General features: G+C 33.6%; 6 protein-coding genes across 11 annotated transcripts in view; 4 read left to right on the top strand and 2 right to left on the bottom strand.

Annotated features, from left to right (window-relative positions):
* The first annotated feature begins 6,141 nt into the window (after positions 1–6,141).
* LOC123550126 (uncharacterized) lies at positions 6,142–9,750 on the top strand. The gene is made up of 3 exons (XM_053546810.1): positions 6,142–6,197; positions 7,782–7,903; positions 8,488–9,750. Exons 1-3 carry the CDS (start codon positions 6,142–6,144, stop codon positions 9,195–9,197), a joined length of 888 nt encoding a protein of 295 aa, XP_053402785.1. The 3' UTR covers positions 9,198–9,750.
* Positions 9,751–21,942: 12,192 nt separating this feature from the next.
* LOC123548882 (isoaspartyl peptidase/L-asparaginase-like) lies at positions 21,943–70,041 on the bottom strand. 4 transcript variants are annotated; one of them, XM_045336507.2, is made up of 10 exons: positions 69,888–69,993; positions 47,125–47,203; positions 37,556–37,689; positions 37,021–37,258; positions 36,496–36,638; positions 34,911–35,065; positions 26,095–26,213; positions 24,493–24,603; positions 22,672–22,925; positions 21,943–22,034 (listed from the first exon to the last, which is right to left on the bottom strand). In XM_045336507.2, exons 3-10 carry the CDS (start codon positions 37,649–37,651, stop codon positions 22,026–22,028), a joined length of 1,125 nt encoding a protein of 374 aa, XP_045192442.2. In that variant the 5' UTR covers positions 37,652–37,689; positions 47,125–47,203; positions 69,888–69,993; the 3' UTR covers positions 21,943–22,025. The 4 variants fall into 4 exon arrangements, with proteins under 4 accessions (XP_045192442.2, XP_045192440.2, XP_045192441.2 ...); XM_045336505.2 differs by lacking the exon at positions 47,125–47,203 and having other exon boundaries at positions 69,888–70,041; XM_045336506.2 differs by lacking the exons at positions 47,125–47,203; positions 69,888–69,993 and adding an exon at positions 39,126–39,268.
* LOC123548877 (asparagine--tRNA ligase, cytoplasmic-like) lies at positions 29,661–65,722 on the top strand. 3 transcript variants are annotated; one of them, XM_045336497.2, is made up of 15 exons: positions 29,661–29,695; positions 52,622–52,701; positions 53,882–53,947; positions 54,416–54,511; positions 55,359–55,445; positions 55,751–55,900; positions 56,437–56,523; positions 56,748–56,891; positions 57,680–57,835; positions 58,402–58,523; positions 59,647–59,782; positions 60,027–60,140; positions 63,270–63,401; positions 64,104–64,235; positions 65,247–65,722. In XM_045336497.2, exons 3-15 carry the CDS (start codon positions 53,885–53,887, stop codon positions 65,376–65,378), a joined length of 1,551 nt encoding a protein of 516 aa, XP_045192432.2. In that variant the 5' UTR covers positions 29,661–29,695; positions 52,622–52,701; positions 53,882–53,884; the 3' UTR covers positions 65,379–65,722. The 3 variants fall into 3 exon arrangements, with proteins under 3 accessions (XP_045192432.2, XP_045192430.2, XP_045192431.2); XM_045336495.2 differs by lacking the exon at positions 29,661–29,695 and adding an exon at positions 47,756–47,833; XM_045336496.2 differs by lacking the exon at positions 29,661–29,695 and adding an exon at positions 47,757–47,833 and having other exon boundaries at positions 54,419–54,511.
* Positions 70,042–75,640: 5,599 nt separating the features above from the next.
* Positions 75,641–95,517, top strand: LOC123548879 (asparagine--tRNA ligase, cytoplasmic-like). Its single transcript, XM_045336500.2, has 15 exons — positions 75,641–75,716; positions 83,770–83,849; positions 85,190–85,255; positions 85,710–85,802; positions 86,352–86,438; positions 86,729–86,878; positions 87,340–87,426; positions 87,678–87,821; positions 88,665–88,820; positions 89,311–89,432; positions 92,180–92,315; positions 92,544–92,657; positions 93,370–93,501; positions 94,525–94,656; positions 95,310–95,517. The coding sequence occupies exons 1-15, from the start codon at positions 75,707–75,709 to the stop codon at positions 95,439–95,441; spliced, it is 1,641 nt and encodes a 546-aa protein (XP_045192435.2). The 5' UTR covers positions 75,641–75,706; the 3' UTR covers positions 95,442–95,517.
* A 9,606-nt stretch (positions 95,518–105,123) lies between these two features.
* LOC123548883 (isoaspartyl peptidase/L-asparaginase-like) lies at positions 105,124–117,091 on the bottom strand. The gene is made up of 8 exons (XM_045336509.2): positions 116,938–117,091; positions 115,665–115,886; positions 115,374–115,516; positions 114,295–114,458; positions 112,458–112,576; positions 109,804–109,914; positions 106,765–107,018; positions 105,124–106,366 (listed from the first exon to the last, which is right to left on the bottom strand). Exons 2-8 carry the CDS (start codon positions 115,861–115,863, stop codon positions 106,358–106,360), a joined length of 999 nt encoding a protein of 332 aa, XP_045192444.2. The 5' UTR covers positions 115,864–115,886; positions 116,938–117,091; the 3' UTR covers positions 105,124–106,357.
* A 7,048-nt stretch (positions 117,092–124,139) lies between these two features.
* Positions 124,140–125,286, top strand: part of LOC123548880 (asparagine--tRNA ligase, cytoplasmic-like) — a 23,980-nt gene continuing 22,833 nt past the window's right edge. The window contains exon 1 of the mRNA XM_053545904.1: positions 124,140–124,264. Coding sequence (XP_053401879.1) covers positions 124,255–124,264 — 10 coding nt within the window. The 5' untranslated portion in view covers positions 124,140–124,254. The remainder of the gene's footprint in view (positions 124,265–125,286) is intronic.

Here is a 125,286-nt window from a genome sequence, read left to right as displayed (position 1 = left end):
AAAAAAAGTTTGGTTATATCTTAACTATTTCCTTTGATTTTAATAAAAATAGAAAATATTCTATCTCAAAATGGTTAAATTTGTATTGCAAAACTATTCCAAGTTGAGTTAGACTAGTTTTGCACTGTAACTTCAAAAGTCTATTAGTAAAAAATTCATTGCGCAACACTATTCTATCTCATCTTTGAATAGTTTTGCACTGAAAAAAAAAGGTTTATGACATAACAACATTCTTACAAACCTATCAAATTATGTCTAAAGATAACCTGTAACATTAATTTTGTTAATTTGAGTATAAAACTGTTTAAAAAATGTATGAAAATAAATAAAAACGTAAAAAATTTGCTATTTTTTCAAAGTAATATTTTTTTTTGTCAAAAAGAAACTGTAATATTATATTCAAATCATATTAAATGCATAATTTATTTGGTGCTCAAATACTGTATGTAGTATATTCTAAAACGATTTGTATTTTGCACCATATAGAAGAAATTTAGAGTGCTAAATCCTTCTTTAGATCACACAAGACGGCCAGACTATTTTGTGGTAGTTATATCATGAGCATTAAAATGTAGTACCACACTGTAAATAGGGCCAAAAAACACTAAATTAGCATGTTAAAAGCAAAATGATAAATCCTTTGATGTGTGAGTCTTTGATTGATTTTGTTTGTTTGTTTTGGGTTTAACGCCGTTTTTCAACAATATTTCAGTCACATAACGGCGGGCAGTTAACCTAACCAGTGTTCCTGGATTCTGTACCTGTACAAGCCTGTTCTCCGCAAGTTAACTGCCAACTTCCCCACATGAATTATCAGAGGTGGAAGACTAATGATTTCAGACACAATGTCGTTTATCAAATTGTCACGGAGAACATACACCCCGCCCGAGGATCGAACTGGTGACCCTGTGATCCGTAGACCAACGCTCTTACCTACTGAGCTAAGCGGGCGGGCTGAGTCTTTGATTGAAGCACAGTTAGTCATTCAGATGTGTGTAATTAGACCACCCGCTCTCATTACTGAATCTCCAGGAAGAGTTGTCATTCCTTACACTGACATAATCTCCTCTGCAACAGGCTCATGTCAAGATTTTTAGCTCGAATTTTTGAAGAAAAAAATGTCGGGCTATTGTCGTAACCTGATCGTCAGCGTAGATATGCGTTTTTCATGCAAGTCAATTTTTCACAGACTATCGAAGGTATTCACTTGAAACTTTGAAAAGTTATTCACTATCACAAGGGGAGTCCAGTGACATAGCACATCACCCTGTACCTTGTATATCTGGAGTGATCTGCCCTTGTTTCTACATAGTACATACAAATTTTCCCTATTTCTGAAGTTAAATTGAATAATTTCTCAAACACTATCAAAAGTATCCCTTTGAAACTTTGAATGGTTATTTAGTAACTCTTTATCCCCTTACCTGACCCTTACCCCACACTGGTGGGAGTGGGGGTGGGGGTGGGGGGAGTCTTTGCCACACCTCCCCCCAAAAAATATTTTTTTAAATTTCTTTTTAACACAATCTTATACAAAATATAATGGCATTCTCTTTATACTAGTGACTTTACACCCCCATATAATATCCAGCACTGAGAAAAGTCGAGCATACGCCCTGCTAGGTGGCGCTCTTGTTGACATAACTTTTAAAAGACACTTTTTACAAGTTGCAGTTTGAATGTTCCATGAATGTATTATGACCAGGATTCGTAGTATCCATTTGATCTCCCATAATAGACTGATAGAAGTAACGTATGCTATAATAGCCTATATAATATTTACACAAGCAAAAGGTATCTTGCAAGGTTGCACTACATTAAATGTAGTAATTTTAGAAAATCTCAGGATAACTATTTTTAAGTCTTTTGCTAGATTCAATTATTGAAAACAGTTTTTCAGATGAAGAACAATAATTTCTGTTTCCTTGAATTAAGGGGAGCACTTCTAGTCACCAAGGTGTATTTTTATACTTGTATTCTCAATTAAGAATAATTTTATTGCTTTTAAACTTTCAATATTTGTTAACAATCATGGGCTTCATGTGTAGGCAAGGGTACATAATTCTAACTTGCATTTTAACAAAATTATGCCTCTTTCTTGTTTTTGCGTTCATTATTTATTTCATAAATGGGATATTAATAATTGGATTGAAACTTCACACAATTGTTTCTTCTTTATTTTCTAAAAGTAATTCAACAAACATTGCACTGAAACTTCACATATTTTAATGGTAACAGAGCCAGGTCCCATAACTCTTGGTTTGAACAAAATTAAGGATTTTGATAGATTATTGCTTAGATTTTACTGTCAAAGAATGGAGCTCACTGATTATTATAAGAATAATGTGACTGTAAGAATTACTGACAAAGCTTTTTCAATTTTCAAAAGATGCTTCAGTTTCCAAGAGGTATTATATATTGGGATAAATTTCATTTACTTTGAGGACATTATCCAACTTTTTCTTGTAAAAATAATTTTTCATCAACAAAATATAATCATTATAGTATGTGAAGATATAATAAATATATAAATAGCAAGTAAAAAGACTATAAGCTCTAAGTCTTGCTGGTTGTGTATTTTCAAATTGTATTACTGTAATCTGACAAGTCTAAACCTCAACAAGTCGCTTTAATTGTTTATCTACAGCAGTGCACAAAATTAGTTTTTATGGATCCATGTAAATTTCTTATTAGACTTAAATAATTGCTTAACACACAAAAAGATGACGAGTAAAATAAATTGTATTAAAACACCATCTCTGTTTCTGAAGCAGTCAAAACATTTTATGTAAACACAAAATTCCGCTTCAACAAAAAGTAATTTTATGATTTGTGGCACTTTTGAGAAAATAACTAGAAGTTATATACTCAAAAGGAGTCTTACTTTTACTTAAGAAATAATATATCTCATCCAATGATTTGTCAAACTGATGTTGAATAAATCATTGTTTGGAGTTCAGATGAGACGGAATTATATCACGAGGGCGCATCTGAACGACAGTGATTTATTCAAGAGCAAATCACTAAATGAGATATATTATTTCGATTCTAACACAGTACCAAGGATTTTTAAGTACATCCTTGACATTCATTAAATACTTGTCCGTTTTCAATCGGTTTCTTTCCCAGCGCGCCTCTATGCCGTTTGACGCCATGACGCAATAACTGTGATGCCAGAACAGTGACTTGTTGTATAAAAATTCACTGTTTTCTGCCTTCTTTGTTTAAAAAAAAGATTAATCGGAACTGAAATAGGGCAAGAAGCATGTCATGTTAATATAATTAATATAAAATATTATTTATTGTATTGTATTATTGTATTGAAAGGTAAGAAAACATTTAGAAGAAAAATACATTTCATCATTTGAAATATTGTGCAGGATTTATAGGGATCATTCTATTGTTACAGGTATTGGTTTTCAACCCTAATTACAGTTTATGTAACAATCTGGTACCCCAGGAACAAGAAAGATCCTCATGTACAAAATCTCTTTATCTTTAAAGGTGGTCAATCACATTTAAACAACATTTAATGACATTTTTTACTTTTTGTATATTCTGGTAGAGAATTATTTAAGGAACAAAAAGACCGATTACATAGAGTTAGATTCCTATTTGAAATGTATATTTTATTATTTTTATAAAATTTTGTAATTACTCCCCTTTAATATGAAAGTATATAAAAAGCTGGGTATTTCTTTTTATTTCGATTCAATGTCTAGTTTTACATTTGCATTTGATAGACATATCAACTATTGAACAATCTGAACCAAAATGCAAGTTTAATAGCTGTGTGTAGCTTCTGAATTCATTTATTTCCAATCTATCTTGGTTGCGCAACCAAGATAGGCAAAGGGAGGTAATAATAATTTTTCAAACTTGCGTTTCTAATGAATTCCATCTAAATACCTATTTTTTAATGCAAATATTTTACAAATATATTACAATATGTCTAATATTTATACATTTCCTTAGGCAAAGTATGTTTATCAAATTTATACTTATGATAAAATAACTCTATCTTGGTTGGGCAACCAGGATAGGAAAATGAAATTTTGAAAATACCTCCAGTGAAAATCTAATTTGTATTAAGTGTTAAGTGAACATAAATGAGTGTAAATGATCAGATGCTAAATTTTTGAACAAATCCGTTACATGGCCAAAATCTGATTATCCACCTTTAAAGGGGCATACCCTACTTCTAGCAGATTATAAATTATTATGCAAACGTATATTATGGGCTAGATAGACGTAAAATTAAGAAATAATATATCTCATCGGTGATTTGTCGCTGAATAAATCACAGTTTGGAGTTCAGATGCGAAGGAATTATATCACGAGGGCGCAGCCCGAGTGATATAATGCTACGCATCTGAACGACAAACAGTGATTTATTCAAGAGCAAATCACTAAATGAGATATATTATTTCGATTCTAACACGTTATTAAGGAGTTTAAAGTACATCCTTGTCGGCATGCATTAAATATTTGCCCGTTTTCAATCGGGTTCTTTTCCAGCGCGCCGCTACGCCGCTTGACGCTATGACATAATAATTGTAACGTCAGAACAGTGAATTGTTGTTTAATAATTCACTGTTTCCAGCCTTCTTTGTTTAATAGGAAAATGAATCGGATCGTGTTAGAATAGGAAATAATTACACTTTTAAAGAAGAACATTATTATATTGAAATATTCTGTTTGGGGCAACATATTACATATATTAATGAACTGCGTCCATTTATAATAAATCGCTTCCACCCAAAAAGTGTACAACAACAACGCGATACCAACAAAACATGAGTTGTACATGCTATTGCAGGGATTTTTTTAAGGCTGATTTTGGGGCCAAATATGGGCCCCATCCCAATTGCAAAAATTTGCTTATTTTCCCAATTCTTAGGTATTAATTTCCCAAAGTTTTAGTAACCGTTGAGTGTCTGAGAGTTTCTCACTGAAGAAATACCAGAAAATTTAGTAGACACTTTCAAAACAAAATAAAAAAATAAAACAAAAGACTTGTAATACGACATCCAGAAATAAAAGTTGTATGATGATAAAACTTATTTTTGAATTTCCCAATCTTCAGGTTTTACGCACCATTTTTCCCAACTGAATGGGCCCAGTTTTGAAACAATAAAAAAATCCCTGTATTGTTGGAATGTTTAGTGGAAATTTTCAGAGTTGTTTTTTTTTGTATTCATGATTAAATACAGGTGCCTATTAAATCAACACCATAAAAAACAAAATTGTGTGGTTTTCACAGCAAATTCGAGTGCTGCTGTGGCTCCATAAATTCATATTATTATGTGTTGTGTTTGTTATGTACAATGCTAGATGATGTTGGATATTCCTTTTAAGTCAAAGCTTCATTTAATCATGGTTTCTGAAGATAATTAAGTGCACTCAGTTGTAGGGTATGCCCCTTTAAATAAAGCAGTTTCTGGTCATATTGTGTAAGTTGTTGTCTACTAAACTTAACAAATAGCATTTGTTAGACATTATCTTTGTTAATTTGATCTAAGTATGAAAATCTGACTGAAAAGGAACATCAAAATTAAGCTATATGTTAACTTGGAATAGTTTTGCACTGTGACATCAAATGTATTTTGCTGAGAATATCAGTGCAAAAGTAGTTCAACTTGAGTTAGAATAGTTTTGCACAAACAATTGTGACAAATAAAGTCTATTTTCAGCGCAAAACTTTTCCAAGTCAAATTCTGCCTCATAAATCACTTTAAAGCACAAGAATATATAAAACAACAACACATATGTATATATTGAATCATTATGTATTTTGATTCCAAAACTAAATTCAAAATATTGAATAAAGAATAAAAGAAAAAGTTTTTTCCTTCTCCTGAAAAGAAGTGCAAAATGTAGTTGGTATAGTTTTGCGCTGAGCCCTCGATATGTTTGTTGCGTTTTCATATATCAGTATATATAAAATGCGGCAGTATGTCAAATAAGGTGCAGCAATATGCCATCGATATTGTTTTGTGACAGAATTTTCCTCTTGTTCGTTATCTTCCGTATTCTATGTCGGTGATTTCCGTGACGTCAACGTCATGACGTCATAATTAACGTTATGACAACCGAAGCCATAGAACTGCAAAACAGTATGATCGTAATCCGAACGATATAATGGATAAATCTTCGGACGATTTACCAATATTAACTGTAAATTCGTCAACTACAAGGTAAAATCATTTACAGTCATTCGTGATTTTATTTAAAATATCATTTATTTCGAACGATGCAAAACAGAAAGCTTAACATTTGAAGCTCTGATGTCTAGTGTACAATTATGTCATTATGAACAATGATTTATTTGTATCTACAAGAATAAATAGTTTTAGATAACATAACAAAAATCTTTTGACTCAAAGAACAAATGACACTAAACACAAAACTGTGAATGCAAAGCAGTTTTTTTTTTTTTTTCGTTTTTTTTACCTTATTTGAAGAGGGAAAACGTTTTATAAGCTAAATCCAGGTCTAGGTACATGGAATTGTTCTGGAATGGAACGGGCTGTTTCAATCCAGACATGTTTTAAAGTGCCGATCGTATACAGAGAGAAAGTGTCCAATGTATACAGAGAGAACGGGTTTAACAATTTTAGTAGTGTCATCGAAGGAACATTCGCATGTTCGATTTCAGAATAATTCCACTAAATCCTAGGTCTGTGAAGTTGGCGCGTAGCTCGTAGATCGTAGGTCGACAATAAAATGTCTACTTTGTTGACATGGGTCGTAGATCGTAGATCAACCATCGGAAACAGACCTCTAAATCCTTTGGTAGCTCTGTATTTGAATGTTAGTTTTGCTGATCTGTATGCCTCTAGTCGGATTTGTGTGTGTGAAAGAATCCTAGTTTTCAATATATCAAAGTAGCTACAATTCTTATTGGGACAGTTTTAATATTATATGGCCAGTCTAGTATTTAGAGAAGCCTTTAAAAATTTCGAATGTGCGATTGTGTAAAGGCTGCATGTGTATTAAAACTCCAATTTTGTCATGTTCTATAAGTATGTCGAGTAACTTCCCATGATGTTTCGCTAGCGTAGTTCACCTTGTCTTTGATTATATCTAAGCAAGCTGAAATTTCGATGCTTCAGCAGGAAAAGCTAACATAATAATTATTATGATGAAAAGAATACCACAGTTGTGTATTTCCAAGGGCAGACCCTCGCAATCTATTATTTCATTCAACTCGGTAGGTGAATTCAATATTATTAGACATTCATGCAATAGCCTGTGTGTATTAAGAATATATTAATATCAAATAAATAGTGTTTGCAACGCACCAAGGTTCATAATTATTACTATTATAATACAGGATTTATACAGCGCCATTTTCATGATAAACACGTTCAAAGGCGCTTTACATAGCTAATTAGATAGAGGCTACACATATTTTAAAAAGTGAAACATAATATTAAAAAAAATAGACTGAATATAGAATATTCCAACGATTGATATGTCATAGTCCTCCTGAGCTTAATCAAGCTAGAGTAACAAATGAGCCGTACCATGAGAAAACCAACATAGTGGGTTTGCGACCAGCATGGATCCAGACCAGCCTGCGCATCCGCGCAGTCTGATCAGGATCCATGCTGTTCGCTTTCAAACCCTATTGCAATTAGAGAAACCGTTAGCGAACAGCATGGATCCTGACCAGAATGCGCGGATGCGCAGGCTGGTCTGGATCCATGCTGGTCTCAAAGCCACTATGTTGGTTTTCTCATGGCACGGCTCAAATATATATTTTGTATTTGATTTAGTGCGGGCGTACTAATACTCGAGACTAATGCTACATATCCCGATGATTTGCTTCCGCCCCTGCAAAGAGGACCTGGAACGCCCACATTCCCTTCAACTTCTACTAAAAATCTGCATATACCTGGTATATTTTACATTTTATTATATCTGTCAGTCGTTACGATAAAACAAACCATGTGAATGAGATTGTAGACATTCTGCTATTAACTGAATCCTATAATGAATTATGTTCAATAACATAAGCAAAATTTTATGTTCGTAATTTGAACAAAATTCGTTTGTGTTAGACTGTCACCTCGAGATGACTTCTTGCTAATATGTTTTCAAAATTAAGGTAATTGACCCGTATACGTAATGACAATTGACAATTTACGTGAGGTTATGTAACCTTCTGGTGCTTCTTCGGCAGTCTCCGGCTGCTAAATTAGCTCATACGAGCAACCAGACGGACAATGCCGAAGCCCTGTATGGAGAAAACGAAATCACACGGAAATTACCGATATTCATTACGTGTCCATTACCTCAAAGCAAATAAATTAGAATTTATCGAATCATAAAACTAGTATTATGACTACTGTATCCATGAAATATAATTATTTATAAAAATAGAGGAACGCATTAAGATATTTATTCATAAAAACTACATCAAGAACTTTCTGTTTTGAAGTAATAAAATGAATACACGGTCTTTCATTTTCGTCATTTCAGGTTCATACATTTTTAACAAAGAATGTACTGCAGACGACCCGGCACGTGGCGTCATACGGAAATATGATGAATATAAAAACGAGACACTTACATACACACGACAAAAAGCATGCCGTTGTACGCATACTTCAAAACCTCGTGGAGTAAAACGTAAATTTGCTTCTGATCATTCAGAGCAACCAAGAAAACGATTCAAAGCGGCACCACTGGAAGTTAAAATCGTGCAATCTGAAACTGAAACTAAGCCTTCAGTCTCCAGCATCACTTCTAGCGATGAACGCAATAACGTTCCGAACAATGACAGTTCTGTCATTTTTTATGACTCTGCAGAGTCTAGAGACATTTTACATTCGCAGCCTGTAGAAGGCGTTTCAAAAGATATACCAGACGAGGAGTCACGTGACGCACAAAGCGAGCAATCTGACGACGAGATTTCATGTCCCAGATCTTGTGTATGTAACATCGGTCACAGCAGGATGCCCGAGCCGATTGAACGCGATCTTCCAACAGCAATACCCTTATACCGATGCTTGCTTATTCGCCGTTTATACAGCCTGTCCAACATGAAATACACGTGCTGTCAGTCTCGATGTGTAAGAAGGTACCCACGAGAAAGCGCCATGCGTGTCAGTTTGCGTCATATGACCGAGGATTATTATGATTCAGATCTACGCGTCACCAGATACTCGTGGGGTGAGTGGAAGGAGTGACTTTGAAATGATTTGTTTTATGTCGACAACTGATATTTTTGATTATTTTGGATTGCTTATTTTAAAGAAAAGATAGCATATATTATGAATCAAATGCTGATCTACGTGTCACCAGATACTCTCGGGGTGAGTGGAAAGATTGACAAGAAGTTCATTAATTTAAGTCGACAATTGATATTTTTGATTATTTTGGATGGCTTATTTTAAAGAAAAGCATATCGACAAGTTAAAAATTAAACGAAAAGAAAATGATGTTTTCACCAGTATGTTTAGCTCACCTGCTCAAGGTGAGCTAATGTGACCGGATTTCGTCGTGCGTCGTGCGTCGTGCGTCATTCGTCGTGCGTCAACATTTGCCTTGTTAACATTCTAGAGGTCATAGTTGTGATCCAATCTTTATGAAACTTAGTCAGAATGTTTATATGTAAGTTTTTAAACTGGGTTATGTTGGGTAAAAGCTAGGTCAGTAGGTAACTAATCTAATAGATAAATGGACTTTTTAGCACTCCAGAATCCACAGTTTATGCTTGAATCTCCTGAGATTTGGTCAGAATGTGTTTCTTTATAACCTCTAGTCAAGTATGAATCTAGATCATGTGGGGTCAAAAACTAGATTACCCGGTAAAATCAAAAGAAAAGCTTGTTAACCTTCATGAAAGTAGATCAGAATGTCTATCTTGATGATCCTTAAGACAAGTTCGGATCTGGGTCATGTGGGGTCAAAAACTATATCACGTGCTCAAATCTTATGAAAAGCTTGTTAACACTCTAGAGGCCAGATTTATGATCAAATCTTCATGAGACTTGATCAGAATGTTCATCTTGATAAACTCTTCACCATGTTCGAATCTGGGTCATGTAGGGTCAAAAACTAGGTCACTCGCTCAAATCAAAGGAAAAGCCTGTTCACACTCCAGAGGTTGTAGACCCAATTACTCAGGTGAGCGATGGCCCTTTTGTTCCTTATACTTTGTGATATATGACAACTTTTGAGAGTGCTATTCGCATTGTGAGAAGCGTCGTATTAAAATGTATAAAGATAATTATGTCAATTTCCAATATAAAACGTGTAAATTACCACTTTGTTAAAGAAAATGGAATATCTTATACAGAGTTGTCATTCTTCCACTTCCGGTTCAGAATAACAAGGTGTTCTGTGATTGGTTAAAAAAAGTAAGCCTATAGGCCTTGACCTCAGGTTCATAAACTTGGATATACAGTTATTATACACCTCATTATCGTACTATAATGGATGAATATGGTTTCTTCAAAGGAAATGCACTCAGGAAATGCATCGTGGTTTAGAATGTGGCATTTGGGCATGTTCAACTTATATGATTTCGGCATGTTTAAAGCATGTGGATGTAACAGAATAATATTAGAAATTACTAATAAACCGGGATTAATATTTCATGTTCTCATTCTTCAACATTAACTAAATGATCAAATGATGCATTTTATTTCGGAAACAACAAAATTGTCAACTAAAGTCACATTGGTTTGCAGAGTTACCCGGCTAACAAAAAGACATGAGGCCGAATACTTTCAAATGACATTTTATTGTTTCAAATTTCAGTCAAACATGTAGAAATGGCAAACTTATCTTAACGAATTAATATATGTATAATATGTATAATTATAATTCAGCATACACAAAACCAAAAGGGTCGGACCTCAAGTTTTGTCAATATTAAGGCGCTGTATGACCTTTCCCACTACGATTAGATGTAATTAGATTTGTCAGAAATAATCAATAACACGCAAGAAAATATATTTCAATACACATTTATATTTTATACATCAAATACAGATTTCGTTAAACTTGAAGAAATACTTATATCTGATACCAGTTACAAATTACGATTAACTTTTGTTTGCTTACAAGTTCTCATTAATTAAGACTGTCTTCATAGTAATTGAAGACTCGTAAATACGACATCGCATATTTTAGTCCTAAGTAATAAGTAAATGATTTGCTATACATCAATAAATTGTTTCTACTTCATTTTCTTCACACATATCGACCATATATAATAAACATCCAACTTTAAAATTCTATCAGACGCGAGCATTATAATTTTTAAAAACATACTTTATATCAAGTCCACTTCCGGTTTTGACCGGTGAGACCTTGCCCAATTTTCTCTAAACATTTTTCAGTCTCAACTTAGTTTGAAATTGAAATTTTAATTGCAAATTTACTAGAATTTCTCGATTAAATTCTGGTTGAGACTTACAGTCAGTACTGAAAAGACACTTGAAAGTAATCATTAACGTAACATTTAATTTTAAACATGCATCTTAGATCTAAACGACAAATGAGCCGCGCCATGAGAAAACCAACGTAGTGCGTTTCCGACCAGCATGGATCCAAACCAGCCTGCCCATCCGCGCGGTCTGATCCATGCTGTTCGCTTTCAAAGCCTATTGCAGCTAGAGAAACCATAAGCGAACAGCATGGATCCTGACCAGACTGCGCGGATGCGCAGATTTGTCTGGATCCATGCTGGTCGCAAACGCACTATGTTAGTTTTCTCATGGTGCGGCTCAAATAAAGTTTCATTATCCAACTCAGCTGAGATTGAAATTGTTTGTTTTGTGAACATTTTCCCCTCTGCTTGTTCGTGCATTAAGCTAAAAAAACCTGGATTCTAGTATGTAAACTTGGTACAGCGGTAGCTGACCATTATGCTCGTAATTCTTTTAGGAAATAGAACTACAGTTATGGTTACTCTAGAAATAAAAAGCGAATATAAAACCTATAGACTTGCGCACAAAATCTAGATTTTGCGATTTCTTAAACATTCATGAAACTTGGTATTGTGAGAGTGGACCATTAGCGGATTATTTTTCTAATTATATTTTGACCACAGCTGCACGTGGTTACTATGGAATTAGAAAGAGGTAAAATCAGCAAGTATTGAAGATCCTAGCATACTTTCTGAAGTATTAAATATTTTAATGTAAGTTGGCAGAAGTCTACATGGGGACTGTGCTTTTTTGAAAGTCTTCAAAAATTGCTGTAGAAACATATAGACATAACAAAGTACAATGGGAATGCTACAATAACTAAATGATATAAAATACGTAAGATAGCATGAAAATAAGATTATAAGGAACTATGAGTATTTAATGTTTAACAGCGGGTGTTAAGTGCTGTGTGGCGGCCGTAAAAAGTCGCCCCGACTTCATCTCAGTGTTGTTATATTTTCTGGTCCTTTGGGATCATCGATTTCAACTCATTTAGATTTGAAAATTGAATACTGCTTAAAGGCAAAGAAAATCTCCTATATAAGTGACCCCCCCCCCCCCCCCCCCCCCAAATACCAGACTTTTTCATCCCCAATATACAAGATCCTGCCTGGTCCAGTCTGATAAGGGTCCATAAATAAAACCCCTGTAGACTTGACATGTAGCCTAATTATTGTCAGAGAATCATAAATTTTATTGCCTACAGGTAAATTGGTTATTTCCTGTGTTTTGCATTTTATTAATTGAAATGCTGTTGTTTTTTTTTTAGTCTTTTTTCAGCATGTACACAAAATTATTTTAATTGATAAGATACTAATTTTGATTGCTCAGTCATGTTGAGTAATGTCCTGGCCAATTAAATTATAACACTTATAGCAAAGCATTTCTCACTATAAAATAATTATTCAAAACTAAATAAGAGAAATTACAAGTTTGTTTATTCAATGATTATGATCTTTTTAACAAAGGTAACAAAATAAAAACGAAGAAAAAGATAATTGCTGGATTTTATTAGAAATTAAACGAGGGTTCAGTTGCATTTTTAATAGATAAAGAAGGTATATAGACAGAATGATGTTATATATTAAAAATGCTTAATTCCTCTTGTGTTGTCTAAATAATGTTAACTTTCTTTTCTGTATAATAAAATCCAGCAATAAAGATATATCATTGTTCAAAATACACAATAATTTATTACTTCTAAAAGCTATGTGCCTGAATGCATTTTTTATATTTTTGATAATAAAAAACAGCAATAATGAGATGTAATTGTTAAAAAACTTACTTTATTAAAAATATGACAAAACACTGTTGTATCTTATTACTTTGTTTATTTAGCCCTAATTCAATCAAGCTTTCTAAACTCGTTATAAAGGTGAGAACTGATTTGCTATAAAGGTGAGAAATATCACCTGCAATTTATTTACTGCACAGTAGCTATACAGTAGCTTATTATGATAAACAGAAGCAAGTCTACCAATGGTCCTGACTTGTGTATTGGCCCTTATCGCCAATACGCAGACCTTATCATCTCCATAGGCCACATACCAGGCATACCAGAATCAGTGTCTTTAAGCCGGTGCTAGGGGGCGTGGGCAGTGTTGCATTTTCCATTACTGCTCATGAACGGACTCAATCAAACCGAGTCTGCAAATTCACTGTTTGCATTGTTCTCGGTGCTTCCGAGGGATCTACTTTCCAGATTATATTTACAATTAATAAATCTTTGTGACTAGAAGCCATATGCTTATCTGTCCCTCAATCTGTTTGCAACAGATTAGCAAATCATATATTTAAGTGATATTTGGTATGGTGATACAGTTCCATTAGGAAATTAATCTCCACCGAATTCTGGGGAAAATATGGCGATTTTGGAAGAAAGAGAGGTATGTCTTCATTTACAACAAGTAGGGGGACGTTGTTTTATCTGTGCAGTACTTGAGTACCTTGTTTCATCGGTCTGTTATATTTGGATATGGCATTCTTTGAAACAAAACTTTTGTACATTTAATAAAAGAACACACCATTTTTAACAAAATTGAAACTTAGTGAGTTTTTAGCCTTAAGCCTGCTGGCGGCAAGTGACTGCCTTTGCGACCAGTGCAGACCAAGATCATGCACTGTTCGCTATTCAGTCAGTAAATTTTCAGTGAACACCCCTTCAAATAATAAATGGTACTGCCCAAACTGAATGATGGACCAGTCCATTTTAGAAATTTATCAGGGTAAAAGTTAAGCAGAACCTTTTTGTATGTTATTAAGACTGGCAAGACAAGTAGTTGATAGGTTCGAGTATTGCCAGCAATTTCCTCGGTAACTCAGTTTCACACCCAGAAATGATATGCGAGAATGGAGGAGGTACGTGCTGGGTAACCTTGAATTCTGCAGAGGTGACATTGTAACAACATGATGTTCCATCACTGGCAGTCTTTATACGCCAGAAGCCATCTTGTCCCCCAAAAGTCTCAGAACGTACATTTTCACTACATCCATCGTCCCGCTCAGCCTTCATATGGATGCATATTTCGCTTATGTCCTTCTTTGGAAAACCCTTTCTAAACTTAATTTTACGTGTATCTAAGTCATATTCACCGATCACATGGAATTTCTCTGTTCCAGTGTATAATTCAGTTGCTTCTGTCGTACATCCAGTCGCCCCTATCATACGCTCACTCTCATTTGACCCTGCTTTACATCTAGGTGTCACCATACTCTCACTTTCAATTCTTTCTGTCGTAATTTCAGTAGTTCCAACCGTACTTCCACTTTCAGTTAGAGTTACAGTATTTTCAGGAGCCTCTTTCATAATTCCAAGTGTTTCAGGTGTAAGTTCGCTTGCCTCCGCCATGCTGTCCTTAACGACCACAAACAGTATACTCTTATCTGTGTCTACCGCACCGATATCATTTATCTTGTAATGTACCTTGTCTTCAGTTACGTTTTCTTCATCGCAATCATAAAACATTTCATTGCGTACTATAATACATGGCTGTTCTGAATCTTCAACGCATGAACTAAAGAACAATTCTAAATTGTCGTGATCATTTAGAATGAATGACATTAGTCTTTTGCTTTTTCTTGAAAGTTGTGAAAGTGTAAATAAACACAAAGTTTTCGAGCGTACACTTTCACTGACTACAGTGTCATGAAATTTGTCAATATCAAATTCAGTACTACTACAGATGTTTTCAAATAGCCGTGTCTCCTTGTTAAACATTTTTATAAATATTATATTTGAAAAAAGGTCTTCATATGACAAATATAGGTCTCCATTCAATACATTCAACGAACTATCGTATCCGTCAGAACTTATGGTTCCATATATTTCCTGTAACATTTCACAAGCACAGACTTTAGAAGCAGATGTAATCCCCGACCAAACGCAAGTTTCTAAATCAAAACTAAGCATTCCGGTTGGATCGTAAACTAGAAATACCTTATTTTCAAATAAGACAATGTCACACTCAAAATTTCCTTTTAGTAGCGTATAGCGAACATCAAAAGGTAGTGATTTTATCCAATCTCTATGTAAGGTGGTTAAGCGATACCATACTTTACACCTTGGTTCATAGACACAGACATCAAGCACCTGCATTTCTGATACATCGATATCGTCTTCAGATATATCATTATTGAATTTACCTGTGTCTACAGCACCAGGCTCATTCTCACTAGTCAAAGATTCGACATAGTCAACACCAACGATCCCCGGTATAGCTCTGATTGGACCAGACTTTGTAGGCGCACTTTTCCTACCTGAGACAGTTAGAAGGACTGTTTCATTCTCTTTTACGTTTACTCTACCAGCCTTGGTTATCGTATTGTTTATTGTTATTTCAAGATGCCTGAGCAGCTCGGATACCTCTTCGTTGCATTTTAAAGCGTTCTTCAAGTCAACTAAAATTTTCCCGACTGATTGAACTTGAACACTTACATGCAGCGGAGCCTGTAACATTGCTCCATCAATGTATCGTAATACTTTCAAACCTGTTGTTACGTGGTCGTTTGACAATCCCCTGCAAACCCACTGCGAGATGAACTTCAGTAAAGAGAAACATTCACAAAACGTCAAAAATCCGCTCTCACACAGATCTGCAAGAACAGCTGGAGAAATGTCAAGAGTACTTTCTTGATGAAGAATATAATCGTGGAACCTTGCTTTTAAAAGTCTACCAGAGGCTGTTTCCGTTTCTGTCAGATTATATGCTTTGCTTAAAATGAAATAACTCAGACATGTCTCAACTGTTAATGTATCATTTAAATAGTTTCCACACTTTTTCAGTAGTGTATGGAACTGAAAGTAAGAAGACAACTTTAATAAATCTTCAATATTGTTTGGCTCGATAGCAATGTCGCCACTGGAGAAAAAAGCAACAACAATTTTTAAAATATCAGCACTGCTGACAACTTCTGATATATCTACTTTTTTCTTCGTGGATTCATATCTAGGTAACTGCTTTAATGGCCCTTTTATTATATACTTGTACATATTTCAAGTGATACATTAACCGAAAGTGACTACAATTTTAGACAGATAAGGCCACAGTGATCTTTTTGACGCATGGAGAGTCCTGACACAAATTAAGGATGTACGATCGAATTTTTTTTAACGTTAAGAATTTTTTCATACTTTGTGAGGCTGAAGAACATTAGTTTACAAGACAAACAAGAGAAGAAAAAGCATAGGTCACCAACTCGTTTTAATTTTATAGGGCATTTTCTACACCCACTGTTTAAGCATTTCTGAAATTTTGTAAAATTGAAATAATGGTGGTACTTTACAAAACATATAATATCCCATTTAATGTTATAGGGATTTCATGTCTTACAGATTGATATGAATACAAGGTGATGTCAGTATTATATAAGCATAAATGTCACTAACAAATCTCTTTCATTTTTACATTTTGACATAATTACCCCACCCACTTTATTTTCAATGGAAAAATATATTTAAATCTACAAAAAAAAAATTCTGACGGTAAGATTTTAAAAATATTTTGCAGCTTTAATGACACACAAAAATGCTTTACTACCCGTTAAGAAGATCTTTCCCGTTTGACAATTTTCCCGCGTTTCACTTTGAACAACTTCAAACAAAAAACCGATAGTTTGATATCGCCGCAGTACATACGTCACAGTCGCTAGCTGTCGTTTACTCTCACAATGACAAGAGTGAAGGCCAATAAAAAATTAGTTGTTTGTTTTATCTATTGGTTTCTAATTTAAGATAACTGTTCAAATGCAGTATGAAAGTTCAACATTTCTATTTACACGAAAATGTAACGTCAACATATGCACGTCATGGAAGGCACGTTCAACTTTCCCGCCAAAACACGTATAAACTAGCTCTTGTTTTACGAGACATTCAGAAAGTGTGTCGTTCTTAATAATAAAAAGCAGAATGGCGTTATTGTAGATAATGTATAAGACACTGTTTCAACAAAATACAACTTTGAAAGAATTATTTTCCGTCAAGGGCATCTTGACTTTAAAAAGTACATGTATGTTATGACGCCGAAAAGACTGGCGATTCCTCGAACAATAGTCCCGATTCATTCATACATTTTAAGCAGTTCCATAACACTAAGGATAAGGATGTCGTGTTGTGCATGTCTCGGCAAAACAGGTTTTAAAAACACTTTTATTAAATATGGGTGTAAACGTGAAAATTACCACTTTGTGATATATGTTGGACATACGATTTTTAATGTTGACGATTGTTATGAACAATTAGACAGAAACTGTTCAGAAGAAGCATATGAAATATTAATTTTCCACGTTTAAAAAAGTCTTACTTGTGTTTTGATTAAAGTATAAATCAATTTTTGACAAAAGTCGCAGTTGAGGGTTTTTTAACGTTGAATCACATATTTGTGAACACAGTCCTCATAAAACATGTTTCGCTATGTATGTGACACTTCCATGAATCAGACACTGATACCTTTCTGTCAATGTCGTAACAAATGACATATTACCGATAACAAACATATGTTTAAAAGCATAATATGTTTTCCTCGTTTATTATAGAATGCGCCACCCCTCATTTTTCAACGGCCTGTTATAAAATTTTATCAGATTAAAATTGGCGATATTTCCGACAGTGTTTTTTTTCTCCATTTCGCTGCCATGACCACTAACGTTTTCTTTTCAATACAGCGCAAAATGACATACTTGATTTACATTTATTCGAATTTAGTTTTTGTTTCTGTTGTTGGATATAATGAAATAAAATCACAATAATAATAAAAGTAGATGTTATTTCACGGCATTGTGCTCTCCTACACATGACATACGCACGTTTATTGTACACGTGTGTGCATGTCCAAGTCAAATAAACGGACTTAGTCGACTATTACATTAGTGCATGACACAGTAAAACAAACCAATAGCAAGATTCTATTACATCTTTTATTCCAGAAAATGTATTGAGAAAACAGAAGCCACGTAAAACTTTTACCGAATAAGGGCACTCTATGATTTTTAAAGCAATAGCAAGACTACAAATTCGACAGGCTGATACAGAAATATTTTAATGAACAGAAATAAAAACAAATAAAGCGGAAAACAAACAAAATTTTGATTTGGGCCTAACCGAGTGTTTGCAACATGCCTATCGATAAACTCCGTCCATACTGAAATGTACACGCGCAACTCCCGATGACATGTCGGGTAAGCTTCAAAGACATGTACCGAGGTCAGGGAGGGCAAACAGGTGTTTGAGTGATTCACAAGTAAACGACTACAAACGGGCAAACGGGAAACGTCTTCTTAATTGGTAGTAAAATGGAAAGGAAAAAAGTAGGGGTCACCGTGCATCTAAGAGATTTATTAAGAAAAAACTGTCAAAAACTAGTGAATTTTGATATTTTGTGTTCTTTTTTATTTAATTTATATTTTCTAGATAAAATAAAGTGATATCTTGAATTTTTTTTATTTCAGTTATAGCTTATTATTATATGTGTCAGTAAGGAAAATATCAACACCAAACCTGATCTACTTTCATAGATATTTGAATTTACCTACCCCTACCCTGTTGTAAAACTTACGTCAATTTTAGGCAAATGCCAGCCAAAATTAAGGGTGAAATTTTTTTTTCGCAAAAAGCAGAATCAGTTTGCTTAAATGGTACTTTATTAACCATATTTTAATGCTTTAGCATTAATTTTCGGCAAAACTTTTGTTGGAAAGCAATATTTGAAGAAACATTTTTCAAAATGGCGGATATCCTGAAAAAAACGCTCGTACATCCTTAAGTCATCTGACGTCAATCATACAAAAAATATATGCTGTGTTTCAGACAGAATATTCGTTGTCATAATTATAATGAAAATAAATGTTAGTATATCATACTTTCAACATCTAACTAGAACAGCAAAAAGACCTTCCCATGTAAAATTAAGAAAATAAGAAATATCGGTAAAACCTATGAGAGCTCCCCGAAGTGTAATTTTTGCATAGTCAGCAAATTTTTCGGCCAATGAATTATTAGACTCTACTTCAGGCAGTAGGTTTTGAGATTTGGTACCAGTTAGTTCAGATACTAATCAATACAGAGTCTTTGAATCACCTTAGCGTTCTCTATCTTTCCACTGAGTGTGTTTCTTTTTTGACGTTTGATTTCAAAATTGTTTTCGTGTTTTACTGCTTTATATGACTCAAACTTATCCGTTTTACCGTAACGCCTACATGTACGCTCATACTTTCTAACTTGTTGGTTTAGATGTTGCAAACTTTCAACATTCTGAATTATAGTTTTCTATTTTAGAGGAGCGTGCTTATTCAAGACATCCTCTACTTCGGATTTAACTCAGATGTATGATAGTATGTCTGTGATATCGTTTTGTCTCTTACAACTCTTCATAGAATGGCAATGTATTTTTGTACATGGTATGACAAGTTGTTTGAAGCACACCATCTCTATGTACATAGATGAGACGTTAATTAAGAAATAATATATAGCAGAATCACGATTTATTAGATTTTATTTTTTATCCTAATATGAAAAATTTATGTACACTTCTGTTAAAACACGGCAATTGTGACGTCACACCGACATGTGTTTTATGGCTATACATGTGCCGAGAAAGATTGCTACCATATTTGATCTACTGTAACATATAAAAGACGTTTTAAATTCAAAATGATAGAGCAGACCTGCCTTACACTTAATTCTTACATATTGTATCGATTATAAGGCGCGTGTAACAACTCACTAGAACGTACTCATTATCAATGTTATTCCGTCGGGACGAATTACTTCCCGTACTATCAGTGCGTTGATGTGACGTCGGCCTACTACAATTGGCGCCATACACGCCGTAATACTGTTTTCCAGTTTCATCTACTTGTTTACATAAAGACGTATCAGAAATGAAATATTATATAGCAGAAGCATCTTTTAACATATCTTAACAATTAACAAGAATCGATTAAACCCTGCATATATAATTCACTCGGTCTAATCTCTCATGAAATTATTCCGCAGGCGTATAACCTCTTCGTACTGTTTCGATATGTTAAAACATGATTCCGCTATATATTATTTCTAAAATCTAATAAATCGTGTGCCTTGCAATATTCTGAATTTCGCCAACTCAGACGCCTATTTTACCCGTACAAGCAATAAACAGCAACCTGTTAAATACATGTATTCTCCTTTTTTGACCTCGTTGATGGGCGGGGAGTGGATGCAGACTAGCTCTTCAAGTACAGACATCAAATGTATATGCTGTATTGGCGTCTAATAACAAGAAAAGGGGTGTGTATGGTAAGCGTACATCGGTGTAAACACAGTAGACATTGACCCGAATAAATGGAAATAATTTTGGTCTTTTTTTTCTGAAAAGTGATGTAAACTATATCCATCTAACGCTCCCTTTATTGATCAAAAACAACACTCGAATAGAACATCGAATATAAATAGCTTTTATGCCATCAGCCAAAGCCATGCCCAAGTGACTTTAACAAATAAGACAGAACAAAATACAACATATTTTATTTTCAAACAATCATTATCATAGCAAACTGTACTGCCGCCACCCCACCCCTAGTTGCAAGACCATTTTCAATTTTTAAATTAGAACTTCTGCGGTATAACTTTACCTTCTGCTTTTTCACTGGAGTTGGCAATTATTTATTATACAAAATAACAAGATTTAAGTCTGATAAAAACTGCAAAAACAACGTTTAAACTTTGGCCCAGAAATGAAGAACAGACATTGGATTTTTTTTATAATTTTAATACTGTAAACAATTCAATACATAAGATAAATATAAATCGTTTAAAAGTGGGATTTTTGTCAATATTAAGGATTTTTTTTTTACCTTTTATTTTTACCTTTTGTCACATGTTAACTCAAATCACAAAATCAGACATAATGTTCTAGTTCATAATGTACGTGCAGCTAATAAATTAAACTTGACAAGGTAACAAAACTGTAGCACGTATCATCAAACCCATAATGTTTTGGGCTTAAAAGGTCTAATTTTGATAAGCCGTCGCTTTAAATGACATCACAAGGAATAGGTTACAGTCTCTCTTATTGTTCATCGCAAAGCGAAGTAACTTGTTAGTAAGATGTGTAAAAGAATGGAGGCGTAACATGCATGTAGCATTATTTTAACGTTTAAATGTTTTCAAGAAATGCAATATTTTGAAAACGAGCACTACCTAAGCCTAGTTACAAATGAACTGTATGAAGCACCGATTACAAAATGAAGCTTAGAAAGTTTCTGGTTAAATAACAAACGTCAAACACCTGCAGTGCATAGTGCATCTGTTGACACGTGGGTACAATATTTAGAATATCTTTTAAAACAGTTTTGTAAAACGGAAACATGATTTAGAATATCTGTTGAAACATATTCACAAAATATAAAGGATCTAAAATAGGAATTTCAACGATAAGTCCACGTATTTCTCATTTGACAAGATACGACTGACGTAACGTGTATGTCACATTGACACTTGCGTCTGTTACATGTAAAATGAAAAAAATAAAAGTAATTTCTAATGTAATGATCCGTGTATATATTAGTACGACTTCATCGCCATTTTTTGTATCTCTTCCTATTTCACTCGTCCTGAAATAAAACAAAATCAATATTCATTATTTCAGAAGTTTAAAAGAAACCTGATATACAACAACGTACTATACTAAAACTTGAAGTGTGTCCATAGGGAATGGATGCCGCCGCAATATGATGTTAAGACATAGAAGTGTGAGTCTTGTGAGTTATCACTCTTTGACAGTAGAACACATATACTGAAGTAATGGACTGGAAAAGAAAAAATTGAAACAGTTATAGAACGGGCAAGAAAATTAGATCTACCTTAGATTTTTGATCTCTACATGTGTCATTCTGACCTTTGAGTTAGGGGTATGGCTCTTATATTTGACAGGTTGTCTTTTTACGATGGTTATTTGCATTAAGTTATTTCAAAACACAAAGTTATCGATCGGACATCATTTTGCGCGCATACACACACATGCGCGGACAACAGACGCACGTACACGGACAGGACTTACAATTTACCCTCCCCATCTTCCACATTTTTAGCGGCCGGGGCATAAAAAGTGAATTATATCATATTTAATTTATAATCTTTGAGAAATTTCACATTATGTTACTTTTAATAACTAATTTTATAAAAGTAATTTTAAAGATTCATGTAACCCTGAGACACGGGTACATGCAATTTTTGCGATAAATCTACAACCTTATTAAGTTTGTATTCTCCGTTGGCATCAGTCTTAATTGTGTATGTATTATTTTCTCCAGGATTTACACCATTATGTAGTTTCCAATCCTTCGCCCATGCCCATGCCATTTGCTCAGTTCTAAATGAGTACACAGGGTTACCGTCCTTGCCTATGCCTATCACCCCTGCTCCGAAGTTATTCTTGGCATTTCGCAGTTTCATGTCCATCTGATCAAGTGCGTAATCTGCAGCCTCTTGTGTACACTTGTTCGCTGAAATTATCATACAATTGAAATAACTTGATCACTCAGCCACTTTTAAAAGTTTTCTTAGTCAGTATTTTGCTATATTGTATAACTCTTTTTCTTGTTCAAACTTAACATTTGTGTTTTTAAATTATGGTGTTAAATTTATATTTATGCTATTTGTTTTACAGTCTTATGTTAAACAAAGAACATTAATATTAGAACAATCTTTTAAAAACATGTAAGATTAATTGATTAATTTAGTTTAATACTTATATTCTTGGTTTAACAAATATTATAAAAAAAACATTAATATAAACTTTAACACTATATAGGTGTTAAAATTATACTATATGTAAAATTCATATTTGAAAATATGGGCAATTTCTACATATTGTTTATGTAAAAAACAATTAAAATGTTTACAGTACTAAAGTAATAATAAATGTATGTCTAAACACAGTGTAAATGAATACTATCACTAAAAAAAAAAACTGCAAGTTTAGTAACAATCGAATTTTATTGCATAACATTTGATTATGAATGTAACTCTACATTCACAACGTTAAATACATTTGAATGGATTTTCTAGATTTGATTTAAAAGATTCATTTAAGGTAGTTCTGCACGTTTGGATCGAAATTTTTTCTACAATGTAGAATTTGATTAAACTCTCATTTTTTAAAAATTCAGAATATAACTAGAAAATTCAGCAAATAAAAAGGATAGGGTCGTGTGCTTGATTTTTTGCTAGACTGATTTGAAAAAATTGGACCTTACAAAATATTTCATAATGGGAGTCTATGGGAAAATCATAACTTTCATAGCATTTTCGCGAATAGGAAGTTTTCTGCAATGTAGATTTTGATAAACTCCTCACAGTTGTAAATAAACACATGGCCTATAATTTGGTGAAATAAAATGTATAGGTCCGTGTGCTTATTTTTGAGATATTTGACTATGATTAAGGTGAACCGGACATTTCACGCTAACTTTAAGACCTTATTTTGATTTTTTTAACGAGTCATATGTTTTAATATCATATTTTGTTTTTAGAAATATAGCAACAGTGTCTTTGTAATAAATTTACTCACGTGTTTCGATTAATTCATAAAATGATTTTCATTTCCGTATGCCGAATCCAGGCTTTATCCTACGTTTTCCGGATAAATGACGTTACGCCATCACTTCCGGTTTATCAAACGTGCAGAATACCTTAAAGATGGGCATTTAATATCTTTAAATTGGAACAAAAAAAAAGAGTTATATAATATAGCAAAGGTTTTGTCTGTCATAGTAAACATTATAACTAGTTTTTCATTAAAATCTACATTTATCTCATTCAGAACAACAATTTTATAGCAAAGTAATTAAAGTATATAATTTCACGAAAAAACAGAACATTTTTTTAATTAGTAATAAGTTCATACACACTGTTATGAACAAATAACAATAACAAATATGAAATTCTACGAATCATGCGTTTTTTACCTTGATATTAAACTATTCTTACTAGTATGTAACAATCAAAAGCTATAATGAAAATTACAAAAAGCAGATAAAGATATTGTATGGAATTAGATAAGTAGCATACTGTATTTCATCAAGGATATGATGTCATACGCCAAGGCAACTCTTGTAATAGACTCTCCATGACCAGTGCAAGAGATCCCTCCTACATTATTGTCGGCATAACCTCCTATACCTGAAATTGATTATGTAGTTTTTTAATATTTTACAATACGTTTAACTCATATCTATTTGTGTCCGTGCTGATTTATTTTGACGTCGAATTATGAATAAAATTGTCCATCAACGTCATCGTCAAGTTCTAGCAATACCGCAGAATATGTTTAGCTTAATGCTATTATATCTGTTCTGTCTACACAATTTTCAGTCTTCTTTAATAATGTTTTCTTACTACATATGAAGGTAAAACGCTGACCTGTCTTTGGCATTATGTTTAAATACTTTCTTTGTACGTAGCTGTTTGGAGAATTCTGGCCATAATTGATGTACTTGAAATAAATGATAAATTGACGGGCAAATTACTTTTGTACTGGTTAATCGAGGGTAAAATTTCGACTGATAAACAGTTTTATTCGGTAGGTATTTTTTTGATTTTCAGTTAATTATTTTTAATTTTGTAACTATGCGCTCTACAATGCAAGGACCAGTTGTACAAAACCATATACAATTTTCGACCAGTCAAAACGCCCGCTATAAATAGCACAGAGTTGCAGCTTAGACTCATTCTTGCAGAATCCTCTCCTGTATCAGTATACGCACAGAACGATGTGTAACCTCGATCATAGTTTATAATATTGTTCTGGACCATGAAATTGTTTGGGGTCAGGTTTAAGACAGAGGTTTGATATGAAACAGATTTGGTTTCAAGGTTTGGAGTTTTTGAGCCAGCCAGGTTTGTTTTGAGACGACAGTTATTGGACCATTTGGGTGTCTGTTACACGTACAGGGTATGCTTATAATTGCAGGGGCCTTCGATCCATATACTTATCATAGGTCGAGCGGTTCTCGAAGAAGTTTCAGACATATTTGGTTCAACACCAATAGGATATGACTCGTAGATATCATTCGAAGGGAACATCATATTTAGAAAAAATAGGTATAGCAGTGGTTGAATTGAACATCACTGATAGTATGATATTTGTTAAAAATATCGAATGATTTGTCTGATCCCTGAAAATGTTGAGCATGTAATAGAAGTCATATGCAAATCATTAAAACACGAATCATTAAGGCAAAGATAGCCTGAGGAAAATGATATATCTGAGATTTAAAGGTCTCATCATCTCTGTGATTTGACGAAGGGCATTCACCAAAGTCTGTCAGCTAGTCTAAATCACAGTAGCCAGAGACAGGATCTATTTCCATGCAAACGGACAATTTGTAGATGTTTCACTCACATTGTATAATTGAATACTAAATACGGCACGACAAATTTTGTTTTAAATAATACACACTTACGGTATCGTCATCCCGATCTATTTGGAAGGGCCAAGAAATAGTGCTTTGATATTTGATGTACTCAAACATATTTAGATGCTGTTCAAAGCGTGATTTATTTTAATCAATCTAAACACTCCGCATTGGTTCTAAAACACGCTTCTGCTGTATGAGTTATTAAATACTGTTGAAAATGGCGTTAAACTACAAACACACAAATGTTGATTACCAGCAATAGGGCTATCGCCGACTCGGCCTGGTCTCTTGTTAGTGATTCCCCCTGTAGAAGTTCCAAACGCAATATTTCCGTTTCTGTCTATAGCGACAGCTCCAACTGTGTCATGTCCCCTACAAAAAAGACTTAGTTTCGAATTATTTTTCATAAAAGAATTAAGATAAATCCACATAAAGCATTAAAGTGTCAAAAATATATGATTTTATTAAAATAGAATTACTTTTTAAAGGTTACTTTTTGTTAAAGCGAATATGAGAAAATAAAACTTATTGATATAAGTTATTTTCTGATTATTCAAGTATTTTTAATTATATGCATGTACTTAGAATACTTTTGTTTTTATTCCTCTACATGTATTGAGGATCAACTAAGTCAAGATATAAGATGCTTGCACACATGGTATCCTTTGCGATAGTTGTAGGGTTAGGGTTACCCTTACCGTAACCATATTAACCTTTACGCGCTCAAGCGAATGCTGCTACATGTGCAAGGAAAGCTAACGCGTGTGCGCGCGATGGTATTGACGTACTCTAATCCTAACCCTTAATATGTGCAACTACCGGTTTCCGCTCAATAACGAAGAGTAATTTTCTTAGAAGTATCCGAAATATATATACATGTGTATAATTTTATGTCAAGTTCAATGATCATGAAATTTGAATCTGTATCAAAAGACTTAGGACCCTTGAAGTAGTCAATACTGCTGGAAATGTCAGTTTCAGTTCAATAACAAGATTAGTGTTTTTTGTCAAATCCGATTGCCAATCAGCTCGGTCCAGTATCTGCAGAGTTATGGCCCTTGAATAAGTTAAAATTGTAAATTTAACAGTGTCCGCTCAAATATGTACTTTTCCTTTGATGTCAGGCACCCTTCCATGGAAAATGTTTCATATTAATATATAGATCGAATTCGGCTACCAAGTTCGCACAGTTTAAGAGCTCTATTATATCTGACTCAAGTTCGATAACCACCTAGTTTGGTTCAGTGTCGCCAGATAAGTGGTACTAGACTTATTCATCTGTACAAGATAATAATGCTGTTCGGTGAAATACTTTGAGCCGCTAGTAGGAAACGAACTGAATCTAGACGAAGCTCAGAGAGAAAGAGCATAGCTTGTTAAAACTTAAATTCTAAAGACTCATATAAAAGGAGTCGGCATTGGTTTACTTTAAGATAATAAAAGTTAAGAGCAGACTTGCTGCAAGCACTGAGCACATCAGACACTGCCGGTTCCACACATCTCAAAGTAAGCTGACCACAAATGGGAACTGTAGTTAAAGATATAGCAGTCCAGTTGCTTGATATAGATATAAAAAAGATGGGGATTGGATAAAAACGTGGGAGGGAAAAAGATAAATAAAAGTTAGGACATAGAAACGGTCATAAAAACTTTCTTTCTTCACTAATCACAATTGTATTTCAGCTAACTTATTGCATCCATCTGAAAGCAAATAACTGACATTTTCAAACGCATGTGTTTTCATTCTTAGATGGTACATTTATAAATACATGTAATGATGCTGAAATTATTTTAAGTAGTAATATAAATGTTGATGTTGAGCAATTTGATAATATGTTTACATATGACGAAGCTTTAAAATCACTGGCAATGCTGAAAAGTGGTAAAAGAGGAGGTATTGATTGTTTTCGAAAATTTTAAAACATATGTGCCGGCCAATGGAAAACTGAGCGAAAGTTTAGACAGTTTAAAAGGTGTTAAACAATGCGAACCACTGCCACCTTTGTTGTTTGTATTCTTTATTTATAAACTTAATATGACCAATCTATTGACTCGTTTAAATAGTACGGATGAATTACATCTGTTTTTACTTCTTTTAGCTGACGATACAGTATCGATGTCTTATACAAAAGAAGGGTTACAAAAACTGCCGAATAATTTGCATTTGTATTTTAGTAATTGGGGTATTAGTGTAAATACTGATAAAACTGTTGTGATGGTTTGTAAGAAGGGCAGTAGGCCGGAAAATATTAATTTATATTATGATAACCACTAGCTTAATATAGTTACGAAGTTTACTTGTTTAGGCGTTACTTTGTAACAGCTAATGGCAGTTTTTACCAGGCGCAAAAGTCACTATCTCAGCTGGCTATGAACACACTTTTCCCCCATTAAATTCACTGTTTGAAACAGTATCCTTGGAGGCAAAGGAAAAAACTTAAGTTATTTGATTCTATGATTACATCGATTTTATAATTATGGATGTGAAATATGGGGTTTTCATAGAGCGGCCGATACAGAAAGAATACACCTAAAGTTTCTAAAACATATCTTGAAAGTTCGCCACAATTTACGGAGAATTTGGACGAGTTCCACTACATATAATTCGTAAATTAAGGCTGGTTAAATATTGGTTCAGAACTATTCAAACCCCAGATTCGTTAGTTTATAAGTTATTTGATCAACGTGATGATCACGGAAGTTTTGTTAATAAATGGGCCGAAAGTATCAAACAACTGCTAGACAATTTAGGATTTTCTTTATCTGTGGAATAATGCAGCAGTTTCGAATATGCAAATTCAAAGTGTAATTTGAAGTATATGTGATCAATATCTACAGCAATGGTTTTCAGAAAGTAGAGATTTGTCTAAACACCAAACTTATTGTATATTTAAAAAATAGTGTGAAACTGAAAAGTATTTGAGTTGTGTTAAAAATGATAATTATAGAATTGCTTTATCTAGACTTAGATTTTCTGCACATAATTTACTTATTGAAGAAGGAAGATACAGAAATATAGAAAAAAAACAAAGAATATGCACTTAATGTACAAAATGTAATGTGAACTGTATCGAAAATGAATATCACTTTCTCTTAGTATGTCCTTATTATAGACAGCTTAGACTTGATTATTTACCAAAATATTACTACCACCGGCCAAGTGTGGTCAAATTAAGATCACTTTTAAATTGTTCACAGAGTAGTCTGATTAATAAATCAGCTAAATATCACAACCAAGCAAACATTCTACGAGGATAATACTTCCCTAGAATATAGAAAATTGCACACGTCTATCGTTGCAATAACTACATATTTTGCTCATACAATTGTGTTAAAACATTACATTTAATTTCATGCTTTTCTCTTTTGTAAACATTCTGTTGTATAAAAAAACTTTATGCATCGAGGCGTGTCTGCACTTTTAGCTCATAACAATACTGCGGTAAACGCCGAGGATAGCGGGTAAGTCACGCCTGATAAATTGACGTTGAATTATACGCCACTGAATTTATTGTTGTTGTTGTTGTTGTTGTTGTATTAGCGATGAACATTCATTTGTTTATGCCAAATAAAATATTGAATTGAATTAAATAAACAAACAGTTGTGTCATATAATCAAGGTCGCGTGTGTATGTGTGTATTGTACTACAGTAAACAGGTGCGAAGTTAACGAGTCAATTATGTATATTCGACGAGCGGTGTGTTATGTGTTTTTTTTTCATCAAAATTGATTCGCAGAAAAAAAGCGACCGATTGTAAAATAAAGTCGGGAAGAATTTTAATTAAGGATTGTTTCTGTCACGTCAGCAATCATCTGAGGATTAATTGGATTTAATTTAAACGGTAATTAAATGGTAATTAACTTTAATTACTTTTTTCTTATTGTACAGAAATGTTTGGCCAAGAAAAAGTTATGTACGCTGTAACGACTGTCATTCTTAAAACATGTCTTCCGAAAACCGGAAGAAAATTCAACACCGAAAGGAGGGTGCTAAAATTGCACAAACAAACAAGAGTTTAACTTCGTTCTTTAAAAGGTAAATAAATCTACATTTTATTTGTTTACATTTAATGAGGAAGTAATTTACGTTTCTGAAAATACATTTTGGGAAATAATTAATGTACACTTTCAATTCGTCACGTGAGTCAGATAGCACGTGCAAATTCATCAGGTCTAGGATTTCATAGTTTTTACAGGCATTCTGTAAATATACGGACAACCCATAAACCATAAAATTAAAAGTTGTTTTAAAGTCTTTTTTTCAGTCTAAATGTTCAATATGAAATACGAATTTACTACACTCGTAAAAACTTTTATACAATGTACAATGTTACATTATATAGGTTTTTGAGAAATTATAAAAAGTATTTTGAGATAAAGATTTTTGAAGGAATAATCAAATTCATGCAAATTTAACATCTTGATTGATACTGATCAAAAAGTAAATAAGAAGCATGTGCTTTTTAAAAAAAAAAAAGAAACTAGTTTAAAATCACAAAATGTCACTAGATCTATTATTTCTGACTGAGTTATATTCTTTAAAGACAGTATTTTGTTATTGTCTTTCTTGTGTATTTTACAAGATATTTTATTGTTTTAGTTTTTCTGCTTGCCTTGATTGAAATGTACTGACAGTTTCCCATAGTCAAAGAAGAGAATAATAAATAAATAAATAAAAAGAGGGTCAAGATGGTCCTAGGTCGCTTACCTGAATAACACACCATAACAGAGTAAACATGTTTTACCTAGTGATTTCATGGAGACAAATATTCTAACCAATTTTCATTAAGATTGGACCATAAAATGTGACCTCTTGAGTGTAAACAGGTATTTTCTTTGATTTGACCTAGTGACCTAGTTTTTTTACCCCACATGACCCAGAATCGAACGCCAAAATTTCATGAAAACAAACATTCTGAAAAGTTTTGAGCAAAAAAAAATACTGGCCTCTAGAGTTTATACAAGCTTTTCGTTTGATTTGGCCTAGTGACCTAGTTTTTGACCCCACATGATCCGGATTTAAAATCTTCCAAGACTTCATGATAACAAACATTCTGACCAAGTTTTATGAAGATAGAATAAAAAATGTTCCCCCTAGGATCTAAACAAACTTATTCTTTGATTTGACCTGGTGACCTAGTTTTTGAACCCACATGACCCAGATAAAAATTTATCTGATATTTCATGCCGACAAACGTTCTGGATAAGTTTCATGCACATCAAATGAACAAGAGTGTTAACAAGCTTTTCCTTTGATTTGACCGAGTGACCTAGTTTTTGACCCCATATAACCCAGTTTCAAACTTGGCCTAGGAATCATCAAGATAAACATTCTGACCAAGTTTCATGAAGATAGGATCATAAATGTGGCCTCAAAAGTGTTAACACTCTTTTCATTTGATTTGACCGGATGACCTAGTTCTTTACCCCATATGTCCCAGTTTCGAAATTGTCCTAGAAATCATCAAGATAAACAGTCTGACCAAGTGTCATGAAGATAGGTTCATAAATGCGGCCTCTAGGTTGTTAACAAGCTTTTCCAATGATTTGACCTGATGACCTAGTTTTTGACCCGACATGACCCACTTTCGATCCAGGCCTAGAGATCATCAAGATTATCATTCTGTGCAAGTTTGTATCAAATCAAAGCATAAATGAAACCTCTATATGGCCGAAAGGACCAAAATAGAAAATTATGTCCCTTTCAGGGGCAGTAACTCTAGAACCCATGATGGAATCTAGCCGGTTTTCGAAAGGAACCAAAATCTTATTGTGACTTAAGTTGTGTGTATGTGTGGTTAAATTCAAATCGAAAATGTCATTTCAAACGTGTTCACAATGTAAAAATTAACAAATTTCGGCTCTTTCAGGGGTCAATCAGGGTCCGTAAATCTGAAACCTATGATTGGATCTGAAAGATTCATCATGGAATCCAAGAGTTATTGTTGTTGAAGATATTTTGCAAGTTTGTGTCAAATCAAACTATAAATGAAGTCTCTATTTGGCTGCAAAAGCGAAAAAAGCAAATTTTGGCCCTTTAAGGGGCCATAACTCTGGAACCAATGATGGGATCTGGCCAGTTTTCGAAAGAAACTGAGATATCATGCCAGTACAAGTTGTGTGCAAGTTTGATCAATGTTGATTGCACAATGTGGTCTCTATCGTGTTCAAAAGCAAAAAATAGCAAATTTTGGCCCTATAAGGGGCCATAACTCTAGAACCCATGATGGGAACTAACCAGTTTTTGACGGGAACCGTAATATTATACCAATACAAGCTGTGTACAAGTTTGATTAAAGTTGATTGCAAAAAAAGGTCTCTATCGGGTTCACAGGCCAAAATAACAAATTTTAGCCCTATAAGGGACCATAACTGTAGAACCCATGATGAAGACTGGCCAGTTTTCTTACAGAACTGAGATATTATGCCAAGACAAGTTTTGTGCAAGTTTGATTTAAGTTGATTGCAAAATGTGGTCTCTATCGTGTTCACAAACCAAAAACAGCAAATTTTGGCCCATTAAGGGGCCATTACTGTAGAACCCATGATAGGATCAGGCCAGTTTTCTTAAGGAACCGAGATATTATGCCAAGACAAGTTGTGTACAAGTTTGATTAAAGTTGATTGCAAAATAAGTTCTCTATCGGGTTCACAGGCCAAAAATAGCAAATTTTAGCCCTATAAGGGGCCATAACTGTAGAACCCATGATGAAGACTGGCCAGTTTTCTTACAGAACTGAGATATTATGCCAAGACAAGTTTTGTGCAAGTTTGATTTAAGTTGATTGCAAAATGTGGTCTCTATCATGTTCACAAACCAAAAACAGCAAATTTTGGCCCATTAAGGGGCCATAACTGTAGAACCCATGATGGGATCAGGCCAGTTTTCTTAACGAACCGAGATATTATGCCAAGACAAGTTGTGTGCAAGTTTGATCAAAACCAATTGCAAAATGTGGTCTCTATCGTGTTCACAAGAAATTGTGTGACGACGGACGACGGACGAAGGGCGATCACAAAAGCTCAACTTATCACTACGTGACAAGTGAGCGAAAAATGTATTGTGTCATATATTGTCTTTTATATTTCATCCACTTTGGTTAAAAACAGAAACTAGGTAAAGAGTTATAAGATATCGCAAGAATACTCAATTTGAGGGATGTTATTAAGTAATAACTGAAGATGGTGCTGATATGTTTACAAGTGAGAACCATTAATCGCACTGAGATTCAGAGAACACCTCAGTCAATTGTGTTAAGAAAGACACAAGCAGATATTTTCAATAAAATATTTATCTTTTTACAGATTTTATTATTTAATATAATAGATATATAAATAAGCATTTTTAGAGAGAAATACAATAAAACAGAATGGTACATCATCACACAAATACACTAAGAATCATGCCTCCAAATTGCGCGAAATGGCGCGCATGATTTCGAAATTTTACGGGGTATCATGCCCCCGGATCCCACAAGCCCCATGCCAAAGACATATTTCACATTAGGATAACTTACGGTCAGTTTTCAATTTGCTTCCCTTTAGTTTGCATATTTGTTTTTGACGTGTTATCTGTCTTTCACATACCATGCATATAAGACAGTCCTCACTGGAAAAATGAAAACTACTTTCCCATTATTTTCGGATGTTCTTAATATAATTGAATATAATTTCATATGAAAATATAACTGATCAAGCCGGTGATCAGTATGAAAATCTGCAACATGAACAGAAATATGTTGTGCCATTTTGGCACACTAATATGTAAGAAATACTTTTTTAGTCTTGAAATGAATTATGTCATGTTTCAGGTGAGTATAATTTGAATGCCCGGTCGTAGGTTGAGAGTGTACCAGTCTTGAGTCGAAAACCTTTAAGATTTAGATGCTTAATCTATGAACGAGTTTGTAGACAATGAACCGATATTGCAATTAGTGACTCTTACACTGAGAGCATACCGTCACCTCAGCGCAAAAACAGGATAAGTGCTTCTTCCATTCGAATTCCATTTGAATTTTTGAGGGAGGGGTGGGGTGTAGGGGGGTGGGGTGCGGGAAGTGAGTGAGTGTGTTCGGGTTTAACGTCTTTTCCAGTCATATAAACAACGGTGTCTACTTGTAGCAGTGAGCTCAATGCCCAACTTTATAGTGCTGCCTCACTGGAATGCCACACCGTAGACACGTGACATGATACCCCACCCAGTCAGAATTTTTTTCCCAAAGATTCTTTTTTTTTTTTCAAAATATTTTTTTGATATTAAAAAGCTAATTAGCATGATAAAGAAATACGTTATGTACTTGGTAATTTGCTTCAATAAGTACACATGAAATAACTAAATGCAACTCTTTGATAAGATGTTTGAAATAAGAAGCAGTTTGACTCAAATTATAGTTTCTAACATAGCACAGTCATATACTTCTATAAGTAATGGTTAAGAATCTGCTATTTACATATGTACACTGGTACCTTAAAGATGAATGAGCCTTAAAGGGAAATGGATATTGAGGAATAAACTGGGGGCGGGGCGGTGTTCAAGGGAATGCTTCCTGGAAAAAAATTGAATTTTACATGTAGCTCTGGTCTGATATAGCCTCTTTTTTATGCAGTCGGAACATTTTGCAGTACCAGTGCCCTTCATTCAGCCTGTCTGTCTGTCTCAATAATTTCATTTTTAACTTTTGTTATGCGAAAAAACCATCCGACTTGCGGAGGGTCGGCGATTCTACGCTATCTTGAAACTACAATCAAACGCCGTTGATACTTCAATATTTTATACATTAAAGAGATGCGCAAATAACCCTTGTAATAAATTTACTACCAAGTGTGTGAATGTGAACGTTCGTTTTATTTAAGGCCATCAGAAACAAACATTTTTGATTGCAATTTTAACTTCATTAAGCGATTGACAGACATCTCTGTTTTGTATCAATTTTTAGAAATAATTCATTTAAATTATATGACTTGTCTCGTTGTGGTATCAGCGCGCAGAGAAAATGGTCGTGGTGTACAATTTATTTCGAATTATTAAGTGGATATGTTACCCAATACCGTCCTGATGCATACCATACCTTGTACTAAAATCAGTCGTCAGTGCTTTACCGAAGGAATCTTTGAATTTCTTTCTATTTTCCTCAGTGATAAGGTTTTCCTTTGGTATTCTTGGAACACCTTCCTCGTCAGCGAACTGATTAGCCCCTTGTCCTACCAATAGACAGTGATCCGTCTGAAAAGTGAATTCGTTAGTGTGATACAATTTATTTTATCAAAAGTTTTCTAGAAATATATAATAAAAATTGTTTAATGAAGTTCAAATTCTAATAATAAAGGATTTGATAACGCGAAAAACGGCGAGTCTGGAATTCCATAATTCACCTTAGTTTAAAATATGTTACTAGTCCTCTTTTTGTAAGATAGAAAAGCCAAGCTAGATCAAGATAGAAAAAGTACAAAATTAGAAATTATTGTTGTATCCTATTCTCTGCTAATGTGACCCGCAGACTAGCAGCGATGTAACACTCATACTTTCATCTGGATGGTAGCATTGATTTTGTTTGTGATTTTTTTATATAGTTTGTTATTTCAGTTTGGAAGAACGACAGCTTAACCGATTGCACATCCACAATAATGCCCCCCCCCCCCCCCCCCCCCCCCCCCCCCCCCAAAAAAAAAACAAATGCCATAGTTGTTGTTAATTCAGTATACAAGTTTGACTCTTATTAATTAAGATAAGCATTTTGTGTTATTTTTTTCTCTTTTTATTCATTTATGAGTTAACCATTTAATGTATATGCAACCGGTTGTAAATTTTGTATCTTTAACCTTACTTATTCATATATTTTATGTTTTAATGGTGTCTGACCATGTTGAGACAGAGTTCCTTCCCTTCGACCAAATATTTATGTTTTATTCCATTAGAGTTACCTGACTCGGAATAATTTCCGCCGTAGGTGGCGTTTTCAGTTATTTTGCCCAGAAGGCTTGTTGAAATCATGCAGGGTAGTTGCAAAGTTTTGTGCTCTGTACTTTAATTTAAGTTTTAAGGTTTTATTGGAATAAATTATGTAACCTGGGAATTATGTGGTAACCGCTGCTTGGCTGTTTTCTTAGTAACCAGCTGCAGTCAGAGGGAATGAGTGTGGATGTGATTTTTATTCTAAACCATTAACTTTGGTTCTACGATGTACGTTATGGCCTCTTAAGTGTTCTACACTGTATTAACATAGCAAATACTATTAAAAGGAAACTGTGAACCTACCCTCGTTTTAGTAAGCTATACAAAACAGAACTTTATGGACAGTTAATACCCCAAAAAGCAATATGCCAAGAGGTACGCCAAAACTGCCAAAGTTACATATAATTCGTAGATATACGAGTATTTTTATTGCATCAGTATATATGATACTAAAACTATTCCCTTTTAATTTACACTGATTCTTCTTATTACACGCTGTGTTAATTTTAACGTTATTCCTTTTCTCCCTCCTTTAAAATTAATATGCATATAATTTGGCATACGTACCCATTATTTTACCTTAAAACATGTAATATTCAACTGGATTTCATATGAAAGAGTTAATATAAAAGTATGGTTATGGACGAAAAGGTTTGTAATATACAAGCAGATTTATGTAATAATAACACTTTAGTACTTACATGATCCATTACCATTCTGGCCAGAACAATAGGATTTTTCACGTTTTTCACGGCCGCTACAGCGCCTGTATTGAGCGTTCTTCCGTCCATAATTACTGCATCCATCTCAATATTACCTTCTGACGTCAAAGGAGAACCCGTTCCTTTAATACAAGTTCTGACAAATTGATAATTTAATGTAATATCATTTTAATATATCGGAAAATGCCTAACAAAAATAACATACGCAACAACAATAAAGATACATTTGACAACAAAATTGCATTAAGTTGTATCATGATATTATGATTTTAATTTGAACGACTTAAAATTAGAATTCACTATGAAAGAAAAGCAAAACTAAAGTTATGTTATACCTAGAGATAGGACTGCATATAATGTATAGAACTTTCACAAGATTAAAATAGTAGGTAATATCATTTTATAGTCAATGTATATATTTGCCACTTTATTTTTCAGAAAACTGTACATTTTCATAAATACGCATTACTTTATTTCAATGCTAAATAAGGTATATAGACAAACCGGCGTCAAATGTAGGATTATTCTCTAGTACACAGATAGCGGCTTGTACGGCGTCTAGTGCTGATCTGCCATCAATCAGCATGCGGTAACCTTTAAAAGCAGCTTCCTTTGTTCCTTCTAAGGCTTTTTCCTTCTTGTCACCTGGGAACGCCACTGCCCCGCCATGAACAATAATAGCAGGTTCTACATTGGTCGGTGTTTTCTCTCTCGAAACAAGTGAACGTACTGAACAAGATATCTGAAATATTTTTTATCTATCATTTCTTTTGCAGTTGCTTGCACAGATATGAATGTGTATCAATAATATACTTTACTGTTCAATTTCAGCGAATCATTTTGTCTTCCTGTTCAGTTTACAAACTATCGTTAGAACTACAAATTCATTTTAATGATTCTCGTACGTTCTATTCATTTATTAAACAACGACCCATTTGTTGTACGAAAAAGTTTATATACGAGTATGGTTATGCACGATAAGGCTGGTACAGTTAATATACAAGTAGGTTTATGTATTATTAACACTTTAAGTACTTACATGCTCCATTGCCATTCTGGCCAGAACAATAGGATTTTTCACGGCTGCTTCAGCGCCTGTATTTAGCGTTCTTCCGTCCATAATAACTGTTTCCATTTCAATTTTACCTTCTGACGTCAAAAGAAAATCCGTTCCTTGAAAACAAGTTCTTATAATTTAATGTAATATCATTTTAATATATCGGAAAACGCCAACAGCCTAACAAAAATAACATACACAATAATAATAAAGATACATTTGACAACAGAAATGGTTACATTCTACCAATTCAATCCCTTATTTATTTCATATTAATAACAAAACATTCAGACCTCATTTTCAGCACTTTACAGCCTTTCAATGATATGAAAACCATATATGGTCATTTAGTATAACATGTCTTCTTATCAAAAATAGAAAAATATTGACATGTTATGTTGTATATAAGAAAAAAAATCTGTCCTGACAAACATCACCCTCTAAAAATGCCCCTATGAAAACAGCCGTTTAGCAATTACGCGTAGGTAGACATTTTTCGCAAAGAATAAAACTTATTCCAAGAAATTTACAATGAAAATGGTCTAGATCTATTCTCAATACTATAAGCAATAAACATAAGCCAAAAATTTAACTGTCACCTCCTCATGTTACTCATTATACCAGATTTCATCCATAGCATGGAACTACATTTTGGACTACTTCACATGTAACACTGAGTAGTCACTTCCGGTTTGGTATAATCCGTCCAAATGCATTAAGGTTGTATCATAATATTATAACTTTGATTCAACGATTTAAAATTAGAACGCACTATGAAAGAAAAGCAAAACTAAGAGATAGGACTGCATATAAATTATAGAACTTTCACAAAATTAAAATAACAGGTAATATCATTTTATAGTCGATGTATATATTTACCTCTTTCTTTATCTATGAAACAAACATTCATTAAAAGTAAATTTTCTAAATTAACCAAATGAACATAGAAAATCAATTTATAGGTAATATACAATACCCTTTCTAATTTTATAATAAACGATTTCGTATCAGTTCTTCTACTTTCAAGTATATTATCAAGGAATACTCAAAATTTAATTTGAATATTGTAACTTTTTAAATGTAAGTTTAAACCAAATGTAAGCGTGTGTTAGATATATTCAATTAGGTAAAGTAGATTCTTACATAAATATTTGATAGCAATAGCTTGAACAATCAAATATTGTGAAAATAGAAGCAGAGAATAGTAAACTGATCAATTATGTGTGATTTTTGTTTTTGCTTTTTTCCCTTATTTTGTGTGTCGCTGTATTTTTTAAAATTTTTTTACTTAAGTAAATATTTTATGAATAAAAGTAGTTATAGAATATCTAAAATTTATTTCCAATATTTAACAAACAATGATTACATAATTAATAAATATCAACAACTTGTCAACTTGCAAAGTTCAAACGATGGTGTAACATTAATTCAATCAATTGTTTTAAACTACTATGAAATGTATTGTTTTCTATTTAAAATTACTTATGTTTACCGTTCAATATTTAATTGCAGCAATAAATAAATAAAATTCAAGCTTACAACGTGTACTTACCCAATACTGGCTACCCTCGCTGTTACAGATATAACTGTAAACTGCAAAATTATCTCAATGGTACGAATGGCGATAAAGTGTTAGGCTAGTGTATTTTTGGAATACTTGCATACATTATTCTCAGTGGCTACAATGGTCTACGAATAGTTGATATATATGTATAGAACGTTGCGGTTGATGTGAATTAATACATTTAATGGGCGTAAATATGTAGATTTATTAAAAAGGAATGCCTGTTGAGCTGAAACCTGTGTGTTTGAAAGCCATTCCGTTGATGTTTTTTCTTTATTTTCTGACTTTTTCTTCATTGAAAATATACCTACCATAAACTCTCTCTCTCTCTCTCTCTCTCTCTCTCGGGCAATCATGATACAACACTATCCTTTTCTGGGTATTGCCGGTTTACGTATATGCACGGTTTTCATTTCTTAAAAGTTAAAGGCAAAGGAAATCTCCTATATAAGTGACCCCGCCCCCACCCCTCAAATGCCAGACATCAGATAATTGGTAATTTCCTGTGTTTTGCATTTTATTGATTGAAATGCAGCTTTTTTCAGAATATACACAAAATTATTTTAGTTGATAATATACTAATTGTAATTGCTCAATCAGGTTGAGTAATGTCCTGACCACATTAAATTATAACTCTTACAGCAAAGCAATGCTCACCCTTTTAGAAAACTCTCACCTTTATTCTATAAAAAATAAAATAATTAAAACTGAATAAGAGAAATGACAAGTATTATTTTTAACCAGGTTTTCAACGAAAACCTGAGTTATTAGATTGGAGTAGATGTCGGTCGGGCGGTCGGGCGGGCGGGCGGCGGCGGCGGTGGCGGCGGCGGCGTCAAACTGGTGTTTCCGGCCAATAACTTTTGTTTCGGTAAAGATATTTGAATAAAACTTCGTATGTATGTAGCTTATATCAAGATAAAGGCTGGGATTGATTTTGGGGTTTCTGGGGTCAAGGTCAAGGTCACTGTTACTTAAAATAGAAAAAGGGTTTCCGGTCAATAACTTTTGTTTCGGTAAAGATATTTCAATAAAACTTGGTATGTATGTAGCTTATATCAAGACAAAGACTGGGATTGATTTTGGGGTTTCTGGGATCAAGGTCAAGGTCACTGTTACTTAAAATAGAAAAAGGGTTTCCGGTCAATAACTTTTGTTTCGGTAAAGATATTTGAATAAAATTTGGTATGTATGTATCTTAAATCAAGACAAAGGCTGGGATTGATTTGGGAGTTTCTGGGGTTAAGGTCAAGGTCACTGTTACTTAAAATAGAAAAAGGGTTTCCGGTCAATAACTTAACTTAGGAATGAGCTATCATGATGAAACTTGGTGTATAGAAAACTTATATAAAGTTGTAGCTTGGGATTGATTTTGGGGTTTCTGGGATCAAGGTCAAGGTCATTGTTACTAAAAATAGGGTTAGGGTTAGGTTAGGGTTAGGGTTAGCATATCTTCTACATGCATGGAGGGATTTTGATGGAAGTTGGCACAATTGTTCACCATCATGAGACGGAGTGTCATGCGCAAGAACTAGGTCCCTAGGTCTAAGGTCAAGGTCACACTTAGAGGTCAAAGGATACAAGAATGAAAACTTTGTCCGGAGCATATCTTCTTCATGCATAGAGGGATTTTGATGTAACTTGGCACAATTATACACCATCATCAGACGAAGTGTCTTGCGCAGTTCCCTTCTTCAGAATTACTTCCCTTTGTTGTTACTATAAATAGCTTATATTGTAACTTTTTCATTACTAGACGTAGGGGAAAATCGAGACCACTGTTCTGTAGTACAACATGCATGTTACATCCAATTTTGAGGTGTATTTTGACCAATCTCTACCTGGTAAGGATTTCTGTGTGGACTTACAATTTTTTTTTTTTTTTTTTTTAAGATTAACTTCCCTTCGTTGTAACTATAAATAACTTATATTGTAACTTTTTTATAATTGACCGTAGGGAAAAACCAAAACCACTTTTCTGTGGTACAACATAGTTGTTACTTTCTAATTTTAGGTGTACTTTAAGGTATCTCTACCTGGTAAGGAGTTTTTTTGTGGACTTAGAAAAACAAAAGAATTACAATGATTACTAAACAACCACAAAATTAAAATTACATCTGCAAATACAGGTGCTAGAGTAAAGAAATTTGCTGTGACGGGCGTATATTGTGACATTCTGGCACTCTTGTTTATGAAAAGTGTTGAAAACCTGGTTTCGTGGCATTGCCGCGTTTCTTGTATTCAATTATTATGATCTTTTTATCTAAGTAAACAAAATAAAACCAGAAAAATGGCCCATTGCTGGATTTTATTAGAAATTAAAGACCCGTTCAGTTGCATTTTTAATAAATAAAAAAAAGAGATATGGACAGAAGGATTTTATATATCAAAAATGCATTCAGGCCACACCGCGGGAAGGCGCTTTTTATCATGGCCCACTCTGTTTATTTTTTCAACAAAGGTGACAAATATCACATGCAATCTATGTACTGCACAGTAGCTATACAGTAGCTTATTATGACAAACAGAAGCTAGTCTATCAATGGTCCAGTCTTGTATATTGGCCCTTACCGCCAATACGCAGACCGTTTCATCAGGCCACATACATTGCATACCAGAATCAGTGTCTTTAATCCTCTGCCTAAAAGTGAAAACCACTTATAAATTATGCCCTTCAAACTTACATTTATCGACAGACCACCGACACGAGTTTTCAAAAATAAAAATCTGAAAATGGCGATCGTTTTTGTCGCATTTTTCTTGCAAAATCATTTGAGCTGCCGTATTGTCGTGTGTTCGATCCGCCAACACGGAAGCACAACAGCGACGACAAATAAAACAAGTGTCGCTATGTCGTGTCAGCGGAGCGATGACACGTAAATATGACAGCTAGACAAAACACGGACACCAGAACGGCACTTTTATACCCACCCTTAAAAATAGAATGGGCAAAAAATATCTGTCGAGCTGGCTACATTCAGTTGTCATTGTATCGTGTATTTATATATAATTATTTCTGTCGTGTTGTTGTTTTGTTGTCTTCTCCTTCCGTGTTAAACCGACAGAATTAGGTTTTTTTATTTGTCAAGATGCAATTTGTCATGAAGTTCAAGAATATTTGCAATACGTTGCCATGGCAGATTTTTGCCATGGCAGTTCTTTGCCATGGCCCTGTCATGGCAGAATTTTGCCATGGCAAAATTTAAAGAACTAAGATAACGATCTAAAAAGTTATACTTCTACCTATAACATAGAGAACTCATGTTTTTAAGAAATATTTAGATAATAATGAACTAAAAATCATCTCAAATAGTATTATTTATTATGTTAAATATCAATTGCTTAAGAAATAATATATCTCATCCAGTGATTTGTCGTTGAATAAATCATTGTTTTGAGTTCAGATGCGAAGGAATTATATCACGAGGGCGCAGCCCGAGTGATATAATAATACGCATCTGAACGACAAACAATGATTTATTCAAGAGCAAATGACTAAATGAGATATATTATTTCGATTCTAACACGTTACCAAGAATTTTAAAGTACATCCTTGACGAAATTCATTAAAAATTTGCCCATTTTCAATCGGTTTCTTTTCCAGCGCGCCGCTATGCCGTTAGACGCCATTACGTAATAATTGTGACGTCAGAACAGTGATTTGTTGTATAATAATTCACTGTTTTCTGCCTTCTTTTTTTAATAGGAAAATGAATCGGATCGTGTTAGAATATTTGTTTTAACAGATTTAATAATATGAAGTTTTTCTGGAGATATGCCCCTTTAAAGTTAGTTTAGTTAGTTAAGTTAGCATATCATAAAACAAGCTGTCAGATGGGTTTATTTGGCCAGTGGAAATAAGTATATGTAGTCTTGACAACGGCAATACATTTGATCGTATTTTTCTTTGTAACAGAAATTAAAAACTGTCCCTGAATTTTCACTAAGCAATTATTGTTAACAAGACCTTCCCTGCGGGGTTTTCCAAGTACTCAATGAATTTTGGACTTTTAGCCTGTGAAATGTTCTTAGAACTAGAAAATATTGAATCTTTCACTGTTTAAACATCCCTGTTTTGTTTTCCACGTAGTCAGTTAATTTCAAGAATGAAAAAAATCTGCGAATTAAGAATACTAATTTTTGCTATTCAAGTAAATTTCATTTCAAGGTAAACCAACCTTTAAAATTATATAGTTGATCTAATGCTTTGTTGGATCAAAAGTGGAAATTGTATGCCCTGTCAAATTAAGTGCGCTTAGTTTTTTTTTTGCTTGTTTCATGAAATGTTATTCAAAATAGCATCAAAATGCATCGTTATTGTTCTGTTCAATGTCTTCACGGATATCATAATTTACATTTAATGAATGGCCGTTATATTTAACTGCTTCGAAGAACACATTCCCATTTCCCGGATCTAAAATGGAACATTGAAAACCCTCCCAAATAGACTGTACCCATTTTAGGAATTTATGGCTGGTTCTATGAAATGTTATTCAAAATAGCAACTGTAACTACGCGATCTGATTTTTAAAATGCATCTATTATATATAATTGCTTTGAAGGACACAGTCCCAGATTTTCAGTAGATTTATTATTACATTTTAATTATACTCATTTGAAGAACATTGCTGTGCAGCAAATAAACAACAGTTTTTGCTTTACTTAGAGTTCCCTTTCTTTTCTATAGCCACGTCTATAGCCGAACTAGTTTATGTATGGATAAAATTACATAGAGTTGTCAAAATAAAATCAACATTGCAACTGACAGATATCAAGACACGAATAGAATATCTGTAGTTAGGGCACCCGCTAAATCTAAACATCTTAGCATATATTTATACGTAACAGCCTATTGAATTTGAAAAGACATTACGTAAACAAGATTATCCAAGGAATCTATATTTTAAATTTAATTTCAATGTATCTAGTACTTCTGGAGTTATGCTGCGGACAAAGAAAACACTGTCAAGGTCAAATTTTCAACTTGATCATCATAAATCTACTTTAATCCTTGTTAGAATTTCTGTCTCCATGAAATCCAGGTCAAGTTTTAAGTTGGATTAAGTGAGGTCAAAAACTAGGTCCCTATATAAAATCATAAAAACCTTATTAGCACTGTAGAGGCCACAATTTCCCTTGGCGAAATTTATAATTCGATTATCTGAGATCTTAAACTAGGTCATCAGGTTAACTAAAGAGAATCATTTTTAACACTCTAGAGGTAATATGGTCTACTTGAACATCATACTTTTTAGTCAGAATGTTTGTCATGTTTTCGTGTCGGCGGGCAGCATGACAAATGAAGGGCGCCAACACGACATATTCATACCCACCAACTCGAAAACACGACAAATTGACAAATAAAATCTGTAAAAAGATACTTTGGAAGCAAAGAATGCAACCAAGCAAAATAATAGCATACTCGGTTTGACTGAGTCTGTTCATGAGAGCTAATGAAATATGTAACACCTCTCAAGCCCCTAGCACCGACTTAAGCGGCACTCTATTACACATCAATTGAATGGACTCCATGACCCCAAAGAAACAGAAAATATAACAACACTGAATCCAAGTAAGGGGAGACTTTTTACAGCCGCCACATGGCACTTAAAAATTGCTGTTGTGATAGTTAATAAAATCTGTAAAATGATCCTTTGGAAGCAAAAAATGCAACCAAGCAGAAACCTAAAGTCGTGTCGAGTCGGTGCCCTGGTCACTTGGGTAACAAAATAGGTCACTAGGCCATATGATTGAAAAACCTGGATGATATTCTGTGTGATTTACATAAAACATGTTCAGTCTGTTAGTCTTTATCTCATTTTTCAAATGGTTCCACTCGACTGCACTTAGGAACATTTCAATATGTTTTATACTTTTGGTCAAAATTGCTCTCCAGATTTCAGGTAATTACTTAGTTTGCATAAATGTTTATTGGGTGAACTTCTATTTTACAAAAAAATGTCCCGGTTACTAAAACCATGGCCGCAGTTTGCTTGGCTTATCTATACAGAGGGTACACTTTGAAAACAAAATCTTGTCTGAATTCCAACCAATCGCTTTTTGGGCGACACTCTGCTGAAGTAATTGAATCATGGTAAGATGTTTGAAGTCATAGCCCTAATAAAACGTGTTTGTGCAGTGAAACTCAGGTGAGCGGTCTGGGGCCATCATGGCCCTCTTGTTTGAAATTTAGAACATTCTTTCATAAAAAGTAAATATAATAAGAAGAAAAAATAAAGTAATTCCATGCGTTTAAGATACTATTTATCTATAAAAGAACTTTTTAATTAGTGAAAAATGTAAAATAATATTCTCAAAATTGTTAGTTTCGCAACAGAGATTTAATTACGCCTATGTTTACCCTTTAAAGTTAGTTTAGTTAGCACTCTTAGATATGTTTATTTGGCAAGTCGAAATAATCAGTCTTGACTAAGGCAACACATTTGACCGTATTTGTTTTTGTACCTGACATTGGGAAAAATGTCCCTGATTTTTTACTAAACAAGAACACCCCTGCTGGGTATTCCAAGTACTCAATTAATTCAAGTTTTTTTTTACCTGTGAAGCGTTTATAAAACTAGAAAATATTGATAAACTTCCTTGTGTATTCTAAGTAGTCAACTAATTTCAAGAATGAAAAAATGTTGTGAATTCAGAATAGTAATTTTTGCTGTTTACGTAAATTTCTTTTCAATATAAATCAACATTGAAAAGTATATACAAATGTAGTTGATCTAATGCTTTGATGGATCAAAAAAGGAACATTAATGCCATGTCAAATTAAGTGATTTTTTTATCTTTTATTTTTTTTTTCCAAATTTTAAGAATTTATGGCTGGTTCCATGAAATGTTTTTTTTCTTTCAAATTTTAAGAATTTATGGCTGGTTCCATGTTATTTAAAATAGCAACTGTAACTATACCATCATATCTTAGAATGCATCGTTATTGTTCTGTTCAATGTCTTCACGGATATCATTATTTGCGTTTACATTTAATGAATGCTAGTGTCAAAACTCTTTCTATATTTAACTGCTTCGAAGAATACAGTCGCATTTCACGGATAAAAAATGGAACACTGTATGCACTCCCAAATTGAATCGGCTGTATTAATTTTAGGAATTTATGGCTGGTTCCATGAAATGTTATTCAAAATAACAACTGTAACTATACAATAATATCTTAAAATGCATCTTTATTGTTCTGTTCAAAGCTTTTACGTATATACCCTGCCAAAGCTCTAACTATATATAATTGCTTCGAAGGACACAGTCTCAGATTTTCAGTAACTTTATAATGACATTTTTATTATACTTTTTTTTGTAGAAAATTGATGCGCAGCCAAAAAACACAACCTTTTATTTGCTTTATCCTATTTTTATAGACACATCTAACCGAAACAGTAAATGTATGGATAAAGTTACATAGAGTTGTCAAGATAAAATCAACATTGCAACTGATTGATATCAAGTCACGAAAGACTAGAATATCTATAGCTGGAGGACCCGTCAGATCAAAACATTTTAGCAAATATTTGTATTTAATAGCCTATTGAATTTGAAAAGACATTGCGTAAACAAGATCATCCGAAGAACCTATATTTTAAATTCAAGTTAAATGTATTAAGTACTTCTGGGGTTATGCTCTGGAAAAAGAAAACTTAGTAAAAAACGTAAAATAACTTGAAAATATAAAAAAACTGTTATGTTTCTTATACTTTTCAAACCCTGTCATATGCATCTATCCATATGTCAAGTTTGAAATGTCTTCAATACTTTCAAGACTCCCTTGCTTTGGTATCTATCAATAATTCAATTTTCACTGAAATCTTCTCAGTACTTTTGGGACACGTAAAACGGAAGACCATTTGAAAAATATACAAAACTTAGTTATGCCGGTTCATGTGCACTGAGAGAGAGAGTGAGAGAGAGAGAGAGAGAGAGAGAGAGAGAGAGAGCGTGTGTGAGAGAGAGGTGGGGCGGCGTTTACCTGTAATAACACATTTAGGTTGTGTATTCTCTGCCAGCTGCAAGAAAGGTCACCTTCTACACGTGTCATTGAATCAAATCTGAAGAAGAGACATGAAAATACGCAGATTCCAAGAATGGAATATTACGGCTCGTTGTCATTAACAAAGTTTTTATTTGTCTAACAAGTATTTGAATAATTTTGACGGTTTCAATCATCAAAGAAAATTTTGATCAAAAAAGCTTTCATAAACTTGAATGGAATGAAACTCCATCTTATTTTTAGCCAGTCAGAGTTGAGTTCAGAATTGTTGTTGTTAAAAAAACAAACACACATGGTGTAAACGCCATTTTTCTATTTTTTCTGTTTCTATTTTCTTCTAAGTCTGGTCAAAACAGTAATACCTATGGTATTTCGGAGATTCCTTTGAGGCATGCAAAATCTCTGCATGGTTTAATTGTACTTCCAAACTGTTATTGCCGTTAAACCTGTAACGCTACCCCAACCAACGTTTTGCATTTAGGGGGAGAGGGGCGACTTCGACCAAACACTCAAACATACTTCTTCCTACACTTGGCAGACTAACGTCCTTTTAATTCGCTGGAAATAAGTTTACCTTTACCTCGGTTATTAAGCGCCTTGTTTTTATGTGCATATAGCATTTAACTTCCTTGTAAACAAGTAACGGTTTATTTCATCATTCGCTGTGGACTCTAAAGGATGTCTTCAGGTAATTTTTCAATATTATGTTTTTAAAGATTTAAATTTACATATTTTTTCAATTTGTCTTTACTTCTTAAACATATTTTTATATTTAAAGTATTTCAACTCTGCTTTTACCTGACTTGCTACGTAGCTTATCATATTTATAATTTATGATATTTATAATATTTTTTACTTGTTAGTGGAAGGAGCTTTTCGGAAAATTAGTACGATTCTTCTAGACAAAACTAACAGTTTATCTTTTCATTTTGATAATTGAAAAGTGATGGACCAATCATTTATTATATATAGACATATTTCTGAAAAAATATTCTTCAGACTTAAACAGAAAGTGTTGATTTAGTAAACGTGTAATTGAATTAAAACGTTGATACAATAATAACAACCTGAGAAAATTAGTCTGAAAAGCATGGGGTGCCGTTTCACTATTTGTTCATTATTTACTATATTGATTATTGATATCTATAAATCGAATTTATGGTATCATAAAATAAAAAATGTTTTAGATATCCTTAAATTATTTGTTGATGTATCATTATTATAGTATTTACAGATATCCTGAAACGAATTTAGGATATCATTAAATCGAAAAAAGGATATTAGAATTGTCTAATATTTCATTTTGTGATATTCTAAATCCATTTTGTAAAATCGTTTCTTGATTTTTTATAATATCATTTACTGAATTCTGCGAACTCGTTTTGAAAATGCACAGACTAGTACCGTAAAATGTGATAAATTAACACAATAAATATCTATCATGCACAATAAGCTCTGTGCTAAAATAAAATTATGGAGTATGAGAAAATATATCTTTAAACAGAGTCAAAAGTTTAATTACAAACCCTAACGCTTTCGGCTTTTACAAAAAACCCTTTCAAGGCATACAAACACTAAATGGGAAAATGGCGCGAAAAAATGTTAGTCGCATAATGGCGAATTCAAATAGTCCTCAGTTGTTTTTGCTCTGTATAGCTATTTTCCTTATTTTCTTTGCATTTTTTTGCTGAAATCACATGCCAGATATAATTATGCTTGACATGTAGGTAGCATTTCCATAATGAAATAATAACATGACATAATTTGTCATGGATACTTAGATCATACGCCACCAACAAATTTTGAGAACTCGTTCTTTAACTGATGTTACAGTTTGTGTGTATGACTGAAAATATTTTCTTGCATCAAACATGACCCGCACTTTTCTTTTGATTTTTATCCAGCACTGACAATATTCTTCAAGAAAAATATAAGTTACAGGCATTTAAATGGGTTCTGATGTGTGTTGCAGCCATTGAAAATAAAATTGTCAATTTAATAAAGAATAAAGAACAGTTATTTAGTGTGTTGTAGCCTCAAGTGTAGCATAAATCAAAACAATAATGGCGTATATTCTGCCCATACAGTTCGATATATAAATGTTAAAGAAACATCGATAAAAAAAAACCCATGAGGTCTTGTTAATTGATAACAGATATCAAGCATCTGTTTCGGTCATTGCAATTAGTTATCTAAAAATAGCACTCTTCTGATTTGTTATCGCATATTCTACTAGAAGAGCAACATGTGGTATGTTTTGAAAGTTATATAAAAAGAAAAGCGCGTCTGATAGGTGTGGGAGAAAAATGTTTGAACATATATTTTCTCTTACACTATAATTTCACTTTTATGTTCTTGTATCCTTTTCGGATCCAGTATGTTTAAAAGGCATTTGGTTGATGTTGTTTCTTTATTTTATTAGCCCACCATCATCAGATGGTGGGCTATTCAAATCACTCTGCGTCCGTGGTCTGTCGTCCTTCCGTCCGTTAACAATTTCTCGTTATCGCATCTCCTCAGAAACTACAAGGGGGATTTTGACCAAACTTTGTCAGAATGATATATTGGTACCCTAGTTGTGTCCCCCTGAAAATCAGACTAGTTCAACAATTTTTTAGTGAGTTATGGCCCTTTGTTTATTTCTATAATTTACATAGATTTATATAGGGAAAAACTTTGAAAATCTTCTTGTCCAAAACCACAGAGCCTAGAGCTTTGATATTTGGTATGAAGCATCATCTAGTGGTCCTCTACCAAGGTGATTCAAATTATTTCCCTGGGGTCTAATATGGCCCGCCCCGGGGGTCACATGGTTTATATAGACTTATATAGGGAAAAAATTTGAAAAAACTCTTGTTCAAAACCACAGGGTCTAGGGCTTTGATATTTTGTATGTGACATCATCTAGTGGTCTTCTACTAAGATTGTTAAAATTATCCCCGAAGAGTCAAATATGGCCCCGCCCCGGGGATCACATGGTTTACATAGACTTATATAGGGAAAAACTTTGAAAATCTTCTTGTCCAAACCACAAAGCCTAGGGCTTTGGCATTTGTAATGTAGCATCATCTAGTGGTTCTCTACCAAGTTTGTTCAAATTACGCCCCTAGGGTCAAATATGGCCACGCCCTGGGGGTCACATGCTTTATATAGACTTATATAGGGAAAAGCTTTTAAAATCTTCTTGTCAATAACCCACAACATTCAAATTTGAACCACATGTATAGTTTTGAGTGGCAAGATGAACCTTGACATGAGTTGACCTTGATTTTGACCTAATGATCTACTTTCACATTTCTGTAGCTACAGCCTTCAAATTTGGACCACATGCATAGTTTCGTGCACTGAAAAAAACTTTGACCTTGACATTGACCTAGTGACCTACTTTCACATTTTTGAAGGTACAGGCTTCCAATTTGGACCACATGCATAGTTTCGTGTTCCAAAGCGAAATTTGACCTTGATTTTGACCTAATGATCTACTTTCACATTTCTGTAGCTACAACCTTCAAATTTGGACCACATGCATAGTTTCGTGCACTGAAAAAAACTTTGACCTTGACATTGACCTAGTGACCTACTTTCACATTTTTGAAGGTACAGGCTTCCAATTTGGACCACATGCATAGTTTCGTGTTCCGAAATGAAATTTGACCTTGATTTTGACCTAGTGACCTACTTTCACATTTCTCAAGCTACAGCCTTCAAATTTGGACCACATGCATAGTTTTGTGTACCGAAACAAACTTTGACCTTTACATTGACCTAGTGACCTACTTTCACATTTTTGAAGGTACAGGCTTCAAATGTGGACCACATGCATAGTTCTGTGTTTTACCTAGTGACCTACTTTCACATTTCTCGAGTTACAGCCTTCAAATTTGGACCTCTTGCATAGTTTTGTGTACTGAAATGAACTTTAACCTTAAGATTGACCTAGTGACCTACTTTCACATTTCTGTAGCTACAGGCTTCAAATTTAGACCACATGCATAGTTTTGTGTACCGAAACTAACTTTGACCTTGACATTTACATAGTGACCTACTTTCACATTTTTGAAGGTACAGGCTTTAAATTTGGACCACATGCATAGATTTGTGTTCTGAAGTGTAATTTGACCTTGATTTTGACCTAGTGACCTACTTTCACATTTCTCAAGCTACAGCCTTCAAATTTGAACTACTCGCATAGTTTTGTGTACCGAAATAAACTTTGACCTTAAGATTGACCTAGTGACCTACTTTCAAATTTCTCAAACTACAACCTTCAAACTTGATGCACATGCATAGTTTTGTGTACAAAGAACTTTGTCCTTGAAATTGATCTAGTAACCTACTTCACATTTCTCAAGCTACAGCTTTCGAATTTGGACCACATGCACAGTGTTGTGTACGGAAATGAAATTTGACCTTGAGCTAGTCAGTAAGTCTTGAAATTTGGAACACTCAAAAATGGCACATTGGTGGGCGCCAAGATCACTCTGTGATCTCTTGTCACTACGTATATAATAAATGTTCAACATGGACAATCCGGTTCACGGGTCCGGGACAGACGATTCGGACTGTTCAATGTATATAGATGTATGGATATGCTTTAGAAAGGTCTGGACTACGTATTATAATGAATTATATGTTATATTATTGTTTTACAATGATTATATCTATTTCTTATAGGAATTAAAATGTGTTTCGTTACTAGATATATAGACATGAAAACTGATACTTAGATATTTAATGTAGAAATAAAGTTATATTTTGCAACTACATATAGCAGGTAATATTAAAGGGAAAAGTAATGTTGTTCTTGTTAATTCCATCTGCTAGGATTTCTTAAATAATTCGAAGACAGACGTGAAAGAATTTTCAAAATAGGCTTAAAAATGAGAGTTATGAGCATTTAAATATTGATCAAAATGTCGGCTATTTAGTTTCCGTAGCAACAAAAAACAATAACAAAATGGCGGATTTGTTAAAATTCTAGATACATATTTTAACTGTATTTACTTATTTCTGTAAAATAATTTCTCTACTTTCTCCAGCTATAATGAAAGAAATTACCATGCGTTACATCTAACACTCAAGAAACATAATTATGAAAGTACACGTGTAATCTATTTAAAAGGTTATTTGCTAAATTAAGAATTCAGCAGTGTATAAGTGACGGCATAAAGGCACTAAAATGGCTGCCCCCATGATCAGCCATTTTCTAAATTTCAAACTGCCATATCTTTTTCAATAGTGGTTCGATTTTATTTTTATCAGCGCTATGAAAGGCTTGAGGATATCTTTCATACACAATTAACTTATTGTCAGGCATTCCTTTCCCTTTCATTAATTCCTTACTGACAGGAAAATGAAGATGTTGTATATGGCGATTTTACGGTATCTTTATCTATTATTTTATTTTCTCTTGTTTTTGAAGAATACAATTTAGTTCAATATTAGTAGCATGTATTTTCATAAACTATTACTGTAGAAATTTACACATCGGAAAGCGTTGGCTCAGACGAGACCGGTGAAGGAAGTGCAGCCAGGCCTTTTAAAACGGTGCTTCAGGTAAATAATTCTTACGGTACGCGGTAATTTTCAGGTAGACATATTTTAGCTAAATAATACATCAGATAGTCTGTGATTCAGGTAGATATTTCCTCAAGTTAACTGCACTTCGGACAAAAATATTTTGAAACAGACTGTATTCAAATAAATATTTCTTCATTAGAGTGTGTATATAAAAAAGACTTAACCTAAGGTAAATATTTCATCGAAGTTTATATCTTCAAGATAGAATGTACATAGTCCCCTATTTTACAAACCTCCTCAGAAATTACTAGTAAGAATTACACAGACTTGATCGGTAGCAATTTGACATGAAATTCTCTCAAGTTTAAAACAATAACCGTGTATGTATCTGTCTGAAGTTTGTTCAAACACGTTATTTTTGACTGCACGTAGGAACCGCCATTACAAAACTTGAAAAAAAATTTGAACGACTTTTACTCATGTATTTTACCTTATTAGGTCAAACACATCTTTGCAAGGTCCTTTTCAGATTTGTTCTGATGATGCCATTTGTTTGCGCTGATGATGCCTTTTGTTTGTGCTTAGGGTCTTCTTTTTAGTTTTGTTTTGGGTTTAACAGTATTTCAGTTATATAATGGCGGGCAGTTAATCTAACCAGTGTTCCTGGTTTCTGAACCTGTACAAACCTGTTCTCCATAAGTACCCACATGAATCTCAGCGGTGGAGAACGAATGATTTCAGACACAATGCCCACCCCCACGCCGTCCGTAGATCTGCGCTATCCCTATTGAGCTAAGCGGGCGCGTTAAAGGGCTCATCTAAAGTTAAAATATAGAAAAAACTCTCTTAAAGCAACTTCAATGATTTTCATCAAATTTGGACCTTACATGACTTTTTTTTATAAATTTAAGTTCACCAAACTTGACCTATATCATCCTTGTTTGATCAGATTTGGTTAAGATGGCTCCGCTGTACTACACATATGCGTGCGTTGCGAAAGCCAAACTAGAATAAAACCATTTAAAGACTCTTTTGCTTCTCATTTCCCGTGAAAATTACAAAGTAGTTCTAAAAATGTACATCTCTTCTTATTTTCAGTGCATATTATAACATTAAAAAACTCATATCTTCCACGTTTTACATGTTGTAATGAAAATCTTGTATTTGTACTGTAAGTTGTATCTCTGTTATTTAGTACAAGTTATGTTAATTATAGGCGATGAGACATGCTGGAACAGAACCATTTCCAACTATCTATGTGGATGGAAAGGAAGAGGGAACTGTAAGTAGTTTCAGAGTGGTAACAATTCAACATCACATATACTTTTTGTCACCGATTAGCTACCAGGGCCCGGGTTAAACCCTGCTAGGGTCACAACAGTGGCTCCAGGCGGGCCTGTGGGTAATTCAGTAAGCCTTGTGCTGTTATAACAACTGTATTGAAATTATTTAATACGAATTTAACTAAAGTATCGAGAAGTTCAGACGCATCATTGCAAACATCAACAACATAGATCATAGTAGATGAAAACCATGGTATGAATACATTGCAAACCTTAATTTTAATCCTACCCATTTGGTATTGCCTAGTAGTTAGTAATGATCATATTACAATTTCATAAAAATACACACTCGTGTTTATCTGCTACTTTTATTGAACAGAATGAGTGTATAGTTTTAGATTAGTTTATAATTTGAATTTTCTTAAATTTTCACAACTTTCTAACTGAAGAATCATTTTTATCATAAGCAGAAGTATGAAGTAGCAGCCAAGTCGCAGATCAAGAAGTGGCAGAAAATCTGGCAGAGGGAGCTTAGTAAACCTACTGACAGCGAAGAAAAAGATGTAAAACTAATATGTTAACTAAATAAACGATCTAGTTATAATCACAGTCAGGTCTAAACATGCATCTACTGGACTCTTCAATCACGTCTTTTAAAATAAAAACATCACTTCAGTGTTTCTTTACTTTATCAAACAGTTTTTAATTGTAAATCCATTCTAAAACGGAAATTTTAACTTTAAGTATTCGTGCAAATGTATTACAAATCCACAAGAAGTTCCTTTCGAAACATTGACCACAATCAAGCACAGTGGTATTAGACTCAATTGGATCGAGACATGAGAGGTAGCTACCCCTAGCACCGTCTTTAACGAAACTCTATTAAAATAACATCGAATGGGCCCCATGGACAGGAAATGAGTCGTGCCATGAGAAAATCAACATAGTGGGTTTGCGATCAGCATGGATCCAGACCAGCCTGCGCATCCGCGCAGTCTGGTCAGGATCCATGCTGTTCGCTAATGGTTTCTCTAATTGCAGTAGGCTTTAAAAGCGAACAGCATGGATCCTGACCAGACTGGTCGCACACCCACTATGTTGGTTTTCTTATGGCACGGCTCAAATATAATCAACACTGGGCTGCTTTTACAGCCGCCACACAACAATTAAGGGCTTCTGTTTCAAAGGTCAATTATATTTGTAAGAAGATCCTTCTGAAGCACATAACACAACCAAGAAAGATAATAAAAAAATATCGGTTTAGTTGATTCAATAACATGCGCAACACAGATAACGCCATAGAAGTGGATTAAATGGAACTTTGCGATAAAATAACATAAAATAACGTTGAATGGACTTACATGATCCCAACGTACTGACTTTAAAATATAATATATATGTCCAATACAGGTTGATGCCCAGCGCAGAGAAAAGAATCTCGAGGAGGCAAAGAAAATTATCATTTCTGAAGATGCTAGTCTTCCAGCTGCTAAGTTAGTAAGTGTCACTAAGAACTATTCCAGTACACTATGTCAGTTTACCCGTTCTTGTTACTTATTCTACTATTCTTTGTTCCCGTAGACGTTCAAAGGTATATAAACCTCTAACAAAAGTGTATATTGCTTTTCTGGATATATTTTAAAATTGTAGAACTTTAGCGAAATTATGTTGAAGATAAGTCAGTTTATTGATATTTCTCATTTGTACTAAATTGCTAGGAATACGGATGTCATAAATACATTAAACCATTGCTAATGTACAAACTTACTGTACAGCTATTAAAACATGCATTGGTTTGGCAGATTAAATTACGCGATTCCGCCAGCAACAGGGATGTTCGCGTAAAGATCTACGGTTGGGTTCACAGGCTCAGAAGACAAGGGAAGAACCTCATGTTTGTTGTGCTTAGAGATGGTACAGGTGTTTTACAATGCGTTCTCACAGACTTACTGGTATGTATCTAATAGACAAGATCATTCGCCGGGCAGGGCGTATGTTCTCCGTGACGAATTGATACAATACATTGTGTCTGAAATCATTCGTCCTCCTACTCTGATAACTCATGTGGGGAAGTTGGCAGTTACTTGCGGAGAACAGGTTTGTACTGGTACAGAATTCAGGAACACTGGTTAGGTTAACTGCCCGCCGTTACATGACTGAAATGCTGTTGAAGAAACAAAAGTTCTAAAAAGCTGCATGTGATATTCGATCAGTGTCAGTTTCGTTTAAATATATTGACGTTGGCAGTATTCATATATTTTGAAAGCTGTAAACCGCCAGTAGTTACTTTAGATCGATTCAGACGACAGTTTTCTCTTATTCGAAATACAAAGAAAATTAAATTTAAAATACCAAAGAAAAAGAACAGAAAACATCGATATTGATATGGAAGTGGGAAGTAAAACACATAAGAATAAACACAGTTAATTGGTTTTTAATATTCAAAATAAGCCTTATGTTTAAAAGTACCTGATGGCCTTCATTTCAGTGTCAGACATACGATGCATTGACTCTAGCCACAGAAGCTGCTGTTTGTGTTTATGGTGTTATCAAGACACTACCAGAAGGAAAGACAGTAGGCACTTTATTAATTTTGATGATTTTTTGCAAGCGTTCTAATCGTAGTTTATAAGTTTATTCGAAATACAAACCATTCTGTATTTATTTTGAAGAAAGTTTAATATAAAAATCACAGTTTTATGCTGTATAGGTCTTTGGTATAAAGCTTGATAGCAATAATACACATTCGAATACTTGCTATTTGGGTACAAGGAATCATAGCTGTTACACATATTTCAGGCACCAGGGGACCATGAAATGACAGTTAATTACTGGGAGCTGATTGGGGCATCGCCTGCAGGAGGGGCTGACAACTTACTGAATGAAGAGGCACATGTAGATGTTCAGCTAGACAATAGGCATATGATGATAAGAGGAGAAAACGTATAAAGCTTCGGAAAAAAATATTTTGATCTAAATGCTCATTTCAAATCTGAAAAGGCACAAGGGGATGTTCTCTCTATTGATAATTATAAGGACTTCAAATATTTCATATTTTTCCTCGATGATTATTTAAACCAACTTAATTAAGAGTTGCATTTGTTCATGGTAATTATGATTAGAAAAGAAATCTAGATCCTTTTTTAATGAGGTGTCTCATGTAGATCTATTGGACAACAATTTTGTAGATAAAGCCTTTAATTCTATAGGACAATAGACATAAATATGATTAGAACAGAAAACACTTTGATGCTCTTTTGAATCTATACACAGATTGAGATAGAGCACGTACGTGGTTATTGAACAATATACATAATCATGATTAGAACACGTAAAGCTTCAAATATAATTATGGTATTTTAATCAAAATGTTCATTTGAAATAGAGGTAGAATCCCTACATTCAGTACATTTAATGTTGAAATATTTCACAGAAGCCTGAAGTATATTGACTTTAATACTGAAATGAATTATGTAATAAAATCGAACAAACAAAAATCAAATGTACTATAAACGCACAGGATGTATAAAGGCATTCAGTGAATTGTTTTTTTTCTGTCTTGAAAGTTCTTAAGTTGTGAAAAGCAGCATAAAGTTACAATAATGATATACACACGTATAAAATAACTATTTTAAGACTTTCGAATACGATAGTTTATGCAAGCAATAGGTAAACATTTCCCTTGTCTATTTACCATTTCCGATATAAACTAATTTTACAATTACTTTTAGACATCGAAAGTACTGAAGATGAGATCTGCTGTTATGCATTGCTTCCGTGAGCATTATTTCAGCCGTGGATACTACGAGGTGACTGCTCCTACACTTGTACAGACACAAGTGGAAGGTGGTTCCACTCTCTTTAAACTCAACTTTTTCAATGAGGAGGTGAGATGTTTTTTTCTCTTTGTTTTTTCTTGTTTTTGGTTGTTTTTTTTTTGTTTTAAATTGTTTTGGTCTTTTCCCCCTTTATGTTGGATTTTAAATCACACCGACACAATTAAGGGTGATATTTCGGCTTTACAGATGTAACGGTGGAGGAAGACCCTAGGTGCTCTTAACATTGTTTTAGACAAGGGCGAGATACCCGAGTAGAACCGCCAATCTTCCGCAAGCTAGCTACAGTTCCCTCATATGAATGATTCTACATCCATAGCTGGGTTTAGAACCACAAGCGGAAAGATTCAAGAGAGTCGCAGTTCGGTTTCTTAACCATTCTTATCAAAGATATGCCATTAAGTTTATGATTCGTTAGTTTTTGTATTTTTCAAGAACTGAATGTCATTATCTTGAAATTTAGTTTTAAATACCAGTTCAGCTTGACGTCACAATGTTCAGCATTTTTCAACTTTGAAAGACATAGCATGTATTATAACTAAAACCGGTTTTTCAAACGTGATATCTATATATACGCTCATAAGCGTACCTTTTAAAAACGACACAAAATCTTTCAGGCTTATTTGACTCAGTCTTCACAGTTATATTTGGAGACAGCGATACCCGCAATGGGCGATGTTTTCTGTATAGCAAGTTCATTTAGAGCGGAACAATCAAGGACTCGGAGACATTTGGCTGAGTATGTTTGAAATTAGTTTGCCAAGAAATGCTTACACAAATATACAGTCAGCATACATAGAATGTGAAAAGCGTTATTTACACTGTCTCGCTTATTTTGAATTGAAAGTGTACTCGTATTGACGTAGGCTAGCTAGACTCCTGTTTGAACCCCAAGTTTTTTTTTTCATTTTCATAGCAACTGACTATTCACAGATGTTTCACTACTTTCAAGTTGATCGTACCATGTATCAATTTGTTATCACTTCTATTTTAGGATCTACTGTATATTCTCATTATAGCAAACGTTTTGTTAAGTTATTTGAAAATCCTTCAAGGGGTAAAAAGATATTAGGCGAACAAAGAAATACATGGAATTGATATCAGCCTTAACATTGAACCGTATTACGTTTAGAATAAATTTGTGCAAAGATATTTAAAAATAAGATATTGAACCGACAGTAATTATTTCTTTTTTTTATCTTTGATCCCACCATACAGAATTGACACTGAACCACCATGACTGAAAATTGCGTTTTATGCGTTGTCCCATAATGGTTAACATCTGCCTTTATTTATTAAAAGTCCTTTTCAGGGATTAAAAATATATGGTGAAGACATAAAAATACATCTTGACATTGAACCAACATGGCTAATAGTTGTGTTCTGCATAATAATAGTCTCATAATTGCAGACAAATTGCAAAGTTTCTTTGAAAATCCTTTAAGAGGTAAAAAGATATATCGTGGATAAGAAAATTTACCTCTGTACGACATTGACCTTGAACCGACCTGATTGAAAGTTACATTCTGTATGTAGTTTCTTCATGACAAGCGTTCGTGCCAAGTTATTGGATGAGCCTTCAAGGGGTAAAAAGAAGATTTGGAGTGAACGAAAAACATTAAATTTTAAACCTTTGATCTCCCCGTATGACCTTCACATTGACGGGACCTGGCTGAAAGGGACAAACAATTGTGGCAATCACAATTTTGTAACGGATATACGGACGGATGAACGGACGACCAGGTTAAACAAAATATGCTTCCTCAAAATTTAGAGACATGAATATGAAGTTTATCATTGATGATGAAAATGAGAAATATAACATATCAGATAGAGAAACATCCAAATGGTATATATTACAGATACACCCATATTGAAGCAGAATGTCCGTTCATATCGTTTAATGGCCTGCTGGACAGACTTGAAGATCTGGTCTGTGATGTTGTCGACAGAATATTGAAATGCCCGCTGGGCTACATTGTAAAGGAACTCAACCCAGTAAGTGCTATTTTATCCTAATCTTGTACAAGACCTATTCAGTAATACAATATTAAATGTCGATACGTCCTTCAAAGAGTGTATACCTATATTTGAATAAAATGCTTGTCTCTTTTTGCTCTTAAATTTACGTCGAAGGTTCTTTAAAAGACGTAACTACCTAAACAAGTTCGTTATTGACTTTAAGGAATTCGACAATTCTTAGAAGAGTTTTCCGTAAACCTCGTTTATTTCTTATTTCTAGGATTTCAAGCCTCCAAAGAGACCTTTCAGAAGAATGGAGTACACTGCCGCTTTGAAATATTTGAAAGAAAATGACATAAAGAAAGATGATGGCTCATTTTACGAATTTGGCGATGTAAATTAGGAAATATTAATTGAGAGGTTAAGATTTCGAGACGTGAGCGTGAAGTTATAAGTATCTGCTGAGAATTTACTCGGACCGTTTAATCAAGTTGTCCGCTACATGTGATGGATGGACCATTAGAAAATCGTGGGATGTGGGGTGGGCAGAAAAAATAGATATACATTATACTCCCAATAATAAATAAACAGATTTGATATATCGGTTTTTAGCATCTACATTTGAATCATGTACACCAAAGGGTTGACCTATCAGACGCTTATTCAAATAAATGAGTTCCTGCACGTATATGTAGCAATACAAGTATGAAATCTTCACCTCTCTAAGAACAATAATTTCAATATTTAAATTGCGATTTGCTCTGATAAAAGTATTTTATTTTTAAAAAATGTATTTTTTTGGTCGAGCCCGCTTGTGGAAGCGAAGACATAGTCGTCCAAATATCTGTTCGGTGTATGTGCGTAAGTGCGTTAGCGCGTCCGTCCGGATTTGTTTGTCTTTAACATAACTTTGACATGCATGGAGCAAGGTCAAGGTCACACTTGGAGGTCAAAGGTCATGTCGGATCTTGTCCGGACCATAACTTTGACATGCATTAACGAATCTTTTTTGAATTTGGCATGAATGTTAACTACAAGGAGACGGAGTGTCATGCGCAACCTACAGGCTTCTATCTCAAAGTTCAAGGTCACAATTAGGGGTAATAGGTTATTTAAAAGCTTGTCCGGGCCATAACTTTGATAAGTTTAGAGCATTTTTTTTATTTGGCATAAATGTCCACCTCCATAAGACGGAGTGTCGTGCGCAATCCCCAGGTTCTCAATTGAAAACCAGATTTTTGGGATTTATTGTGCAATTCGCGTGCCATACAGGTCCCTATCTCAAAGGTCAAGGTCACACTTAGGGGTCAAAGGTCATATAAGATCTTAGGCCAGATCTTTCACATGCATTATTCAATTTATTTTTCATTTGGCAGATCCCTTTCTCTGGATTTATATTTTTTTTGTTGATTTACTTCCCTTTGTTTTACTGTAAAAGCTTATTTTGTAACTTTTTCATTATACCGAAACCACTTTTTTTTTGGTACAATATGGATGGTACCTCAAAGTTTTAGCTCACGTGAGTTTTTGTGATCGCTCGATGTCCGGCGTCCGTCGTCTGTCTGTCGTCTGTCGTCTGTCAACATTTAGCTTGTGTATGCGATAGAGGCTGTATTTTTCAACTGATCTTCATGAAATTTGGTCAGAATGATTACCTTTACACAATCTAGGCCAAAGTTGAACTGGGTCATCTGGGGTCAAAAACTAAGTCACTAGGTCAAATCAAAGAAAAACCTTGAGTATGCGATAGAGGCTGTATGTTTCAATTGATCTTCATGAAATTTGGTCAGAATGATTACCTTGATGAAATCAAGGCCAAGGTTGAAAATTGGTCATCATTACACCAATACACTTAAGAGACCACATTTTTGGTCCAATCTTAATGAAAATTGGTCAGAATATTTGTTTCCATGAAATCACTAGGTCAAACATGTTTACACTGTTATGGTGTTTCACTGGTGAGCGACCTAGGGCCATCTTGGCCCTCTTTTTAGGTAATTTAATACATATCTGTACCTGGTTAAAGACACTGATTTTGGTATGCAAGGTATGTGGCTTGTGGTCTGCGTATTGGTGGAAAGAGCCAATATAGAAGACTGGACGATTGATAGACTTGCTTCTGTTTATCATAATAAGCTACTGTATAGCTACTGTGCAGTACATAGATTGCAACTGATATTTTTCACCTTTGTATAATTAGCAAACTAGTTCTCAGCTTTATAATAAGTTTAGAAAGCCTTACTAAATTAGGACTAAACAAAGTGATAAGATACAACAATATCAGTAACATTTATATCTCATTTTTGCTCATTTGTATATAAAGAAAACACATTTAATGAATAATTTATGTATAAATAAATCATGTGTATTTTGAACAATCGTATCTGTTTTTGATGGTTTTTGAACATTGGTATCTGTTTTTGCTGGTTTTTGTTTTAGATGTCCATATTTATTTTTTATCTATTAAATGTGCAACTGAACACTTCTTTATTTCTTATTAATATTCAATTTTCTGGTTTTATTTTGTTACTTAGATAGAAAGATCATAATAATTGAATAGAAAATACTTGTCCTTTCTCTTATTGAATTTTAAATGAGTATTTTATTTTTCATTAAATAAAGTGAGAGTTTTCTAAAAGGGTGAGAATTGCCATGATGTAAGAGTTACAATTTAATTGGTCAGGATATATTACTCAACATGACTGAGCAATTACAATTAGTATATTATCAACAAAAAATTTGTGTAAGTCAAAAACCTTTTATTTCACTCATTTCATAAAACATGAAAAAATGACTGGTATTTTCTGGAAAAGGCTGCATTTCAATCAATGAAATGCAAAACACTGGAAATAACCAATTATCTTTACATATCATTAAAATTTATGATCCTCTGACATCGACTACATGTCAAGTCTACAGGGGTTTTATGGACACTTATCAGACTGGACCAGACAGGATCCTGTTTACTGGGGATTAAAATGTCTGGCTTTTGGGGAGGAGGGAGGGGGGTCACTTATATAGGAGATTTTCTTTGCCTTTAAGATTTTTTGTGGACTTGGAATTATTTTTTTTTTGTGTGTGAATGATTGTTTCTGTTAAATAACATTAGTTTGGGATAAGATATTGAAACGAAACTTGATTTAATTGGCTGAAATGTTTGAGTCATTCAGGCTGTGTATCAACAAATAATGGGCTCGAGATTGTTGCCCTTTGGGCTGCAACATTGTAGTTTATTCTGAACCGAACAATGTCTTCGAAGACACAGTCTAAAATGCCAAATATTAAGGTTACCTTTATTCATCTTATAATCTATGTACTCGAATATCCCTGAAATTTTGCGAATCGTTTTGTAATTGAAGGATCTTTGTTCGTGCAAAGCTAAAGCTTTTTTATCAGTGCTAATTTTACACTAATTGTAAATGTAAGGTTAAATTGTTGCCTCTATATGCTGATATCTTGGTAATGATACAGGTCCAGAAATTATTTAACGATTTTTAGAAATCAATATTGATTTCAATTTTAGGACATTCCAGAAGCTCCTGAAAGAAAGATGACGGACGCCATCGGTGAGCCAATATTTCTGTGCAAGTTCCCTGCAGAAATAAAATCATTCTATATGCAAAGATGCAAGGATGACAAGAGACTAACCGAATCGGTAATCACGTGTTTTCGCCGGCATGTTTCCTCAGCTCAGAATCTCAAGTGAAAATTTTATATTTATAAATTTTAATTTCAATCATTTTTTTATAAACATTGACTCTAAAAGGTTCTTCTTTCAAAATATCAGTGAAAACGGGGCCAGGACTTGTTTGCGATGTCTCAATTTTGTCTAATATAGGGTTTGAGGTTATAAAACTGAGGTTGTAGACCAGTCTGAAAATTACAGTGTCTGACTGGAAATTGACCTATGACAATGTTGCATTCTTAGAAAGGTATCCAAACTTCAGTTTTATAATCTTAGAGCCAGGTTTTCAAAAGTACGATCGACAGAGACCATGTGCTCAAAAGACAAACAGTAAGTTTATACTTCAAGAAGTGTCGCTCAAAAGACATTCAGTAGGTTCATACTTCAAGAAGTGTCAGATATAGTCATAAACACACGATTTAATAATTACCTGCAACTTTAGATCCAGCGAAAGGTTATACTGGAAAATATTTGTAAATCCTTCATTCGGCTAATATAGTGTATAATCAGAAAAATAAGTAAACAGTAGCATTATCAATAGGGGAACGGTAAAACAAGATTTTACTAGTTCGAACCAACGTATTGTAACAGTTACGTGATATCGTTTTCACATTCAATTCTAAATAAGTAAGTATAAAATAACAAAGACAATAGCATATAGATGTTTTGTAGGTGGACCTCTTGCTTCCAAATGTTGGAGAAATTATTGGTGCGTCAATGAGAGTATGGCAGTATGATGAACTGATGGAGGGATTCAGTCGGGAGGGCATTGACCCTACAAACTACTACTGGTACACTGATCAGGTGAGATTTGGTTCAAAACTAACTTCAAAGCTCAGTCTCAAAAAGTAGCCTTGCCATTGATAAGTATCAGGACTAAGTTCTGAAAAACGAATCAGATGGTGGAGTTTTGAGACTGGTCGAAATTAAAATTCCAAGTTTGGAGACCCGTCTCAGGATGCAGCACCATTTCAAGATCCGGCTCTGGGCCGATCAGATGCCATTGGATAGGGAACCAGACTAAATTCAGCTATTTAGGTCATTTTACAATCCGAAATAATGTTAAAAAATAACAAAATATAAGATTTAAAAGTATTATACCGTTTGAATAGTTTTGATAACTCTTAGGTCCATGACTCCCCGAGTCTTCTTACATATGCTACATTTATAACAATGTATTCGATCACTTCACTGACTGATTTCAGTAAGAGCACTTGATTCTTTATTGCCTGTAAGATGCACATGTCTATCATGTTAAGACCCCAAATAAAAGCAGGGTAAAGGGTATTTACATTTTTGTAGTTGTAACAAAATGTATATTACGGCTATTGTTTACAAAATATACAAAATCTCTAGCTCGAAGACGTTAGTAAGAGCACATCTTTCTAAATTGTTTACAAGATATATTTTTCTGTAACGTTAACACTTCGTTTTTTATTGTTGATAAGGTATAGATTTCTGTAGTTAAGAGCGCTTTGTTCTATACCGTATATAATGCATATAAAAAGCATTTCGTTTATATCTTATATAAATTGTATATTTCTGTAGTATTTTAAAGTCTCGATAAAACATTCGTTTCGTTATCGTTCAAAACGTATATATTTCTATATTTTATAGCACTTGTTTACTGTATTATATTCAGGAGTTCGAGAGCGCTTGTTTCATATTCCAAATAAAGAAGTAAAGAAGACATCTGTAATTTTAAGAGCACTTTTTAGATTGGAAATTAGTATACATTACTTTAATTTTGATATCATCTGTACATTTTAATGGCTTCTGAGAGGAAAATAATATTTCTATGTTATATATTTACAGAGAAAATTTGGAACATGTCCGCATGGTGGGTATGGTCTTGGCCTTGAGAGATTTCTGTGCTGGATCCTCAACAGATACCACATTCGTGAAGTGTGTCTGTATCCGAGATTTGTTGAAAGGTGTAAACCATAAAATGACAGAAAAAACATAAACAGATTAGCAAAGTGCTCTGTAATTTACTTTTATATTTCCGTTGAACAATTTGACTTTTTCTGTTCTTGTTTCATTAACCGGTAATCTGTCTAGAGGCAAAGTGCGTCTTTCAATATTAAAGGAGGCCGAAGGGTTGAATATATTGAGCAAGGCTAATACGGCTATATGTAAAACTGGTGCATGCTGGAACTTTTGAGCGTTTTCTAGATTAAAACATTCTGCATAGCTTTAACGTTTGTTGAACAAATTATAAAAGTGTTGCATGTTTCTTTTGATTTGCAATTTTAGCTAATAAATGTATGTTTTATCATTTTCAAATGAAATTTAGACACCAAACTAAAGCAAATTATGGGAAGACGATTACAAAGTCAGGACATTGGCTGGAGGAAAAGTAGATATATAATAGTGCCTAAATGTTGAAGTAAATACAAAATATGGCCTTTGTTTCAGTGTTAACAAGTAATAATCTGGTTCAAATGGCAGTCAGGATAGCCTAGGAACTTAAAAAAAAAAAAGAACTGTTTGCTCCGCCGAAAATTATTATTCCATTATATGAAAAAATAACACTTACAAACAAAACATGATCTGCTTTGTAGCAACAAAAGATATCTTATATTCTCCTTGTTTGTACCTAGCTGTCTGTAATGTATTAGGTTCTCGCCTATTTTCAGAATTTTTATGGTAGGTATTGAAACGGCCCTGTCTGAGCCCATAAACTTTTAAGTCCAAAAATTTACCATGAAAGTTTTCCCCTATTTCTTTCTCCTTGCAGATATCCTGGAAAAACCACATGTAATCGATAATGCTCATTCATCTTTATATGTCAGCCAAATAACTATTCATGGCTCCCAGTAGTTTACTTAATATTTACAAATAAGTGCCGAATTTCCTAGAATGTTCGCTCCTTGTCCGCCATTTTGTATCCGGTCATGGAGGCTGCCATATTGGCGTAACCCGGCAACCCTCAGCCAATCAAACGAGCAATAGTGAGCCAAAACGTTCTAAGCATAATTTGACCAATCAAATTAGCTCGTAGGCACCGAACTTTGGCTCATTTGGTCCTAAATATTTAAATTAGCTCAGTAAGTCACTTCTGGACATCCCCTTGACCATAGCAGCCGCTCTTTTCGTCAGGTAGAATTTCCTTGTATTATTTACGGTCTGTCACTGTATATATATTAATATTACCGTTTCCGTTATAATAAAAGCCCTCAAGTGCGTTTACTATTAAACTTGAATTTCCCGTTTAACCGAAGGGTTACTCATAAAAAAAGCCAGAGTGCTTATAAAGGAGTAATTAGTTTGTACATTAAAGGTATATTAATACGATAAAGGCCTGCGAGGCGATAAAGGTATTTTATACATAAAAGGTACAAACTTAGTCAGCGGTCATTGTCCATCTCGGCCCTGTCCCCTTTCGAGGTTCCTTTTTGTCACCTTTCGAGGTTCCTTTTGGATATTGTGAGGCTCGTAGTTTATCAGTGTTATACAAGTACTTGATCATAGACTAATGTTAGGGAAGTAACGCGTCCCTAGGTGCATACAGTGACAGACCGGCCCCCGCGGCCCGGCCAGTAAGAATACTCCTTATATTTATCAAATATTAGAATTCTATTTATGAATGTTTACACGTTCTGAAATGAATGTTGAAATGAATGCTGAATGAAAATAAATGAAATGAAATAATACATATTGTGATTGCAAACTATACTTGTGTTGTGTTATCTAGCTACAATAAAATAGTCAGTCGAGTTTGTGTCCTCAAGTCCAAGAAGTCCGTCGTTCTGTCTTTCCTCAAACAGAACCGCGTTAGATTTAGGTGGTTAGCTATTCTTACTAATATTTAACTCCCGCGTAACCTCTTGCCACAGAGGGTCGTCACAGTATTTCGTTTTTCTTCAACATATTGTTAAACTTATAACAGCCGTAAATATTTGACATTTCATCTAATTTTTCTTTGTCCAAAAAGATAACAATATAACAGAAATAAATACTTTCTCAGCATTCTGAAAAAAGATATCAATTGATATACAAAAGTCATTTTACAAATATTTATTGATGTGACTTGTCCAAAATGATATAACATGGCCTTTTTGCTAAGCTGAGTAAATTCATAAGACATATGTATATGTGTGTCTTTCAATTTTCCATTTAATACAGGACCAGAAAGATAAAAAAGGAAATTTATTGAACAATAATCCTCACTGAGATATTTTATGTATCTGTTTTATAATAGAAATTTGTAAGTAGATCCTTTGGAAGAATAGAAAGCCAACAAACAAAACAATAGCACACTCGGTTTGACTGAGTCTGTCAAATGAGGCAGTTGAATGTGCACCACCCCTCAGGCCCATTAACACTGACTTGAAAGGAGCTCTATCATAGCAAAATTGAATGCGCTCTATGATAAAATAGGACCAGAAAATATAACAACACTAAGTCCAAGCACGGGGAGACTTTTTACAGCTTTACACTTCAAGTCTGCTGTGATAGTCAATAAAAGTTGTAAGAAGATCCTTTGAAAGCATAGAACTTGATTAAACAAAATGATAACAGATTCAATTTTCTTGAGTGTGTTCATGAGGTTAATCGAATGTGCAGCACACTCCTTACGCTCGGCACCGGCTTAGACGGAATTTCACTGGAGTAAAATTGATTGACAAGATTACATAAAAAGTTTGTGTCCAAGTACGGGGAGACTTTCTACAGCCGCCAAATAGCACTTATAAAAAGACTGCTTATGTAATAATTACTATTTTTTGTAAGAAGATACTTTGTCAGCAAAAATGCAACTAAACCAAATAACGGCAGACTCGGGTTGGTTGACACTGTTTTCTTGAAATATATTAACATACCGCATTCTCGCATGTAAGGTCTCTGATATGGTTCACATTTTCGCGCTGTGTATATGTAATATTTGCAAACAGCTATTTGTTAAAAAAAAAAATCAAAACAAATTCAACCTGTCTCTTTATACATTTATCAGGTGTGTGTCATTTTTGACCTAACACACGATACTGTTTATACACACAAACATGTTTTATTTCGTGTTTACATAGATCCAGTGATGTAACTATTCATTTTTCAAATATGAAATTTTGGCAACAGATCCCTTTAATCGTTATATATCTACATTTACATATGTTCTTGCCTAAAGATTCCATATATATTTACATTTTTAATAACCTTAGTTACGAAATGTTTATTTGATTTTAAGAAATGGTTGTTGCCATTTTGTCGTATTTTGATATATATTATGGTGTGGTACACCGCTAATACAATTATTAAAAGCGCTTTTGTTTATAAGTACTAAGGAAAATACAAATGCACACGGAAAATATGTTATTACAAAATCCTTATGCGTTTTTGAAAAAGTATCGATATTTGCGTTTCTGTAAAATACAATACAAGCATAAGATAGCAAATGGTAATTATAAGTATTAAAGACTAGCAGTGTTAAGACCTTCACAGCTAAAAACACCTTCACAGCTAAAAACAGACTAGCATACTACTAGAATAAACAGTTTGACATATGTAAAACGTATCACATATCTTAATCACCTTTTAGAAATAAACAGAATTCCAAATGACATGATACCTAAACAGTACATGATTTTGTGCGTAATGTCAAAAACACATGCAAAATAATTATGATATATGCTGCTAATATGCAAGACACAAAACACATGGCACAAAGCATTAGAAATTCACAAATCAGTTCATTCACAAGATCACACGAGTTAAGAAATACAAATGGTAAGCCAGATTATGTAACAATGCATGCAGGTCGCAAACGCACTATGTTGGTTTTCTCATGGCACGGCTCATTTAAAGTCATAGCAGTATCTACAAAATGTACCTCATTTGACGAATGGACAGACAAACAGGCGTACTAGCAGTCAAAATGATTAAAATGGATATTTTCAATATTATCTTACAATTTTGTACCAACTTCCATAAATAATTCTTTTGTGCTTTGTATGTTATGGCAGGACCCAGTTTTTGTCATAGGTTTTAATTACTTTTTACCATTGAATTTAATTATTTGACACAGCAATGAAATAAAATAATAAAAACCGTACATGTTCTCTAAATATTTGCCTTCTACCAATGCAACATAACATGTCATTTGAAATTTTCTACAGGGAGCAGTGTTCTGTGGACAGGACTTTAAAGATCAATACATCAATTGTACCTCAAATACTTAGACTGCAAAATTCAATATGTACATCTGACTGCACCTGTTTTGATGTAAATGGCTCAGTTTCTTGAACAATATGTACCCCCCATTAAAAACCATTGATGAAAACAGTAACAGCGGCAGGTAAGAATACCCTTATTCAAAGGCTATGAAAATAAGTCAGCTATCAAATCGACGTACTAACTTTAGAATAATTCACAGAATCAATATTTTGAATGCAGAACTACAATTATATAAAACTACAAATCTTAGAAATTAATCTTTACCGTGTTGATGCTTTCACTTACTATATATTTTACAGGTAATACCCTACTGAAATCCTATTGTATTGCACACACATTTAAAATCATACAAGTAGAAAGTATGGAATTTATTTTTATTCTAAGCTGATGTAGACTATTGTCACTTTAAAATGCAGTTGCAAATAATGACTCATATGCTTTCAGTGTACACGGTGCATTTTATATCCATAATACATGTTACAAGGAAAATCTGGTAAAAGCTTATCAGCACTGTCAGATGAGGTTTATTGCTTCTTATTGACTGCATGCTGGGAAGCTGACATTCACCGTGTAGTTTCTACTCTCTCTGTGGGTCTAGTCCTAAAGCTGTAGAATTACACGCGGATTAAAATATATCACTTCGCGTGGGAAAACGTGTCTTATCGTAAATTGTAAAGGAAACGACGCACTAACACTTGTCCTTTGTGGTTATTATGTAATAAATTCTCGAAAGCATATGCATGTTGTCACGTAAGAAAGGACCGGGCTTTGATTTATGCAAATACAATCTACGTTACATGGCAATTTTCCAATTCTGAAATGGTAGAGGGAGACACCAAGTGTCCCTCTAGGTAAAATTACCTTGATGGAACCTAAGCCTTCGCAAGCAGCTAAGTAGCCCCCCTAGTAAAATAACTCTATACCTCGAGCGGGATTCGAACCAAGAACGATGAGTGGCAAGTGATTCGAAGCTACTCGGCTGCGGAGGCCCGTAAAGGAACATCACCTTTTCATGCTAATCTATTTCATTCAAGCTAATTAACAATTATGAAAAATATATCAAAAACAGACGATAAGTGTATACAATTTAACATTACACAATTCAAAAGATACACCTTTAAAACTGATCAGAGCGAAAAGATATAGAAAGCTTAAGGGTTTCTCCCTTTAGTAAAGCATAGCAGTGTTTGTGATCTTGTTTGAAATAGTTTATTTCAGTTTTGAAAAAGTCAGGTATAGTATATGTTTATGTAACGAACTGCAAACATTGTCTTATAACTTAAAGAGACTTAATTTAATCAGTGAGAGTAGAAGCTTTAGACTTCTACAAGTTTAGACAAAACTCCAAACCACAACGCGGGATAAACAGTCTTTAAGTGCTATAGCCTTCAACTGGTAACAGAAATACAAACAAAACTCGGAAATATCGGAAAGAAATCTGGCTCTATGTCAGATTTTTAGAAAAAGAAATATTTCCTTTACTCTGAAAGCCATATTCTTAATTTTTCAATTGCTTTTAGATTTGATATTTTATAATAACTTAATAAGGTTAATAAGGTTAGTGTCATTACATAACACTCTTTCTTTGATATCAAGGAAGAACAGCATTTCCATCAACGGCTAAATATAAGACACTGCTGAAGGAGAGTGCAATTTTGATTTGAAAGTATTATCTTAAAGCTATGGAGTGTATGTTATACTGAAAATTTCTATAAATGAGCAGAAACCTATAAAGCGCTGTATACATAGGCATAGGAGCAGGAGGTTGGAGAGGAAGAGTACCACCTTTTGAGTGTCTATAAGTTGTCGTCAAATTGATAAGAATATACAGACAATTTTATCCTAAAATCTCTCAAGAATTCTGCATTTGACTTCTGAAATAATCATTCATGGTGCCACTTCCTACATGAGTCTAGCACTTAATCAAAATTCCTACTCAAAAATATCTTTTAAGCTCGACTATACGAAAAATATGTAGAGCTATTGGACCCACCCGTGCACTGACGACCGCGTCAGCTGGTATCTCAGTAACCACTTTTTATGTCCCTTTTTTCGACTTAGCAGTTTTTGGTTAATTTTTGTATGTAAGCTTGTATATTGGTTGAAACTTCAAACTCTTGTTCACTGTAATAATCTGGCTTGTACTGCACAGGTTCCATAACTCTACTTTGCATTTTTACAAAATTAAGCCCCTTTGTTGGTTAAGTTCTTGTATATAAGATGTATGGTATATCAGTACTCACTGATGGGAAGGAATTGAAACTTAACACAACTGTTTACTTTGATGATCTGACATGCACTGCACTGTTCATAACTCTACATTTCATTTTACAAAAGTATGCTCCATTACATACTTGGCAATTTTTGGTTTAGTTTTGTATGTTAGCTGGTAACTCAGTACCCATTAAAGTAAATGAATTGAAAGTTCATACACTTGTCCACTGTGATGAGCTGACATGCATTGAACAGGTTTCATAATTTTGTTTTGCATTTTACAAACTTATCCCCCTTTTGCGACTGATATTTATTCAACTGACAAGGCTGTTGAATAGCCGAGCGTTGTTGTCCTCTGACAGCTATTTGTTTTCAAAGCTAATTTGACATTATATGACTTTAACCTAGAGTAACCAACGGCTATATTTTCAGCGTTAAAATCCGTTAAGAATGCAGGATTTGGCATGCACAAATTTCAAAATTTTCCGTGGGAAGGACCGCCGTACCCACTTACCCTCATAAAGAAACGATGCAACACTTTGAAAAAAAGAACATTTTATTGAAAAACTGTTCTCAAACAGAAGCACACAAAAAAAAACAAAACAACAATATTAAAGTTTTTAACTTTTATTTAAACATTAGTTAAGGTACAAACTTTTCTTCTGGTAAATAAAACCGCAAAACACTTGATGGCAGAAATTTCTTTCTCTTGAAACTGAGCAGAATGCAAGATTTAGCTTTAGAATACCATTTTGCTTATGACAGTGCTCAAAAGTTGAACTATAATTACAGACAATCTGCTTCTTACTTAAAAATTTAGTTAAACAGCCCCAATTCATATAGCTATTTCATGTGTACGTATTATAACAATTTACTTAATATATAACGCATTTCTTTGCCGTGCTTATTAGTTTTGGAATAGCAAATATATTTTGTAAAAAAAAAGAAATTATCTTTGGTTTACTCTGAAAAATATCTGAGCTTCAAGTTCAGAAAAAAAAAAAATAGTCCGACTTTCATAAAAAGCGATAAATTAAATCTTAGAACGATCAGTCAGAAACTGATGGTCCGATTTTAAGTATTTGACAAAAATAATCTTGGGGCAATTTTTGTTTGTTTGTTTGTAAGTTTATCTATAATCGTCACCGTAAACCAGTATTGGCGACTCCTCCGAAGGACTGCAAGTAGTTTTTAATTGGAGGATATTGCGACATACTGAATACGATCCAATTCCAGAATCTTGCCTGGTTCTTTAGCGTACCAGGTGTAAATCACCCATACACGGGACTATCATCTCATGTTAGTAACTCTAGTTTGAGGAGCGGGGGCACGAACTCACGGCCCCTGGTTTTTCGTCCGCTTTTCCTTGGAAACATTCTATCAAGATTGTTTAAATTATTCTGATATGTCAAAAATATGGCCACCAGAATGCATGATCATTTCCCCCTATACGTATAGCTTTGAAATTTCAAAGACAACTGCAATATTGTCCTAATGCTCATAACTAAGTTAATATTTGTTGCAGTCATGTTTGAAATCTTATTATGTCTCCCGCATGTAGTGGCAGTTAGTGCTATCCGTCCGTCTGTCTATTACAAACTTTGTCCACGCAACTGCTCCGACACCACTCTGCGGATTTACTCCAAACTTCACAGGAGTAATCACGGCCAAGTTTAGCTGTGCATATCGTCGGCATTTTCCGGTTTGATGATTTTCAGCGGAGTTGTGACCCTTAATTTTTAAATTTTTATGATGTTTCAACCACTTCTCTTTTATTATTGGGCAGAATTCCATCAAACCTTAAAGGACTTATCAGTACCAATATTGTTGGCATGTTCCGGTTCAGTGATTTACAGTGGTGGAGTTATAGTCCTTGATTTGTCGCATTTTACCTTGTCCGGGGAAATGCTCCGATACCATCAGGAGGAATTATACCAAACTTCACAGGAGTGATCATTGCCAAGCCTACCGGTAGTTGTACATATTGTCAGCATGTTGCAGTTCGTGTTTTCAACATGGTGATGGCCGTTTTCGTCAAGTTTTATAATGTTTAGCCACTTCTCTTATATAATTGGGCAGATTTTCACCAAACCTTTCAGGAATGATCAGTGCCAATTCTTATTATGCATATGATCGGTATGTTCGCCTTCAGTGATTTTCAGTAGAGTTATAGCCCTTGAATTTTTAAATTGTACAATGTTTACACTACTTGCTTTATACAATAAGACTGAATTTCACCAGACCACATGAGTGATTTGTCTTAAGCGCGTTGAGCATATTATCGTCATGTTCTGATTAAACGATTTTCAGAGTAGTCATGACCCTTGAATTGTAAAATTCTTTGATCTGTGCTACTTTTCCTTTACCACTGATTTGAATTCCGCAAAACTTCACAGGTGTTAGCACTGCCAAGCCTAGTTGTGTATGTCATTGGACTATTATGGAACAGTGATTTTCACTAGAGTTATTTCCTTAATTTGTGGCATTTTACAATTTCTGCATGGCAAGTGGCGGGATACATACGTTTTTTTTTGTGTGAAAAACAACCTTTAGTTGTGATTTCAATGTAAGTTTTTGTTAATTCAAGTCGTTTGATAAACATGCATAAACGGGCATATCTCTATCATATTTAGCGGCTCAATATAGTTTAAACATATTGGAAGGCATTAACAAGTATCAAGTGGATTATGCCTTAAAAAGTGAAAGTTCCCGGACACCGTCGTTAGTTATCTCTGTCTAGGGTCTTATCTATGATATCGCTTGAACCAATACCTCGATTTTAGCCCAGATAAACATGAAATTATTCTTAAAATATTAGTATATTCATGTTTCAATGTCACAATTATAATCATAGTAAATTACATTGCGTAACTGGAAATTTTAATAGTAATATTTAAACCAAAGCACGGAAAATATTTGGTGAATAACTTGTAGATAATATATATACTCCCATATGAAATGTCTCAAACAGCGATTTTTCGTTGAATAAAGTCATTGTTTGTTGCTCAAATGCATATTGTTATATCAAGATGGCTGCGTCCTAGTGACATAATCCTTAGCATTTGAACTCAAAACAATGATTTTAGTCAACGACAAATCACTAAATGAGAGATATTTGTTAAATAACGTTACCTTTGTAAGCTACAATTAGCCTTCTGTTACCGTTTAGTATACCCCCTCTATGTTCATTAAGCTAGCATATCCTTTGTTTTACTATATTTTCAAAGTGAAAGTTTGCTTCCGAAATTACTTGAAATATAAGTTTGTTCCGCGAAAAGGCATGAGCAAATTTATCCCGGTACAGACAAAACATGCATAATCAAATATAGCAATTTCACTGCTTTTTTTGTCTTTATACAGCCGACACAAACCAACAATTAAAGGTCCATAATCCTTTAATTTTTTATCTTAAAAACAGGTGAAACAGCTTTCCAAATAGATGTTATGCGTACTTACATGATTAGAAAGCACTATTTGAATATTGCACATTGACTGTTATAGAAAGAGCATTAAAGGGAGGCAATAAAAACAATAGATTCAATAAAACATTCTACTATATTCAGCAATGTTTATAGCTTTGACAAATGTTAAAGAAAGTCATTATCAGCAATAGGATTTCACAGGAAAATAATGTATTTTATGTTCATAACGGAAAATGTGGCAGCTACATTTTGAACAAGACATTATAAGCCTTTAATATTGATATATAAAACCGATACATGAATCTATTAGGAGTACGTGTGATTTTAAATGCAACTAAAATGAAATTTAGAAATAGGGGTTATTGAATCGCACTTTACAGATAAGCGCTTTGTTTTTATGTAAATATAGCACTGAACGTCCTTGTAAACAAGTAACGGTTTATTTCATCATTCGCTGTGGACTCGACGATGTCTTCAGGTAAACTTTTAATACCATGTTTTCAAATTTTTGAATTTACATAAATATCTAAAAATTATTTCTTTTTCCGGTACTTTTTTGTATAAAGTATTTTTACCTGGCTTGCTACGTACCTGATCCTACTTACAGTTCACAGTAGTGAATATTTTTTTTATTTATAAGTTTGTCATATTTGCAATCTTTTCAATTAAATTACAATTATTACTTGTTTTTTTGGACAAATAATTAATTAATTACAATTATTCAGGGCAAGTAATTAATAATAATTAATTAATGTAACATTAAAATGTACAAAGAAACAATTTGTTAACTTCTTCACAAAAACAATATATTCTTGTCTGTAGTTCAGTGTCGTGAACTTTATTTAAAATTTACAATCAGGTACATTATTTTCATCAGTACAATATATTCTAAAAAAAATAATGCAAATGCCAGATTTTGTGTGGCAACCACAATTAAAGTTATTACAGACCAAAAATGCACCTTAAAGCTATAAGTGATGAAAGAATACAAAAGGTGTTGGCACCTTGCTATTTACAGCACAATAGGTATTAACTATGACTACTTCACAATGCGAAATTTCACCAGATCACTAATTAAACCCTCCATCTTTTCATTTTGCTTATTGAAGAAAACTGATGGATCCGCAGAATCAAAATATATGCATTAGAAAGGTCTGTACAACGTATAATGCGTCTTTACAGACTTTATTTAGAGTGAAATGATAGCTAAGTGCACCAATTTACTAAATATATTTATGGTTTTCATCTTCTCCATGTAAAAATAGAAATATTTGATATTTAAAAAAATGACTTTCTCAAAATATCTGAGGCAAAATGGACAACTCTTGTATTGACCGTTTTTCAATGATTTAAGGATTTCTCCAATTATAGTCTATATCAAAAGTGTCCACGGCTAAATACTTAGTAAATACAATAGAGTATAGTGTAAGTTTAGTCTACTTTCAACACTTTGAAAGAGCCTATACTGAACTTCCTTTTGTCTTTTAGTAAAGTCAAATTCCAAGACAATCCAAGAGTCTAAAACTCATGAAAAAAAAATATGAGTGAAAGAGAATGACATGCTCTTTATTATAAGCTTACCAAAGCCATACCAAAAATTTACCTGAAAGAAGTTATTAAAGATTTTATAATGTAAACAAAAACCCCTACACCATTTTATCATCAGTATTTTCCACCCATGAATACACTAAATTTAGGTGATAATTGTTGATATAACTGAAAATGAGGCCCCAACAAAAATCTTTTTTCAAGTTGTGTAAACAGTTTAACTTGTAAATCAATGTTGATATCTGAAGTTACTCGCTTACTTTCTTTACAACAATAAATAAAACGCCTTATAGCTTGTTTAAGGTAGTTCACCTGTAACGGAAATCATCAAATATAGTAATCTCCATATGCTTTTTCGGCATTTATTCGTTTTTCATCGAAAGCAATGATTGTGATAGTTCCATCCAGAGAATGTTGAATTGCTTAAAATACATTACATAGAGTCATTACCTATCAGCTAACTTCAAATGCTGTAATTACAACCACTGCCTTTAAACATTTTAATTTTATTTGATGACAATGACTTTTTGTGTTACATTATTTGCAGGAAAGTACTCTTGAACAGTTAGAGAAATGCTTCAAAATGACGGAAGCATAAGAAACACTTTATAAAATGATTCACTGAAGTGATGAATATAAGCAGTCTAGCTACTTTGTTATACAAACGTGATACCAGATTAACTTTTTATGCCTCCCCCCCCCCCCCCCCCCCCCATGAGTGGTGAGGGCATATAGATTTGGTCTTGTCCGTGCGACCGTGCGTGCGTCCGTCCGAAATTCGTGACGCGCCTAGCTCAAAAAGTATTCAATATAAATTTATTAAACCTTGCATAAGTCTTTATCATGATATGAACTTGCGCACCTCCTATTTTTCATCTAGGTCCGCCCTCTTTTTCCAGAGTTATGGCCCCTGAAATAGTAAAAAATGCACATTTTCACCTTGTGACGCGCCTAACTCAAAAAGTATTACATATAAATTGATTAAACCTTGCATGAGTCTTTATCATGATGTGAACTGAAACGCAAAGCCCAGTGTGACGTAGACATAGAACTGATGCATGCACAATTATCCGTTGAGTTCAAGATACCATAGAAACTCACTTACCTGATGATAAAAAAAAACAAGCAAACGTGCGATAATTTTAGCAAATATCCGTCATTTTTCAAGTTTGCAACCATTTCGCTTGCTCGAAGCAAGTGTGCAACCACTTCACGTCCTGTCCCCTGTTTATAAGGGTTACAAATAACTTCGAGGACATATTTTACATTACTCGGATTACATAAAAAGTATTTTTTGTAATGATAAATGTAAAACAAAAAAAAAAGTTTGTGATAAATGATAGTATGATACTTTTTTTCCGGGAAAAGACCAACCAAGAGTTTGTAAATGTAAGGTACATCATTGTTCTTTCCTTTTTTATAATTCTTACCATATCAATTATCTATAATCCATAAAAATTCAACAATTTCTTCATATACATTATATATGTTCGAAAGTTTGGTTACTCAATAAAAATATTGAAAGTTATTGAAATGTAAAGGCAAATATATGCATAAATGAATTACATGTCTTTTTTCTAATTAGTGAACGATCTTTAGGCCAAAAAACATCAAGTTCGTTACGCTTCGTAACTTTGTAAATAAAATTAAATGGTTTAACAAATGTTACGGTTATGTAAAATATTAATAGCCTGTAGGTTTAAAGCCAATCTCTGAAAATAGCATCAGGGAGTCGACTCTTTGATTCAATGGTTACAGCATTGGACTTCCACCCGTGCGACCTGGGTTCGAATCCTTCCATAGGCACTTGGGATTTTTCGTTATAAAATGCTATGCACTTCAATCTCTTTTCTGGAAAAAGTCGCAACTCGTCCGGGACTTTATCTCGTGCCGAAAATGGCACTTTCTATGCCAAAATGGCTTATACGCCATCATAAATGATGACGCCTTTGAAGAGGGGAAATGTAATGGTCGCTTATGCATAGCCTGTAAGATTAAAACCGATGTCTGACAACTGCGTCAGCGGGTCGACTCTTTGCTCAGTGGTTAGAGCATTATACTTTCACTCGTGCGACCCAGGTTCGAATTCCTCCTCAGACACTTGGCACTTTTCGTCACTAAAATTCTATCCTCTTCAATTTCATTTACGCCCAAATGTCGTAAGACAAATAAATATAAATCTACATGTTTATTCGATTTGATGAAAACGTAGTTTAATCCACCGAGAGCCGCATTTAGAGATGTCAAAAAAAAATGTGAAATGTTACAGAAAGTTTAATTACCTTTTCTATCGTATAGGTCATTTTAAAACGCAGTTATATAACACGTAATTATGTTCCAACGAAAAGTTAAAACTTCTATGTATATCTTTTTATTTAAGCTATTTCGATAATACAGTGAGCTTATTTCTAAAAACTAATGTTTTGCGGTTTTACTTGATAAATAGTAAAATCAAAGCGCTGAAAGCAAAGAAAGGTTGAAACCCGCATTTGATGTGAAGAAACCACTCCGTTGTAACAGTTTAAGTCACTTCCATGAAACAGTATAACATTCAAACCATTTGCATCCATGTAATATTAAAAAGTAGAAATTCTGCTTTGACTAAAAACATCAAGTGTCTTGAAACATACTGACAAGTTGAGTAAGGCAACCCTATATCGGCTTAATTAAAATTTACTATAATGATACCAATGAGAAGTACAGTGTCTGTTTCATTAAAAACAAATATTCAAAGAGAATATACATAATAGAAATATTAGATACTTTAACATGACCCAATTTGTTTTCCTATTAAACAAAAAAGGCTGAAAACTGTACGTTATTGGTCAACAATTCATTTTTCTGACGTCATAATTACTACGTCAGAGCGTTAGACGGCATATCGGCGCGCTGGGAAAGAAATCAATACAAATCAGGCACATATTTGATGGATATCGTCAATGACGTACATCATAATCCTCGATAACTGCGCCCTCGTGATATAATTCCTAAATTCATTCAATGACAAAACACTGTTTGGGATATATTATTTCTTAATTCATATTTAACAGTTAAAGGCACTGGCCTCGACAACAACAACAACAAAAAAGAATATTTTTAGATACCTGGAAATAAATGCTATATTCATAAGAATGCTTTATAATTTAATTATTGACTGACTATATGTTACGGAAACACATGAGAATTAGTTGGTTTTACTTCTTTTTTAACGATGAGAATTGAAAAACGTTTGCAACGCTTTACTCAAAGTTAACTGTCTCGATTATGAATATCTATATTTAATAAGCGTTATACACTAAAGCCTCCATAGCTCTATTGGTAACGACAGCCGGAAAACTTCTTTATTGCCGCGGCGGTCCGGGTTTGATTCCCTACGCGGTCATCTTTTCTATCTTGATTTGGCATTTTTAAAATAGTTTAGAAACAAAAACTCATATTGTAATGTTCATAATATGACAAAACTTCAATTTGAAAGAAAGGTCATTTTAAGCCAAAATCTGGAGGTCAGTGCCTTTAACAGTCGTTACTTTACGCTAGAAATTTTTAGAAAATGCTATTTTTAAAATGCCAGTGTGTAATAGTTTCTCTTATGATTTTCTGCGAGTTATATACCATTAGAATGCTTGTGATCTGAGCTTTTCAAAGATGTATAATTTGATATATTCTTTTATCATGTGCATTGAAATGATGGTTAAACCTGACCATGTGCTTTTACATAGAAATTGTGTAGGGAGATAAGCGGTCGGTATACTCGTAAATAGTCAATAAAAGTAGTGCGAAAATAGAACGGCGGATTAATCTGCTTCAGTGAAAACTGTCATTAGGTTATAACACACTAAATAGTTGTTGTTCTTTATTCTATATAAAACTGACCTATTTCCAATGACCGCAGCACACATCAGGACCCATTTTAAATGTCTGTAACTTACATTTTCTTGAAGAATATTTTTTTCAGTGCTAACTAAAAATCAAAAGAAAAGTGGGGGTCATGTTTGATGCAAGAAAAATAATTTCAGTCAAACACACAAACTGCAAAATCAGCTAAAAAATGAGACCCCAAATTATACTGGTGGTGTATGATCTAAGTTTCCATGAAAAATTTTGTCATGTTGTTATTTCATTATGAAAATGCTACCTACATGTCAAGCATACATCTGTCATGTGATTTTAGCAAAAAACTTGCAAAGAAAATAAGGAAAATAGCTCTACAGAGCAAAAAAACTGAGGACTATTTGTATCCGCCATTATGCGACTACCATTTTTTTTTCGCGCCATTTTTCTATTTAGTGTCTGTATGCCTATAAGAAAAACTTCTTTCTCTGACACTGTGCCAGTTTCATTTGAAATGTACAAGAAACCCAAATGCATGAAAAAATACAAGGTTTTAGCTTGATACAACAGTTTCCAAGTTTTTACGGCATTTTCAGTACCATAAGACAAAGCATCAGATTTTGTCAAAAATAGCTGTCACGACATAATTTTGAAGCAGTTACCCTAAATGCAGCCTTGTTTTGCCCTGTTTTGACATTTTCTACTCTGATCTGCATGCAAATTACACATTTAAACTGTTAAATACCCCGGTATGTTCACTTTTACCTCTGATGGCCAGAAAATAGCAGTCAGTAACCTATAAATATGCAGTTTTTGAAAAAAAATACACCCAAAACAGTGAAAATGTGATATTTTTGGGTTTTATCCTCATTTTCAACAAAATTGCAATTATTTTGTCATTTTCTATCAAATTCTAATCAAAGTAGCCCATTTCCACCATCATCTGGCCAGATTTCATTTTTTACCAATGTCATCTTATAGGTTATAACACACTAAATAGTTGTTGTTCTTTATTCTGTATAAAATTGACCTATTTCCAATGACCGCAGCACACACCAGGACCCATTTTAAATGTCTGTAACTTACATTTTCTTGAAGAATATGGTCAGTGCTAACTAAAAATCAAAAGAAAAGTGGGGGTCATGTTTGATGCAAGAAAAATAATTTCAGTCAAACACACAAACTGCAAAATCAGCTAAAAAATGAGACCCCAAATTATACTGGTGGTGTATCATCTACGTTTCCATGAAAAATTTTGACATGTTGTTATTTCATTATGAAAATGCTACCTACATGTCAAGCATACACCTGTCATTGCAAAGAAAATAAGGAAAATAGCTCTACAGAGCAAAAAAACTGAGGACTATTTGTATCCGCCATTATGCGACTACCATCTTTTTTCGCGCCATTTTTCTATTTAGTGTCTGTATGCCATTACTGAATTCTTGCAGTATCCAGAATATGGTTATAATAGGTTTCAACCGCTTTGCGGTTTCAACCTAAAAACGAGAAAAATAGTACAAGAACATATATGTTATTATATATTTTACCAGATTTATATATTATATCAGCTTTATATATTATATCAGATTTATATAGCCCCCTTTGCATGATTAACTGGTTCAAAGGAGCTTTACATTTGCATAAATATCAACAGTTTTATTCATATTTAAAACATAACACAAAAGAATAAAGAAAATAGACCAATTACACACAGAAAAGAATTGTAATAGTTAATATTGAATTTTGTTATAAGGTGTATTTTAAAGCAATAATTTCTCCCCGGACTTCCGGACAAGGCACAAATGATCCGTTTCAGGTCGGTTTGGAGTCAGAAGCAAAAAACATTATCTTGAAGAAGAATTGGAATAGGATTTCCAAAATTTTCGAATAAGTACTCTTTTTTTATTAATTTGATTACATGCAATGAAAACATTTACCATCCTATTTCGGCTGTGATGTCCTTTCATCTTGTCTTTTTTAATTAATGTGTTTTTCATTTTTGAATTGTGTGTTGTACAAAAAGCACGTCGATGATATGCGTAAAATATGTAAACGACAAATTTTATTTTAAATAATAGTCAAATCACCAAACAATGCAGTTTTCATTTATGACGTAAATATTCAGTTTCATTAATATACTGTATAACTATGATCATTTTATCAATTCAAGTAAAAGTAAGACCATTCGCAATGTTGCTTGTCTTATTACTATACGTGAGTGCAAATTCCAGTTCTTGTGTTAAACTGAAGCGTGCATGTACATGTTGGTATTTGATTATCCTTTAGGAAATCTTTCAAAAACGTAAAATACGCAAAGAAAGACCATTTTTACAATAAAAAGTAACTTTTTCTTCCATAAACTTACTATGAAACCCACTGTGTTTGCGGCCACTAATCTAAATTTTAACTAGTTTTATATACTTTTTAATTAGTCCATGTTGCATAACTTTATTTTTACATTTAATTTACACAGTCGGAAACTATGCCAAAAACATACTTAACTAATCTAAAATATAAAAAGAATACGCTAATTACATAAACCTCCATCCATGTTAAGAGATATAGCCTCAAAGTTTCGTGAACTCATCTCGCAGCATGAATTTTTATTTCAGACACGGAGACGCTCGGAGTAGCCAAAAATATAGTTATATGTTGTAGTGTTATCTGAATAATTTCTACCTGGATTTCCGTCAAGTAATCACTCAAAGTGACAAAATTCCGCTGAAGTAATAAAGAACAATTGTCGGAACTACGAGTCAGCTTTACTGGCACGCGAGTAGTCCCCGGACAGAAATCGCATATATTTCGTCCTCAAAAGCTTAACAATAACAAGAATAAAAACGATTGGCATATATACATACCTTAGCTCCGGTATTACCAGTTTAGGGTTTTTCCTGTGAAATGACGTCACGTTCGTGGGGAATAAGCAAGGCCCGAAAAGGGGTCTATAGAATGTCAAATTTTAACATGCTCGATAGTAATGCCCGGACACCATGTTTTATAATAGTAGCTCGTGGAATTTGCCAGGTCGAATCACACTCGGCTCCCAATCCGACATAGCCATCCACTCGAGCCGAATACAGCATCCCACATCGAGCTGCTATTATAATAGCCCTATCATATTGTATTTTTATTTAATATTACTGTAGAACTTTACACCTCGGAAAGCGTTGGCTCGGACGAGACAGGCGAAGGAAGTGCAGCCAGGCCTTTTAAAACGGTGCTTCAGGTAAATAATCCTTACGCTACGCGGTAATATTTAGGTAAACTTATTTCAGCTAACTAATACATAAGGTAATCTGTGTTCAGGCATATATTTCATCAGATTAACTGTACTTCGGACAAATATATTTTAAAATAGACTGTATTTAAATAAATTTTCACCTCAGAAACTACAGGTCGGAACTACACGAAATTAGATCTGTAGAATTTTGAAATGTAATTTTCTCAGGTTTGTACTACTGGTTTTGATTTACTTCATTCAGAGGCCACCAAAGCTAAAAATTAGACGACTTCTTCTAATAAATCGCTTGGTTGATATTCACTTAATTTGGTATGTAGCATACTCGGAGTTTGTTCAAGTGGTTCCGCTTGAAGGTACTTAAGGCCCACAAGAGCTAAACATAGGAAAACATGTAAGTGGCTTCTTCGTATGAGCAGTGTGATAGCTCTTCAGCAAACTTGGTCAGTAACATCCTTGAAGGAACCTTTCTCTAGTTCTGCCCGATTGCACTTACATGCAGCTAGTTAAACTTTGTACAACTTAACTTCTTAAAAGACCGCTTGTTTGAACTCCACCAAACCTGACGTGTAACATCCATGGACCTTTCTCAAGTATGTTCAACTGGTTTCCTTTAGGGGTCGCTTGAGCTAAAAAAAATCAAATAACTTACTCTCTTACATAGATGGATGGATGTTCGTAAACTTTGGAAAGAACATCCTTGCAAGTATCACTCTCTTTTTGTTCAAACACTTTTGCTTGACTTACCAAGGAGCCGCCTTATCTAAAATTAGAGACTTTTCTCATGAATTGTATATGTTCACCAACTAGAGCAGATGCATCTTTGCATTGAACCTTTTTCAGATTTGTTCCGATGAGGCCAGAGTTTAAAAAGAGAAAAGTAGGAAAAAATCTCTCAAAGCAACTCTTATGAACCGCTTCATCGATCTTCACTAAACTTGGACCTTTCTGCAGTTTGTTTAAATGGTTTCACTTGACTAAAACTTGAAATATTTTTTTTCATAAATCACTAGATTTAAGTTCACCAAACATTGCTTGATCAGATTTGATCTAAATGGCTACGCTCTATTGCACACATGCGTCGTGAGAGCCGCAATGAGATAAAATCAGAAAATGACTTTTTAGTTCTCATATTTTTTTAATACTACAAAAGTACTCCCAAAGTATACATTCTCTTCTTATATACAGTGCATATTATACTATTTGAACATTGATTTCTTGCACGTTATAAATGTTTACTGAAAGCCCGTATATGATGTCTTGTAGCTGCACATTTGCACTGTAAACTCCTATCTCTCTTAAATTATTTCATAGTATGATAATTACAGGCAATGCGACATGCTGCTAAAGAACCATTTCCAACTATCTATGTGGATGGAAAAGAAGAGGGAACTGTAAGTAGTATTAACAATTCAATATCACATGTACTTGTTACGACAGTGTTGTTACCATGTCTCTGGTCGGTCTAAACCATGAAAAGGTCACGACAATGCCTCCTTAAAAGCTAAGAAGCAGACTAGGGGATTATTCAGTTAGCCTTGGGCTGTTATAACAACTGAATTAAAATTAATTAATACAAAGTTAACTAAAGTACTGAGAATATCGGACGTATCATAGAAATATCAACAATATAGATGAATACCTTGTTATGGATATATTGCGACTCTTAAATAATATTCTGTCCATTCATTATTGCTTAGTTGTAAGTAATGATCATTATTACGATTTCATTAAAATGTATTCTCATGTTTTTTTTTGCTACTTTTGTTGAATAATTTATGCGAAATATTTAATTGATGATAACCTTTCACTACCATCTAACTGAAGAATCATTTCTATCATACACAGAAGTATGAAGTAGCAGCCAAGTCGCAAATCAAGAAGTGGCAGAAAATCTGGCAGCGGGAGATTAGTAAACCCACTGAGAGCGAAGAAAAAGATGTAAAACTAGTTTTTCAACCATATTTAGTAATAATTATGGTCAAGCACAGGCATGCATTAGACTCCTCAAACACTTGCTTTAAAATGAAAAACAGTCACAGCTCAATATTGTTACTTCATCAACCGTTTTTAAATTGTAAATCTATTTTAAAACGGAAATTTTATCCGCATCCTAGCACAATGATGTCAGACACAGTTTTAATGAGTCATAAGAGGTAATAGCCCCAACGAAATTCTACAACATAAAATAACTAAATTAAAAGAATAGACTCAATGATCACAAAGGCCCAGAAATATAATCAATACTGAGTCCAAGTAATGAGCTACTTTTTATTCTGCCACACAACACCGAGGGTTTGATGTTAAAAAGATCAATTATATCTGTAAGAAGATCCTTTGGAAGAAGCATAGAACACAACCAAGGAAAATAATACCAGACTCCGTTTGACTGGTTCTGTTCATCAGATGTAAGGAAATGTGACAATTTCTCATAAAATAACACTGAATGATCCCAACGTCAGAAATATATAAAATTTATGTCGAATACAGGTTGATGCCCAGCGCAGAGAAAAGAATCTCGAGGAGGCAAAGAAAATTACCATTTCTGAAGATGCTAGTCTTCCAGCCCCTAAGCAAGTAAGTGTCACTAAAAACCATTCCAGTACACCATGTCAGTTTTCCTGTTTTTGTAACTTTATCTATTATCAAGCTATTACCGAATCAACTAATCTTTGTTCCCATAATACACAACATGCTTGATATATTTAAGAATAGCAGAATGTCAGCCAAATAATGTTAAAGACAGGTCAGTTTATCAATATTTTCATTTGTATTACTTGCTAGGAATACGAATGTCATAAATACATTTAAACATTGGCAATATCTTAACTCACTGAAGTTATTAAAATATGCATTTGGTCTGGCAGATTAAATTACGAGAGTCCGCCAGCTACAGGGATGTTCGCGTAAAGATCTACGGTTGGGTTCACCGGCTCAGAAGACAAGGAAAGAACCTTATGTTTCTCGTGCTTAGGGATGGTACAGGTGTTTTACAATGTGTTCTCACAGATTTACTGGTATGTACCTGATTGACAAGATCATTCTGTTTTGCTGATATGTCTGGCTAATTAGATGGCTTTTGAATGGTAAAAGAATCAGAAATATAAGAATTCAGCAAAATTTATAGCAAAGCGAGATAACCAACTTCAAATAAACACGTATTTTTTTTCCGGAAATGTCATGGCATGTCCCCAATTCATAACTAAGTTCTATAGACTTTCCTGTGAATAGTTGTGTCAGTTTCGTTCAAATATGTTTTCATTTGCGGTATTCATATATGTTTTTAAACTGACGACATATTTTCTCTTATTTTAAATACAAAGAAAATTTAATTTAAATTACAAAGGAAAAAGAACAGAAAACGCCGATTTTGAAGGGAGAGTGGGAAGTAAAACACATTAGAATAAACACAGTTAACTGGTTTTTAATATTCAAAATAAGTTTCATGTTTAAAAGTACCTATTGTCCTTTATTTCAGTGTCAGACATACGATGCATTGACTCTAGCCACAGAAGCTGCTGTCTGTGTTTATGGTGTTATCAAGACACTACCAGAAGGAAAGACAGTAGGCACTTTATAACTTCGACAATCGTTGATTTTGGTGATATTTGCAAGCACTTCAATCGTAGTTTATGTGCTTACTCAAAACACAAACCCTTTTATAGTGATTTTTATGAGTTACAAGTTAAAATAAAAACACAGTATTATGATGTTTAGCTCTCTGGTATAAAGCTTGTCGAAAATGAGTCAATAGTAAAAATACACGTTCGAATTCTTGGTATTTGGGTACAAGGAGTAATGGCAATCATATTTCAGGCACCAGGGGACCATGAAATGACGGTTGATTACTGGGAGCTAATTGGAGCATCGCCTGCAGGAGGGGCTGACAACTTACTGAATGAAGAGGCACATGTAGATGTTCAGCTAGACAATAGGCATATGATGATAAGAGGAGAAAACGTATAAAGCTTCGTATAATAAATATTTTGATCTAAATCTCATTTAAAACCTTCTTAATGAAGAGGTGTATGTGGATATTCTCTTGGACAATATAAATGATTATTATTAGAGCTTCATATGGTTGATGTTTTTTATCCAAATGCTCATTTAAACCCAATTAATGAAGCGGCGCATATGTTGATTTGTGTTGTTGTTTTTTGTCTTGGACAATATGCATATCCTAGAAGGTCATCATTACGCGGAATTTTTGACTAGAACAGGAAATTAAATCTTTTTAATGAGTGGGTTCATGTAGATCTATTTGACAATAGATATAAGTTTGAAAAGAAAGTGGACAATTCTATAAACAATAGACATAATTATCATTAGAATGTAAATCGCTTAGCCGCTCAAACTTGAGCCAAACAGAGGTAGCACACTTGCAACATTACAAGACAATAGACTTAAATATGACGTTTTATCGAAATACTAATTTGAACTAAAGGTAGAATCCCTGTAATTAGTGCATTAAATGCCGAAATATTTCATAGAAACTGGATACACATTTATGTTGATTTTAAGTCTACTGAAATGAATTTTGTAATTACATCGAACATAACAAAAATTAAATTACTATAAACGTCCAGGTTAATTCAAGGCGTTCAGTGAATTGCTGAGTTTTTCTGTCGTGAAAGTTCGTTAGTTGTCAAAAGCAGTAAGAAGAAGGAACGATTATAGTATAAAAATATATGCACAAGTATCAAATAAATATTTTAAGACTTTCGAATAAGATAGTTTATGCAAACATGAGATATCATTTCGCGTGTCTAATAACTATTTCCGATATAAACTATTTTCTTTTAGACATCAAAAGTACTGAAGATGAGATCGGCTGCTATGCATTGCTTCCGTGAGCATTATTTCAGCCGCGGCTACTACGAGGTGACGGCTCCTACACTTGTACAGACACAAGTGGAGGGTGGTTCCACTCTCTTTAAACTCAACTTTTTTAATGAGGAGGTGAGGATTTTTCGTTTCTTCTTTTGGTTGACTTTAAAGTTACGCCGGCACAATTAAGAGTTCCAGTTTTAACAGCGGAAAAAGACCCAAAATGTTTTCAACATTATTTAGGTTCGGTCGAGTTACTGTGGTGGAACCGCTGACCTTCCGCAAACTAGCTATAGCTTCCTCATGTGAATGATTCTGCATCCGAATCTGGGTTTCGAACCAAAAACGGAAAGAGGCGAGTGATTCGCAGTCCAATGTCTTAACCATTCTCGTGACAGATACCAACGAAGTGGTGCCATTAAATTTGTGATTCGTTAGTTTGTATGTGTGTGCTTTTTAAGAAATGAATGTCATTACCTTAAGTGTAGTTTTAAAGACCGATTCAGCTTGAAGTTAGCATTTTCCAACTTTGAAAAGTTTTATTTAAACTAAAACCCGTTTGTGAAACATAATATTTATATATAACAAGCGTATCGATTAAAATCGACACAAAACCTTTCAGGCTTATTTGACTCAGTCTTCACAGTTATATTTGGAGACAGCGATACCCGCAATGGGCGATGTTTTCTGCATAGCAAGTTCATTTAGAGCGGAACAGTCAAGGACTAGGAGACATTTGGCTGAGTATGTCTGAAATTCATTTACCAAGAAAGTCTTATACAGCCAAACAATTAGTCAGCACGCCTATATTGTAGGCAGAGTTATTTACTCTGTTTCGTTTATATTGAATTGAAGGTGCACTCGTATTGACGTAGGCTAGCCAGATTCCTGTATGAGCAGCAATTGACTATTCACACATATTTCATTTCTTTCAGCCAACAACTTGATCGTGCCTCAAATAAAAATGCATATTTTAATGTATCGCAAAGGCGTACACTAGAATTCGGGGTGAAATTTTTCCCAAAAACAGAATTTCTTCAAACTTTGAATATTGAAGGACAATCATCTAAGAAACACAAAAATATGCAATAAAAATCATAGGTCACTGGTATTGAAAAGAGTTATCTGCCGTTGAAAACGTCATTTTCCCCGAAAAATACTATTTACAAGGGCAGATAATTAATTTTTCATTGCATATTTTTGTTTCTTGTATGATTGTCCTTCAATATCCAAAGTTTGGAGAAATTCTATTTTTGGGGAAAAATTTCGCCCCGAATTCTATTCCGACCATCTCATATACAGGGAATTCTAGCGTACGCCTTTTAGTATTTAGCGTGTATCATCGTTGCACATGGTATATATCCATCAAGAAAAGGAAAATTTACAATATCAAAAAAGTCGTCTCCCTTGACATGCAGTTTAGAATGACAACTTCTATTATTAAGGAAGTCACGTAAATCTAAAACAAATAACAGCCATATTGTTAGCATTATTTACCAGAAGCGTATTAGAAAATATATATTTGCAACCCAATCAGCAAAATACCCATTATCCGCGTTTAACTTAACACCCAAGTAGAGTGAAAATGTGTTAAAGGCATTGATGACATCTGTCAACAATATAAAAGCAGGTCTGCGACAAGTGATGCGCAGTTGTTGCCAATGGAAATAACGATTACCTGTCGCAAAATATCATTGTCAAACGCAACAAATTACTGTCTAATGAAATAAGGAAAAGGTATTCAACATGCTAGATTTCAAGTCGATATAGTGTTCAAGAAAATGCTCTGCCATCGTTACATGCTAAATACATGCATTTCACTCAGTTAAACGTGTTTTCTATGAGAGTGATAATAAAATCTGGAAAAAAATACTTTAGAATAGGATGCAACTATACAGAATAATAGCGGACTCGGTTTGACTGTGTCTGTTCATGGGAGTTAATGAAATGTGCAACACTTCTCATGCCCCCTAGCACCGGATTAAGCGGAATTCTATTACACATAATTATATTGAATTGACTCCATGATCCCAAACGACCAGAAAATACAACAACACTGAATCCAAGTACGGGGAGGCTTTTACGGCCACCACACGGCACTTAACGATTGCTGTTGATATGCTTCGAAGCTTGTCTTTAGTAAGAATACGTGGTAGGGTAGTATTTAACGCTGAGAAGTCCGACTTTTAACTGATTTATTCCAGAATTTTCATATTTATCGCAGTATTTAGCAATGAGGCAAGCCTTCAAATACAGCCACATTTTGCAGAAAATAGCCAGAAAATTTCCGTTTTGATTATGTAATATCTGATAAGTGGTACATTGGAACTAGCTGCTAATAAGTATAAACTCGACAGCCTCCAAATTCGAATATTTGATTAAACACAGCCAGAAAATTTCATGATCAAAATACACTGTTTTATTAAGTTATTACTATAGTACCAAACTTTGGAAATCCACTCCCAATCAAGCTAAGGGGTGCCGATGTTTAAAGTATGTTAAAAACCCATTTCGTTTTACTACACTTTTCAAATTGTCCGAGTAATCTTTTCAAATACATATTTAGAATCGTCTTATCCTATACGTCTCTTGATGTTTTATATCTATCTGTGCGTTTTGTTTGGTTTTGTAATTGTGTATTTCTATCTATGTTTAGCTGCAAACGTTTTGCTAAGTTATTTGAAAATCCTTCAAGGAGGTATAAAGATATTGAGCGAGCATGAAATAGTAACTTTTGAAAATTGATACCACCGTACGACCTTGACACTGAACCGTAATGGCGTTTAGTAAACATTCATACATAGTTATCTAAAAAATAAAATATGTTAATCTGACAGTAGTTATCTTTTTATGTTTGAACCATACAACCTTGACCTTGAACCGCCATGGCTGAAAGTTTCATTTCATACGTCGTCCCCTAATGGTTTTACACGTTTTCGTTGTGTCATACGTGTCTTTCGTGTTTAAAAAATCCTTTCAGGGGTTGAAAAGATATGGAGCAGACACGCAACGCTGCTTCTTGACATTGCACCAACATGGCTGAAAGTTGCGTACTGCATGTACTCTCATTATTGTAAACATGTTGCCAAGTTATTTCAAAATCCCTCAAAAGGTAAAAAGATACATAGTGGACAAGAAAGTCTACCTACGTACGACATTGACCTTGAACCGACCTGTCTGAGAGTTATATTCTGTATGTAGTTTCTTCATGACCTTTGGTCTACCCGTATGACTTTGAAATTGAGGAGACCTAGCTAAAAATGTCAAATCTTTTTGTCAAGTACATGTTATCTTAAAATCTTTTCAAGGAGTATACAGAGATGACACGATTTTGTGACGGACATAAGAACGGATGGGCGGACGACCAGGCCAAACTAAATATGGCTTTTCCAAATTTGGAGAGGCGTTAATATAAAGTTTATTATTAATGATTAAATAGAGAAATAATACATATTAGATAAAGCCACACATCTATTTGGTATATATTTCAGATACACTCATATTGAAGCAGAATGTCCATTCATATCGTTTAATGACCTGCTGGACAGACTTGAAGATCTGGTGTGTGATGTTGTCGACAGAATATTGAAATGCCCGCTGGGCTATATTGTAAAAGAACTCAGCCCAGTAAGAGTTATTTTATGCTGTCTTAAATAATACTATATTAATATTGATACGTCCTTCGAAACGTATATACCTATATTTGAATACAATGTAAGTCTCCTTCTGCACTTAAACTTTCGTAGAGACTTCTTTAAAATAAGTAAATAACTAAACAAGTTCATTATTGGCTTTTAGGACTTCGATGAATTTTAGGAGAGTTTTCAGGAAAACCCGTTTCTTTCTTATTTTTAGGATTTCAAGCCTCCAAAGAGACCTTTCAGAAGAATGGAGTATACTGCCGCTTTGAAATATCTGAAAGAAAATGACATTAAGAAAGATGATGGCTCATTTTACGAATTTGGTGATGTAAATAAGGACATGTTAATAGAGGGGTTAAGATAACAAGACGTGAGCGTGAATAGATAAGAATCTGTTGAAAATTACCCGGAGTTATCCGTTTAATTAGAAACTCATGAGATGTGGGGTGGGACAGAAAAAGTAAATATACATTCTGGTCCCACATTTTTTAAAGAAATAAATAGTTTTAAACCTCAGATATGTCGGTTTTGACACAAACATATGAAACATGTACACCAAAGTTGTATGTTGTGAATGTTGACTTATCAGACGCTTATTTGAATAAATGAATTCCCGCATAATATGTGTATCAGTACGATTTGAAATCTTCACCTCTCTAATTAACATTTATTTAGATATTTGACTTTCGATTTGCTATGATAAAAGTCTTTTTTTTTATATTTATAAAGATGATATTTTTTATTCTGAACCGAACAATGTCTTCGAAGTCAGAGTCTAAAAATACCAGATATTAAGTTTACCTTTATTCGCCTTATAATCTATATACAAATACTTGTATACCCCTGACATTTTGCAAATTGTTTTGGAGTTGAAGAATCTTTGTTCATTCGAAACTTTGTTTAATTAATGCTAATTTTACAAAAATGCAAATATAAAATCTGGGTTAAACTGTGGCTTCTGTATGCGAATATCTTGGTAATGATAAAGGTCCAGAAATTAGTTAACGATTTTTAGAAGTCAATATTGATACTAATTTTAGGACATTCCGGAAGCACCTGAAAGAAAGATGACGGATGCCATCGGTGAGCCAATATTTCTGTGCAAGTTCCCTGCAGAAATAAAATCATTCTACATGCCTAGATGCAAGGATGACAAGAGACTAACCGAATCGGTAATCACGTAATTTATAAAAGCAGTGATAACACAGCGTTGCTTCCTTGCTAACATGTACCTCGGAAGTGATTTTTATTCATCAGCTCAGAAACTCAAGTGGGAATTTTATATTCAGAAATTTTAGTTTCAGTCACCTCTTTTATATATTTTATTGACTCAAAAAGTTTCCTCCTTCGAAATATCAGTGGAAACGGGGCCAGGACTTGTTAGCAATGTCTCTTTTCTATTTTTTGTTATTGGATTAGCGTTGCACCGACACAATTGTAGGTCATATGGCTTCCCCTCCTTGCATTATGTCATCACGGGCGGGCACCTTGGTAGAAACACCGACATTCCGTATGTCAGCTGGATGGCTTCCTCGCTTGAAGATTTCAACGCCCCGTGTGAGGCTCGAACACACAACAATGAAAACGGGACCAGGACTTGTTTTCGATCCCTCTGTTTTGTCTAAAATAGGATCTGAGGATGTAAAACTGAGGTTGAAGACCAGTCCATATGCTACATTAATAATAATGTCATCGAAATTCTAGTATCTGACTAGAAATTTGCTTGTGACAAGGTTGCAATCTTTGATATGTCTTCAGTTTGATAATCTTAGAGCCAAGTTTTCTAAAGTTTGAGCCGGTTGAGATAAAGGCGTTCGTAACTTTAAATCTCCTGTGTTTTGTTTGTCTTGATGAATGATCACAGCACTTGACGTTGTTCCCTAAACAATAGTACGACAGAGATCATGTGCTCAAAAGATATTCAGTAAGTTCATACTTCAAGAGACTCAGATATAGTCATAAAGATATATTTTATACCTGCAACTTAAGATTCAGCGGAAGGTTATATTGGAAAATATTTGAGCAATGATCAATGGAAAAAAGTTTTAAATCCTTAATTCAGCTAGTCTTGTGTATAACCCGAAAAAATGATGTGTTGAAGCAACTTGTTGTAACATTTACGCCACCCCGTTTTCACATTTGATTTATAACAAGTAAGTATAAAATAATACAAATTGGATATAAATGTTTTGTAGGTTGACCTCTTGCTTCCAAATGTTGGCGAAATAGTTGGTGGGTCAATGAGGGTATGGCAGTATGACGAGCTGATGGGGGGATTCAATCGGGAGGGCATTGACCCTACAAACTACTACTGGTACACCGATCAGGTGAGATATGGTTCAAAACTTACTTGAAAAGTCAGCCTAAAATATGTAGCCTTGTCATTGGTCAGTATCAAGATTTAGTTCTGAGAAACGAATCAGATGGAGTTTTGAGACGGTCGCAATTAAGGTTCCATTTTTGTAGCTTTAAGAAATTGCATATTTATAACAAAATATACAAAATTTCTGTAGCTTGAAGATCTTAGTAAGATCACTTCTTTCAATATTTTACACTTGGTTCTTTATTGGTTGAAGTGTATATATTTCTGTCGTTAAGAGCACTTCATTCGAAACAGTTTATAGGGCATATAAAAGCATTTCGTTTATATCTTTTATGAATTGTATATTTCTATACTGAAATACTGTTGGAAAACGGCGTTAAACCCAAAACAAACAAACAAATATTTCTATAGTATTTTAAATTCTCGGTATAAACATTCGATTCATTGTCGTTCATCAGGTTCATATTTCTGTATTGCATAGCCCTTGTTTCTGTTTTATATTCAGCAGTTCCATATACCAAATGAAGAAGACATTCGTAATTTTAGCTGCACTTTTTAGATTGTGAAATTAGTATACATTTCTTTAACTCTGATATCATCTGTACATTCTAATGGCTTCTTAAAGGTAATTTACATTTCTAGATTATATATTTACAGAGAAAATTTGGAACATGTCCGCATGGTGGATATGGTCTTGGCCTTGAGAGATTTCTGTGCTGGATCCTCAACAGATACCACATTCGTGAAGTGTGTCTCTACCCGAGATTTGTTGAAAGGTGTAAACCATAAAATATAAACCGCTTAACAAAGTGTTCTGTAATTTACTTTTTTTATTGTCGTGGAACAAATTGAGTTTTCCAGTTCTTTTTATCATTAACCGGTAATCTGTTTAAAGGCTAAGTGCGTCTTTCAATAAGAGGGTCGTAGGGCTGAATATTGAGCAAGGCTCATGAGGCTATTGCAAAACTGGTTCATACTGAAAAATTTGCGCATTTTTCTAAATTAAAATGTTTATAGCTTTAACGTTTGGGAACAAATTATAAAACTGTTACATGTTTCATTTAATTTGAAATGTTAGCTTATAAATATATTTTGTTATATTCATATGAAATTTAGGCCTCAAACTAAAGCAAATTATGGGACGACCATTAGAAAGTCAGGACAGGGGCTGAAGGAAAAGTAGATAAATAATTTTGACTAAATATTAAAGTAAATAAATAATCTGCCCTTTGTTTCAGTGCGACCAAATAAATAATCTGTTTCAAATGCTAGTAAGGATAACCTAAGTTCTTCAACAACCTGCTTGCTTCGCCGAAAATTATTGTTCCATAATTATAAGAATAACACTTGAGAAAGTACAATCTGATTTTATAGCAACCAAAGATAACTATTCTCCTAGTTTGTACACAGCTGTTTAAAAGGTATTAGGTTCTTAGCGATTTTCAGAATGTTTATGGTAGGTGATTTGTATACCCCGCCGTTTCACATGTGCATATATGTGTATTTTTATTTTTATATGAATATTCGTTCGCATAATTTTTGAAACACTCCCTAAGTCTAGAAAATTAATTCGAATCATTTAATTTTTCTTAGTTATGAAATATTTAGGACCAGGTTTCTAAGTAAATGTACTTTTTAAGTAAATGGATAATCGAACCTGTCCAAAACTGCTTAAAACCCTGATTTTCTGATGGTTTGCTTAATTGCAGAGATATATAATTATATCTTTTTTATACATCAGCAGAAAGGCCAGAGAATAACGATTTGAACTTGAAAAAATAACTGCTGTCACATATAATCATTTACAGTTAAAACTTAAAGAAAGAAAATCTGAATATTTGTCGTGGATTTAAATATGTTCTTGCTCTGTTCAAAATATTGTTAAAGTTATAAAAGCCGTAATATTTGACATTTTATTTATTTTTTGCTGTGTCCGAAGAGATAGCAATATAACAGAAATGATTACAATGTACTTTTCTGAGCATTCTTAACTGGTTCAAAAGTTAAAAAGAATTATATCAATAGATGTAAAAAAATCATTTTAGAACTATTTACTGATGTAACTTGGCCAAAAAATATCACACATAGCCTTTTTGCGAAACGGAATAAAATTATAAGACATATGTATGTGTGTTGTTTTCAATTTTCAGGATCAGAAAGATAAAAAAGGAAATTTATTGAAAAATTATTCTTATTGAGATATGTTATGTATCAGTTTTATGATATAATTTGGAAGAAAATCCTCTGGAAGAATAAAATGCAAACGAACAAAATAATAGCATGTGCGGTTTGACCGAGTCTGTCAATGGGGGTAATTGAATGTGCAACACTCCTCACGTCCCTTAACACTGACTTAAGTATAACTCTTTAATAGTAAAATTGAATGCACTCTTTGATCGAGAAGGACCAGGAAATATAACAACACTGAGTCCAAGCACTGGGAGACTTTTTACAGTTTCACATTTAAAGTCTGCTCTTGTGATAGCCAATAAAAGTTGTAAGAAGACCCTCTGGAAACATAGAACTTGACCAAACAAAATGAAAGATCACATTCAGTTTTACTGAGTGTGTTCATGAGGGTTAATTGAATGTGCAACACCCCTCACGCCCGGTATCGGCTTAGGTGGAACTCCACTGGAGTAAAATTGATTGTACTCCGTGAACCCAAAGGACAACATTACGTAACTAGACCGTGTCCAAGTACGGAGAGACTTTGTATTACCGCCACATAGCACTTATATAAAGACGGCTAATGTTATAATTACTATCTTTTTGTCGAAGCAAAAAACGCAACTATACAAACGAATGGCAGACTCGGGTTGATTTACACTGTTTTATAGAAATATATTAACATACCGCATTCTCGCATGTAAGATGTCTGCTATGGTTCACATTTTCGCGCTGTGTGTATGTAATATTTGCAAACATCACTTTGTTGTTAAAGAACAAAATAAAACAAATTCAAACTGCCTAGTTATACCTTTATTAAGCGTGTGTCATTTCCGACCGGACACACAATACTGTTTATACACACAAACATGTTTTATTTGTGTTTTACATAGACACAGTGAGGTAACTCTTCATTTTTCAAATATGAAATTTTGGCATCATATCCCTTTAAGCGTTATATAGAAGAAGAAGAAGTATCTTTATTATGCATAAAATCTTATAAGATCTACGAGCATAGCATGATAAATACATGTATCCAGTTTATCTAAAAATCAAAAATCGTGGCAAGATGGCAAGACATTTCCTATTTAATACCCTGTAAATTCAAACTCCAAAATCATTTAGTTTGTGATGATATCTAGGCCACACCACGGGGAGGCGCTCTGTCAATGGCTAACTCAACCACTAACAAAGAATAAACAAGGACGACCATATTCAAGGGAAACAAATCCATACGTAATTTATATAGTAAAGCTGACTTTACCTTCGTTTAACTGTAATAACATGTTTGTTTCAACCACTGTTTTAAAATGTGTTTTCTTTAATCAATCCACTCTAAAGGTTAATCTAACTGTAATAACATCTTTTCAATACATTTTTTAAATAAATAATAGAGATTAAATAAATATTCTAGAAGTCTTGTGGTCTATTTGGGTGTCTTTGGGTGAAAGGACCTTCCAATAAAACATACTTAAGAAAGTTTATATTTACAAAAAATCCATAAAAATGATTCCATACTGCCTGTTTGTTTCTAAAAAGAACAGTACATCAATGAGATGACTACTGCAATATGATAGTCAAAATACTGCAGACAGCTATACTCACGTGTGTATAACTTGTCTGCAAATTGCATAGCTTATTTAATGCCAGATCAATAGAAAAATAGATTAAAACATATTAAAATAAAAGATGAGTTAGTGGCATCTGAATCTACCACAGTTTCTGGTTAGGTTTCAATACAGGTATTTTTTCAGCTCAGAGATCCATAACAGCATATAAATGTCTCTGAAACTAGTTCATATATACCTTTAGGCAGAGCAGTTTCCTCATTTTGCAGAATAAAATAAGCTGTCTTAGGTTATTTCAGGCTGGAAAATGGATAGAAAGTAGTAAAATTATTTACTAGAAGTAAAACGAACATGTCTTTCAACTATTTTTAATCGTATTGGCTAAGACAATTATTGGCTTTATAATTGCACTGAAGGTAAATCTAGAATTATTAACAAGTGTGCTAGAGGATTTATGGTACACCTTTGGTATGTAAGAATCACTATAAAATATAACAGGGTTAGTATAACAGTACCTTCCTCTACAGTGTTGTATTTTGCTCAAGTGAATTTTGTCAGGTCAGGGTCCCACGAGTTGCTTGCACTGAGTGTGATCAGGTCTAACAAATCCATGAGAGCGAAATGCACCAATGCAGATAATGACCATTTTATTATAATGCACGTACCTATTTCCACTATTGCGTCAGCCAAAATGAACATAATTTTAGACTATTAAGGCTGAAATCTTTTTGGAAACAGTGGTCTGTAATGTTACATTATACCACTAAACAATTAGTCCCACCATTGAATATTTTCCGTATCCGTATGTTACATTTTATTTGTGCTTTTGCAAAAATTAGCATTTTAGTTTTTCAATATTAAACTATAATGACATAAAAAAAGAGTTAAAATTAACAAGCAATATCGGCGTAATTTCCGGATTTGCTGTTAGTGCAGGACAGGTAGCCTGCGCGTATGATAAATGTAATACTTCTTTCCAGTTTTGACAAAGTCACACCGTTTAGTTTTAAATTTTTAAAATGAAAGGCACACAGAAGTTAAAGTTGATAATACATTTAATTTTCTTAAATTGTACTTAAATTTCGTCGTCATTTCAGAATTTACTTCAAGTGCAGTACAGACAGCCTGCGCAGATAACAAATGTAATATTTCATTCTGCTTGTTGCGAAAGATACTCTTTTAGTTTTAAATGTTGGACTAATCAGCTTATTTTAAACTTTGGGTGTATGCCCTAAAGCTTACAAAGTATGATTTGTTTTACATTTATATATACTTTAAAAAGATCTATTCATCCATAAAATAACCTTAATATGCAAACATATTGTTATAAAATCTCACGCTAAGATGAAACTTTTTCACACGTTTATATTCCTTTATACCGCCTAGAGGCGTGATATTCGCTAATCTCAAAGACACAGTCTGAGAGAAAAAATAATATTGTAATTATAATATCATACAGAAATATCAATTAAGGACGTTAAATTACGTTCTTGGTTAAATTTAATATTTAATGGAAATACTTAGGCCTACTAATATTTGTGTAATTTCAGGATTTGCAATGTATTGTGAGTGCGGTAGTATTTCAGTTTTTAGATGTAAAGGCACCTCGGACATGTGGGGATTGATGAGGAATGTTCCGGACAAGATAGCCCTATAGTTTATTAATGTTGAATAACTTAAGGGCAATAACTCAGTTAAAAATCATCTGAACGAAATGTGAAGATAATTTGCACATCTCCTGTTAGTGTGAAGCTTCTTATGAATCACAATATTCCAGCCAGCTTTTGTTGAGAAATACACCGGACAAGAAAAGCCACATAGTTTACTAATGTTGAATAATGAAAAAAGGCAATCACTTAGTGAAAAATCATCCTACCGGAACATGAAAAAAATATGTGCATGTTCTCTAAGAAATGAAGATTCCTAAGTTCTAGCCAATTGTTGCTGATGACGACTACTCCATAATTATAAGAAATGATGCATTAGCATACTAATGTTAAATAATCAAAGGACAATAAATCAGTGAAATAGCATACGACCGAAACTTGAAGATAATATTGCTGTTGTAATACCTTAGAGAACGAATTTCATTTTGAATTAGAGTGCTCGCTTTTTAATGATTGAGAAAAAGTATGTAAAAAAAATTTACTGGTAAAGACCGAAATATATCAAGATTTAGTGAAATACTAGACTAAGTAAGGACCGATGTTAGTATCGACAAAAACTTAGTTATGTACGTGCATAAAGCTTGTCATTAGAAATCAATATTGCTATTGTTTTAATTTGTCATAAGTCTCACCTCACGCTGTACGTAATATATGAATGAATATGCGTCATGTGGCCTAACAATTCTAATTTTGATATAGTACTGATAAAAGGAATATGTACTAACAACTGATGCTTGGCATTTAATAACTTTCTTGTGTATAAATACTTATTTATATTTGCATGTATGCTCAAGACCTATAGTTCTCTGCCTGCATAGATTAATAAACTTTGAAGCTCTATATACTGCCTAAATATATTTATTTGTTACATCAGTAATTCCAACCTTAAGCTATTGCAGTGAAGTATTTGGTTTTGCAAACAATGTGTCTTAAGAAAGAGAGCTTTTACATTTTTGTTAAAAGTATTAGGTGTGAAAAAATAAACAAAACTGATTTTCTATGTGAACAGCTGTGAAAGTACATTGTTTTGAATCTGAATGGATACACTGCAGAAACCTTTCGGCATGCACGCAGCAGGGGAGAGAGTTTATGACTTAGTCACTATGTATGAGGGCGTTTCTTATGCCCTTGACTGTTTGTGCACACACTATATCTTTTTATAAAGATCTCTGTTGCAGTATATTGGTTTAAAACACTTCTGATGGTTTACTGTCTGTCTGTCAATAATATTAACACTAACTTTAAAAGTGGTCAGCGATAAGGTGAATTAGTATTCTATGGTTAAGGAGGTAGGTTACCTTGTTACAAGGGTAAATTCAAATTAGTTGAACCGCAGCATCTTTTTGTATTTCGTGTAATATGAAGTTTTAACTGCTAAAATCTCAGTTTCGTTTGTCTCTGTCCCTTCAAGTTCAATTTTTATCCAGGTTTGAAGAACATGACCCTCCAAAGGTATTTCATATTGAAAGAAGAAGGAAAATACGGATATTTAACACTTTTCAGTGTATTTTAGTTTCATTGATATCCGTAGAAGTCAGCATGATCTATAATTTTACTAGTATGCACGTTAGCTTTCTAATATAAGCTTAAAATGTATATGTCGCGGGGCTCGTGTTTCCATGGTAACGCATTTTCTCTCATTTTTAAACAACTATGTATAAAAATAGGGGTTTTCGACGGCTTCAGTGCCATTCTGTTAATGACCAACATGGAATATTTGGGTAATATTATTAGCAAAATACCAAGCACTATACATGGTACCCTATTTTTCTTAAAGTTTAAAGTAACCATGGCAACAGAGATGTTTAAATGGCTTATATCTTGCTTTTTGTCGTAATTTCTTATAAAATAATATTGAATAAGATTATCTTTCTAGTTGATGTAGCTTTAAAACATATTATTTTTAACGTAAGTTATATTTTCGTGTTATCTGCATTTATTCAAACAAATTTCTAAGCTTAGAATACTTACAGCAGTACCCCTCGTCTGGCATTTTTCATGGAAAAATCGTTCAGCATGCTACTATTATTCTCACGGATATTGTTGAAATGAAAATAAAAAGCCGAAGCTGTGTTTCTTAAAAAGACTAGTGTCAACGCTTTTGAATTTTACATTTAGATACATAGGTCACGGGCTTCGTTTCCATGGTAACATCAATTCAATTCAAGAAACCACAATTTTCTAATGAAATTTGAACAATTTTAGATCTTAGTTTTAGTATATAAGTAACAAATTATCAACGGAACCTGAAAAATAGGTATTACAAATCAAACTGCTAGATTTTTTATTTGAAAATGGCCGTAACAAGTAACCTCTCACCCAACTATATTTCAAATAACATTGGTTACCATCATCCATTTTCTTACATTCCGCATAACATTGCAATATAACTACATAAAAGAAGCAAAATATTGATTATTATTCAGAGCAAAAGACTCATAAAAATATTTCAGCAAATAATGGTTATTTGAAAATAGTTTGAATAAAGAAAATGCACAGAAGTACGTACTTTCAAGAAAAAAGCTATTAATTTTGCGCGGTAATTGACACGTAACGTCATGACGTCAATGACGTCATTTTAAGGCAACATTGTTTTGAAGCGTTTCTGCGGCAATTTATTCATTATTTCTGCATTATTAAACCATAAAGCGTCAGATCGAAGACAGGTCTATGATTTGTTTTCAGAATAATGAATATACAAACACATTTAGTTTGTCGTAAACGTCGTCGTAAATCGTCACGTTAGCTTCCGGTTGGACCTGCGCACATACAAATATAAAGGTAACCTACCTCCTTAAACATAACTGTGTACGCTTGGAATTTATAAAGCGTGGTTGGGACAAAATGTTGGTGTTTATGTTTAGATGAACAAATATTTATATATCAATTTACCTAAAATTAGCCTAGTCTAGCAGATTAAATGACATTAGTAGAGCTTTTTGCTTCATTTCATTTTCAAACATATTTAGATTTGTTTTCAGTAAATAATTTTTGCCAAGAGTTAACTAGATAGTTTTAGATAAAAAGACGAATTTTATTATGTATCTGAATGACCCTTGTATAATCTCTTAAAAACAATTTACACCGTCTTGCTTTTGGAAAATACCGAATATGATTAAATAACTAGATCTGAAAGTCTTAAAACAGATGTGATTAGAAAGTTAGGGTTAATGCATTTACTGTAAGAAATGAATATATGTTTAGACGTTAGCACAGTAATTGAAATACAAAATTATATCTAAGTTATATTATTATATGATTGTTGATATGGAAATATTACTTCTGTTACAAAGACTTGTTTAAAAGATTTAGTCATACGGCTCTTGAAGATGAGTATAAGCATAAGAATAGTCAGACTGAGTGTGTAAACCGTTTGTTTCCGTTTCCGATAAAGGTCAACTGTAGCTTAGAGTACTATTCCCATCTAGAAAACTTTATACCAAAAGTATGTATTTTCTCGTTCCTTTTTAATTAGTCTTAATTATGGTATTATTTCATAGCATTTTGTTTTTGATATAACATGTAACTTTCTCCTAAATGCAATGAATGGTAGTTTTCTATTGTTCACTGTGGACTTATTGCAGATCAAAATTTAATCCATAAACTTTGAAACTTTCCATAACTTGTACCGTAGAGTGAATTCATGTTCCAAATGCCATAAATTTGTAAGGACTATATAAATATTAGTTTGTGTATAATGGTGTTCTGTGTAATGTAACCATGTGATAGTTATGTTCTTAAAAAGATCATTCCTCTGTAAAGGCTTTTAGAAGCCTGTACTATGATGCAAAATATCATAGAAATTTCATATGTGACTTTTTTTATTCTCTTCTATTAGGAATATGATCTATTCTGTCAAGTGTAGAAACAACATTATTTAATATCTACCTGATTTAGTGCAGGAGCACGCATTTACAAATAAGACTATCATCAGTACTTTAAGACAGTTTTTATGACTGATTAACAGAGGTGTTTTAGTTTTTTACACACTCGTCTATATGATTTGTTGTATTGGATTCAGATGCATGGAGGTATATCTGCGTTTTTGAACATGGTATACAAGTTGTTTGAAACATAATATCTTTATGTACGTAGATGAGACATTAATTAAGAAATAATATATAGTAGAATCACGATTTGTTAGATTTTATTATTTATTTCTCATATGAAAAGTCTATGCACACTTCTGTTAAAGCACGGCAATAGTGACGTCACGACATGTTATTTAGCGCTATACATATGTCAAGAACGATTGCTACCATGATTAATCTACTGTTACATAAACAAGACGTTTAAAATTCGAAATGATATAACAGAACTGTGTTACACTTAATTCTCACTTACTGTATCGATTATTAGGCGCGAAGAAGAACTCTTTAGACGTCTACGCACTCATAATTAATGTTGTTCTGCGGAACGTGTTCCTTCCCGTATTTTACAACTATCAGTGCGTTGATGTCACGTCGACCGACTACATTTGGCGCCATACATGCGCCATGAAATACTGTTTTCCATTTTCACCTACTTGCTTACATAAAAGACATATCAGAAACGAAATAATATATAGCAGAATATGTGAACAATACGAATCGGTTAACCCTACGTGTATAATTCACTCCGGCTACGCCCTTGTGAAATTACTCCGCAGGCGTATATCCTCTTCATACTGTTAAAACATGATTCCGCTGTATATTATTTCTTAAATAAAATTTAATAAATCGTGAGTCTTGCAATATTCTGAATTTTGCCACTTCAGACGCCCATTTTTACTCGTACAAGCAATAAACAGCAACCTGTTCAATATTCTCCTTTTGACCTTGTTGATGGGCGGAGAGAGGATTCAGAATAGCTCTTAAGTACAGACGTCAAATATAAATGCTGTATTTGCGTCTCATAACATTGAAAGGGATGTGTATGGTATGCGTACAGCGGTGAAATTTCTTTTAAAACCTCTTAATAGACATTGACCTGAATAAATGGAAATATTTTTTTTATCCTGAAATGTGATGAAAACTATATCCATCTAACGCTCCCTTTGTAAATAAAAAACAACACCCGAACATAACATCGAATTTAAATAGCTTTTATGCCATCAGCCAAAACCATGCACAAGCGACTTTAACAAATAAAAACAATAATTATCATAACAAAATATACTATCCACCCCCTATGTTGCAAGACAATTTTCAATTGTTATAACTTCAGCGGTACTTATAACTTTACCTGCTGTTTTTTCGCAGGGTATGGCAATTATTTATTGTACAAAATAATATTTAAGTCTGATAAAACCTGCTTAAACAATGAGCTCAATTAAACTTTGAATCAGAAATGAAGTACAGAAATTGTAAATTTTGTTTAAGTCTTAATAATGTATATAATCCAATATATAACTTTACAAAGATAAAATATAAATCGTATAAAAATGGGATTTTTGTCAATATTTTTTACCTTTTATGTTTACTCAAATCACAAAATCGGTCATAATACTTAACTTTGTAATGTACGTGCAGCTATTAGGTTAAACTTCGCAAGGAAACAAAAAATATAACTCGTTTCATGAAACCTATTAAATTTTGGGCTTAAAAGGTCTAATTTTGATAAGCCGTAGCTTAAAATGACATCAAAGATCTCTGTTATTGTTTATTGCAAAGCGAAGTAATTTGTTAGGTAGATGTGTAAAAGAATGGAGGCGTAACATGAATGGAACAGTGTTATAACTGTGTCTAAGAAATGCAGTAATTTCAAAAAGAGCAATACCAATAAAATCTATAAAAAGTATTGTCTGGAAGCATAGAATGCAATCAAGCAAAATAATAGCTAACTCTGTTTGCTTGAGTCTGTTCATGAGAGGTAATGGAAATGTGCAACACCCCTCACACCCCCTAGTACCGGGCTAAGCCTAGTTACAAATGAATTTTATAAACCACTGATTACGCAATAAAGCTTAAACAGAATCTGAATAAATAACAAAGCTCAAACAATTGCTATGTATAGTCTTGCATCTGTGGACACGTAGGCGTAATATTTAGAATATCTTTTTAAACAGTTTTGTAATATGGATTTAAAATATCTGTTGAAACATTTTCACAAAATATAAAAAAAACTAAATTAGGAATTTAAACGATAAGTCTATGTATCTGTGACGGCATTTGTGATATTAGTCAAGGAATGATTGACGTAACGTGTATTTCACATTGGCACTTGCGTCTGTTACATGTACAATAAAATGTATTTCTAATGCTACTGCTCTCTGTATATATTAGTGCGACTTCATCGCCCAGTTTTGATATCTCTAACTATTTCATTCGTCCTGAAATAAAGAAAATCAAAATTCATTATCTTCGAAGTTTGAAAAACGGCAATATAACAACGTACCATAATAAAACTGGAAGTGGGTCCAAAGGGAACAGATGCCACAGCTATGTGATGTAAGGACATAGAAGTGCGAGTCCTGTGAGTTATGGACCAGATACACTTTTGCACAAATACACACGCCAGCATGGACACACAGTTGAACGCATACAGGACAGGGATAACACTATACCCCCGCCCCATATTCTTTAAAAAGTAAATTATGTTATATTTAACTTATTTTCTTTGAAAATTTTCAGATTATGTTACTTTTAATTACTTATTATATAAAAGTAATTTTAAACGAAGTTTTATGTGACAATGAAATAACATGGCATTACATTCAATTTTTACAACCTTATCAAATTTGTATTCTCCATTGGCATCTGTCGTAATTGTGTATGTATTATTTTCTCCAAAATTTACACCATTATGTAGTTTCCCATTTTTCGCCCATGCCCATGCCATTTGCTTAGTTTTAAATGAGTACACAGGGTTACCGTCCTTGCCAATGCCTATCACCCCTGCTTCGAGGTTTGCCTTGGCGTTTCGCAGCTTCTCTTTCATCTTAGCAAGAGCGTAATCTGCAGCCTCTTGTGTGGACTTGTTAGCTGCAATTATAACACAACGGAAATAACTTGATCACTCAGTCACGTTTAAAAGTTTTCTTATTAGATAAATGAAAATTTAGATGTACACTATGGCAGACTAAAGGCTGCTTTATCGTATATCTCATTATTCTTGTTCAAACTTAATAACAATTTAATACATGTACGTTTACTTCACCAACTGATAAATGCACAGGACAAATTGTAATGTCAATCTATCAATTCAATTTATTCCATAAAGTATTAAATACAATTCTTACAGCAATATAAAGATAACAAAATCATGAGGGCAAGGGACAATAAATCACAAGATTGCGTTGATACCAGTACGAAAACACCCAAAACAATGCAATTTTAAGGAATATCAGGAGAGAGTAAGTAGAGCGAATGTATTACAGATATTCAGCACTTCACTAAACGGCATTTTCAGCCTGCCATTTTAAAAAGAAACGAAATTGTTTTGTATTTTTTGTTTTCTTATCGTATTATTAAGACTGAAGTAAATATATTTATGTTTATAATTCTAAAGTTGTATTGTGTTTTCTATGTCCTGAAATTTTATTCTTATTGTTTAATTTAATTTGCGTTAATTTTGAATGTTTGTTGTGTTTTTTTTATATTTTGTTCTTAGTTAAACAATAAGAATGTAAAATGAAAAACATTAACATAAAATTTAACATCATATATGTATATAGCTTAACAATGCAAATGTTAAAAGTGGCCAATCACATTTTAGGAACATTTTATGACATTTTGAAAATGCCTCCAGTAAAAATCTAACACGCAGTAACGTACTCGGTGAAAATGATCCTATGTTAAGTTTCAAACAAATCCATTACGTTATACGAGACCCACATTTCATATTTCAAAAAATCTACATATGATTTACGCAATTACAAAATTAACATGTTCACGTGTATTAACAGTATTTTGCTTTAAGTTTAAAGTGATACACACAATTTATGTATACTGCTAACGCACTATAAATATGTCCAACCACTAAAAACTGGAAGCTTTTTTGTAACACTCAACTATTACTGCATATTCTAACACGATCCGATTCATTTTCCTATTAAAAAAGAAGGCAGAAAACAGTGAATTATAATACAACAAATCACTGTTCTGACGTCACAATTATTACGTCATGGCGTCAAACGGCATAGCGGCGCGCTGGAAAAGAAACCGATTGAAAACGGGCAAATATTTAATGAATGTCGTCAAGGATGTACTTAAAAATCCTTGGTAACGTGTTAGAATCGAAATAATATATCTCATTTAGTGATTTGCTCTGGAATAAATCATTGTTTGTCGTTCAGATGCGTATTATTATGTCACTCGGGCTGCGCCCTCGTGGTATAATTCCCTCGCATCTGAACTCCAAACAATGATTTATTCAACGACAAATCACTGGATGAGATATATTATTTCTTAAACATTTATTTAGGAATACAGCTCTGTATTCACAATTAAAATTGTATATTTAGTAATGTTAATTATATTTTTTTTATAGTTAATAAGGATTTCCTACATCTAAGGTAAATGTCTAAAGATAGAATATATTAGCAAAAGATAGGCATATGATATATTTGAGTTTAAACAAGAAATAGATGTATTCGTCGGGCCAATTCATTTCACCCGACATGGGATATGCCGGTCAGGTGAGCTGCTAAAACAAGAAAAAGATTTCTAATTTTTATGATTATCTATTGTGATCTGTTCTGAATAAATCAGCGATTTTTTTCTTGTAATATGTTTCTGCCTTTGTTGATATTAACCACAAATTTCCATATAAGAGTCTTGTTCGGACTTTACGACGGGAACTTTATCATTGCACTCGGCGCGGTTACTGGTAATTCAATATCCGGCTCCAGAGCACCGCTGATGTATCATTCAAAAATCAAGCAGATCGAAGCTAACCTCCATGTCTTCCTCGTTCTCATTCATAATATTGCAGTATTCGCTACTGAAAATGACCCGGTACCTAGTGATTACATCAGCTGTTCTACATATATAACTAATTTGAATAAAGCTACCATCTCCTTAGAAGATAGGTGAGCGGGACTCGTTTTAACTGGACACTTTGACTCTACCAGGTAATCAGGTACACAGCCCATGTGTCTGTAGGCGGAGCTTAAATTTGTAAAAAAAACCAAATAATTTCAAACACTAAACAGTTAGTGTTTATTATTAAGCATTTATCATATTAAATTGGTCGCGCGGCTGCGGCGCGCTAGACCAATTTAATTTGATAAATGTTAACTAATAAACACTAACCTATACGTAAAGACGACCTGAAGTTATCGTGTTTTTACATGAAACAAAGAAGGATTTGAATTACTGACCTTCAATCTATAGCCTGTCTCTCAAGACCGGCGCACAGCGGCGTGCGCTCGATAGACCCGGGCAGTGCCGGAAAATCAAACGAATGCCTAGTCGGTTGCCAGAGGCGTAACGGCGTACGTGCATTGGCGCAATATAGTAACGCTTTGCCTGCCATAGTGAACATTGTAACATTATTAAAAATAAAATTAATTCAGAAGAACAACCAGTTTATAGAAAGAATATTGATTAAAGCATCTAATTTCACCGGACAATAAAAAATAGTACTTTTGTGCACACTGTTATAAACAGATAATAATAATAGATATGGATAAAGACTATTGCGCGAAGCATAATATTTAGCTCGATATTTAGAACTATTCTTACAAGTGTGTTACCAACAAAAGTAAGAATGAAAATTTTGGGAAAAAAGATAAAGGTACAACGTGGATATAGAAAGATATCGCACAATATTTCATTAATGATATGATGTCATATGCCAAGGCAACTCTCGTTATAGACTCTCCATGACCAGTGCAAGAAATCCCTCCTACATTGTTGTCGGCATAACCGCCGATACCTGAAATTAATTAAGAAGTTGTTAAATATTTTACAATACGGTTAATTTGTGTCAGTTCTGAAAGTGTTGTGCTGATTTATAAAACGATCAATGACGCGTTCACTTGTTGACGAATTCTAACTTCCTAACAATGCCGCATTTAATTGAGCTATGCCATGAGAAAACCAACATAGTGGGTTTGCGACCAGCATGGATCCAGACCAGCCTGCGCATCCACGCAGTCTGGTCAGGATCCATGCTGTTCGCTAACAGGTTCTCTAATTGCAATAGGCTTTGAAAGCGAACAGCATGAATCCTGACCAGACTGCGCGGATGCGCAGGCTGGTCTGGATCTATGCTGGTCGCAAACCCACTATGTTGATTTTCTCGAGGCGCGGCTCAATTAAGAATATAATGCTAGCGCTAGCGATTTTTGGATGAATTGCAAGAAGTACTAATATGTTTTATTGCGTATAAACGCACAAAAATAGCATTCAATTCTTATATTTATATTTTTGCTTCTATGAGTATCAGAAAATCAAAATAAATGTCAGGATATCGATCTTTTCAGCATCTAAATAGAAAAGCCAAACACATCCGCCCATGTTCAGTTGTAATTTGCCGTCTTCCTGGTTTTTACTTAAAATATCGTTAAATCCAGTGGAAAATCATACAGTCGAGACGATTCAATTTTGATCTCTACCATCACAAAAATCAGTTTAAGCTATAATGTAAATTTTGGCTTCAAATTTTGAAGGAATTTTTCGAACGAGGCCATTTTGTTAAAGTTTTCTTGTGAATGACGTCAGGCTGCGCGTGCATAACACCAATGTTGTTTTTACGAAAATATACGCTTTAATTTTATCTTTCCATACAAGATGTATTGTGAATGTAGATATGTAAGCTTAGCTTAGTGTTATATATCCTATAGGGTGTACACAATTTTCATTCTTATTTATTAATGATTTCTTATTAGACAACACTGACCTGTCTTAGGTGTTACATTCAAAATCAACGAAATAACGAGATTAATTCTTTTTTAGGTAGCTGCTACTTAAAATATATGATAAATCGACGATCACTTTATTTTTGTACGGAAATTTCGACTGAATCCAAACTATCAGAATAATTCGTATTTGGCAGGTCATTTTCTTAATTATGTACATGTATTAATAATTTGTTGTGTAATAACCATAAGCATATACGACAAAAGGCTCTGTAATTTACACAGTAAGAGCAGGTGCTCGTTGTAGAAAATCGTATACAAGTTTTCAAAACACCCACTATATATAACGTGCAGAGTCCTCTTCCATCTAGAATGGCGTATAAGCTGAAAAATTATAATATTATGCTGAGCCTTGGTGGTCTTAAACAGAGGTTTTCTATGGAACAGAGTTGATTTTAATCGGGCGAGACAGATTTGGTTTTATCATAGGCTGAGTTCTTGAAGACAGTTTCAGATGTATTGGCAGAACATCCATGCGATAGCAAATCATTTTTTGTTTTTGTTGGGCATAACGTCACATTTGCACAATTATATGCCATATGGCGACTTTCTAGTTTTTCATGGTAGAGAGAGACCCCAGGTGCCCATCCGGAGATTATTTCATCACGGGCGGGCCACTGGGTAGAACAACCAACCTTTCGTAAGCGAGCTGGATAGCTTCGTCACATGAAGAATTCTACGCCTGAAGTGAGACTCGAACCTATATTGGTGAGAGGCAAGTGATTTGAAGTCAGCGACCTTAACAACTCGGCCACGGAGGTCCCAGATAATCTGAAGCCCCTAATATGACATCCGACACTTGTTTAATACGTATTTACGAAATACATGTATCATTTCGTGATTATGAAATTAAAAAATAAATCTCTAATATAAAAGTACACATTATTTCATAAAAAAATCCTCCGTAAAAACGAAATCAAATTTATTACGAGTATATTTACATATTTGCGGTTTTTTACAAAGCATTATCAAAGTATCACTTTTACGAAATAATCAGTACTCTTGTTTTATGATATAACATACTTTTTATTTCATAAATACGAAATAAAATACATTTCGTAATTACGAAATGATATTTTATAAGAAATGCAACAGTATTTTGTAAAAGGTATTTTGTAAAAAAACTCAATAATATGTTGAATTTACGAAACAATACTTCGTATTTACGAAATAATAAAAGAATGTAACATATAAAATAAAAGGACAGTATGCCACTTCAGCGCCTACATACATTTCTCTGATATTGTATAAGTAAATTCTAAATACAGTATGACAAATGTTTTTTTCCTTCAAAATAATACGTACTGGCGATGACGTCACGTCGATCTACTGAAATAGTGCTACGATGTCTGATCGACTATTATACGTGTAAGACATATTAGAATCAAAATAACAGATACATTAGCGTCTTTTAATTAGTTTAAACACTCTGGATCGGTTCAACATTCTCGTGAAATTATTCCGCGGGATGTATACCCTTTTCGCCTTGTTACATTGGTTCTTACAAAACTGTTGGAAATGGCGTTAAACCACACACAAACACACAAATGTTGTTTACCAGCAATAGGGCTATCACCAACTCGGCCTGGTCTCTTGTTGGTTATTCCCCCTGTTGAAGTTCCAAACGCAATATTACCCTCTTTATCTATAGCGACTGCTCCAACTGTGTCATGGTCCCTATAAAATACCGTTTCGGTTCTCATTTATAAGAATTAAAAACATTCCTCAGGAAATATTAATGAGGCTTGTACCTTAATATCATCTTTTAAACATTATATTTTGTAAGAGAGAAAATAGGCAAAAAAAAAGTTATTTACTTATTTTAGGTATTGCATTCTTTATTTTTGCTTCGTAAAAGTTACTAAAACGAAATAATATTTCGCATTATTTCGTTTTCCGAAATATATTTAGTGTATTTACAAAACACATCTTGGAAGTCCCAATTAGCTTAAATGTTATATTTTTCCATCTTTTGATACGAACTAATATACTTAAAGACTTTTAATACGGCTTATTCTTATGCTCATGTCTTCTATGCTGTTCTAGTTATACATAAATCCTTGCGTGTATCAGTGCTATACACTGGGCACGTTAAAGAACCAGGCTGTCTATTCGCAACGAGCTAGGCTAAGTTAGCCGGACAAGCCTGTATCTGATTTCTGATCTCTCTGCCGTGGGGCTTTGTCTCACTCTGTCTTTCTGGTCAGATCGCTCTGTGTCTGTACTAGTAGACTGAGGATGAATTATGCACCCTGTGTGGCTGCATTTGAACTAAGTAAAGCGCCTTTGAACGTGAAATTGATCATGAAAAGGGCGCTATATAAATCTGGTATAATAATAATAATAATAAATGAAGTATTTTGTCTGTGAGATGTACCACATAGCTCTCTGGACCGTTTAAGTGGGGACTGCCCCAATCATCGGGGACGGTTTGCATTCTGTGATGCATTTCAGAGTCATAATACTTATTTATTTTGTCCGCTCAAAATGTAAGATATTTTTCTTCTATTCTGTCCTGGGGTGCAATCTGTATAGACCAATATCCTTATAGGTTATTGTATAGCTGTTCACACTATAGTCTGACTTGCTGATTTGTCTTTTACTTAACACATATTACACGTTTGCCATGTGATTGTGTTGATATTTATTGTTATGATTTAATATGTCACTAAGGTATACAATATTTCTTATCTTTTATGTTGCATTAATCATGAAACATTAGGTAAAAAGATTTTCCGTGTCATACGTGTGACTGTGCAGATGTTATCATCAACTTCTCTGAGATTATTTTTCATTGCACATCTAAGTCGTCTTAATATTTCGTTTCGATTAAGGCTACAATCAATGTTCTAGGAAAAAACAACACAAATGCTTTCTTTTATCTGTTTGGTTTTAACCGATTATATATATAATATTGATATCTATATTGTTCTTTATGACAAATGTACTTGTTTATATTATAACTATTTACATTTACTGTCATTTATGACAAATGTACTTATTTATGTGGTGTTTATAATGTACTCCTTTCCAGTACTTATATAGTTATCATGTAAATGCTATTCAGTTATGGGGGAAATAAAGATAATAATAATAGATATTTTATTTATTACAATCTAGACCACGTTATAACTTCTTTGACAATAATTGAGCCACGTTCACTTTCATGTACACCCGTCCATGAAAAATATTTTCATTGTACGTATCAGGGCCATGTAGTGTAGTGTAGTTCATGTAATAAAAATGGCTACGCCTGTGTCTGGCATAAAAAGAAAAGCAATTTCTTTGGACACAAAAATTAAGATTGTAATATTGTTGAATGTTACGTAACAATATATGTTATTCAAAAAATAAAAAAGTGTTGAGTGAAAACATATGTTAAGTGTATACAATACCTTGCACTAAAATCATTCTCCGCTGCTTCACCGTAAGAATTTTTATACTTTTCGAGTTTTTCTTTATTTTCCTCAGTGATAAGGTTTTCATTTGGTTCTTTCGGAACATTTTGCTCGTCAGCGAACTTATTAGCTCCTTGTCCTACTAATAGACAGTGCTGCGTCTACGAAAAAGGTTTTATTGAAAATGATATAATAAAGCTACGCAACTGTTGGGAAATAATTGGTTATAAACACATGTATATAAATTCCTTTCAAGTTTTTGTATGTAGTGTTCCATTTAATTGTTGCAAAGAATCTAATAGTGTGACTCGATTGATTTGAGTAAATAGAATATTCAGTAGTGTAATGCAATGTGTTCTATATGCAGTTTTCTTAAATTAGCATATATGTTTAATGAAATTCCAGTTCTAATAAATGACGATTTGATAACACGAAAAACGAGACTTTTTCTTGTAATATTACTACTCCTCTTAATTCTATGAGATTGAAATGACAAAAAAACTGGCAAATTTTTAAATTAATTGTTTTATTTTATTCCCTATGAATATGACTCGCCAACCATAAACGGCTCTATCTGACCGGTAGTGATAATTTCTGTAGCTCTATTTTTTATCCAGGGCCTTGGCGACGTTAGCGCCTGGAACTGAAGCAAAGACGCCTGCACCGACTACACAACCGCAACAATGCCCAAAAAAAATGTCATAGTAGTCGTTAATCCAGTACACAAGGCTTTCGGAGTAATAAAAATAATGACAGCGTTTCAGTCCGTTGCTAAAGTATGAGCAGTTTGCTCTTTTTATTACTTTGTAAGTATTAGATAAATGTCATTCTTGAATCAAATATATACTAACAGTTTTCCCTTTAAATTGACAATGACTTTATCTCACTACATACTGTGCTACTTTTTTCATATTATTCTTTTTCTCCCTCCTTATACACGGAACTTCTTCGGCATACGTACTTAAAAGATATAAAATCCAACCTGATTATGTATGAACGAGTTTATCTACGAAAATAGTCATGTACGAAAAAGTTTGTACAGTTAATATACAATAATAACACTTTAAAGTACTCACCTGATCCATTACCATTCTGGCCAGAACAATAGGATTTTTCACGTTTTTCACGGCCGCTACAGCGCCTGTATTGAGCGTTCTTCCATCCATAATTACTGCATCCATCTCAATATCACCTTCTGATGTCAACGGAGAACCCGTTCCTTCAATTAAAACATACTCAACAATAATAAAGATACATTTTTGGCAACAAACTTAGGTATTATGTTGCCTCGCTATTTTTCAGAAAATCAGACATTTTCATCAATACACACTCTTTTATTCAATACTAAATTAGGTCTATAGACACACCGGCGTCAAATGCAGGATTGTCCTCTAGTACACAGATAGCGGCTTGTACGGCGTCTAGCGCTGATCCTCCTTTAGTTAACACGTGGTAGCCTTTAGATGCAGCTTTCTTTGTTCCTTCCGAAGCTTTATCCTTCTTGTCACCTGGGAACACCACTGCCCCGCCATGGACAATAATAGCAGGTTCTACATTTGTCGACATAATTTGATCAGTCGGTGTTTTTTCTTTCCCGAAAAAAGAGAAAAAGATTGAATAAAATATCTGAAATATTTACATAGTTAATTTCTTTGGCAGTTGCTTGCACGAATATGGATATGTATCAACAATATATTTTATTTCACAACTTATATTTATGTCTTGTTCTGTTTACAAACTATCCTTAAAACTACACGTTCATTTTTATGATTTTCGCTAATAAATAAGAATGTATTTAACAGTACATTTCCTAATAAACAACAAGATTGGAGGAAATCAATTGATATGTATTGCACAAACGCCTTTTTAATTAGATTCAATTTTTATATTATCATGTCATTCAAGAAAAAAGAACAACACACATTTTGTAGCTTGTTACGTTAAGGCATTGCAACATTTTTTTAAAATTTAGGTAATTCTGTGTAAAAATTATAAAAGCTTGAACAATAAAATGTGACAATAGAAGCAGAGAATATTTAAGAAAAAAAATACAGTAAAAGAGTGCTTACACTATTTATGCACGATGGGCGGTTATACGTCGGGTGTTATAATATCACGAGGGCGCAGCCTGGGTGAAATTATTTGTACGACGTATTACCGCCCGAGTATATAAATAGTGTTAAAATACGGTTTTGCTATAAATTATTTCGATTCTTATATGCCCTTAATCTAAAACAGTACATAAAATATAGAAACGCTCTTTCTTTGTCGCAACAAAAAATTTGACTCACCGCACGTTAACGTGACGTCATTCTAACGTAAGAGTGTTTTAACAGTGACAAGCATATTAGAATAACTGATCAATTACGTATTTTTCTTAACTGAAAATTTATGAATCAACAGTATTTGTAGAACATTTAAAATTGATTTCCAGCATTTCGCAAACAATAACTATATATAGTTAATGAAAATTAACAAAATATTAACTTGCCAAGTTGAAACGATACTGTAAAATTCATTAAGAAAATTGTTTGAAATACTATGAAAGCGTTGTTTTTTGTTTAAGATTACTTGTGTTTCTTTTTCAACATTAAATTGCAACAAAATTAAATAAAACTCCTAGATACAATGTATACTTACCAAACACTTGCTACCCGTGGTGTTATAGATATGACTTCAAACTGAAGCAATATTTCATTGGTACGAACGGCGATAAGGTGTACTGCGAGTTTATTTTTGACATTCTTACATACCTAAGGAAAGGTATGTCTGAAAGTCAAGCATAAGTAATAAATTATATTTTTTTTAGAAAACGCGAGTATCTCAATTTGAATTGTAAAGAAATAAGATAGTCAAAAAACATCTCATGTCATTTACATGAATCAGTAAACTTTAACTTCTGTTTATCTCAGATTTTATAAACATTTCCAATATATAGACAAACAGATGGATCATCAAATTTGCAATATTTACGTTGTTTTGTAAGACATGTGTTTTAAACAAATACATTCGTTTGTTGTCCATTGTCCTCACTCTGTTTAAAATGCTAACAATTAGTCCCTTACTGTTGAAAACCATTTTTTTGCTTTGTCCGTCAGTTTGTCTATTTTACAGTCCTTAGTCCCATTTTTTTTCTGGTAAATAACTCTGCCATGCCTAAATGGATTTTTCGAATACCTTGGCACAAACATTAACTATGATAAGATGACGCGTAACATGTAATAGTCAGACTCTTTGCTTAAAGGGCAGGGACACATTTACAGGTAAACTATTTTAAATAAATTTCTTGTCGGGGCTATGCATGAATGGATGATCAATTAATTTGGCAATTATTCACCGTAACAGAACAACGTGTAACTTGCAAGACTAGAAACCCTTTCTTAAAAATCAATGTCTCTTTTAGATGATCTATAACATGTGTATGCATGGGCTGATATTCGAAAAAAAACAAAACATTTTACAATAGGTGCTGTGATACTACTTTCTCAAATGTCAACATCAAACATAGATAGGGGACAAAGATTTACAGTGATTTTACATGTCCTTTCTATAACTCTCAGTATACGTAACACATGGCAGAGGGTGTGTGTATGGGGGTGGGGGAGGAGGTGTGTGGGGGGCGGCGACAATTATATTAAAATATGTTGTTGTTTTCTTTTCTTTTCGTTATGTTCCTCTTAAGCAGTCTGCGAGTTTGTAATGACTGACACACTTGGGCGTATATTGTAAAATACAGAGAAATGTTTTAAACCTGGCCTTGCAAAATGTTTAACATGTTTCAACTCATAAGCATTTGTTTTTAAGAAGGTAAGTGTTATTTACAGTGACCATACCATGTATTGAAACGTAAGAGGGTTATGTGAATTAATAAATTAAATGCTCGTAAATTTGTAGATTTGTTAAAAATGGAACGCCTTGAAGTCTTGATTAAAATAAACAGCTGTAAATCGTTGCAGCTGATTACATGAACTGATCAACTTAAAGATAAATAAAATGCCTTTCCTGTTGAAACTTATCTATATATACGCCGCAAGGATACATGTCTAGATTTTTTTCTTCTGATTTCTGATAAAATCTGACTTGCAAAAAATACGCGTATTCCGTCGTTCGAATACGGAAATATACTAAATATACGTCACGTTTCAATAGATATGTAAACAAAGCTATATACTTTTTTAATAAAAATATGCCTAATATAACATAAATATAATATAAAACCATTGTCATGCAGAAATTTTTGTGATACATCTACAAAAAAGTAAATTTCACGGAAAAAATGTATGAATTATATAAATAAAAATTTTTCTTTCATAACCTTTCAAATCAGTTCAATATACTGGTTTTGTGATTTTTCGGATACATATTTACTCGCCCGCCATACAAATTAAAAAAAAAAGCCTATACTAAAATTTGCAATGTTTTTCGTCAATTAGCAAGAATTGAATCATATCATAGACGAAATTTTTCACAGGGAATATCCTACCAAAACTTTTAGCCTAATTTGGAAGAACTTGACATAAACACTATTACGAAATAGACTGATTAGAAAACTTCATTTGCGGTGTATATTTCTTCTTAAACTGTTTTGAAAATATACCTACCGTAAACTCTGCTCTACTCTACTCTATTCTACACTGCACTACACTACACTACACTACACTACACTACACTATAATATGAATTAAGGCACTGCCTAGCATGGGGATTTATCTTTTTTATATCTATACTTACGAAGAAATATTCAACACTCAAAAAAAAGTGAAACTTCGCTCTAAACAGTTTACATTTAGTGTCATCATACCTGTTACAGCGAATATCATACTTTGCAAAATTTACGGGAAGCCGTGACGGTGACGTCATTAACCGCGTTCTCGCACTGGCTTTAGGATTTTTTTGTTTGTTTGCACTCCACGCAGAAACTTGACGGCCTTTACTCTTCCCTACTGTTTTTAAAGAGTTTTTTCTGTTGCATGTATAGTTTTCATTACGAAAAAGAAGTAAAAGAATCATGTTGGCGCGGTTTACGAACTTCTGTAACTGATTCGGGGTGCTCAGATGTTCATGCAGACAACCAGTCTGCGTTGTGTACATAAACCGGAACCGGAAAACATCGAAAAAATTGCCTCAGTATATGCAGACAACAAAGACGGATAACTATATACGGACGTTACCGTCTCGGGGATTTTCATCCCGGCGCTTTGCGCCGTGGATAAATCCCCTATTAATAAGATATGATATCAAACTTGTTTACTCTCTCTCTCTCTCTCTCTCTCTCTCTCTAGATATAGGGGTTTTACGCAATTTAATACGGTGCCCCTAAAGTGACATGTTACGCACTTTTTTCCCACTTAGGTAATGTGAGACTTTTTTTTATTTCGTTTAAACGAAATCATTTCGTTTTAACGAAATAACTATTTCGTTTAAACGAAATAAAAAAAGTCTCACATTACCTAAGTGGAAAAAAAGTGCGAAACATGTCATTTTAGGGGCACCGTAATTTAACACCTTTACTAACACATTTGGCTGTGTATTCCCTGTCATTCCTTTCCCACATGGATCAAAGCTAGAGAACGTTTTATAGACATGAAAATACGGGGATTGTAAGAACTGGATATTCAGGCCTTGTCATTATCGAATTTTTCTTTGTCTAAAACCGTTTGACGAGGTGTTTGAATGATTTTTCACGGTAGGATTTATGTTGTTTTAAAACAAAAAGACATGGTAAAACGATGTGTGGTGTTCATGAAGAAGTTTATGGTATTTACTCAGACGCTTGACGGGAAACCTTGATGGTGACAACAGGCCATTAACAATGCATGTACAAAGTGTCTAAAAGTTCTTTATAGCAAAATGTGGATGGCAACATATCACTTTGAGTGGAAAACACTTATTCAAGTAGATTGTTAAATATACGACGCTCTTATATTCGTCCTTCGTGATTGTAATGCGAAAAATAAAATCTCGCAGGCAAATGCATGTTGTCACGTAAGAAAGGAAATCAGTTTATTTGTTTGTTTTATGAGAGTTTGATTTACACCGACATAACCTACGTTACGCGAAAACGTTCAGACTCTAATGGTGCAATATATCAGGCATGGGCTTTTACCTTGGTAGCATCTAAGACCGTTCGCTGGCATGATAAATGGCATCCATTTATAGAATAACTCTAAACCTCGAATAACCTAAACATGTATATACACTTTTATGTTATACAATACAAAAGATACAAAAGGGTCAGAGCCGAAATTATAGATTATGAATGGTTTCTTCTTTAATAAAGCATGACATTGTTTGTGATCTTTTCTCAAATAGTTAATTTCAGTTTTGAAAAAGTGAGGTATAGCATATGTTTATGTAATGAAATGCAAATTAAAACATTGTCTTATAACTTAAAGAGTCTAAAGAGTCTAAAGTTAATCGGTGAGAGTAGAACCACAAGACTTCTACAAGTACAGAAAAACCTCCAAACCACAAAGCGGGATACAGTCTTAACCAATATCGACTCTAAAGCGACATAAAGATGTATTTCCAGACTTTAGCAGGTACCAGAATTACGATAAAACGCAGATTTTTGCAAGAGAAATACATCGCAATGCTACGGAAGAGCATTAGTGGCAGGTGTACGTTATTTATTAACTCGAAATTTCGAGCTAAGTCGAAATTTCGAGTTACTAACTACAATAGTTTACGTTAATGTATATAGGTTCTGGCCAAGATTAGGTAGTGTACTGTATCCATCGGGTAGCCCTACAGGGTCATATAATTAAGAAGACCGGGTAGCGTTTGCTCATAAAAATATCACTAAACCATGTTTAAATCTGGAAAGTTTTCGACCTAGTTTGAGTCCATATGGCAACGAAATATAGAGATACCCTACATGAACTAGTAGTTATATGAGTTTGACCAAGAACAGGTACCTGGACAGATTTATATTTTAAGGAGAGGTCATAGAAAATGACCGTTAAGTATTTAAATTTAGAATATTTCACTATTTTGACCATATTTTTGAAGGTTTTTGACCTAGTTCGAGCCCCTACTACCTGAACATACTATACATGTGCATGTATCTGAAGGTATATATCCTGGATACAGTTTGAGTAGCTCTGTAGGCTATGGTAGGTCATACATTGATGTATGGCAGTATATGTTCATGTCCCTACATATTGGATACAATATATGGATGTGTAGATAGATGATTCCATTTCTATGAGTCAAAAGCCGTCCATTACATTTTTGGCCTTTGACAGACGGACAGACGTTCAAATTTTGCAGATAAAAGGGCAGATAAAAGGGCAAGATAAGAAGTCGTAATTTCGTGTTATTAACTCGAAACTTCATGTTACGTGACTCGAAATTTCGACTTATTAACTCGAAATTTGTAACTAGATTGCAAGATATTTTCTATTGTGCAAAAAATCCATCAAAACTTTGATATTTCTATAAACTTTCATTTGGAAAACTTGATCGATGGTGATAATTATTCATTTTAGTCATGGACAAATTTAAACACGCGATCCTACCTTTTGTATCGGCAGAAATTTACGATGTAAATATAAGGGTTTTATTAATATTTACATTGTAGAAGAACATGCAGAACTACACACGACTCTGTATTTCACTACAGGTTGAAAATACAGACCCCCTCCTTAGAAAGATCAGTGAAATGCAAGTAAATTGGACCAGAAGTAAATTTATGGTCACCATACAGCTATGTTAGCTAAACGGAACACAGTCCTTGGGTGACTTTCCATCGAGTATTTAAATTATTCTGATATGTCAAAAACATGGCCACCAAAGGGTGTCATCACTTTTCCCTATAAAGATATAGTGGAAACTATAAATACCCCCTTGTCAGAAACTGCTGTCCGATCCTAAAACTGTTTTACATAAATGTTCCTCGGTGTCCCTTGGTCCTTGATCAAATGATGATCAAACTATTAAGGTAGTATAATGATAACGAAACGCAGCTGTACTTTGCTTAAACCTAGGTGGGTTCAGTTGTGTACCCCATTTTCGCCCGGTACAGAGGTTTCGCACGATTTATATTCTTTCATTCAGGCTAGTTGTGTGCGCATCAATTTGGTACACCTGCGGGACATGCCGAAGAGCCCGAAACATCTCGGGGCATTTTGGTTCACGTGTTCGGGATAGACTGGTGTTTTGTAACTTGAGATCACCTATAGAGTCAGTTTGGCATTCCGTTCTTACAAAGTATTAAACGCCAACAATACAAATCTTAAACAACTTCACACCAAGGCGCAGTACTTAACATTCGTGGTGGCGTGTTTCAGCTGTTCAAGTTGCTGTGTTTTGTTTTGTTTTTCAGATAGATTTCTTTTCCCCATTTATGTTTCCCGCTTTTAATTATTTATCCCACTTTTAGTAATAGTCTAAGCAGCTTTACTAAGACCTTGCTTTTGTAGGATATTTTATTTCAATTTAAAGTCTGTAGTTTTGAAAGGTAATTTACAATTCAAGCTGTTTAAACATGTTGGAAGACTTTAACAAGGTTCAAGTAAGTTATGGCTTAAAAATTGATTACGGACACCGTCTATATTAAAATTTTATTATGTGTTATCTTATTTACGGCATCACTTGATCTAATCTCCCGATTTTTTTCAGATAAACACTTGATAATCTTCTTTGGGAATATAAAGTATCTGCCATGGTTTCAATGTCACGTTAGATTTAAATTTACAATTGTAACTAAACACTTGACAAAGTAATATTTCATACCATGCACGAAAATCATGTGTACATGTATAACTACTACATGAGGATGAACGTATAGATTTCTAAAACGATTTAAGACCTTATTTAGTATTTTTATACGGCAGCATGCAGCATGCAGCATTGGAACTGTTTACTGCTTTACATTTATAATCCCTTTGGAAACCCATGATATGTTATAAGACACCTTTTTATAGGTCCCTTTTTGACAAGCAGATGGCATATGTTTGCAGAAAGATATATATGTCTTATATCATTTTCGTAAAGCAACGTTTTCTCCATATCATTTGGTGATGTTCGTTTTCATGTAAACATCAATCGAACTTAAACTGGGTAAACATATTCATATGCTTTCAATCAAGCTTTCAACAAAAAATGCGGTCACTCTGAAAATAATGTAATAAAGATATTTCTGATTTCTGTCAGCTTTCAAATTTAATAACGTTATCTTTGTAAGCTATAATAAGATTTCTCTAACCGTTTTGTATGCCCTCTCTATTTTTATAAGTAATAGTTTGCTTCCGAAATTGCTTGAAGTTTAAAATTGTTCCCCCAAAAGGCATCCCGATGCAGAATTATCAATCAAAACATAAAACATAGCACAATAACATTTTCTTTTATCTTTTTCTCCAGCCGCCATAAATAAACCATTAATATAGATAATATAAAACTGATGCATGAATCTATTATGAATACGTGTGACTTTGATGCAACTACAATAATGTTGAACTGCATTCTTGTTGGCATGTAAAAACTAACTAGTGCTTTATCGCCACGGAGTGTATCCCAAAATTACCTTTTGTGTAGCTGTTTCGGATAAAAAATGTCAAAATAAGTTTCAAAAATATAATAATTCCTTCTGTCTCTATTTTCTGCCACGTTTGGTCAGTAACCCCAATTGTATTTCGGATATATTTTTGTGGCAAGCAAAAGCTTTGCGTGGTTTAATTGTATTTCTAGACTATTATGCCCGGTAAACCAGTCTCGCATCCCTTCCCCATCCTTCTCCTTGTAATTCATTTATTTTGCATTTAATGGGGGCCGACCTCGACCAAACTCACACAAACTGCTTTCTAAAATTTTGTAAAGTTGACTTCCTTTTCAATTGCTTAAGGTAAAACCTTTACTTTCGGTTCACTGATAAGCGCCTTGTTTTATGTGCATATAGCCTTGAACGTCCTTGTAAACAAATAGCCGTTTATTTCATCATTCGCTTTGGACCAAAGGATGTCTTCAGGTAATTTTTTAATATCATGTTTTTGGATATATTTCTAAAATTTATTTTTATTTCTTATACACTTTTTTTGTACTCAACATAGTTCAAATTTGATTTTACCTGACTTGTTAGGTACCTTAAGATATTTGCAATTTATCATATTGATAATAAATGTTTTTCACTATTAATGGAAGGAGCTCAAAATGACCTTTCCGGCAGATTAATTTGATTCCACCCTTTCGTTTTGATAACTGAAACATGCTGATGTACGCACAGATTAAAAAAATATTTAGACATATTTCTAATACAATTTACTTCAGATTTAGACAGAACATTTTAGTTAAGGTAAACGTGTAGCTGAAGTGTAAACAACCTAATAGTAATATAACGGGGTGCGTTTTACTGTTTATTCATTATTTATTATATGAATTATTCATATCCATCAATCTAATTTTGAGTACCATAAAATCAAATATATTTTGAGATATCATTTAAACTATTTGTTGATATCATCAAATGTATTTTCAGATATCCTAAAATGAATTAATGATATCGTTTAAGGGTATGAAAAATATTCGTATTGATGTCCAACATCTTATTTTGTGATATCCTAAAAATTCATTTTTGTGACATCGTTACTTGATTTTACAATATCATGTAATGTATTTCGCGATATTTTAAAATAGTGTATTTAATGATATCTCTAATTACAAATAACTGATATTACATGAGTGTCTTTTCAAATGGAATTTAAAACAATTTTAATAAAATGCGAGGCTGTGCATGTTAGTCAACGTCAACATGATATTATGTGTCTGATTTTTAATGTAGAAATAAAATTTTATTGCGTAACTCTCAATTGAAAGTACTTTTAATGGGAAACGAATTTAAGAAATTGTATACGACGAGTGTGAGTTTTTCTTTTCGTATTTTCTTTTTCGTTTTTATGCTTTTTTTCTGTTTATGTTTTTCTTTTGTAATTTTTTTCTAAGGGATCGGGTTATGCTGTAATAGCTGGCACAACCTGTCTGTGAAATCAATCA

Source organism: Mercenaria mercenaria, chromosome 6, assembly GCF_021730395.1.
Source record: "Mercenaria mercenaria strain notata chromosome 6, MADL_Memer_1, whole genome shotgun sequence".
In the NCBI taxonomy this organism is placed as follows: Eukaryota; Metazoa; Mollusca; class Bivalvia; order Venerida; family Veneridae; genus Mercenaria; species Mercenaria mercenaria.
This window is presented reverse-complemented; position numbering and strand designations above follow the sequence as displayed.

Bases quoted from the DNA above. Each gene is read 5' to 3' on its own strand.
- LOC123550126 (XM_053546810.1), top strand. From the start codon at position 6,142: ATGGATAAATCTTCGGACGATTTACCAATATTAACTGTAAATTCGTCA. The intron at 6,198-7,781 runs GTAAAATCATTT...TATTTGATTTAG, and splicing joins GTAAATTCGTCAACTACAAG to TGCGGGCGTACTAATACTCG. The intron at 7,904-8,487 runs GTATATTTTACA...TCGTCATTTCAG, and splicing joins TAAAAATCTGCATATACCTG to GTTCATACATTTTTAACAAA.
- LOC123548882 (XM_045336505.2), bottom strand. From the start codon at position 37,651: ATGGAAACAGTTATTATGGACGGAAGAACGCTAAATACAGGCGCTGAA. The intron at 37,259-37,555 runs GTAAGTACTTAA...AAAATATTTCAG, and splicing joins CCAGAATGGCAATGGAGCAT to ATATCTTGTTCAGTACGTTC. The intron at 26,214-34,910 runs GTATGGTATGCA...TCTTTTTTGTAG, and splicing joins ACGACTGATTTTAGTACAAG to GGGACATGACACAGTTGGAG.
- LOC123548877 (XM_045336495.2), top strand. The intron at 54,512-55,358 runs GTAAAACTAATA...TGTCCAATACAG, and splicing joins CTGACAGCGAAGAAAAAGAT to GTTGATGCCCAGCGCAGAGA. The intron at 55,901-56,436 runs GTATGTATCTAA...CCTTCATTTCAG, and splicing joins GCGTTCTCACAGACTTACTG to TGTCAGACATACGATGCATT.
- LOC123548879 (XM_045336500.2), top strand. The intron at 83,850-85,189 runs GTAAATAATCCT...TGATAATTACAG, and splicing joins CTTTTAAAACGGTGCTTCAG to GCAATGCGACATGCTGCTAA. The intron at 85,256-85,709 runs GTAAGTAGTATT...TATCATACACAG, and splicing joins ATGGAAAAGAAGAGGGAACT to AAGTATGAAGTAGCAGCCAA.
- LOC123548883 (XM_045336509.2), bottom strand. From the start codon at position 115,863: ATGTCGACAAATGTAGAACCTGCTATTATTGTCCATGGCGGGGCAGTG. The intron at 114,459-115,373 runs GTGAGTACTTTA...CCTTTTTCGTAG, and splicing joins CCAGAATGGTAATGGATCAG to ACGCAGCACTGTCTATTAGT. The intron at 109,915-112,457 runs GTAAACAACATT...AATTAATTTCAG, and splicing joins TGGTGATAGCCCTATTGCTG to GTATCGGCGGTTATGCCGAC.